Below are 132305 nucleotides of genomic sequence, written 5' to 3'. Positions count from 1 at the left end.
GAAGGATATCTTGGTTGCTTCCAAGTTTGGGCAATTATGGATGAAATGCTATAAACATCCCTGTGCAGGTTTTCATGTGGACATAAGTTTTCAACTCATTTGGGTAAATACCAAGGAGCATGATTGCTGGATCATATGAAAAGAGTATGTTTAGCTTTGTAGGAAACTGCCAAACTAGCTTCCAAAGCGGCTGTACCATTTTGCATTCCCACTAGCAGCGAAAGAGAGTCCTGTTGCTCCCTATCTGGCTGCTTTTATTTTATTGAATTTTTCATCTCTGGAAGTTTCGTTTGGTTCTTTTAAAAATCTTCTTTCCTCCTCTCATTATGTCTTTATATCCCTAAACATATGAGGCATATTTATAATAGCTGTTTTAATGTACTCATGGGATAATTCCATCTACTCTGTCATTTCTGGGTCTGTTTCTGTTTACTGATATTTTAGGCTCACATTTTCCGGCTGCTTCTTATGTCTAGTGACTTTTTATTGGATGCCAGACATTGTAAATTTTCGGGTATGGAATGCTTTATTTTCCTGAAGAGTCTTAAACTTTTTCTGACAGTGAGTGAAGTTACCTGAAGATTAGTTTCATCCTTTTGAGGCTTATTTTAAAACTCCTTTGGGACAAGTCCAAAATAACCATTATTCTAAGACTAATTCTGCATCACTTATAAGATATGTTCTTTCTGGGATCTCTGTTAAATACTCTGTATGGCCCACAAGATCTCTCCACTCTGGCTGGAGAGATCGCAAATGATTCCTGAGCTGGTCTGAACTCTGAGAATCTGTTTTATAGCTTCTTAGCATTTTTTCTTGTCTCCAAAGTTGTTCTTGCCAGTCTTGTTGAGGTTCACTCTCTGCATTCATAGATTAGTATTCAGCCAAAGAGTCCAGAGGACCCCGATGTGGATTTCTCAAGCTCTCTGGAGAACTCCTTCCTCTCCAGAACTCGGCCTGGCACATTCTAGCAGCTGCAGGCTCCCTGAGCACCAATCTCAACCTCCTCAAATCAGAGGAAGTGCTGAGTATCCGTGTTTGGTATTTATTTGCATATCATCTTCTGGGACATGTCCAAGCCTTTTGCTCCAGTCCCATATTAATGATTTATAGGAGTTAAATTATTATCTGGATATGAGTCCATTGCCAAATGTGTGTATGGTGAACGTTTTGGTTCTGTTATTTTATTAATGTTATTTTTTAAAGAGTAGTGGTTTTAATTGTTTTTCTTTACAATTAGTTCTAGTCGTGATTTGTCTTGAAAAAATTGCTTACTCTCAACCCCAGAGCTAGTCCTCTATGTGTTCTTCCAGTTGCCTTAAAGTTTTAGCTTTTACATTTAAATCTTTAAGCCACCTTGAATTAAGTCTTGGATTCAAGGCTTAATTTTTTCTGTACTGACATTCAGTTGCTCCACTATGATTTGCTGAAAAAACTTTTCTTTCCCTTTGAAACTACGTTGATACTTTTCCAAAAATTATTTGAGGGCATGTTTGCAGGCTTATTTCTGGTCTCATTGTTCATCTTAATGCCAGTATCACTGTCTTAATTACAGTACATATGGTAACTTTTAAGATCATGTAGAGTTTGCCTCCCAATTTTGTTCTTCTTCAAAATTGTTTTGCCTATTTTAATAAGTAAATTATAATGATAGTTTGTCAATATCTACCAAAAAAAACAGCCTGCTAGAATTTTTATTGGGAATTGCCTTGAATCTATAAATCAATTTGGGGAGAACTGACATCTTTATGGTATTGATTATTCTGATCTAAATGCATAGCATCTTTCCCCACCTATTCAGGTCTTTAATTTCTCTCAATAATATTTTATAGTTCTTATTGGTAGAAGTCATAACATTTGTTAAATTTATTTCTAGCTAAATTTTTATGTTACAGTAAATATAATTCATTTTAGATTTAATTTTTAATTATTGTTTCCATTAAGTTTCCTAAAATTTTTTAATTTTAATTCAAGTATAGTTAATATACAGTGTTATATTAGTTTCAGTTGTGCAATACAGTGATGCAACAATTCTCTACATCACTCAGTGCTCATCATGATAAATGTCCTCTTAATCTCCCTTTACCTATTTTACCCATCCCCCCACCACCCCTCCGGCGACTAGTTTGTTCTCTATGGTTAAGAGCCTATTTGTTGGTTTGTTTCTCTCTCTCTCTCTTTTTTCTTTGCTCATTAGTTTTGTTTATTAAATTCCAAATGGGAGTAAAACCATATGGTACTTGTCTTTCTTTGACTGACTTATTTCACTTAACATTATAGTCTTTATTTATCTTTTTTTAAGATTTTATTTATTTATTTGACAGACAGAGATCACAAGTAGGCAGAGAGGCAGGCAGAGAGAGAGGGGAAGTGGACTCCCCGCTGAGCAGAGAGCCTGATGCAGGGCTCTATCCCAGGACCCTGAGATCATGACTTGAGCTGGAGGCAGAGGCCTTAACCCACTGAGCCACCCAGGTGCCCCAGCATTATACTCTTTAAGCTCCATCTATGTTGTTACAAATGGCAAGATTTCATTCTTTTTTTATGACTGAGTAATAGTCCATTACACACACACACACACACACACACACACACTTTCACGTCTTCTTTATCCATTCATTTATAAATGGACATTTGGGTTGCTTGCATAATTTGGCTATTGTAAATAATGCTGCAATTAATATGGGGGCACATGTATCTCTTTGAAGTAAGGTTTTTATATTTTGGAGCTAAATACCCAGGAGTACAGTTACTAGGTCATAGGGGAATTCTATTTTTAGATTTTTGAGGAACCTCTACACTATTTTTCATAGTGACTGCATCAATTTACATTCCCACCAACAGTGCATGAGGGTTCCCTTTTCACCACATCCTCGACAACACCTGTTGTTTTCTTGTATTGTTGCTTTTAGCCATTCTGACAGGTGTGAGGTGATATCTCATTGTGGTTTTGATTTGCACTTCCGTGATGATAAGTGATGTTGAGCATTTTCTCACGTCTGTTGACCATCTGGTTGTTTTGTTTGTTTGTTTGTTTGTTTTTTGTTTTTGTTTTTTTAAAGATTTTATTTATTTATTTGACAGAGAGAGATCACAAGTAGACAGAGAGGTAGGCAGAGAGAGAGAGAGGGAAGCAGGCTCCCTGCTGAGCAGAGAGCCCGATGCGGGACTCAATCCCAGGACCCTGAGATCATGACCTGAGCCGAAGGCAGCAGCTTAACCCACTGAGCCACCCAGGCGCCCCATCTGGTTGTTTTGTTTGGAGAAATGTCTGTTCATGTCGTCTGCCCATTTTTAGTTGGATTATTTACTGGGGTGTTGAGTTGAATATGTTCTCAAATATTTCGGATACTAACCCTTTACCTGATATGTGATTTGCAAATATCTTCTCCTGTTCTGTAAGTTGTTTTCTAGTTTAGTTGATTGTTTCTTTTGCTGTGTAGAAGCTCTTTATTTTGATGTAGTCCCAGTAGTTTATTTTTGCTTTTGTTTTTCCTATCTCAGGACATATATCTGGAAAAATGTTGCTACAGCCAATGTTAGAGAAATTATTGCCTGTGCTCTCTTCTGGATTTTTATGGTTTCAGGTTAGGTCCTTCATCCATTTCGAGTTTATTTTGTATATGATGTGAGAAAGTGGTCCAGTTTTCATTCTTTTGCATATGACTGTCTAGTTTTCCCAACACATTTGATGAACAGACTGTCTTTTCCCCATTGGATATTCTTGACTTCTTTGTGGAAGATTAATTGTCCATATAATCATGGGTTTATTTCTAAGCTCTCCATTCTGTTCTATTCAGTACCATATTGTTTTGATTATTATAGCTTTGTAGTAAATTTTGATACTTGGGATTATGATACCTCCAGTTTTGTTCTTTTTATTATTTTATTTTTGAAACAGTTTTGTTCTTTTTAAAGATTGCTTTGGCTATTCAGGGTCTTTTGTAGTTCCATACAAAATTTGAAATTATTTGTTCTAGTTCTGTATAAAATGCTATAGGTATTTTAATAGGGAGTGCATTAAATGTGTAGATTGCTATGGATAGTGTGGACATTTTAACAGTATTTGTTCTTCCAGTCCATGAGCATGGATTGTCTTTCCATTTATTTGTGTTGTCTTCAGTCTCTTTCACTGATGTTTTATAGTTTTCAGAGTACAGGTATTTCACCTCCTCGGTTAAGTATATTCCTGGGTATCTTATTATTTTTGGTGCAATTATAAATGGGATTGTTTTCTTAATTTCTCTTTTTGCTACTTCATTATTAGTGTATAGAAATGCAATAGATTTCTGTATATTGATTTTGTATCCTATCACCTCACTGAATTTATTTATCAGTTCTAATAGCTTTTTTTTGGTGGAGCCTTTAGGGTTTTCTATGTATAATATCATGTCATGTGCAGTAGCAAAAGTTTTACTTCTTCCTTGCCAAATTGAATAACTTTTACTTATTTTTCTTGTCTGATTGCTGTGGCTAGGGTTTCCAATACTATGTTGAATAAAAGTGATGGGAGTAGACATCTTGTCCTATTCCTGACCTTAAAGGAAAACCTCTCAATTTTTCACCACTGAGTATTATGTTACTGCATGTTCTTCATATATGGCTTTTATTATGTTGAAGTATGTTTCCTCTAAATCTACTTTGCTGAGGGGTTTTATCATGAATGGATGTCATCACTTCTCAGCCTTTTGGCTAAGATCAACTGTAGTATCATGAATGGATGTTGTACTTTGTCAAGTCCTTTTTATGCATCTATTAAAAACAATCATTTGATTTTTATCCTTTCTCTTTTTAATGTGGTGTATCAGGTTGATTGATTTGTGAATATTGAACCACCTTGCATGCTGGAAGTAGATCCCACTTAATTGTGAGGAATGGTTTTTTAATATATTGCTAGATTTATTCTGCTAATATTTTATTCATGATTTTTGTATCTATGTTCATCAGAGATATTGGCCTGCAGTAATTTTGTATGTGTGTGTATGTGTGTGTGTCTTTATCTGGCTTTTGTATCAAGGTAATGCTTGTCTCATAGAATGAATTTCAAAGCTTTCTTTCTTCTTCTATTTTTTGGAATAATTTGAGAAGAATAGGAATTAGCTTTTCTTTAAATGTTTGGTAGAACTCACTTGTGAAACTCTCTAGTCCTGGGCTTCAGTTTATTGGGAGTTTTTTGCTTACTGATAAATTTCATTGCTAACAGTTGGTCTGTTCAAATGTTCTATTTATTCCTGATTCAGTTTTGGAAGGTTATATGTTTCTAGGAATTTATTCATTTTTTCCAGGTTGTCTAATTTTTTGGTATATAATTCTTCCTAATATTCTCTTATAATTGCATTTTATAAGGATTATACAATTGTATACTATAATTATTATTTTTTCTCTTTCATTTTTTATTTTATTTATTTGTGTCCTCTCTCTCTCTCTCAGTGAATCTGATTAAAGGTTGACCAACTTTATTGATCTTTTCAAAGGGTCAACTCCTGGTTTCATTGATCTGTTTTATTAAACTTCTATTTCATTTATTTCTGCTCTAATCTTTATTAATTCCTTCCTTCTACTGGTTTTGAGTTTTGTTTGTTCTGCTTTTTCTAGATTCTTTAGGTGAAGGTTAGGTTTTTTATTTGAGATTTTTCTTGCTTCTTGAGGTAGGCCTGGATTGCTATAATCTTCCTTCTTAAAATAGCTTTTGCTGCATCCCAAAGATTTTGGACCATTGTTTTTTGTTTTCATCTGTCTCCATGTATTTTTTTTTTAATTTCTTCTTTGATTTCTTGGTTGATCCACTCACTGTTCAATAGCATGCCAGTTAACCTCCATGTATTCGTTTTCATTCAGTTTTAATTTTAATTTTTTTTCATTTGTAGAAGTTGTATTTGGAACTTTTCCAAATCTGTTTGGTCTTCCTTTATTGTTCCTTGTTTCCAATATGTGTTTTTCAGTTTGGCCTTTTTTTTTTTTTTTTTTAAGCATTTAAAGCATTGGTATGTTAAAAAAAATTGCAATCATAGTTATTTCATATTTGTATTTGTATAGATAATTCCAGCATTTGAACTCTTGCAGATCTATTTCTGTGTCTGTTGTTTCTTATTTACAGTGCATCTATATTCTTATTGTTCCTTTTTATTGAAAGTGGTGCATCTTCGGGGCACCTGGATGGCTCAGTGGGTTAAAGCCTCTGCCTTCGGCTCAGGTCATGATCCCAGGGTTCTGGGATCGAGCCCCACATCGGGCTCTCTGCTCATCGGGGAGCCTGCTTCCCCCTCTCTCTGCCTGCTTCTCTGCCTACTTGTGATCTCCATCTCTCAAATAAATAAATAAAATCTTTAAAAAAGAAAAAAAAAAGGAAGTGGTGCATCTTCTTTGGGATTTTAGTTGCGAAAATTCTTTAAGGTCTGAGGTAAAAGTCGGGTCCTCTGAGGAATATTTACATTTGTTCTTGCAATCTACTGCTAGCAGTCTCAGGTTACTTTAAGAAATTATTGGCTTGAATTGGGGTGGGGGAGGTTAATGTGTTTATTGTTTAGAACTCACAAGTAATATGATGTGGGGCTTCAGACTGCATGAGGGACAGCTATGCTTCCAGATTCTCAGTGATGATTTTTTCTTTTTTTTTTTTTGTGCTCAGCACCCATGTTCCTGCAACTCACTGGTGGTTAGTAGCTATTTCTGGTTCACCTTTTCACTGGGATTATAGAACTTCGGGGTCTCGTATTTATGGAGGAGGTGTCCGGAGTCCTTGAAAGGTCCCTGATCTTTGTGCTCTGTGATTCCCTGTACTCTGTGAGACCAGACATCAGAAAGTCAAGTTCATCTGGTTCAGTAAGTGCCCTCAGAGCATCAGCCGGCTACAGTGCTCCCATTACCATGATGTGAGTCCCTTCTTTCTCAGTATTTTGGCCCAAGAATCTTCTTACTTTCCTGCCAGCTGATAAAGGCATTTAGGAAGCCATATTTCCCAGGCATTTTTAGGTTTATCCCATGGGAGGATCAGTCCACCAATTTTCAGGAATGCAACACCTACTGCCTAACCTCCTATTGCGCAGACATCTTAAAAATCACCGAGGGGTGCCTGGGTGGCTCAGTGGGTTAAAGCCTCTGCCTTTAGCTCAGGTCATGATCCCAGGATCCTGGAATCGAGCCCTGCGTCAAGCTCTCTGCTCAGCAGAGAGCCTGCTTCCTCCTCTCTCTCTGCCTACTTGTGATCTCTGTCAAATAAATAAATAAAATCTTAAAAAAAAAATCACCATCAAATTTTCTGCTGCAGCATAAGAAGGTTTAACTGTTATAAGTATCAGAGGGGATTCAAGCAAAAGCTATGTTGCCAATACAGTGCAAAAGAGATTCAGCTTCTGCCATTGTCTCTGCTGCTTTTCAAACATTAAAAATATGCTCACAGGCTGTCTATCCCACTCGCCTCTGTCAAGCTGGTCTCCCCAAATGCTTGGGTTGCTTTAAGAAAATGTTTTGTTTTGTGTTTTGTATTGTTTTGTTTTCATTTAGACTTTTGTTATGGATGTCTCCTTTTTAAACACACTATGGAGAAAGAATTTGTCCTCTGGATACTTTCTTCGCTTTGGGGGCTTTATTTATTTGTTAATTTTTTATTAATTTTGTAAACACCCCCATGAATACTGGAAAACAGAAGCAGACTCTTGGGCATATGTGAATTTTTGTGTGTGTAGGTTTAATCCTGGTAGTTAATCTTTGCTTAATTTTGACTGCCTGATCTGCAAAGACACAGCCGTGCATTAAGCTCTCCCCATTGCTTTCCCTGTATCCCCAGATATACATTCTCTGGCCTTTACCACCCTCCTTACCTTGTCATAAACGCATAAAGTAATGCCAGCTTCCTGGCTCTTGTGATTTCGGGCTGAGGGTTAGCAGGCATGAGCCATCTTCTCTCTGACCCCGGAAAGCAGTCCCAAGACCGCACACCATGGCTCTGTACCAGTCTTGCTCTCAGAGGCCTGGATGGTAAGCAGTCCCAGCCTCTCTCTTTGGGACCCGGCCTCCACTGGGAAGACACCTAGGCTTCTGCCTCGTTTCCGTGTCTAGGCTGAGCCGGGCAGATCCAGCACGCAGGCGTGGAAGCCAGGCTCTGAGAAGCATCTCCCCCAAGTCAAGAGCAATGGGCAGGACACACTTTTAGGAGAGACCTCAAAGAGCCTGAGCGTTGGATGAGCTCCACTCAGGTAGGCCCAGACCATGCTAGCATCACCAACTCTGACCCCCAGAGTACAGGTTTTGACTCCTCCTTCAGGCCCCAGAAGGTAACTCAAACTCTTTCCTCATTTCTGGTAAGACAGTGGAGACAATAGGTACTTTCCAAAGAATTCGACCATGAGACTTAAGGAAATGAAAGAAGAAAATGCTGTACACCACCAAGCTTATAGAATCTCTGTGTTTCAGTTTCTGGAAGGTTCTGCTCCTCGCCCTACTTGAGAGGTCCGTTTACAGATGATTTCATGTTATTTGAGATGGGCTCCTTCCTTCCAATCCCAACAAAAAGCCAGCGTGAGGGGAAAGGGGTCAGGCTTTTTGGATGCACAGCTTTCTGTCTCCCAGCCCTCAGGAGCCGGGTTGTAAAGGGAAGGGCAGGGGCCCTGGAAGGACAGGACTAAAGCAAGAGGTCTTTCCATGCAACTGTTCCTCTTCCTCTCTCAAACACAGATAGGTCACCTCCTTCCAGCTCAGTCCTTGTTTTCCTTCTAGGAGCTCACACGTAAGTGAGGGAGATGGCTGCATACAACTAACTTATTGTTAATTATATTAATTAACTGAATACAATTAACTAACTTCAATATCTCCAGACCACCTCCCAGATCCTGCACTGTGTTTGAGCAAAGACACAACAGTCTGACTTTCCAAAGCACACACACACAAAGTCATTTGCATTTTTATTGAAAATGAAATTTGTCATGGTGCCAGAAAGATTACAGTTAAGCGACCAAATGTTGCCAATGCCACCCTATCCTCTTCCTCCCTCCGGACAGGCCCTGTGCCCATGCTGACATTGACCCAGTTAGCCTTCTCCCTCTGCTTCTTCCACTACCCAGATCTCTATCGCGAAAGTCCTGGGCTTCTGGTGGGCAAATGGACACCGGGTCTTGGCAGGCTGCCAGAGCAGGCAGGCGGGACAACTGCCGCTGTTTGTGCCCCCGCGGTACAGCGGAACAGGTGCAGCGGTGGTGCCCCCGCGGTACAGTGGAACAGGTGCAGCGGTGGTGGCAGTCTTACCACTTTCTTCTGTCTGTCCCCAAGCATTACTGCTCCCTACGGTCTGTCCCGGGTCTACTCATCTTGACTCAATTCATACCTCTTCCGGGACAACCTCACTTGCTCCCCAGCCTTCTTCTGGCACGGACATGCGGATGACTTCCCAAATCCCTGTTTCCCCAGGAATTCAGCTGCTGAGTGCCCAGGTTCTTTTAACAGGTAAACACCTCCCAGGGGGAACCTGGAGCTTAAGAGGGACCCTTGGTCAACTACCACACTCTCTTTAGGACAGCAAAACCAGGACTTTAGGACTTTAAGAAGTAGGTTATCAGTGGTGTAGTTTGGAACTCACCCCACGTCTTGTTTGCTTTTTTTGGTCTCTCCTCCCTCCCTGGCAAGTTCTGGCCTGCATGGGGGAGGGGTGGACAATGAATAGCCTTTTTGTGTTTCAGACCAGAACTGGGCATCTCCAAAGTATTTATATGTCGTTTCCAGGCCCATCAAAGGATTTGGTTGGATTTCCTAAGAGACAGAATCCCTGGATTAATTGGGTCATGTGTCCCCTCACTGGCCATAGACTAAGACATATCTTGGTCTAGGCCTAGGACTACAGCCCACCCATGAACCAATCATGGTGGAAACTGATTGCAATTACAGTTGTTGGTTTGTATCAGTCAATGGATACTCTTAGAGCTCACCCAGACCACAAGGCTATCCCACCGAGAAAGAGAAAGAGAGGCTCAGTGGCACATGAGGAAGCAACCAGTGTCCTCTGCAAACTTCCTCCTGAGCAACAGCTAGCAAACGCTTTTTGTACATGATCCATGGTAAGAAATACACTTAACGCTGTGACCCAGTACCTATCCCCCACCAGACCCCACAGCGCTGTATCAGAACTTGCACAAACCAGTATTTACCCTTTGCTTGCTGCTGGGAATGCCTGCTGATACTGTGTAGTCCTGGCTTCTTGACCAGGTACCACTCAATACTATCTCCTTAGTTTTTATAAACCCTGGTCCACATGGACTAGATGGGTTTCACAACTCCTTAGGGGGTCACAGCCCACAGTTTGAAAAATGCTGCCCTTACGATTTGCATGGACCACTTGCATTGTTTAAATGGTTGTTAAAATGGGTCATAAATTTTCCAGGAATGTAACAGGGAAGTGTGTAAGGAAGTGGAAGCTGAATTAATGGAGAGTACAAGGTCATGAAGCATAGAGGGTTGGCGCTTGCCACTTGTGACTCAGAAAACTGGCCTTGAGAGCAGAGAGTTTTGAGCTCCAAAGTGGGACTCCTGATTCAAGCAGTAAGCAGTCTGCAGGATGGTCCCCTGGAACAGACCAGATCTGTGGCCACAGCGGGCTTCTCTGGAGGCAGTATGGGTATGCAATACAGCTGGGGGCACCAAGATGTTTTGTTCCATGATTTTTGTCACCCGGCACCCAACTCCAACCTCTGACCAGCCTTCTTCAACCCCTTGGTGACTGGATTATAGCAAGTAGACAGGTGTTTTCTGATCCAGGCTAGGCCAAGCCGCTATGGTACATGGGAGGTGTCTGTATACAATGCGGAGGCTGTGTGGGTGCAGTGAGGATAAATGGGCCACGTACCCATTTACATAACATTAAATGACATACACAAGTAAAGAAGACATTCTTAAGGTTTCATTAATATGATAAAATAATTCAAAATAGTAGTTTAGTAGATTGAGAGACAGACAGAGAGAGAGAGAGATAGGGAAAGGACTAGAAGGGCCTTCAGCAGGGATGGTAAGACATTTATTTCCTAATCTGAGTGGTAGATACATGGCTGGTTGTTTTATTATTCATTAAATGTTAAAGATACAGTGTACGCACATGTACATACACAAACACACACCTATTGGCCTATATTACAAAAATATAATAAGCCACAGGCCCTATGCTTGGTGAGCTCACAGACTCAAGCAGAAGACAAACATAATCACAACTAATATATTACACAACGACATCACAAGAAATATAAAGAAGGAATTCATTTGGGCTGTTTATAAGACCTTGGGTAAGTCATTTCATTTCTTGAAGCCTGGGGTTCTTCTGATGCATTTGATACATACATGGATGGGTAGATACATAGACAGAAAGCTAGATAGATAGATGGATACACACATATACAATAGGCTTATTGTGAGACTCAATTGGTATGTACTGCATGAGAAAATGTCTGACAAACTGTAAAACATGTGAGATAATATTATCACTCTGGGCATCTTTGCAACTGCTTATTTCTTCTGTGAATCTGCTATCCCACACAGTTTTGTGCTCAAGTGGCAGTCTGAAGGAAGCAGGTTGTAAGTGACTGTAAATTATTCTTGATCGCACATATTTTGTGTCTAGCACAATGAGGGACAGAAATAAAGGCGGCACGGGCTACTACTGAATAGCTCGTGATTGCCAAAACGGAGACTTGGAGCTTCAGGGACGCCAGGAGGGACTAGTATAGGGGGACCAGGACTTTGAACTTGTGGGCTACAGAGGGTTAGTACAGAGAGGAGAGTACTGTGCCTCCCCTTCCCCAGGGGCTCTTTCAGTCCAGCTAGAAGACCCCCCACTGCCATTGTCACACCAAGGCCTGGCAGGTGCTGCTCATCCTTCATGCTCAGGCCGAAACATGGACACAAATCCCTTCTCCTAGCTCCTCAAAGCCCGAGAAAGTGCAGGAGCACTCTGGTGCTTGCAGGGTAAGCTGTCTTTCTGGATTCCTGGGCCTGTCCTTGCCCCTCTGCCATAGGAGACATGGAACACTGGCCAGACAGCAGCACAACTCAATGGGCTCCTTGCTCAAGGTCCTGATTTCTGGCTCTTTGCTATCTCCATGTGAGGAGAACAAACCTCCTAGGTCTCGAGGTTTGTTCTCAGGAATAAAGTGAGAATTCATGATCAAGACTTAGGAGTCTAGGTTCAAGTCTACTCCAGGCAAACAGACTCCTGAACTAAGACTTCAAACACTGTCTCTCTTGGGATAGAGTATGTCCCAGAGATGAGGGGAGACCGAAGTCCCAGGTTGGCTTTAGGTAGTTTTTCAGTCCAAGCCCCAGCCAAACAGGTGACACATGTAAACGGGGTAATTTAAGGAGCATTTAATAAAAGGACTGTTTTCAAAGGGATGGTAGCTATGGGGAAAGTGCATTGGTGAACGCAGAAGCCCACAGTGCTCCTTGAGGCACCGGTAACAGCAGCTGTTGTCACTAGCCCAGCTTGAACAATGGGTGCAGGGAGGAGGAGCTCTGGGCATGTGGAGAGACGCCTGCCCAGGATGCCACTTGACAATGGTGTTCTTTTCTATGGAGGGGTGCAGCCAGAGCTTGGATAGCCCCAAAGCAGGAAACTTGGCAGAGAAATCCCCCGAACTCACACTCCTCCCTCCCTCCCCTCTCTAGCCAGTTGGCCTAACCTACCTGGGAGCCAAAGCACAAGAAAACCCAGTGCTGTGTTCCAGATGGATCAGGGTGCAGGGCACAGAGCCAGGTGGGTCTGGAAAAGCAACGGATCCACATGGCCTCATTGTGAAAGGGGGGGTCAGGTCAAGGGGGGCCAGTCTGAGCATCATGGCACAACAGTCAGGATGGGGGAACACAGAAGGTACCAGAGATGACAAAAACACTGTCAAGGAGTCGATTCAGGGACACCGCCTTCAGACCACAGGAATTCAGAGATCTAGAAGGCCCCTGGGAGGCCAAGGCATGTCCTTGATGACTGAATTCAAGTGTCCCGTGTTTAAACAAGTACAGAGGCACATCTTTGCAGAGATATTTTTGGCATGCAAGAATCAAATTCATTTAGCAATTTCCCTTGCAGCAGCAGGTTGAAATTTCCCATCAACTGTCTTCAAGGACATTTAGAAGCAATGCTGTAGGAGACGCTCCATGATTTACTTTATGAAGCAAATAAGTGACTTAGCGGCAAATGAGTGACTTAGCGGCAAGATTCAGGAGCAACAGTGCAGAAGACCTGGTGTGAGACTTCACTTTGCCTCAAACTCACAAGGGACCTTTAAATCACTCTCTTCCCCTCTCTGGGCCCCAATTTCCTCTTCTGCTGTGTGACAGGTTGGCTGTGATCTGTAAGATATTTCCTGACTCTAGCATGTGACTTTCACAGAAGCTATATGATCAAGAGCAAGTCCTGACACACTGGTTGTAGCAATGATTTTTTGAGATAGGAAACCAGAAGCTCAGGCAACAAAAGCAAAAACAAACAAGTGGACCTACATTAAACCAAAAAGCTTCTGCAGCAAAGGAAACCATCAACACAAGGAAGGGGCACCCTACAGAAGAGAAGATATTTGCAAACCATATATCTGATAAGGGGTTGCTATCCCAAATATATAAAGAATTCATACAGCTCAACAACAATAAACACACAAAAGAGAACGCTGATTTTGAAAATGAGCTAAGGACTGGAATGGACATTTTCCCCAAAGAAGACAACCACCATGGCCAAAGGTACATGAAAAAGATGCTTGATATCACTCATCATGGGGGAAATGTATCTCAAAACCACAGTGAGATATTACCTCACACCTGTTAGGATGCCTATTACCAAAATGACAAGAGATTACTAATATTGGAGAGGATGTGGAGAAGAGGGAACTCCTATATGCTATTGGTTGGAATGTAAATTAGTATAGTCATTATGTAAAATAGTATGGAGTCTCCTTGGAAAATTAAAACTAGAACTACCATATGATCCAGCAACCCCTCTGCTGGGTACGTATCCAAAGGGAATGAAATCAGTACCTTGAAGATCTATTTGTGCTCCCATGTTCCCATGTTCATTGCTGCATTATTCATAATAGCCAGAACATGGAAAAAACCTAAACACACACACACACACACTGGAATATTATTCAGGCTTAAAAAGGAGATATGCCATTTCTGACAACATGGATGAACCCAGAGGATGTTATGTTATGTGGAATAAGCCAGACACAGAAAGAAAAATCCTACACAATCTCACTCATGTAGAATCTAAAAAAAGTTTAGAAGCAGAGCATAGAAAGGTGATTACCGGAGGTGGGGAGGGCAAGGAAATGGGGAGATGTTGGGCAGGGGGTACAAAGTTGCACTTATGTGGTATGAATAAGTTCTAGAGATCTAAAGTACAGGGCGGTAACTATAGTTAATAATATTGTATTTAGGGACACCTGGGTGGGGCTTAGTCGGTTAAGCATCTGCCTTCTGCATGGGTCATGATCCCAGGCTCCTGGGATCGGGTCTCACATCCTGCTCTTTGCTCAGTGGGAAGCCTGCTTCTCCCTCTGCCTGCTACTCCCCCTGTTTGTGCTCTCCCTCTCTCTGACATATAAATAAATGAATAAAATCTTTTAAAAAAAGATTTTATTTTTATTTGACAGACAGAGATCACAAGTAGGCAGAGGCAGGCAGATATGGGGGCGGGGGAAGCAGGCTTCCTGCTGAGCAGAGAGCCAGATGCAGGGCTCCATCCCAGGACCCTGAGATCATGACTTGAGCCGAAGGCAGAGGCTTAACCCACTGAGCCACCATGAATATGCCCCATGAATAAAATCTCAATATATATATATATATATATATATATATATATATATATATATAGTATTGCATACTGGTAATTTGCTGAGTAGATCTCAGGTGCTCTCATCACACACTCGCACATAAATACACACAAATGGTAACAAATGGAGCAATGGATATGTTAATTTGCTTAACTGTAGTAATCCTTTCACTATGTATATGTATGTCAAAATGTTGTACACTTTAAATATACACAGTTTTTTTTTTTAAAGAACCAGTCCTGACATACCAGCACAGCCAACTTGGCAGTCCCTCTGTGATTCCATTTTGTAAGCTACAAAATTGTTTCTTTGAAATCTCTTTAAAATTGCTCCATTTCTCTGATGCAGCAAGAAGGCAAAGAGAAAATAATTGCTTTCCAGTGGACTCATGCCCACGAAAACAAACCCAAGTGTACTGCTGCTAAAAAGAATCCAGTCTGCCACACTTCCTATTTTTTTGGCTTTGGAGAATTGGACAGAGCAGAACCGAGGAAGGCACGGTATACACCGCACTGAGTCATCCCCTGAAGCGGATCCCACCCCCCTCCCCCGGCCTCCCGCGGGCTGCTGCGCGAGGGCAGGACCTCCTCTCACCGCTAACCCCTCGCTCGTACGCGTCTCCGCGAAGGAAACCGCAGAGCTCACTTCCTCACTACCATTCCCGCCCGCAACCTGCACATTTCTGGTGGAAGTGAGCAACGAACACCACACCAGCCTGAGCGCGCACTCTCTCTCCGGTCCCCGGACTGCATTCAGTCCGATCTCCTGCTGTGTCTGCCTGCCCGGCTCCTTTCCCCGACTTTCTTTGCGGAAAGTGCAGTCTCACCTCCCCTCCCTCAAAAATCTGCTGGGTTCTGGCCCGGCTGCCGGACGCAGGTTCCGGACACCTCCCCCCTTCCCCCCACCCCCACTCCCGTGTGATGACGCAACCGAAGCCTGACCAATCACAGAACCTCGTCCTGCAGCCTGGAGACTGGGGGCGGAGACTGGGGGACGCTGGCCCGAGCGGCCTCTGGGGCTCACATCAGGTTAAGCGCCCAGAGGAAAGAGCAGCGTCCTCACGGCCTCGGCCTCGCTGAGCTAAGGAACCGGTCAGGAGCTTCGGGTGGCCATGCTTCCTGTGCCCTATCCTCGCCAGGATGAAGCCATCCCACGTAAGAGAAAATGGGGCCCGAGCTCTTCAGCACACAGAAAAGTAAAGATGAGTGGTGCAGAGAAAGGCGTGGAGAGTCCAGAGTGGAAAAACTTGATAGTACAATTTGTTTACTTGGACGCAGTGATCCCAGTCCCAGGGCTCCTCGCCCCCCGCCCCCGCCCTGGTACAAGCACCAGGAACTCTCCTTCGCTAGGTAAGTGAGGGTTAGCTGGATTTCTGTCCCACGACCAAAGAAGGGTGACGAATACAGCAACTGATGCGTATGCGTGCACGAGAGATTTGTAGGTAATGAGGAAAGAGACCCTAAAAGGGGGGACTGGCTCGGGCAAGGTGGTGCAGAGCCTCGGGGATTCCTCTTTGCTGGGGGAGAAGTAGGCCTTCCAGGCCTGGAGCTGTCAGCAGCAGTTCCAAGAAGTCTCCATCAAAAGATGTCAGGATGCTAGAATGGGCCGTCTATGCACTACCGAAAAGGATGCTTTCGTCAAATTTGGGCTGTTTCAAAGTGGAAGGGATCAGCAGACAGATACAAGAGAAGGTCTTTCTCCTCACGGTGAGATGCCAAGGGTACAGAGTCGTGTGATCCTTTTCCTTGAAGAATTGCAAAAGCAGAGGTCTGGGGCTGGGAAGGAGAGTATGGGAATAAAGACGAAGCATCTTGTCTTGGAGCAGTATTGAATGCGGCACAGCCCAGGGCCTGAATGGACCTTCCTCCTCTCTTGGCTCTTCAAGCCAGCTCAGGCCAGGAAGCTGAGCCCCCAGGAAATGGACACTCCTCCAGGCCTGTGGCCAAGAGAAGACAGCCCTCTGCTAGGAGGTCTGGATTGCTCAGTGGAATTCTTCCAAGTCCCGCAAGAGGCAGGACCAAGAGGAGGGTAGGGGAATTTGCTCCTCTGCCAGAGAAGTGAGTTTTTCCCACCTCTCTGCGGAAGGATAGGGTGTAGGTAGTTGGCTAATGACAACCGGAACTGCTTCCCCATTCCGTTTTTTAAAAATACAATTTTGCAAACGTACAGGGAGAGGGTTCACGCATCATTTAGTCATAGATGGCAAGAGGATGAGTAGGTCTCTTCGGCTTCTTAATTATAACCTGGCCCAGTTGTTGCTTTTTCAGTTACTCAACAACATTTATTGAGCACCTACTAACTGCTGGATCTCTTAGATCCTGGGGATACAACAAGGAAGAAAACAACCAACCAACCATGATTTACGACTTGAAGGAGTCATTCCCGTACCAGGAAGTGGGGATACCATCCAGCCAACTGGCCATGGCCAAATCCCAGGAATCCTTCTCTGACTATGGAGCCCTTTCAGGAGGCTCCTCCTAAACCCAGCCCAAATCTGCCCACTTCTCACTATGTCCTCGGCTTAGCCGGGGCCCAGAACGACATGGTGTCTTGGCTAAATCACTGTGACAGTTTTCCGAGCGGGCCATTTGCCTCCAACGTTGCCTCCGCCACCACCAAGTCCATTCAGCACCCAGAAGTCACAGTGGTCTTTGCAAAACAAAAAATCAGTTCATACACTGTCAAACCTAACAGATCTGCTGAGAGCAAACATCTAGATAGTTGTATCTATGTCAGTAATAAAATGAATGCTACCAGCAGGAGGCGAGTACGAGTTTGTGAGACTCACTTGGTGTCTGTGAAGAGTCAATGCTGGTTTTGTGTTCTTTGACAGTGGAAAATATCATAATGATGCATTCAGTTGTATAATTTGCTTCTGCCAAAACATAAATAAAGCTAGTCTGTGTCCCTCTCCTGCTTAAAACCCTGCAGTCGCTTCTCAGAGCAACTACACATAAAATCCAAACACCTTACCTTAGTGGGCAGGAGCCTCTGTGGCTTTCTCCCATCCTCCCTCTGCTGGCGCTGTCTTCCCCCTCACTGCCTCCTGCTTCAGCTCTCCCAGTTTTTTTCTCCCCCTAATACATACCAACCGAGTTTGAATCTCAAGGCCTTACCTTTACTGTTCCTCTTTCTTGGGACACCCTTCCCCCAGATCTTTGCAAGCCTGTCCCCTTTCCAATGGTCAAAGGTAACAGGATACTCAGTGGGGTTTTTATTGTCCAGGAATTCCAGCTAAAGCCCAGAGGTGAAGACAAAAAGGTTCTAAGCATCCACCATCTCAAGAGAGCTGCCCCTTCCCCTCCACACCCCAGAGTACCAGGTTCCCTTGCTGGGGTTTACTGAAAGGTGTCAGAATGTGCCCATCAGCTGTCATCCAGGCCTCCTTTCTAATCTTCATGAGATGACTGGGACTGAAAAAAAAAAAAAGGTAGGCTAGAGCCAGAATCCTCTGCTTTGTGGGGAGAGCAATGTTTGTAATAAGCAACAACCCTCGCCCTAAGCCAAATACCGGGGAGGCGCCAAGAAGTCAGCCATGGAGAGGGGGTCCCTGAGAGACCTGCTGTTCCCAAGCTGATTATCATTTTCTAAACTGCCCTAAGTCTAAGTCCCTTAGACTTTTGTGAAAGGTAGGATGGCTGGCATTGTTTCCAGCTGGGAATGGGGCAGAAGGGAGGTATTTACACTCCTACTGCTGTCTGGCAAGAAAGGAAGAATTTGTGGTGGGGTGAAGTGAACACTAAGAAAGGTGGTTTGGGCTTGGGTCCCCCAGAGGAGGTTGCAGTTGGGTGTAGACAGTTTAAAAAAAAAAAAATGGGCGCCTGGGTGGCTCAGTCATGAAGCGCCTTCGGCTCAGGTCCTGATCTCAGGGTCCTGTGATCAAGAGGCTGCCTCCTCAGTGGAAAGCCTGCTTCTCCCTCTCCCAGTCCTCCTACTTGTTCTCCTCTCTTGCTGTATCTCCCTCTGTCAAATAAGTAAAAATCCTAAAAAAAAAAAAAAAAAAAAAAAATATCCATTCTTTCTGATTCTAACACTGCTATTACATAAATATGGAATATTATATCTATCTTCCTCTCTATGTTTCATGTGATAAGTTTATCTTTTTGTCTGTGTTCTGAGGGGATTGTATTAATTCTTATGAATTTATCTAACAACTCACTAAGTCAGTTTTCAATAGTGTATATGCCGTAGTTCTATTTGATGTGGGGGCGCATACAATTATTTTATTTCCCAGGATTGTTTCTCGGTGTCCCAGTATTCTACTCCGTGCTTCTTCTGCGCTCTGTCTTTTCACTGAAATAAACACTTGAATTGTTTTAGAAATTACCTCCTGCTTTCTGTATAATTCTTCTTCTTTGGCTCTGATCGATCTTCTGGTTCCACGTTGAGGCCACTTAATCTCCTCGGATGACTAACAGATGCTTGTCATTCTCCGGTATTTGTAAATAAGAAAGTCTGTATTGAAAAGGAGGGATGGGTCTTCCAAGTGCTGCGAGCAGTCACACGGGTCAGTGGGAGCTTTCCTAGCTGCCCCCAGAGCACATTTGCCTCCAGCCCCTGCTGGCATGGTCCTGCGGAAATCAGTGGCCAGACAGAGTCCCAGGCAGATGTTACCTTTGTCATGTTTGTCACATACCCGCTCATGCCAGGTTTCTGTCTCCCAAAAAGTTCTTGAGGTTTCTGCCTGGTGGGCGCTGTTCTTGGAATAAAACCCGTGCAGCTTCCCATTAGGTGGAGCCCTGATTTTGCAGGTTTTGCGGTGCCCGGCCCAGAGACCTCCAACCTGTCCTTGCAGAGTCTGCCCTAAGGGCTTGCTCTGGCAGCCTGAGCCCACTCTGCCTGGGCACAGCTGCTCAGAAGTACTGGAATTTAAGGCACCCCTGCCTTCCAGTGATGGCTGGTGTATCATAAGCACAGTTCCCTTGTCCCTTAGATGGGAAATTCTGTGGGGGTCTATTCATTGAATACAGGCTCCCAGAGTTCCTGAGAGGAGACATGATCTCGTTATCCACCGTGGTGACGGGATGCCCCCTTTAGAGCCTGCCTTGCCTTCTCTGTCTCACTTCCCCACTTCCCTGTCGGGTGTGTCCCGGGACCACCTCCCACATAAACTGCTTGCAAATGAACGCTCATCCAAGGGGGAACGCAAATGACAGAGTGTGGCAGGCTCTTTAGAAAGCTCTCTCTCCTGGTGTGGAGGAGAAGCTGGAGGGGGAAGCCGGAGGCCAGGAGATCAGCCTGAAGGCGCGAGCAGCCGTCCCACAGAAGGTAAGAGAGGGGTCAAGACCTCACTGTGTCTCAAAGACCAACACCTACAGCAGAGCAGAGCTGCCCTGAGATACTGGTTAAATATGGTGGCATTCAGAGGACTAGAAGTAGCCATTGTGGACATATCTAGACTTTGTCGACCTTCCTAGCATTTACCTTTACGTTTTTTTTTTTCTTAAATTGTTGCTGTTGCTGCTGTCATTACTGCTACTTTTAAGGAAGCATTCCGTCCATATTTGTTGAATGAATGAGAGGAGGACGAGATAAATGACTCCTTGGCTGCTGGCTGGGTCCGCAGTGCCATTCACTGAGAGAAGGCCCAGGGGGAAAAGAGCAAGTCTGGGGGAAGGGGGAGGCAGACAATCTCCTCTACAGACATATCAGATAACAGGGCACTCTGGGTACTTTCTGGAACTCAGGGTGCCGGGCAGGCGCAGGCCGGGGACTCATCAGACTATTTCATAGTCGCTGTAGCACGTGCTCCTGTCAATCAGGTGGAATCCAGTCCCAGGGCGGAGCGGAATCTGGGAGCCCCTGCATAGCCAGATGATAGCACGAGTTGTTGGATTATGAGGAGGAGCAGAGGGTGACGGTAGCCAGAAGCTTGGGCCTCTCACCCACTTAGGGGCTTGGGGCAGTGGATCTTCACCGCAGGTATAGTTGTACTAGGGTTTACAGGTGGAGCCTGAGCCCTGGGCCTGATGTCAGGCCGAGAAACCAGGCAGATCAGAAGACATCACCGAGCGAGGCCAGACCCCCAGCTTTTCCTTCCCAAGAAACATCAGGCCAAAGACAGCGAGCACTTATGGATGCTTACTCAGTGTGAGAAAACCCTTTCTAGAGCTTCCAGCAACTTAACAGAGAGTGGTTTTCCATTGCTATCTTTGTGTTCTGGGTGAAGAAGCAGCTTCAGGGAAAGGTTAAGCGTAGGGGACGATTTTTCATAACTTGCCGATGATTTCAAGGCTCTTTGAGGGCAGAGCTCAAATTCAAACCCAAACTAAGGCCTGCCTATACTCGACTGCCCTGCAAGGCCAAGTATAAAGTGGGAGACAAAGGGGAAAGTCAGCCAGTGGGGACTAAAGAGCTGTGAGGGGCTCAGTGGGGTCTCAGTGACCCAGGAGCGCAAGGCATAAACAGAAAAGTACTTCTCCAGCTGCTAGGTTAGGCAGAGGTTATACCCATGTCCATGCCCCCACTGGGGAGGTCTCTGTGGACTTGAGGGAGAAGGAGATATACAGGAGGTGTGCAATAGTTGGTGGTATGAGAAGGCGTTTGGTGGGTTTAAAAAGTGGGGAGCATCATCTGTCTTTGTACTTCCAAATCCAAACCTAGTCCTGGGTGCAAACTCATCATTCAAAGTATTTCCGAATGTTTGGAAGAATAAACAAAAGATCTACTAGATTTTTCTCGAACAAAGACCTTCCTGATCCCATATCTCATCTTTTTAAAATCTTCCCAACATGCGCTCCCAATTGCAGGATCAAATTCAAATGCCTCATCCTCGAATTCAAGCCAGTGTGCTCTCACCCACCTCAGCCCCCGCCACATCCCCCACACTCGGCCCTTTCCCTGTGTGTGCTGGAATTTTTATTTGCTGGTTTGTTGTTTTCTCAACTTCCCGAGTCCCCTTTTTCTGGTCATCGTAACCCTCACATTTTGGGTGAAGGAACTGTTCCTTCTGCACGGTTCATCCTGGGTGGAGCTGCTGATCCATTTCAGACACACAACACACGTGGACGGATCAAGTCCTTTCTGGGAATTCACAGAATCCCAGGAGGGAGAAGTCTCTATCCTCTGAGGCCAGCCTCTGGGGTGGGATGGGGGGCAATGTAAGGTTGGGGATGTCTGTGAACTACACCTACCACATGAAGAACTCTTGTTCCTCCCTGGAGGGAAGGAAGACCAAATACAGAGAAAAGCAGAAGCAAGACACCAGACAGACAGCCTCTCTCTCTCTTTCTGTCTTTCTCTCTCTCTCTCTCTCTCTCACACACACACACACAGATGCACACACAGAAAAGAGTAAGTGATCACATTATTTGAGTCTATTGTACTTCCCTTCCTTCCTCCTGGTTTCCAGAACCAATACATTCCTTCATGTGTGTTTGCTGTTCTGTGTTTTTGGCTTATGAATTTGGCTTGTGTCTCCCTTACTGACTAGCGTTCATCTGTGCTGGATTGCTGACAGTTCCCTAAAGTCCATGCGGTCTCCTTCTGGCACTCTCCACAGGTTCAGACACTGTAGTACCCGCCATACAAAGTCCAGAGGTGCAGGACACGTGAGAGTGGCTCTTGGGATCCGGCCTCCTGTTTCCTCAGTTTCCCTTCCAAACCAGCACGTGGTCATGCTCATGTTGGCAGAAAGTATCACCCTGGACCTTCTCCTTCATGCTTTGTCTCCACTACCCCCCATACCTTCGTCTCTCGGCTCCTCTGGGCCCTCCAATGTCTGCCTCTTCATGGGGCCCAGCCCCTCGCATAGGTCGACAGCTGCTTCTGTCATTCTGGTTCTGCTTCTAGACGGGGGACCTTGGACGCGGTGGGCTTCAGACCTTGTGACTCTATAACACAGACTCAGATTCAGTACCCAAAGGCCTCCAGCACTGTAAAGACGAGCTGTCCATGGCATACTTCCTTCCCTTAGTGTACCTCAGAGCATCAGTCTGCTTCTTGGCCTGAGGTCATCCAGGACTAGAGTGAAGGCTTAGAGACCTTTCAGCTTCTGTGTTTCAGCGGTGCGACGAGAACCCCAGGTGCTCAGAGGAGGAGGAATGGCAAGAGGTAGACAGGTTTAGGGGACCGGGGGATGTTGTGGAAGAAGCAGTCTACACTGGCTATCCGCAAATGGTGGTGACAGCTGTCCTGACATGGGGTAGGACACGAACAACAGCCTGGCAGAGGAGCCTGTGTGACTCACTGAAGTGACCCATGAGGACACCAGGCTGGTGGCCTTTGGCAAGTGACGTGAAAGCTGCTGTTCAGGGAAGGGTCTTGGATGCCCAGGATTTTGACCTTCATTCTCAGAGACTGAAAGGGCTTGGGTTGCTTCGGGGCCTCTTCCAGGAGGACCAGCTGGTTATACTGAGTCCAGCGCCCAAGCAGGACTGAGAAGCTAGGGCAGGAAACTCACCTCCCTTCCTGGGGTTAGCGGAAGGAGTCTCTCCTCCTCTGGCTCTCCCTGAACGCCCATCTTGCCCTGCCCACTTTGTGACCCACGGCCGTGGTGGGCTCTGACTAAAATGGATGGCGTCTTCACGTCGTGACCTCCGGTGCCTCCTGCCCTGCTCCTCTCTCCGTTCCCGTCCATGCCAGGCAGTTCCCAGCCCCCCGTCACTCAGTAGGTGGGACAGTCCTCAACAACCCGCTTCTGGGACTTTCCGACCTGTAACTGCCTTTTATTCTGTGACTCATTAGACATTCTTCATCACTCTTTCATTTAGGAAGCCCCTAAGTGGAGGTTCTGAGCTGTGTGCTTTTTTTTGTCCTCAATTTCCTTCCTACCTCAAGGACTATTTGGGTGGATTTGGTGATTCTGTTTCTCTTGCAGGGTCAAGCCAAGAGCCAGAACATCACAGACTCAGAGCTGGAGAGAGCAGACAGGCAGCCTCCTGCAGGGATTCCTTGCAAAGAGCTGACACAGACCAAGTCTGAAAGCAGCCCCACCATTCACCAGCTAGGCCACCTGGAACAAGGAACAAGGGACTTCCTGAGCCTCAAACTTTTTTTTCCATTTGTAAAGTGGAGCTAAAAATATCCACCTTGCAGGGTTATTAAGAAAGGCAAATGGGCCATATAATAAGGTTGATGTTTAATAACTGGCAGCTGATATTAGGGCTCTTTTATGCCAACCTCCTTGAAAGAACCCAGCAGACGTGCCCAAGACCACGTGTTGCTGCAGTCACAGTTCACCGTGTTTCCTGGGCTGGGGTTCTTCTGCCCACCCCATGCTGCCCCCACCAAGGGGGAGACAACAGGCAGGCCTGGAGGAGCATGACAGGAAATCCTCCTGCTCTCTGATCATCTCCCGAGGGCTGTGTGGCAGCGGCAGGGTCACCCAACTCGGCCCAGGGCCACTTCCACATCAGCGGTGGAGAATAAAGGAACGGGGGGCAAAGAGTCAAACAGAAGAAAGTGCCTGGAAAAGATGTTTTTATGTTCACTTACATGGAAAAAAAAATCGAAGTATACAGCACGAAGATATATGCATCTCAGAAAATTCATCTTCATGAACCTGTCGGTTCAATGGTAGTTGAAATTCTTGAGTGTTGCCTCAAGGAAGTCATACAATCAGGGGCTGGGGGTGGGGAGGAGGGCCTCCAAGGGAAAGATAGCCATTAGGCGCAATTTCTTTTGTAGTTTCAGATCATTTGGTGCTTAAACTTTTCCAGCAAGTCAGAGTTATATAAACAGATGCCGTACTAAAATACGATTGTGTAAAAATATAAAACTCCTAAAGCATGATGGCAATAGTAGTTTAGGAAATAAACATTAAAGTCTGGTAATATCAGAAAATACAAATGGGATCCTTTGAGCAGTTCTGTCTCTGTACGAACAGCAAAGGACGGATACGTATTACAGATGCGTGAAGAATAAGGCCTTCGGTCGGCACATAACTTAGAAAGGGTAACATGTCTAAACACTGACTTTGTGAGAAAACATGAAAGACATCTTACACTCAGCAACAATGGTTAAAGGAAGAAATTCCTTTCTGAAGAATGCAGGGGGCCTTTGTTTTCAACTCGCTCTTAACCGTGGTGGAAACGTGTCTACACCGCACGGGACCTCCTGCAAAATCTAGCACCAATAGATGGATCAGATTTTATTTTTGATCTGAGTCCTTTATGTCTTCAGTTTTGAGTGTATTGAGGTATGTTTTCTTTGGTTGCTGTTGTGATGGATGTGTAATAAAAAATAAACTAATATTTACAACATTTAAACCTTTTAGATTTCAGTGTCAACTCTTCACATAAGAAAAACTGGGAAACCCTTATGAATCATTGGAAGGTCATTACTTCCTGGCATCTGTCATGAAACTGTTTTCAATACACAGAACTATGAGCCTATTAGCACAGCTGTATGTTTTCTGGTCCAGAATCTTCCCCGTGCTCAGTGGGGAGGCCAGTCCTGTGACGGCCATGTCAGCCGTTCGCCATGCTTCACAGTAGTTATCCACAAGACGCACTCCATGGGGGCTGGAGCCATGCCAGATGACCTTCTGGGGCCTGCAAAGGAATTGTGACATGTTACTTTCGAGATGTTGCTTCTTTGTGGCGTACCTATTGAAGAACAAATAGGCCTAAGTCACAAATCAAGTCCAACTCTTGAACTCTTCATGGTCTGACCCCACATCATAGTCTCTCCCCACCACGGGGAACGTCACTCCTTCCAACTAGCTAAACACCCTGTATTCTATCCCCACCCAGCTTGGACCTGTCCTCAGACCATACTCTCTTCTTTTGTGACTCTGAACCTTTGCTCACAAGGTCTCATAGTCTGGAGTGGCTTCTCTTTCATTTTCAGACCATGGATTCCTTCTGGTCTTTCAAAGTCCCCTAAATGCCTTCTCTTACAGGCAGCATTCTTGACTGTCAGCCCCCTATAAGGAAAAAGCTTTCCTCTGTGCTCCCATCATCATACCTGTTACTCCATTTTACAATTACAGTGTTCCATCTAGAACTGTAGCTATGTGGTGACTGTCCTCCCCTATAGACTGTGAGCCTTGTAAAGGTTTATTACTATGCCTCCTGGGTGGGCATTGGGCCTGGCATAGGGTAGACACTGAGGAAAGCTTTGCCAAACTTGTTCTAATCTCTCTCTTTCTTTTTTTTAAGTAGGCTCCATGCCTTGTGTGGAGCCCAATGAGGGGCTTAAACTCATGACCCTGAGATCAAGACCTGAACCAAAATCAGGAGTCAGATACTCAATCAACTGAGCCACCCTGGCACCCCAACCAAGTTGTCTTGATCTTAATAGCACACACCATTTCCAAAGAATTAGAGCACAGCTCACAGCACAGGGTTAAAGGATCATGAAGAACAGCATTCCTTACCATTTGCTGAGTGTCTACAGCATGCTAGACATTCTCATACTTAGCATTTTATGCTCACAGCAATCCTGTGGCATAGATATGATAATCTTATCCATTTCACAGTGAGACCACTGAGGCTCATAATGTGGAGGAAACTTGAAAAGTCCCTTATTAAGGGACTGGTCTCAGGTTTCCCGGTTGCAAGACCAGGGCTCTCTCTATGGCCTTCAGCTGCATGGCTGAGGCTCTGTGTTAGTAACAGCCCAGAGGGGTGGCTGGTAAAAGCATCTCATTGTTAGAAAGTCTCCTAAAACTGTCTATCACTCCATATACTTTGAGGGCTTACCCCCAACTTACCAGGAAGGATCCGTCATCACATCTCGGCCATCAAAGGAGTATATTGGAATATGTGTATTGAACTGACCTCCGTGGCCAGAAAAAATTGTGTCCCAATTGTTGAAAAGTACTTGGCCCTGTAGAGATAGAAATACTTCATTGGAGTTACTGTGCTATGGGCCTGCTATTGGACTAGCTATTTATTCATTCATTTTTAAAAAAAGATTTTATTTATTCATTTGACAGAGAGAGAGACAGCAAGAGAGGGAACACAGCAGGGAGGGTGGGAGAGGGAGAAGCACACTTCCCACAGAGCAGGGAGTCTGATGCAGGGCCCGATCCCAGGACTCTAGGATCATGACCTGAGCCGAAGGCAGATGCTTAACAAGTGTGCCACCCAGGTGCCCTATTTATTCATTCTTTGAAGCTGAGAGGCCACCCCATGCCAAAGCCACCAGCCCCAGGCCCAGAACCTGGACTGACTGGGAACTCAGGAAATGTTTGTGGTTTGATTTTACAATCCATCCTTGAACGCTTTTGCTTTTATTGTTTATTTCTTGAGGTAATCTCTCTTATTATAGGCATATAAAGGCTCCCCCCCATCAAAACTGTGTTTTAGGTCTTTACTAATTTTTTTTCAAAGATTTTATTTTATTTTATTTGACACAGAGAGAGAGATCACAAGTAGGCAGAGAGGCAGGCAGAGAGAGAGGAAGGGAAGCAGGCTCCCCGCCAAGCAGAGAGCCCGATGCGGGGCTCAATCCCAGGACACTGAGACCACAATCCGAGCCAAAGGCAGAGGCCCAATCCACCGAGCCACCCAGGTGCCTCACTAATTTTTATTTTTTAAAAATTTTCTACATATATATTGAACTTCAGAGTTGTGCCAGGGCTTGTGCCAAACTGCACTGTATGGAGATGACCCTCTCACTCCTTTTCCTGAAGGAGCCTAGTGCCCTTCAGTTATCTGTATTCCAAGAATACTGGTCATCTGAGTGGGTGAATGTGGCAGAACAGAACCTCAGGGAAAGAGAAGGAAAGGACCAGGTGTGGCGTCTGGAGGTACCAAATTGGAGCAAGACGGGTCACAGGGCCTTGGAGGTCTCAGAGTAAGTGAAATACAGTGAGAGGTCAGGGTCCAGGCTGCGTGTGAGCGGTAACAGAGCTGTCCCTTCATGGAATTAAAGGAACCAGCCATTTCTGTGGTGGAACAGGGGTCCTACAAGGCCGCGCCTTGCCAGCAAAAACGGGCAGAGAAATACCTGCCAGGTTCGGGCAGTTTGGATGTGCCAAGAGGACCAAAGTAGGGGCCAGGACAATTGGGCTCTGCTCTGGGACCAGTGCTCACCAGCTCCTCTCTGGAACTGGGAATCCCAAACGGGACATCAAGGACCTGACTTCTGGTTTCTAGTGATTTTCAGAAAATTCCTCTCTCCCTTTGTGCCTCAGTTTCCACATATGATGATTTGAGGAAAGAATAACTCCTTTTTATTGGAAGTGTCTATTAAGATGATAGGTAGAAAGCACTTTGTACTTGTCTGCTCCGAGAGTTATATGATCTAAGCAGGAAGGACCATGGTATATGTCAGGAAGCCGAGGCGCAGAGAGGTTCAACTGACCCACCCAGGCACACAGCCAGTCAGGGACAGGCAGGGTCTGGAACCAGCATGCCTCTGACGATCTTGGTCTCTGTGAGACCAGTGCCTCCAGCAGCCACTGGGAAGAATACTTATGCTTACCCTGAGGTTCACTATTGGAAGGCTGTATCTCTCTGCTTTCCTCACAACCGTGGAGAGGTCTTGCAGATGGGAGGACAGGAAGGCCCGGTAGGTGGACAACAGCCCCGCAGCCCTGGCCTGCTGGAAGCACTGAAAATCAGCTCGGAAGTCCCCAGAAAACGGCGTGTTCAGGGCAACCAAGTGCAGCTGTGAAAAGTAAGTGAGAGCTAAAAGTTAGAAGCCAACTCCAACCCGCATACCCATCTCAGGTTGCTGGTAAGACCCTGGACTCCCTAGGATGGAAAGTGCTACAGGTGGTGTCCCTCAGCCTCTGCCTGAGGGAGGCTTTCCAGCCCTGGCCTGACCATCTTTGGGGCAGGGAGCTCGGAGCCCAAGCAGCGGGCTATAGCTCTCTGACCCACTCTAGATGGTGACCATGTCCTCCGTATAGCAGAAAACAAAACAAAAGCAAGCACTTCAGAGATCTGAACCCAGGGTGCAGGCCATCTGCTGGAGACTCCTGGGTCTGCCCTAGTTCAGCTTCCAAGAGGGATTTAAGCCAGCTTTGGTACTGGATCCCAGAACTCCACCACGCTGGCTGGCCTTGCCCATTCCTTTACTCCACGAGTAGGTTGGGGCTGATCATGAGGGTCCAGAGGGAAAGGCACTGAAAGGAGAAAGTCAGGACATTTCTGGCTAAGACTGCTGGGTAGACCCTTTTAGAAACTAGGGGTCACACAGTAACTCAAGCCTCACATTCCTGCCACCTTGGGCAGCGGCCAAAATAAAAGTCGTTCCATAGTCTGTTTTCTCCCACACTTCTTCTCCCCAAACCCATGCCTCTCTCCCAGCCTTTGTGCTGTGCCCCCTGGAATACATTCTGTGGCATGTGTCCAGGAGTCACCCTCTCCCTCTTTGATGTCACCTCGGAGAGGGCTGGCCCAAGTCCCCAGAAAAGAAAAATATTTCAAAAGGTCTTAAACCAAAAGACACGAAATGAGCCCTGTGAGATGAGGCAGGAGGTAGTCAGTGCTTCTCTCCCCATTCCTGAGCTGCCTCTCCGGGCTGAACGTCCCCAGCACCAAGCTTCTACATGGCCCAACACCAAGGGTCGCCATGTTGGCATTCTCCCACTCAGCAAGGGTCTGGCCGCCATGAACCACAACATTCAGACCATCCCATACAGTCCCCCCTGTGCTTCTTGGGACATTCTTCTCTGTTTCGCCACCCCTTTCCTTCCCCATTTTGAAGAGAAGAGACCACGCATGCCACACCTCCCAGTTTCTTCCTGTTTTTCCATCCCTGGTTCTGCCTGCATCGTCAAGCTGGATAGAGGTCCAGGTCAAGCACACCCTTTGCCCCCTACCTGAGACAAGCCTTCCCCCGCAGCCCTCCCAGCACCAGCCTGAGGATGAGGAGGCAGCTGCAGCCCGCTGCTCGCTCACCAAGACCACTTTCAGGCCACCGAACTTCCAGACTCACACACAGGCTCTGTCTTCCTCCTTCCCACTGACCTGAGGACCAGCACCCGAGGGACAAGGCCCTAGGGTTCCACAACCTTCCAACCAGCATGCTTCTTGTGGCTACACCCAAGTGCAGTCACCAGAGGATGGCATCCCGACACCAGGGGATACCTGAAGAAGGGGCACAGGTGCAAGCATCCCTCGAATCCCATCCATCTCCACCTTTTTTTTTTTTTTTTAAACAAAGATGCATAAGGAACTATCTGGAATGATGGCTGTTTCCAAATGGCAAGACGGGGGGCTTTTGTGCTCTCATGTCTGTATTTCTCTAAGAGCCAGGACATTTTTAATAATGAACATGTTATCATTTTTATGAAGACAATATAAGTCCAATAGTCAAATGTTAAAAGGGTGATCTGGGGAGTGGTTGTAGTTTTGGTAAAGTTATTGGGGATTTACTGTTCCCTTCTCCATTATTTTCATTTATTGCCCAGATTTTCTATAAAATACACAGGACTTTAGAATGGATAAAATACTACTTTAAAACATCCTTCAGCTGCTGCCCTAACTTCTCCCTTCATGGCCGAACTTTTGGAAGGGTGACCTCCCCACGCGTCTCTCTTTCCTCATCTCACCTCCTATGTCCTCTCAAACACTCGGAATCTCATTGGCATCCCCTCTATGACCCAGATATGCTCATCTCTGGCTTCTAAATTTGGAGGACACCATTTTGTTCTTCGGATGGACCTCTTGGCATCTTCTGACACTGCTGGCTTCTACCTTGCTTGGCATTCTTTCCTCCTCTCGGGGTATGGCTTCTATTTGTTCTCATGATTCTTCGATCGGCTCCTTTCTGCTTTTGCTCTATGCTCTCCAGCCCTGCTCAGTGCACACACTCTCTTTTGGGAATCCTACCACCCTCCTCACCCAGGTCACAGCTCGGCAGAAGTCTCCCAGGTCCGTAGTACCTCCAGATCAGGCCCCCAATCCGACTCCTTCTGGGCAGCCTCCATTCACATATCCTATGGGTAGCTCAGACTCACTGTGCCCCCGAGGGGGTCCTGACTGGTGAGTGGCAATACCCCCAAGAAACATGTTTCTGCTGCGAATCCAGGCCTTGTTCTTTGAAAACATCCCAGAACCCTCGTTAAAAGGCATGGCCTTAGGCCATTCAATCTCATTGTCCTGGCTACACTCGATTCGGCTGGGAGTGGGCAATGAGCCCAAGATGACCCCTGCAGATGATCTCTCCACACAGACCCTGGACCGAGTCAGGTGTACTGGGCTCTCCAGCTGCAAGACCCCCCGGAGCTGGGACCAAGGTCAGTGCCACGACAACCCAAAGTGGCATGCGAGCTTGTGGATGTGACCTATGTCTGCGTGTTGGGATGGGAGTGGAAAGGCGGCAGGAAGAGAGAACCTTGCAGAAGCCGCCCTGTCCCAGCGCGGACAAACAGCAAGGACAGGAGTCCCACAGGAGTCCCAGGAAGTTGTACTTCCTGCCGTTGAGTTTCAGGAGGTTCCTGCAGTGATCTAAACACCTTCACTTAAGCTCATGAAGGAAAAGGGGTCAGCGCTGTCATTCTGGCAACACAATGACCCTCCGGAAGAAAAGCAGCACCCTTGACGATCCAAGCAGAAACCCGGGCATCGTTCCCGATCGCCCTCATCCCCGCTGCTCCATATCTGTACCAGGGACCAAATCTGTCACTCCTGCCTTCTTATTTTCTCCCCAATCGTATGTTTCTACGTGTTCACCGCTGTGATCCTGGTTCAAGGAATACAATAGCCACCTGACTGTCTTCGGGCTCCTGGGCCTGTCCCTTCCGAACCATGTGTACACCGTAACCAAGGTAATCTCTGAAATGCCAATCTTAGAGACTCTTTTCTTGTTTGCGACCCTTCAGTAGCTCTTCATTGCCCGCTGGAATAGGTCAAAGCCCTTAGCTTCGCTTACAGGCCCTTGCCCTCTGCAAACTAAACTTCTCCCTTCTCTGCCTTAAAATCTGCCTCTTCAGCCAGATGAAAATACCTGCTGTTCCACGAATGCCCAGTACCTCCCCCTGCCTCCCGCTGTTCCAAATCCCCTCTGCCTCGAGTATGTCCACTCTCTCCCACCCCCCTGCCTCTCTCCTGCTCTCAACTCTCCTTTAGGTCTTAGTTTAGGGGCTCCCTTTAATAAAGAAGGCAGGAATTTTTGAGGTTCCTTGTTCCCCCAGCACCCAGTGTGTGCCTCGCCTCAATGACTTACCAACTATCGTAACTCCCTGGTTTTTGGGTTGCCCCCCCTGCTAGTCTCTATGCATCTTGAGGGGAAGGGGAGGGCTCCAGGCACAGGGCGGGGGAGTACACATTGGTGGACACACACCCAGCACCTGCAGGAGGGAAAAAGCATGAACCGTACTTACAACAGGTCTGTCGTAACTGACACTTGAGAGCGGCATCAGCGGAGGCAGATGTGGCTGTCACATAAAAGAGGAAACAAATGGTCCTGAATAAGCATCCAGTCTGATCCTCAGCACACACCAAGGGGCGACTGTGATGCTTTGCATTGTCTGTTATTGTCTCCAGGACACTCTTAGGAGTTTAATGCCTCCCCCTCCTTGGGTCCCCCCTCCCCAACCAGGAAGACAGGATCCTCAGGAAGGGAGGGAATATTCTCCAATCTTTTACAGAGAACACAGAACTGAGGAAGCAGAAGACCGTGTCTTAGAACCAATTTATTCACTTCAACTCAGAGCCTCTGTTTCCCCGCAAGGCAAGGTGGGGATGGCAAGACGTGCCTCAGGGGGTTGCTGCAGGGCCAAAAAAATGGACAATGGAAGTTCCTGATGGTATTATCAGGCAAAGAAGTCAGAGTGCAAAAAGTAAAGGGCTCTTCTAGACCACGTATGCCAACCACGATTTCACAGGGGAATAAACTGAGACCAAGAGGGGTTGGAAACCCCTCATTGCCCAAGAGGATTTAGCTATGACATGGAAATAGCAGGCCTCCACCCTCTGGGTACGGTTCCTGCTCTGCTCTCCCATGAGAGCATTCTGTTGGCATTTGGGAATTTCTGGGCTTCCGCCAGGGACTAAACCATGCAGAGCTGGCTGGGCAGAGGTTGGAAAGCTTGGTTCTGGACACCGAGGGGGACTTCGTGGATGCTGATGAGCGAAGGCGTGAGAAGGAAGGCAGGGCAACTACTCACATTGCTGGAGAGCGCGGGGGGTGGCGGGCTGTCGGCAGGAATGGGGATCAATTCTCCCAGCTGAAAGAAAACAATACGTTGAAAATGAAACATCAACCGGAGAGTGTCAGCCTAGTTTCAAAACAGAAAAATGGCATTTCCAGGGGGTAGATCATTATTTTTAGAGGGTATCTGCAGGCTTCTTATTAAAAGGAAGCTTAAGAATTTACCTGTAATTTCTTCCAACCATCTCGGACCCGAATGAAGAACTCTGTGCTGTCCCTCAGGTAGATGAAGGTCCCTTCAATGACCAGATGTGCGCTCTGCAGCATGTCATCCATGGTGCTAAATGCTGTCACCTGTCAGAAAGTTTTCCATTCCCAACAGTGCCGTTATCGCTAGAGTAGTGGCAGGATTCCCCTCACAGGCAGTGAAAGGCTCTTTGTGCCTTTGAGACATATGTAACTTCATTAATAGCCAAAGGACATTTCTTTATGAGGAAACAAAAACACCAATTAGCTCAGAGCACAAATTGGAACTGTAATGAATAAAGGAAAATAGGAAGATGATATTCTAGGGGCACAAAGACAGTTAAACTATACAGAAGGTTATCTTTCTTGGGTCTTGGCATCGGCAAAACCATGGGTACATTTTGCCGCTTGGATCTGTATGATGGCTTGGTGGCCGTGACGTTGTTAAATGAGTTTAACTCCTGCTAGTCCTTTTTTTTTTTTTTTAGGATTTTATTTATTTATTTGACAGAGAGAGATCACAAGTAGGTAGAGAGGCAGGCAGAGAGAGAGAGGGGGAAGCAGGCTCCCTGAAGAGCAGAGAGCCCGATGCAGGGCTCAATCCCAGGACCCTGGGATCATGACCTGAGCTGAAGGCAGAGGCTTTAACCCACTGAGCCACCCAGGTGCCCCAACTCCTGCTAGTCCTTAAAGAGTTTCAAGTTTGCTTTCATTTGGAATAAGAAACGCAAGCCAGTGGGCCATTCCACTTAGGTCTGGAAAATTTTTGCCCAGTTGGGCAAAAAAGATTGTACAATTAAATAGATTTCAATTACAATAAATTGTAAAATTGTAAAAATTAAATAAATTAGATTTTATTTTTATGAAAATAAAAAATTAAACAAAAAAGTTGTAATATTAAATACATGAGAGGCAATGGGGGTCTGTAATTTCTCCGTCTAGAAATCGTCTAGGAAAAGATCAGCTGTCCATCTTGGCCACTCCAGGAGCAGCCACAAAAGTTACCAAAACCTGCTGAGAGGCATCATACCTCTGAGAAATATCGGCCAAGAGAGCCTATATTTTTTCATCTTGACTGAGAAAGAGCATAAAAAGTTAGTTTTCACCTAGTCTTGAAAATCATGACTTTGGGCATCAAAATGGCTTAGACATGCCCCAAAGTCACCCCATGTCAACATTCTGTCAGCTGCTGGGTGGTTTTTTTCCTTTGACAGCTACATTTTTCAGCTAAAATCCAGCCAAGATCTCAGAGCATTCCCAGGACTCTGGACATCCTTGCGAGGTGTTTGTCCCTCTTCCTGGGCATGGTAATCATCTCTGAGCACTCGCTACGCTTTGGGCCCACGGTGTGCAGGGGAACAAATGTACGAGAGATGTCCGGGGGAAGGAGCAAGAAGGTGCAAGGACCCAGGGGAAATCTGACCAGCAGGGGCCCTGCCTTGAGCCTGCTGATACTCTGATGCTTCTGGTGTTGGATGTAATCGAATTGGTTCTTGTGACCGTTTATAGTCAATTAAGAATTAGAAGGGTGGAACCAGAGTCATAAATGATTTTGTATTCTCTCCTCTTTTTACCTGGTAAGTCACCTAAAGACACCGTAAAGAACCTCTTTACGTGGAACTGTACCAATTCTATGGTCATGGAGACCTAATTCTTATCTAAAAAGTGTGCCAGCCCCTACACCCCATAGCTGAAATTCTAAGGAAACCCAGCCAGAGCAGAAGGAGAAATGCGCAGTGGTAATAATACTGACCAGGTTTCTGGATCCAGGAAGCCCTGGCTGTCCTGGAGGGCCGGGCGGGCCGGGAAGGGCCACAGCTAAGACAAAGCAGAAAAGAGAAGTTACAAAAAGGCACCCTTTCCACAAAACACCTCAGGTGTCGGTGGGGGCGGTCGGTCACCGAGGGGAGCCCTCACAGCCCCATTCAGAGCACTGTGGAGCCCTGAGCCTAGCAAGCGCAGCTGGGGGGCTGTGGGCCCAGCCTGGGACTCCGCCATGCTGACAGGTTTGGGAGAGAGCCGGGCTTCTTGACAGTAACTCCACATGAAGCCACACTAGGACTTTCTCAGGTTCGCAAGTGACTGCATCCCTATTGTTTCTGTTGTTCATATAGGACAGTCTGAGTGGAGTTTCCAAAAATGTCTTGAGGAAACAACAAGCTCCCTGAACCCCTGCTTCCTCACCTGTGAAACGTAAACCAGCCTTTCCTCTTCCCTGGGCTGTAGTGAGAACGGAGAAAAGATCGAAACCAGGGATGTGCTTTACACAAACGACACAGGATCCCGCCAGAGGTTCGCAGTGTCTGAAGAGTCAGAGCCCTCTTCCCTAGAAAATGCTCGAGCCCGTGCTCTCCTTCTACCTCTCCAAACCCCGCCCCCCACTCCCACCCCCAAATCTGCAAAGCTCTTGGCAGTTCAGGATGTTTTGGCAAGTTCCCAGTAAAATTATCCTATGAGATTGCTCCTGGGCAAGGAAGTCCGCAGTTCTGACATAGGACTGGAAAATCATTACATAGATGCTGAATATCCAGCAAAGAGAGGGTTGGAGGACCTGGGTTTGGATCTCAGCCAAGTCCTTAGGATGATTTGTGACCTTGTACAAGTCTCCTAGCCTCTCTGAGCCTCAGTGTCTTCATCCATGAAATGAGTTTTATAATAATATCCATTCCCTCTCCCTCCGGGGTCACTGCGAAGATTAAGTGGGCTAATTGATAGGACATTTTGTACCCGGGGATGGCGTGCCCTAGGTGCGACACAGTCCTTCGTCAGTGGAGCGAGGAGACCTGAGTGGCTGTGAACAACAGATTCCCTGCGTCCTGTAGTGTCCCTCCTCCCGCCACTGCTGCGCATCCCCCAAGGTTATGTTGGCTCCTCTGGTTTCATCTGCCCAGCAACTTCTTTCTTTGTTGGACGAGGATCCTCACTTCCTCTTTCTCTTGAGATCTTCCTTCCCTACGACCCCCCCACCATTTGGATTCAGAAGGCACCGTCCTGTTCTCACGTGATCCTGCCTTCTGGCGACAGGTGACTGGCCCAAAGCTGGGCATCGGGGCCAGGCCAGGTTGGTCAGAATTCTTCTCTAGGCCTTCTCCACCCCAGGACCTTTCAGACTAAAACCGAGAAAGAAGGCCAAGATTTCTAGCTGAGCGGTGGAAAGTCTGAGCTGTCAGTAACCATATTTCCCACCGTGCAGGGGATGTGGTCTGTGGTGAAGAAACGTGAAGCTAGCACACAGAGAGAAGCCGAGACCGGAGATGGCCAGAGAATCCCTGCAGGGGTCGAGTCCCCGGTTCTAGGCTGTGCCCGAGGTGAAGCTGTAGGCCGGGCCCTCCCACAAAGAAAGATTCACCTCCTTCTTCACATCCAATAAATTTCCCTTCTGCTTAAGCCAGGTTGAGTTACATTTCCATCACTTGCCGCCAAAAGCCCAATCCCAAAGCCACCTCCTATGTAAGGTTCTCCCTGATGTCCCTGACACTTTCCTTCCCAGGGGTCCTTTCATCACACATGGCTCGTGCCGGTACAAACAACAAAGGTGACACACTCATGCTCTGACTGCTGCTTTTCCACCATGGGCCGGGGAGGCGGAACACGGGCTTTGGAGCTACGCTGATCTATGTCTGCTTCCCATCAGTGCCCCTAATTAGCCATGTGACCTTGGAAACATTTGCAGGTCTCACTTTTCTCATCTATGAAATGGAGATGCTAGTACTTTCCTTGAAGGGCTCTGTGAGAATTCCATGAATGACGTAGGAGAGTGACGAATGGAGTGCTGGCGCTTAGTGAACGTTCAGGAAAGGGAGATTTTCCTCTACTTCACCTGTTTGTTGTTTGAGGGAGTGAGAGACCTCTGGGTAGGGAGAGTTTTATAGAGGGTTCGAATCGACACTTGTCCTCGAGTCCCCTGAGGGCCGGGCATTGACAAAGCAGCCAAGAAGTTCCCACCCACACATGATAAGGTGTTCCACATCTCTAGGCTGTAGGGAAAGGCGAACAAAAACCAGCGCAAGCTCTCTGTTCATGGCGCCGTCTGGAATAAAACGGGTAGAAGACTAACAAAAGTGGGTGGCAGCGAGCAGACACCGGGGCCGGCCTGCGCTGCTGCTGGAGGGGCTGCAGAAACAGGGTGGCCACTTTGGAAAGCAGGTCAGCAGGTCCTCAAAAGGCGAAACAGAGTGAACACGTGTCTCTGGCACCTGGCAAGGCCAGGCCGAGCAGCACACCCCCGGGAGACTTGAACACATATGTCCACCCAAGAATGCGTATGCGAATGTTCCCAGCAGCATTATTCCCAATAGCCGAGAAGCAGAAACAACGCGGTGTCCAGCAGCCGAGGAGCGCAGCAGCAGGAGGTAGCGGGTGCACGCGGCGGACTGGCATTCAGCCCGAGTGAGGAGCTAGGGCACACTACAGCATGGTTGAGCCCAGAGGGCATCACACGGAGGGGAGACAGCCAGACACAGAAGGCCATGTGGGGTGTGAGCCCTCAGACAGGACAGGCCCAGAGAGGCCAAGCCAGAGCAATAGCAAGTATACTTTCGCGTGCCCGGGTCTGGGGCGGGGAGTGGGGGAAGGAGGGCAAGAATGACTGCTCATTGGTGCAGGGTGTCTTTTGGGGATGATAAAACGTTCTGGAATGAGAGGATATGGCAACACGACCTTGTGAATGTATTAAAGTCCACTGAACTGTACGCTTTGAATGGGTAATTGTTATGGTGTATAAATTATACACCATATAAATTATACACCAGTTTAAAAAAAGAGAGAAGAAAGAAAAGCCTGTCCAGGAAATAGCTCTCTGTCACTCAGTGTGGCCCGGACATGCCACTCAGCTAGGGCAGCTGACCCTGAGCACAACAGCAGGGAAGCATGAAAGACCACGACGCACGGTACTAACCTGCTCCAAGGATCGCTGGGGGTCCTGGTGGCCCTGGGGGTCCTGGTGGCCCAGGGGGTCCAGGTCTTCCAAAGCCAGGAGGCCCGGGCAGGCCAGGAGCCCCTGGGGGTCCCTGGGGCCCGATGACAGACTCCCCTTTCTGGCCCTGTCAAGGCAAGAGCACAGTAACAGAAAAGAAAACGCAGCATCACTCTCTAGAGGCCCCAGCTGTCTCTGTAGGTTGGTTAAAAGTCAGTAATTAGCCTCCATGCCAGGCACAGCTCTGGCAGAAGAAGAGCCAGAGGACAGCAGCCCAGTCATCATGTTCCATGTCCATGTCCATGTCCATGTCTATGCACCGTGTCCAACTCCACAGAGCCCTGGAGTCAGAAGGGCCCCAACTTTGCATTTCACAGATTGGGAAACTCAGGCACAGAGAGAGGATGGGGCTTGTTCAGTGTTCAAGCAAATTCTCAGCAGAGGAGGAAGTGGACCCATGGTCTCCTGGCTCTGCGGGGTCCACCCTCATGGTGAGCTCTGGAACCAGAGTTTGCTTAGGGCTCCTGAGGGTCATGATCCGGTCATTATCTCACTGGAGGTATAACCTGTATTTCTCTCCTGTGAGCTGGAGAAACTTGGCATCCTAAGAAGACCGAACCTATCTAGGGTTTCCTTCTTTGATGACATTTCAGAAGAATCAAAGAGCCCCCTCCTAAAGTATCTCCCTCCCCTTCCCTTCCGCCTTCATTATCTGATATGTTCACAATGAGTAACTCCTTGGGTTGAGTGAATTTTCCACCATTGACGTGAACAAGGCAATGTGGTGAATGACCTGGAAGTTGCTGGAATGCATATGGCCATAGCCTGGCTCCCTTTCCTCCATGGATCTTGACCAACCTCCCCATCAGTAAAGAAATACAAGGGAGGGAGGCCAATCCCCAAGTCCTGTCTCCAGCTTGTGGTGCTGTGACAGACCCTTGACTCTCCAACTGCCTGGTCCTTCTGGGGGGCTTCAGGGAAGGCTGGGCTCACTGAGGCAGATGGCGAGCAGAAGTCACTACTCACAACCAAGCCGGGACTTCCTGGCAGGCCTGGAGGCCCCGAAACAGAGAAGTCACTGTGAGAGTCTCCTTTTTCTCCTTTGATCCCCTGGTCTCCATTCTCCCCCTGCAAGCCGAGAACATTCAGTAAGAGTAAGAAGAAGTGGTCTATGACCTAAGCCCAAGCACTCGGAAACACCCGCCAAATGTCTGGTAGAGAAAAACTCACCTTCAAGCTGTTTAGAAAGTGTCTCAGGTAAGCCGGATCTACGGGAGGGCCTGAAAAGGAAATGCTGTGTAAAATTCACAAGTATAACCTCAGCAATTCAAAACCAAAAGTCTCCAAGGGGCACCTGGATGGCTCAGTCAGTTGGGCGTCTGGTTCTTGATTTCGGCTCAGGTTATGATCTCAGGGCTGTGAGATAGAGCTTCACACTGGGCTCTGTGCTTTCCTTCTCTCTCTATTCCTTTCCCTGCTAGCATGCCCCTCTGAAATAAATAATCTTTAAAATAAATAAATAAATAAGTCTCCAAGTTGGCAACCATCATTATTCCCTAGTGGAGGTGACCTCGCATTGGTTTAGCTCACAGAGTAGGCGCTGGACTTGGGCCCTTAGGCTGGGCCCCACAACCCGGACACTGTGGGATCCCGGGCATGTCCCTGGCCCTCTGTGGGCCTTGTTTTGCACAGGAAGCATGAATGATTGGAACTGGTCTCTCCTGCCAATGTTCCATCGCATGTATGTGTGGCCCATGACTGGGTCTCTCTAGAACTCCTTGGAGCTTGCAGTCAGTGTGGTAGTAAAATGTGTCTTACTTTCTGGCTCAGTCGGTTGGATTTCTCATGAACAAAGATCCAAGGCAAGATCCAGAACAAGAGTTGGAATACCTGGTGGTCCCTGGGCCCCCTGGTCGCCTTTTTCTCCTTTTGAGCCGGGAAGACCCCAGGATCCTTTTTCTCCTTTAACACCTGTCATCAAACACATATATGTTCTGTTTTGTTTAAAAAAAAAAAAATGGAAAATCACCTTCATTCTATATAAAATATTTCTGAGACAAGTTTTCACACTGAGCCCCTTTAGCAAAGTCCACTCAATAAACAAAGGCCTATTGAAGGTATGAAATCCTTTGCTAAATGATGGGGAGGGCAGAAGTAGATACATGAGACACAATTCCTCACCTTGCAAAGCTCTGTCTGCCTGGGGAGACGGATATATGAAGGATAACGCAAGGCAGGACAGAGTGAGTGCTAAACTTAGGGGCTGTAGTGCATGGTGGGGGCCCAGCGGAGGCTGCCAGTAACCCTCTCCTGGACAGCTGCATGCACAAAGCCTCACAGGCTCAACACCCCGTCAAGCTTCCAGTGCCATCTCCTCTCTGCCTGTGCAATACAGTGGTGCAGGGGAGGAAAGGAATCTCTCAGGGGTGCCCTCAGAGGACACCAAGGGAGCTAAGTATTCCATGTACAAAGCTGGAAGGATCCCAGCTGTGTCCCCCACCACCATCTCTTAGGACTTATGAGAAGCGACCTGTCTCTCCAACTCTTTCTATGGAGAAGAGACAGGGAGGGAGCCTTCTGGAACTTCAGCATGGGGGAAGGGAAGCAATCCCCTGTGCCCACTTTGACGGGTGGGGGAGACACCAGATCTCTGCATTCCTAGTTCCCAAGAGGTGTGAGAGATAAACAGAGCAGTACCCTTGAGCCTAGAGATGGGGCTGGGGGCTCAGGCTTCTCAGCATGGGGGAAGGGGTGTGAGTACCAGAGGCATGATGCCGCCACCCTGGCCGGGGGTCAGCAGGGAGATGCAATCTCAGGGCGAGGGTGGGAACACCTCCACCCACCCATGGTGAGATCATATGCAGTGGTGAAGCCCCAGGAAGGGGCTACTGAGCTCCCCACCACGGATGAGGGTGCTCACCGCAGGGAGCAGAAGTGACAGCTACAGTAAGTAGCAGGACCCAGGCTTACCAGGTCCTGTCCAGAAATGTCTGTTTCCTCCCCCTTGCCTCCCAGAGTGGCTCTATGAGGACAGGGAACCCCCAGGGATCTGAGACAGCAAATCCAGGCCCACGCCGCCTCCCCAATGTCCACCTTGCACCAGGGGCAGGGGCAGAGCCTTGAACTGGACCTGAGCATGGAGGGTCAAAGCCGTCTGGTTTTGCAAAAGCAACAGAAAAACCACGGGGCCAGATATCATCAGTGGGACTGCTGCCTGACAGGCCATGGACAAGAGAGGTCAGTCTTGGGGGGAGAAATGACCTTTACCCATTTAAACAGCAAGTGTTCAGAGATTCCAATCAAAACGGGGACAAGCAGGGAAGTGGTGTGGGGACAGGGAAGCAGAGTGACTGCTCCCCTGCAGGCTCCTGTCTCCTGACCTATGCCCTCTGTGGGTATCTACTAATGAAACACCCAGAGCCAGCGCCTCTCACGCTCTCCTGCGCACAGACCTCCAGGAGGAGCTTAAAGGGAGCCTCGGACGAGCAGGTCCGCGGTGGAGCTAGAGATGCTGCATTTCTAACGTGCTTTCCGGAAGTGCTGCTGCTGCTGGTCTGAGAGCACACAGAAGCAAAGGGCTTCTGAGCTCCCATGGCCCTTCCCTGTATTTGTTCCTCACACACTGCATTATCATGGTTTTTAAAATAGTTCCATCGCATGGGGTCTAAGGGCCTGGGTGGCAGGAACGGCGTAGGATTCCCCTGCCGCAGCCCATCCCACAGCATGGGGTTCTGTCATGAGTTATGGTCTCTGTGGATGCTTTACAAACAAACTAACAAATGCACAGAGTACTTCCCGCTAGCTAGAAGTCCCACCAAGATGTACAGAACATGCAGATGTGTGACAAAACCACAAGAGGTGCCCAGCCCCACAGCACTGTCCCCGCGACCCCTGTTCCCAACCACACGCAGCTAGATCTTCCCAGTCATGAGTCATAGGTCCAGCGCTGGGAGTGGAGACTACCTTCTACAGAGCTACAAGAGTCTGGAAAAGTCCCACAGAACCATAAGGTGAAGAAGGGACACTGTACCATGAAAGGTGATGAGTTCTGAATTCCCAGGATGTGAGATGTCAACCTGGAGAGGAAGAGAGTCAAGGTCATAAGGCACCCTGTCATGGAGTCAGGCCCTTCTTGGGTTCTCCCAAACGCTCAGCTCCCCAGCAGCCCTCACTGCATAGGCCAAACCAGGCCTTCAATGTGGAGGGGGTGGGGGCGGTGGGCACCAGAGGCCTGGGGGACACTCACTGGCTGGACAACTCTGCAAAGGGAAGGCACAAAGCTTCAAGATAACAAATTGTGGCCAACTATGAGTGTCCTTAGCCTCCTTTCTTATGATTTCGTACTGATTCATGCCAGAGGTCAAGCATCTGAGTGAGCAATGTTCACGGTCACAAGGCTGGGCCAGCCATGAGCTCTGCTGCGGCATAGGATCAAGGAAGGACATAACGAACAGGAGCTGATGATGGGAGCGGTAATTAATAAGGGGGATTAGCCTTTGGTTCAAGGGCTCTTCTAGACTCCATATTTGGAGTCAGGGGCCGGCCCCCAAGTTATCCTAGATAATCACTCCTTCGCAGTTCATTCCCAGACTCTTGCATTTTTCTCATCTACAAAATAGAGCTACCTGCAGCCCTGCTTTTAATACCCAGCTTCACCCTTTGCCAGCTGATACGTAGAATCAAAGTGACCACTCTGGTACCGGGATCCTCCTGCTTTTGGATGGAGGGTCACGAGCTGCTCAGAGGTCACCAAGAGAAGAACAGGGGGCATGGATGGGAACCCCTACAAACAACACTTTGGAGCTAGGGAAGAAGGCTGCAGTACGAAGCTGATACCATGAGGCTACACCGATAGGGTCCTCCACTCCCAACGTGGGCGGACACTGTGGTGTCAGAAAGGGGCTGAAAGGGGCGCCTGGGTGGCTCAGTGGGTTAAGCCGCTGCCTTTGGCTCAGGTCATGATCTCGGGGTCCCGGGATTGAGTCCCGCATCGGGCTCTCTGCTCAGCAGGGAGCCTGCTTCCTCCTCTCTCTCTCTCTGCCTGCCTCTCTGCCTACTTGTGATTTCTCTCTGTCAAATAAATAAATAAAATCTTAAAAAAAAAAAAAAAAAGAAAGGGGCTGAAAGCAGAAGGGGCTTATAGCATGATGGTTGTGGACAGAGAGCAGTTCTCTTCCAAGTGTCCATTTTGAGAGCTGATCCAGAAAGGTCCATGGTGTCCAGCCAGACAATGTGAAATCAAAAACTCATCAAAAATGCTCTGAGCTCATCACTGGTTTCTTTTCAGGGACCTCATGACCCCAGGGGCCATGGCTACGGCAAAAGGTTCTAGTACAGGCTGTGGTGACAGCAGTAGCATATTTACAAAGATCTCCAAGTTTGCCGAGTGCTGACCCATGGTTGTTCCATTGACCCCTGCAACCGTGTTAGTGGAGAGGGGCTTTGGGCACAAACTCACGGGGTCCCTAGAGCAAACAGGCTCTCCTTCTGTATGATAAGGAGGCAGGATGCAGCCATCTCTTGGAGGTGTCCCTTCAGGCCATCACCATAACATGACCTGGCTTCCTGTGGTCCTCATGGAGATCTGGGAGGCGGCAGGCCCCTTGGTCATCTTAGTGGGTCCTGTCATCGGCCTTCTAAGCCAGAGTTCCCAGGCCCTGGGCTGCAGACTTGTGGGCCTCAAAGTTTTGACACAGACAGATGTCCAGGCAAACACGCAGCCAGACTGCGTCATTTTAAAGCTTCTGACCCAAGCCTCACCACCACACCCAATAAGCATCAATTATGAACCCACTGCAAGGAATCTTTGTAAACTGACATCTGCAAGCTCCTGAGAAGGGAGGCCACGCCTGTCTAGTTCACCCCTGTGTCTCCAGGGCCCAGCAGAGTACTCGGCTCTGGGCAAGTCCTCAATAAATACTTGTTGAATGAATGAGAAAGTGATCAAACATGGTTCTGTGACTAATGCCTGTGCGTGGGGACAGGCCCTCTCTCCCTGACCCTCCCCATGGAAACAGGACCCTCCCAAAACAGGGAAGTCCTCAGCGACAATGCCACTGCCTAGCTGGGTGACCAGGCACATGCCTGAATCCTGGGAGTCACAGTGTCTATACCTGGTGCCTGATGGCCAGGGGACCAGAGGGACGACCCCAGCTTGTTAGGACCACGGACCTGGACAAGTCAGGGAGCTTGTCTGAGTCACAGTTTGCTCACTCACTACAAAGTGGATGGGAGTGCTCACCTCTCTGGGTTGTGTGCTATGCAGCACCCCAGTTAGGAAGGGACATCCCAACTCAGTTGTAGGTCTTAGCCCACAGCTCCTAATGCAAAGAACACTGATTGGAATTGCTATATTTTCCCATCGATACTTTTAAAGGGTTTTTCTTCCTTCTTACTGAGCGGTTCCATGCAGGAAGCTGATGTGGTTACAGTAATGAGACACTGCTTTCCTGATCCCAATACAAGGAACACTCTGACAGCACATGCACCTTTAGAAGACCCAGTATGTTTCATTGCCACCGTCTGTTTTCTAGAAGCTTCCAGCTAGTTACTTCGGGGTGATGGGAGATATCGAAGAGGATGTCCTTGGACTGCAAGGGCTCAAGACAAAGACTGGTCACCTCCTCTAGGTTGCTTTCTATGCCCCAGTCTGGCATGTAAGGCAGTGACTCCCCACTACTTACTGGCGTTTTGCAGTGTGGCCGGACTGGTATGGGGAAGACAGCCTGTGCAAAATGAGAACAACAGAAGTGAGGCCATCAGGACCCCCGACTCCAGCTTAGGCCAGTCCGGGGTCATTCCCGCGGAAGGTCTCCCTCCACCACCCCGCTCAACTTACTCCTTTGATGTTAACCACAGCTCCAGGGGGCCCCGGGGGGCCTGGAGGACCAGGTAAGCCAGGCGGGCCCTGAAGGGAGAAGAAAGGTCTTTTCTGAGTTCTGGTTATTGTGTGCACAAGTGATGTGGGTTATTTCCTCCAGGATTTGGGGACACGACTCGAAAAGAAGAGTCCTCTTAAAGTTCACCTCTCCCACAGGTAGGCCTGACACTTCTAAAGAGCACGACTGCCTCCAGGACTCCCAGGGCATCTTTATAGCAGCCCATGGTGGGGGGAGGTGGGGGTGGGCAGCAGAACAGACAGTGTCCCTGGTTTACAAATGGAGATAGAGGCCCAGAGAGGGGAAGTGACCTGCTCAAGGCCACACAGTTGGAACTCAGATTCTAACTCCCAGAGCGGGGCTCAACCAACAACAAAACCCACCACCTCTCCACCAGCACATCCCTGGTATGGGGTGGGGGGGCAGGAGGGGTGGGGAGGGTCCTTCACCAGACTCGGTACCGGGGAGAATGTATGTAAAACTCTTCCTCAATAGCAGAGCTATTTTCAAAGTCAGGTCAGCCCGGCCTTAACACCATACAAAGATTTCTTGAGCGTGGATTGGAAGCAGGACTGCTCAGCAGGAGGGGCGAGGTTCTGACCACAGGCATGAGGAGTCTGGCCTGCTCGGAAGCCACACTCATTATCCTAAGTGAAGGCAGGAGTGCCTGCTTTCCCTAGCATCGGCACAGGCTTGATGAGCTTGAGCCAGTCCCCACAAGCTTTAGTAAAACTACATTCCTGATTTCCACACATTCAAAGGAGAGACAGTGTGGCGCCAACAAAAGGAGACTTAGCAGAGAGTGTGGGACACAATAGGTGCTCAATAAACATTGACTTCCTTATTGTAGACCCTGGAGCCTACTGCTGTCCCCCATGTCTGCCCTCTTGGGAGCTTCCGCCTAAGAAGCTGACTTGATACCAGCTCACGAACACGTCCTGAGCCCCTAGAGATGTGCGAAATCCCAGGACTGGGTATGGAGGGAAGACAGATTATTACCCCAGGGTCAGAAAACTGGGGTTGGAGACCAGATTTCCTGGCCACATCTGGATTGCTTTCTCTGTCTTGGATCTGAACAAGGAAGCTTCTGTTCCACTAAGGTGTTCTCAGGGACACAGATCCTCCTGAGGGTGAGCTGGAGGATGGGGAGGGGTTGAAGGATCTTTGAAAGGCAATGGAGGAAGGAGAAAAACACTCCTAAAGATTCTGTCTGCAAGCCCCACTTGCTGGACCTGGCACACTCTCGGTCCTCCTTTGGGTACTGAACTCAGGGCTCTATCCCACAGGGGGTGAGGGGAAAGGCTGGGACAGTGGTCACGTCACTCACCGGCATCATGATCCCTCTGTCTCCTTTGGCGCCCTTGAGGCCATTCAGTCCCGGGCGACCCTGAAACCCACAGGTCATGCCTTAGTTAACCCACTCCCCAGCAGCTAGCCCAGCCCACGCGTCTGCCCCTCATGTGCAGTCGGAGGAACACCGACACCTACAGGTCGTCCGGGAAGGCCAAACTCTCCTTTGTGTCCAGGCGGTCCTTTGGGCCCCTAGAGGCAAAACAATTACCAGATTAGAAAGAACAGAAAGTCAAGAGCCAAGGCGATGGGGGCCACTGGCCTGCCTTCATGAGCAGGGGTGAGGATGAATCACGGAAGGGAGGAAGGGGGATAAGAGCCTTATGAAGTAGCCACCTGCCTGTCCCCTTTCTCCCAGCCTCTCTGCTCTATTCTGGGACCACCTGTTCCACCCCTTACCTCCCCTGGAGCTCCTGTAGGCTCTGCCCCGCCCCAGGCTCCCAACCCCACCCTTTCCGTTAGAGCTTAGGAAAGAACAAGAGATCAGGAGCTCAGGGCCTTGAGCCCTAGGTAGCAGGGTGCAGGGGTAGCTTAGAAGCTGGATCTATGCTCTAGGTCTTAGGTCCCAGGACGTGTCTCCAACTGGAGTAATGTAATCCTGCCTCATTCCTCATGTCCGCCCAGCCTGAGAACCTGCCCCAGGATTGGGCTTCTGCCTTGCTCCTACTCTCAGGACCAGAGTCTTGGGCTAGCGCCCCGATTCTCCAGAAGAGTCCTTGACCTGTGGACCCTTATTCATTCCAGCGCTGGCTTTCTATGTCTTCATCCTTCTAGAGACACAGCCCTGTTCCAATCTCCTGCAGGAACCCTCATGCCTTCTGGCATCTGGGAGATCCACGATGCATACGACCTCTTCCCAGAAGAGGCTCTACCTCCAGTCTGCCCCTTCCTACTTCTGTAGGTGGGTCTGCCCTGTCTCCCAAGGGAATGCCTAGTTTAAGCTAAGCCCCTTCTTCCTGCTGCCATTAACATATATGTTCACGCCCTGGAAACTGGCAAATAAAGCTGAGTGGAAACACGCTCTGAACATAACGGACCCAGCCCACATTACTCCTCATGAAAGAAAAGCAAGAACAGAAGGAATCACAGGGCGCAGGCCACTTGGTGGTATGTTCTAGTGCAGAGCTTCTCAAATGTCAGTGTGCCTGGCATCACCTCAGGTCTTGTCAAAATGCAGACCCAGGAGGTCTGGGGTGAGGCCCAAGGCTTCACATCTCTAACAAGCTCCCAGGGGGTGCTGATATGCTGATCCATGAGCCACAAGCAACATGGCTCGAGGGAAATTGTACAGGAAGTGTAAGCTGTACAGGTCATGAGGGGCACGGCTGCCCTATAAGGCACCTTTATGCAAATTAGGAGGTGCTTCCTTCCAATCTGTACTTGGCAAGCTGTGCTCACACCAGACTTCAGTAGGAACCATCAAAGCAGCCATCCCCAGCAGCCTGCTGGCCACCATTGCTAACACCACTATTTCCCATGGGACCAGATGATAGTAAGTGGTTAACCAGTGGTGAACACAATACTCCCCCAGTCTGCCTTAACCCACAGTTTCTCCTCTGCAGGGCAATCCATTCTGCCTGACTTAAAGGACCAAAGGGCTCAGAAGGGCCTTTGAAGGATGCACCTTGGAGGTTATGGCCCATTCATTCACCGAAGACATGTGTCTTTGAGTCCTTTATCCCCAAGCCTGAGGTCCAGCTTCAACTGAAGAAACTCTGGGGGCAAATCTCCAGGCCAAAAGGCTTCTGAAGAAACGCTTCCTGGAGGCAGTGGGAAAACCCTGAACATGGAGTTTGACAGGCTTGGTCGAGATCCCCAATGTACCATTTACAAACTGTGTGACAGATGGCAGGCTCCTGACTCTCTTTGACTTCAGTGTCCTGATCTCTAAAATGAGGATTCTGATAGTCACCCTTCCGAGTGCTGAGGATGAAATGAGATGGCGTGAAGTGTCGGTGTGTCTGAGCCACAGTGGGGGGCCCTACACCTCAATTTTCTTGTTCTTTAGTGGAGGGGGTGGAGACTATGACAAGAGAGGCTTGTAGTTCCTTCTGGAGAGAACTGGCAGTTTCCAAAACCATTCAGCAGCCCAACTGGGTTACTGATTCCCAGAGCAAGTAAGGCAGGAAGGGTCCTATCATATCACCTCGTACTAATCCACTACCTTTCCCTTACCGATGGGAAAACAGAAACCCAGAGAGAAGTGGACTTGCTCCAGACCTCATGACAAAGGAGCCATAGATCCACAACTAGAATCCGAAAAGCAGAGAGGCTCTCTGGGATTCCTTGGAGGGGCTCCCGGGGCAATGCTGGTGAGCACGGGGTACCTGCACAGCACCATCCCGGCCTTCCCACCTTCCTGGACACGCGGCTCGACCACACTTCTGAGCGCGCCCTCCCCCCATCCCACCCTAAGCATCTGAGCTCTTTCTGGACAGTAGAATGTGCTAGAGGTGATGTTCATCACTTTTCATGGCCTCTTTCCTCTCTCTAGTCCCAGCCTGCCCGTTGGAAGATGCCAGTGTGGTCTCGAAGCACCAGATGGTGGAGTCACAGGATGGAAGCTTCCTGGGTCCCCTAGTCACAGCTTGGAGGGAAGGGGAGAGGCCCGCCGAGGAACCACCACCATGGGCTTAGCGGGAGTGAGGAACACGCCTCTGCCGTGTTAAACCGGGGAGACTTCTACTGCTTTACAATTAGCTTACCCTAATCCACACGCATCGGGCCACCTCCTTTCTATTTTCACAATGGGGACAACTCAGTCTAATGGGACCCATGTATGATAAACCCTTCAGCCCCCAGACCAGACCCGGCCGAGGGCCGCACCGGCTTACCATTGGTCCCGGGGCTCCGTGCTCTCCAGGTTCACCCTAAAGCAGGAAGACATGAACTTGTCATTCAGAGGGCCACAGTCCATGGCGGGAACAAACCTGGGATGCTGACACAGATGGTTGCCTTCAGGGTCGGGTGACACAATTACCTTTTTCCCCTGCAGCCGTTCCAGCGGAATGTCCCCTGTCAGGATGGCACCTGGCTCTCCCTTCTCGCCCTGCAATTCAGAGAACCTTTGATGACATGGGGCTCCTCCTCACTGCCTGAGCCCCACATTCCTGTCACCCTGCCCCACCCCTCCAGCCCCACCGCTTCAACATAACCTGTGTCTGGAGAAAGAACCACTAGCAGCCTCCTCAGGGTTATTGCCTCCAAACACCACAGGACCAGGCAGGGGTCCTGCAAGCTCCCCCCGCCCAGGACTCCCTAGTGTTGACAGATCTGCATTGTCATCCCCTACCTTCCTGGGACCAGCCTGACGAGGTCCCCCCAACCTCTTGCTACACAGCACCCCTCTGAGCACTTCTGACTCCCAATTATTTTGTGGCTTTCTTTCCTAACAATCTTTATTCTTGTTAAAACATCTGTAACTGGAAAAGAGACAGGTGAGAACACCAGGAGCCTCTCTCAACACAGAGGACTTGTGTCTCCATGTGGAACTTTGTCCCCAGTGCCAGGCTCCTGGGCAAACCTGATCGGGCAAAGTTACCTCAGCTGCCGGGAGCTCGGGGGATAGGGAGACTGGTGGCAAATCCCACCCCCAAATCCTGTCCTCAGCAGAGCCATCTCCTTATCCCAGGAGGCTGGTGGATAGAAGATACTGGTGCACAGAGAAGGCTGGTGGAGGAACCCTCGATACCACCCTGAGGCTTTGGCTCCAAGCTTCAGCGCTGGCCCCTGGGGGGGGGGGCTGGGCTGGACCCCACTAAAGTCTCCCTCCCACGGGGCCACAAGCAGCCAGGACAGTGATGCCGAAGCAAGCAGAGCAGCCTCTTCCCTCCGTCCCCCTAAGCGCCCACCTCATGTTCAGCTCTTACCCCTCCGCCGGTGAGGGAAGGCAGTCCTGAGCACGGCAGCAGCGAGAAGGACAAGCACAAGAGCGTTAGAGGCGGAGCGAGAGAAAGCCTGTTTGCTGTGAGGCCTGGCAGCTGGCTGGGCGCCCTCCCAGTTTTCAAGATGGCAGGAGATTAGGGGCGGCCATGGTGTGTAGATCCCTCTAGAAACTGTGTAAGGCAAGAGCCACTCTTGCTTGACCAGGCTTCCTCCCAAGCCAGAGCAGCTGCTTGCCAAAGGCCCAAGGCAGTGAAAAGCATCCCAGACATTGCCCCATGTGGCGCCAAACTTAGACCCCCTTCGTCCAGCACACTGCTCCCCCTCCCCCCAAGACTGTGGTTCAACAGACATCAGAGCCTCTGTTGGGGGACCAGGGTCGGGTGTTGGCGGGGGAAAGAAAGAGAGAAGCTTAATGCTCTCTCCTTTTGGAGAAATAACCACCCTCTGTGACTCTCAAGGCAGGCTCCAGGGCTGCTCCTACTGGCTTTGCACAGACCTTCGATGCAGCAGTGGACATACTTTCTGTCGGCTAGTTGCACGTCCGTTCCTCCTATCTTACTTCTGTGTCCCTAGTGCCTACTATGGGAAACTGGCTGGCACACCCCAGGGAACAGAAATGCGGCGGATGAGCACACAAATGGATAGATGAATTAATGACCCAGTCCCGAGTCATTTGCAATCTGTGTAAGGATGTCATTCTCCACCTTATCTATAAAAACCAACTGGGGAGTTAATTCTAAGAGGCAAAGGTGGAAGGGTATAAAGGTCCACTCTTTGTCCTGGGAGCTCCAAGGACATGCTTTTTATTCCAAAGCTTTTGGACCAAGACTGCCATCCAAATGCAGAATGCCCAGCTTATAATTTCTAAATGTCAGCATTCATTGTACTCATTAATTATATATTTTTTATTCAATAAATGTCTTGACTGCCATCTGTGTATCAGGACCCACGCAAAGCACAGAAACCATAGAGAAGAAACTGGCATGTGGCCTGCCCTTGGGGAGTACACACTCTAATGCGGGGGTGCCCAACAGGGAGTTAGACAAAGCACAGCACCTGTGACAACACTCAAGGGCGTGTTGAGATCTTTTCCCAAACCGAGATGAGAATCCATTTCTCCTCCCATGGCCCACCTATACCTTGGAGGACCATGGAGATTAGAAAAGTTAAGAGCTGGGGACTGATGGCTAATAAACACAGAGTTTCTTCCTGGCATGAAAATGTCCAAGAATTGGGTGCACCTGGATGGCTCAGTCTGTTAAGTGTCTGCCTTTGGCTCAGGTCATGATCCCAGGGTCCTGGGTTTGAGCCCCGAATCAGGCTCCCTGCTCAGCAGAGAGCCTGCTTCTCCCTCTCCCTCTATGTGCTGCTCTGTCTACTTATGCTCTCTATCTCTATCAAATAAATAAATAATATCTTAAAAAGAAATAAAGAAAGAAAAGAAAGAATATGTCCAAGAATTGGATAGTGGTGACAATCCTTTAAGGGATAGCTTCTGTGGTACGTGAAGGATATCTCAGAAATTTTATGGAAGTTAACAGTGACTTTCAGCCATTGGGAAATACTTGGCCAATTCTGGAGCGTGATGTCACTCAACACCCAGCTCCCTCTTACCTGTTCTCCTTTCAGTCCTGGAAATCCAGGCACACCGGTGTCCCCTTTTGGTCCTCGAGGGCCCTGGAAGGAATCATCAGAGGCTATTTTATGGTTTATTAAGATTAAAATGCTTTAGCCAAGTGGAATTATTTTTTTTCAAAAAGTAGAATATGAAGGGTCATTCTGCTGGTGGGAAGAAATCCCCATGAGCCAGGAAGCCGTGATCTGGCAGGGTCTGGCAGAAAGAAGACAACACTGAGCAAAGGCTTCCTCTGACAGCCGCCACTGGAACAGCCTCGTCCTGCTGCCTCGGGTGGCCCTGTGGGTCCTTCCAGGCCATCCCATAGCCGGCCTCCACCCACCATTCACCTTCCGTGACTCCTACTTCTTCTCTGGCTCCCTACCACTTATGGGGCAAGATCCAGGCAGCCCAGCCTGACACCCAAACCCAGCCCAGACAGCCTTAGACCTCACCCCCTTCTCCCTGTCACCCCACCAGGGTGAGCCTTTCCCCTTCTCCTCTGGGCCTCCGCCCACGCCTGTCCCCTTGCAGGAAGGCCCGTTCACCCCCTTGAGGAGCCAAGTTCTGCACACCCAGCCAGAGCTAACCTCTTCTCAACTCCAACAGACGCTCAATACCTGTGACGATGACTCACAGCCAGATGTCTGCCCCAAAAAGGCTCACATGCTTTACTGCCATGAAACTTTCCACTAGTCCCTGTCCTCTCCGCTGGGGTAATGGGTGAGTTATGCATGAGAGCAGTGGCTTTCAAAAATTTGTGATTACTATTTTTTAGCGATGAAGCTCTCTGCCATCCTTTTTCAAACAAGACTTAAATGAAAACCCAATATATAAAATATGTCAAACAGAGCTGCTTTATTGGAAGCTGCCTTTGTGGCCTCCTCTTTACTCCCTAGAGTGGCCCTGTAGGCTCCCTCAGGAACGCAGAACTACTCATCTAGAGGAAAACGTATTCTGGAACATGCCACCAGTTTGAAGCCACCACGCCGGGGCTCAGAGGTGTGGCCTCTTTTCCTAACAAAGAGGTGTCCTCCTCGGCTGCCGCTCTCTCCTGTGTCTAAGGGTTACTTCATACGTATTTTCAGTGTCATTTTCGGAGATGCTCCTTTTACAAAATGTAAAAAGTTCAGAAAAGTAAAAAAGAAACAGAAAAAAAAATTGTGTATCATCCCACCACCAAGAATCAATTTATGTCACAGTTTTGATAAATTCCCTTCATTTTCCCCGAGACTGTGTATAGGCCTGCTGGCAATGGGACGTTCCAGAGCTGTAGTGTCTTGGAGAAATCATGTAGATTTCACTCTGGAGCCTTGAGCTTCAGCACAGGTTCCAAGTTCTAGACAGAACTGATCAGTTTCTACACAGAAACGCATATTCACCTTCCACAATGGAAACTCCAGTGGGGTTTCCTATGAACTATTGGACTTCCGGTCTATGATTCCACTTCCCCCATCCCCCATCTCACTTTAGGAAACTGATCTGCTGGAACTGTATCGACCGTATCTATCTATCTACCAACTGAAATGTTTGACTCATCCACTTGCATTCATAGAAAGCCAACCACGGGGTCTGGTTTCCGCTGGTACTGTGGAAGAGAGAGATAAGACCCAACCTCCACACGCTGTTCATGGTAAAATTGAGGGAAAAAAAGACAAGGACACAAATAACTGTTATTCAGGGCAGAAAAGAATCATGGCAGAGCTGAAAATAAAGCCTATGGGTCTCAGAGGAGGAAAGGATCCCTCCATGTGGGAGCCAACGAGGACAGGTTACATGAACAAGGTGGCACCAGAGCTTGGTCATGCAGAACGAGAGTGGCATTCCACGGGGAAGGAACAGAATGAACACAGCCCCAGAGCACAGAGGGAGGAGGGCCACTGTGGTACTTACTGGAAATCCTGGCAGCCCGGGTATGCCCTCCGGACCCTGTGACATAAGAAAAACCAAGCAGATGGGTGAGGAGTAGCATTTCCAGCAGGAGGGAGGCCAGCAGGAATGCGGGGCCTCAGGGCCCACCCCTCCCAGCACCTCCCAAAGGCCCAAGCATGTTCCGTGTGGAGGACCCCATGATCCTCTCCTAGACGAGGATGCCGAGGCCCGGGAGGAGAAGGAACCATGCAGAGTCACATGGCTAGTTAGTGACAGAGCCAGAGGGAGCCATACTCCCTCTCTACCGCCAGGGAGGACCTTATATTTGAAGTCGCTGACTCCTGCTCTGGGAGATCACTCAGCATCAACCTCAACTTGTGTTCTTGAGAATAAGCCCCTCATTTCTGAGGAGTGGGCCCGGAGAGCGTACTGAGATATTTATGGGTGGAAATGGGGGCGTTTGGGTGGCGTTCTTCTCCCTCAGAGAAGAATAAACAGGGTCTGGTTCACTACACATTGGTCAGGGCTCTGTCTCTTGACCCGGGCACCCACATATCCATTAAAGTCTGTGAGTGTGATACAATACATAAAGAGAGAGACAACTGGAAAGCAACACATTTCTCAATGCCCTGTGCGTACAGGGGGGTGGGGAAGCACGAGTGTGCTGGCTGGGACTTGAGTCCTGTCAGGGAGGGAAGGTCCTCTGAGGAGGACACTCTTGGCCCTTTGTTGGGACTGAAAAGGACCCCTGAGGACCTGGATTTGCTAAGGTGGGGGCGGGGGGGACACAGGGATTGGCAGGGAAGGTAGATTCTAGAGGTGGGCAGAGGGAGAAGGGGCGGGGACAGACAAGGCCCAGGGACTCTCAGAATGGAGAGGCCAAATATTTCATTTGAGCCTGTATATTGCTTTAGTAATAACCCACCTAATACCCTAAACCTCTAATAGTTTGGGAAATACCAAGAGCCTCTGTGAGACAACTTTGGCTTGACAGTGGGTTTGCTTTAGGGGTTGATCACTGGGGTGTTTTGAGTGATTTTCTAGAAATCAAGGGAAGGGATGTAGTGCAGAAGAGACAGGAGAAGACCCCACCAACAGAGGTGACCCTGCAGGAGACTGGCTCTAGAGGAACCTCCCAGGTATTTGCAGAAGCCTTGGGGAGGGCACCAAGGGCCCCTGGACATGGATGGTGGGGCCAGGCCAACCTCAGTGGGGACTGCTGGGGGATGACCCCCAAAGCCAACTGTGGAGGTATGAGCCTCAGTCTCCATGTGGGCCTCCACAGAGGGCAAAGCAGGTCCATGCCCTAGCCTCTCACGAGCTGCCCCAGAGGCTGGTGAGGTCTTATCAGAGAATAGGCTCAGGGGCTCAGCTGACCTCTCTCCCCAGCTATCACCAGCACATGCTGGGAGGGGTGATGGGAATGTATGGCACAGCCTGCAGGAAGGAGTTTCCTTCCTCTTAGGTCCTGCTGTGCCTTAGACCAACTCTGTGGACTAGCTTCCCTGAGTGTTCCTGGTCTCTAACAGGGGCTAGAAGAACTGAAGCAAGTCACATTCTCTCCTTGTGTACCACTTTTCCCATGAGCACAAGGTTAGGTCTCTCTAGGCTCTTCCCATTCTGTGAAATGAGATCGTGTTAAGAAAAGCAGGCCAAAGCCATCACACGGACATCACTGGGTTTGTTACTTCTGATTCTCTGATTTCCATGACACATACTTCTGGTACATGAGACTGGAAGCTTCCACTGCATTGGACAAAACTCCCAGGACAATCAAATTAATGTGATGGCAACTACTCAGAAATGCAAAGTTCCTTTTCCCTTCTATCCTGACACACTCTAGCTCCACGCTTCAGGAGCTAAAAGGGTTCCAAACGAACCCAACTTCATTTCCGCAGGGGCCTCTGGGTAGGACCCGCACTCTGGCGGCAGCTGTGGATACGCACCGGAGGCCCAGCCAGCTCAGGGACGTCTGAGAGATTCATGAATCCGTGGGTGATGTTGGTTAAGGACTGAAAAGAAAGAAAGCAGACAATGAGACAGAGGGTAGCACACATCCCACTGGTGGCAGGCTTTAACGGAGGTCACCCCAGGGTGACAGAACACAGGTAGACACTATAACATCCAAAACTGACTGCCAACACACCCGTCCCCTCCCCCACTTCTTATACAACAGCACTGAGCTGCCAGCACTTTCTTCTTTCAGTTAACCTTAAACTTGCATAATACGTACATGCCTGCTCTCTTTTAAAATTTTAAACATGTGTCTATATTTTTAAGCTAGCTAGCTATATATATATATATATATATATATATATATATATATATATACACATATATATATATATATCTCCACAGTAAGCTTGCAGTGTTGGCTGTGTGTGTGTGTGTGTGTGTGTGTGTGTCCATGGGCCTGTTTTACATAAATGGCATCAGGCTACCTGTATGATTTTTCAACTTGCTTTCTCTAACTACACAGCATGGCCATCTTTCCATGTGGAACTGGCCATATGGGGCATTTCTAGTTTTAAGGTATTGCTAAAAGCTGTCTTAAAGGGCCATACAATTCACACTGTTGCTAGAGCATATGAGATTATTTCACCACGCCCTTACCCATGCTGGATATTTTTAATACCCCTCTCTCCCCCTTTTTAAACTCTAGTCATCCTTTTTTCCAGTTATTTGGGATTTTTGTCTTTCTGTCATCTACTGGTATGACGTCATTGTGTCTCCAAAGGGCCACAGTTTCTCTCCAGTGTGAGGCCCTAACATGAAGGGGACCTTGCTCTGGTCCCAACCACATCCCAGCCTTCTCTTCAAATTTCCATCTCTCTCCACCCCGTCCACAGCCATCAGCTCCCTGGGCCTTGGATACACATTTATACTCTGAACTGTGGGCCTGCCACCGGAATTCTGGAGGTCCTGTCCTTCACACGTACCTGAAGATCCTCTCAGCTCTTAAGTCTCTGCTCAAAGACACTTCCTCCAGAAAGTCTTCCTGAATTTCTCATAACCCAAAACATCTTCCTACTTGCTCCCTCACTTAGGTTCCTCTGCCTCTCTGTTACAGCTCTATTACAGCCGTTCTCTTGGCTGCAAATGCTGCCAACCAGAGGAGTGTTCTGGAAGCCCCATGTCAGAGAACGGTGGTACTGGGGGGTAAGAACAGACACACGGGGTATGCTGGTGGCTGGGAACTCTAATTCCAGAAGCCAGCTATGTGCCCTCTGTGTAACCACCAGCACTGAAGGCCCCAAAAGCTATGGACTACCTTATCTCCCCTTCAGCAAAGGCACAAAATAGTCATTCTCCAACCTGGATGATACTTACACTGGACAAGACTTCGATGCGACCTGGTGGCCCCCTGGGTCCAGGGGGTCCCACAATGCTGGCTCCATCCATGCCTCTCTCACCCTGGATACAGCAGTGATAGTGGGAAAAAAAAAGTCATTGTACAGAGATAACGCTCCTAGAACCTGGCTGGGAACCCCCACCCCCATCTCAGATCTGTGACCTCACCTTGGGTCCCTGGTCTCCTTTTTCTCCTTTGGGACCCTGGCGAAACAAACAGACACTCTTTGGTTTTCTTCTCTTCACTTTGCTTCCTCTCCATCTCTCCTCCTGCCTTGCCGTCTCTCCCTAAGCACCCACATGAATTTTGCCCCCAGATAATGGGGGTAAAAGATGATGGGCAAATTCCCCTTCCAGAGTCAGAAAGAATGAACACCCATAGAAGGTCTCCGCCAGCACGGAGCAAGTGTCCTCTTAACCCTGAATCCCAGAGCCTTCTGCATCTGCAGGAGAGGGAAGGGTCTTATTTAATCGCGGAGGGGGCTATGCCGCCTGCCCCTGTGAGGCTTCTCTCCTGGACTGGTATGCTCAGCTCTGGGTCCCATCCGACAAGGATAATGAGGTCTTTAACTCATTATCTTTGTCAGATGGGACAAAGATGGGGAGGGGTGGTTCTCTTGAGAGCAGGCATCATTGCAGAGGATGGATAATACCTCCCTGGGGCTAGGGGCAGCCGGAAGGAGCCCCTGTCAGGAGCGCAGGGTTCTGAGATGAGGAAAGTGTTAGTACTGAAGGGAGCAGCAGGTAGGAGGCAAGGAAGCTGAGATGCTTGATTGTAAGGGACAAAGAGAAGACTTTCAAGTTTTCCCCTATGATATTTTATACAAAATGTCTGTGCTGCTCCTCAAAGAAACAAGCTATAAAGAGCACTTAGTGTCCCATTGCATGGCTGGCAGACAAAGGCACAGAGAGGGTGAATTACTGAAAACAGCAGGGCCCGGATGGTAGCCCCCCCAGACGAAGGCTTCCGAACTCAACCTACACTGGGAGCCACTGGTCCGGAGAGTCCAGGTTCATGTAACAGCCTGATGCTTCCAGACCCTTCAGGATCCTGGGAAAGAAAGAGAATGAGTATTTCTTACCCAGTTCCCGAGCACCTACTGGTGCCAGGTGGGGAGCTGGGCCCCGGGGCTGGGCTCAGTGGAGGGTCACCACCGTCTCTGTTATTGGACCAACATCTGTTAGCTGGTTTGCTCCACAGTCCCTAGTGCATGTTGTACTTTAGCCACAAAAAGGGGGGCAAAGTACCTCAAGTCCAAGTCCCGCTGTACACCCAGGGCCTGGGGGCCCTGGCGGTCCAGGAGGCCCTGGGGGTCCCATGACCCCGGGAGAGCCAACTTGTCCATTTTTCCCTGGAGGTCCCGGTAAGCCTCTGTTGCCAGGGTCACCCTGTAAGAAAGACGACAGGTTTATTGTGCAGCCCTGGGTTCACCGGTGGAAGGAGCAAAAGACACGCCTGAGTCCGAAAATCATTCTTTGTACTTAATGAGGCTGATGGGTTCTCTGACAGCCACTGCTTCGAGGTACGGAAACCTCCGTCTTGCTAACTGACAATTTCCGTGGAGACACGCTGATGCGCTCTGTGCATCCGGCCCTTGGGGTGGAGGGCGGGGGAGGGGAGCAGACATGGTATCCATTCTGCTTTCCCCAAGCACTTCCTGGGATCCGTGCTCTCTGCTCCCAGACGCGCAGACCCTCAGCACTCCAGCCCAATGGAGCAAACCCAGAGAAAGGCCACGAATGAGAAGAAAGTATTTTCCTTTTCTTTTTCTTTTACCTTTTCACCGACTGAGCCGTTAGGCCCTCTTGCGCCCTGGGGGGGAAAAAACAAAACAAAAGACATACACACACACACACACAAAACAAAAAACAAGAAAAAGGACCAATTAATATACATCTCATTTGGTATAATCAGAAGAAAAAATGCAGAATTAATGACTCTTCAGTAACAGGATATTAAAAGGGGCTGATGTCTCCGAGCCGAGCGTCCGTTTGCGAGGCAAGTTACACTGAAAGCTGGAGAAATCTCGTTTTTCAACTGTTAGCTCATTGCCTACCTCAAGAGTGAAAAGGAGAAGTTAAAGATGAACCAGGGAGAGACTGGGGAGGAATAATTCCCTTGGAGAATTATCTGTACACTGGCTGGTCCCTTTTCCCACCTTCCCACAATGCAAGTAGAGGGATATGTCTCCTACCTGAAGCCAAGAAAGGGCCTTCAAGAACTTGATATGTATTTCCTAGACTTTTGGAGATTTGTGGAATGATGATGGACTTTCTTCTGGATAGATCTAAAGACCAAAAGCTGGCTGGGGTGGCCCCGGAATGGGATTGGGGGGAAGGGTATAACTCTAACGTGGGTTGCATGTCCATTCCCAATGGGAACCACAGTACAGGTTGAGAGAGGGGGCTTAGATGTAGATTCCATAGATGAGAACCAGCGATGAGCTCTGAGTAGAGGGGAGGACCAGTGGGGGGCTGGTGGCCAGGAGCGGTCAACCATAAGAGACATGGCCCTACGTCAGGGGACTGTGGACAGGGCCCCCCAGTGGGAGAACCTCTCAGGATTCACAAAGGAAGGAGCCAGGAAAAGGTCCTGACACTTGATTGTGATGTACCCGCCTTCTGCGGCTCTGCCATTCTCCCCAATCCCTCTCTCCCTGGGCTGGATGGCCCTTCATATCAAATCCATAGAAAGGACAGAACAGAGAGTTCCAAAATAATATGCTCAAAAGTCAGATGGCAAATGACACCGAAACTGAAAATAGCAAGGAACGCTAGGGCAAAAACACAGGAAGCTGCAGCCAGAGACTTCAATGGTGGAGAGAAAACACAGGGGAGAAAGGATCCTGCAGAGCGGAGGCAGCGGAAGCCAGGAGCTGGATGTGGCTCTGATGGGCAGATAAGTTCAAATTCTGGAGCAGGAATGCTGGCAAGCGGTGCCCGTTCCCCCTCACCTCCTGGTCTCACACCTACATGAACAATGAACGTTGTTTACTAGAGTCAGGACATAGGGCCGAGCCTCGAGTGGCTAAGGGAACCCAGGGAGGTCCAGGAGTACCCCAAAACTCATAAGACCAGCTGCAGAGGGGCCCTGCCTGATGGTACACCCCACTGCCCCCATCCTCTCCCCGAAACCTGCAAGTCTCTGAAATAGATGCTGCCCAGTTCTCCAACAGAGGCAGAAAACAGACCGAAGAGCGGTTCCAATTTCCAAAAGCAAACAGACAAGCAAGAAACACCACACATCCGGAGGGAAGAAAACACAACACTGTGTAAGGGAGGCAGCAGTGCCGACGGAATGCACGCCCAGGGAAGGAGCAGGAAGAACACAAGCCAATTGGGACGCTAAGTGTATACAATCCGTATTCTCAGGGAGAAAAGGGAGGGCTTTCTAGCCACGAGACGTGGGCAAGCTATCATGGCATAAGCACAGATCACTTCGAGATCTTAAAAATAAAAATACATAACCGTCGAAAGAAGTGCTCTACAGCGGCTGAATCACAAGAGAGGCAACGGAGGAGAGACTTACAGAATCTGGCTGTAGAGTTCCCCTGCCTTCCAGCGGGGACATTAGTGGGTGGCGGGACGGGAAGGGCTGCCGGGAGAAGGAAGCGGTGGTGGCCGGGCTCAGAGGCTTCTCTGCCTACCTGACCACTGAGAAACTACATGGGACTTTTCACCATGGGCAGAAACAGAAAAGAATTGTATTCCAGTTCCTCCTCCTAATCTGGAGGCTGCAGTTTCTGGGCCGGCTTTTCTCGGGTGTGACCAGCCAAGCCGTCCTCTGCGGCCTGTCGCCATCTGTCCTTGAAGGAGGTGCCGACCTTGTCACAAGTCACATCGCAGTCAATCAGGGATATTGTGAAAGAGAAATTAAACGAGGCTCCTCTCTCGACTCCTGGACTCCATCCTCCGAAAACCTTATTGTGTTCCCAGCTGAGCTTGTTAAAGAAAATGATGTTTGGAGAGTGAAAAACGGTCTTTTTCACGTTACCTTTCCAGCTCTTCAAACTGAGAGTCCATCTTGTAGCAGTTTCAAAGGAAGTTCTGGAAGTTTTGGATCTTGATTAACTGGTCTCAGAAACAGATGATTTTATCCAGCTTGTACATGCAAAAAGGTACTACTTGGACCCATTCCACTGGCTCACAGATTCGGTGGCCACCGTTTTGGAACCTGAGTGGATCAGCTTGGGGCACAGAAGAGCTCATCTTGGAATTTATGTGAACACATACAGTGGAAACTGGCAACCCCAATGACAAGAGTCAGCAAAGACTCTGCTCCCCAAATGACAGGGTAGAGCCGTCCTTCACTGTTCAGTGGGTTCTAGAGGATCCTGGAATACCAACCAGCCCAGCTGCGGGGTTGGCTGTGGCAGTGAGATATGGAGAGGCCAGTTCCACAACGGAAATACTGCCAAAGACCGAGGTGCAGGAGTGCTACAAAATCACGCTGCAGAATTCACTAGAAACTTCCGCTCATTACGGGAACTAAATTTGCTAAGGACTTTATTTGACTTCAACAGTATAAGAACATCAAAGAACCTAATAAATACATTGATTTTTTTTTTCCTGTTGTGGTATCTGAGATGTTACAACTTACTGCCTCATACATGTCTGTCAGCTGAGCTCTTGGTGTTCATTACACTGATAACTTCAACTTGTTACAATTAGAACTGACCATGGTCCATTTGCTTTGATGGGGGTCTATGATACTGATTTTGTACCAAACACGTCTGACGGTCAAAGAAGATATGAAACGGGAAATCAGGCCAGTACTGAAATGTTCAAGTGACCTAAGCTGTTTACCAGCCCCAAACCCATAACTGGACCTTTATTAAGCGTGGTTCACCGTGTAGGTTCTCAAGAGCACCCTGCTCTGCCGTGTGTAAAATTTAGAGAACTGCTCAAATCCCGGTGGGGTTCAGTAGAGAAAGGGCAGCTGATAATGATTGACTTGCATTTCCCCTCATCTCATGGGCAAGACAGAATCTCCTATATATACGAGGCCCAGCGACGACATTTTGGCAGGTCAGTGGGATCACTCGAAGCCCATTACTGGGAGCTCAATGCCCCTCCGCAGTTCTGGGCACTGAAGAAATCTTCAAAACACAAATTCCTTCCTGCCTGGCTGTCCCAGCACCTTTTGACATTGAAGAACACAGCGAATGACTCAGATTGTAAAAGGAGGACAAGAGTGGGGATTGCGAACGCTACGCGTGTGCTGAAGATCCGGGTGGTACAGTGTGCCACCCACAAAGCAGGAAGGAATGTTCCAGAGATCCATCTCTAGCACGTTGCAGAAGCGTCCTTTCCAGAAGCATTCTGTAGCTGGGAAAGCAGGCTACTCTTGTCCTGTTCCTTCATGAGCTAAAGATCTCAGGGTAGCAGCTCCTCTTAATTCGGGGAAAAAAAGCTGAGAACGCCTGTCATCGAACTCAACATAAAGTAATCTATTGCATAAATTCTAAATGACCATCCACATTTTGATGACAATCCCAATTTGAAAATAATGAATATATAGGATAATATTCTTTTGCCAGCCAAATAATTCCTTGGGGGAAAATTCTTTATTCTTTGGGGGAAACCTGCCCTTTGGACAACTGCCCAGACTGGTCTCCACACATGGCGAGAGAGAAGAGAGGCTGTTTTCTGGGCAGCATGAGGAATGATCCCCTTCTATGTGGCCATGTACCGCCTGGCAGGAAATGAGGCCCTTGTCACGGGAGGTATGCAAGCTGAGGAACAGATACCGTGCAGGGGAGTCAAGGATCAAGTGATGTGTCACTGGATCCTGCATTGTGTGACAACCCGGAGACTGCTCATGTTCTCAGGCACCCTTCTGTTATTGGACATCCCTACTATGGACCTCGGGTTACTTTTGTCCTTTAAGAGATTTTTTTTAGGTAAATGTCATCTGCAAAGTCTCTTCCGAGCTTTCTAGATCTAAATTTCCAAGTCCTTCTCGAGTCTGCTTTCACTTGACCAGAAAGTGTCTTCTACACGTGGTGCGACAAATTTGGACTCATGCAAATTTGGGGGAGAAAACTGTAATTTATCTCCAACAGTGATCCTGGGCGAGCCGGCTGCCTTGGGCTGTTGCAGACGGTACCCGCCCCATGTCCGTGTGTGCGGATGTGGCTATGGGTATTTTTAAATACCAGACGAGCATGGGAGGGGTGTGCGCGGGTGGGTAGGGGAGAGCTGGAAAGGACAGGGAGGAACAGTGTAGGTCTGTGATGTTTCCTGCAAAATCTAATTTCTTATGAAATCGTTGGTACATGTAAAAACGAGTCCTATAAAGCTTGACAACTAGCTTCTTTCTTCTTTTTCTGAGAAATGAGCTTTCCATGGAAATCGAGTTACTGTTTCAATTAAAATAAACACCCTTGAGAGCTGATGGAAACTGGAAACTCATTTCAGCCAAGATGGCGGTGTCTGGGGAGTTAGCATTTTCCACAGCTTCATACAGTGGGGTCCACAGAAGGCCTTGCTCCCCATCCCAGTTGGGAGGGATCCTCCCTCCTCTGATCCCCAGGGAAACTCACAACTGCATCACTGCATGGAGGTTTACTTTTTTTTTTAGTGTTCCATCATTCATTAGTTGCATGTATGCCTCATTTTGATTGTTCTCCTTTGCAGGATATGGCTTATCCCCTCAAAGAGGCTGGAGACCGATGGAAGGGCAGGACCTCCACCCCTGCGGCATCATGTGGGGTTTGCAGACTGAGGACAATACAAGCTTACAGAGAATGAAGAGACTGAAGGGAATGGCCCGTTCGCTGGTCAGACGCTCACAGAGGCCTGAGCCAGATTCCAAGGACACATAGACAGCGCTAGAGCTGTTTGTTGCAGATAAGCTAACACGGGCTCAGAGGGGTCCTGGGCAGAATCAATGCTGTGCTAATGGGAAGCGCAAGAGGGACAGCTGCTTTCTGCTCATCGGGAGTTTGAAAGGGCTTCTCAGAGGATGTATCTGAACCGGCCCTTGGAGAACGAGGAAAGGGAAAGTCACCTGAGATGGAGAGAAAGCATGTGCAAAGGGCAGGGGGCCATCCAGGAAGGGCAGGCCCAGAGCACCACAGCAGGGCTGCAGGGTGACCCAGAATCCATGTGCGGGAGCGGCAGGGGACGGAGCTGGGAAGGCTGGTCTGGGCACTGTCAGCGTTTGGTCCTTCAGGCAGCAGCAAGGCTTGACACCTTCTCAGCAGAGACCAGAGGGAGCCTGCCGCTGCAGGAGGATGGACAGGTAGGGCAGGTGGGGGGAAGCTGGATTGCGCGTGGGAAGAATGGGACACTGGTGAGAAGCCTGAAGCTGCTATGCGGACGAGGGGAGATGAACCTCAGATCAGGGTGGAGAGAGGCAAGGCAGGTGGATGACAGATGGGCCAGTCCCCGAAATGGGTGGGGCAGGGCAGGAAAGGGAGATAAAGGAGGACTTAGAGAAGATTCTGCGTTTGCGTCCTCAGGACTGGGTAGAAGGCAGCATCATTCACTGAAGCTGGAAGATGCTGAGCTCAGGTTTGGGTATCAAGAGCCCTGGGACGGAGATATCCAGCAGAGAGAGGATTCAGAGGGGATTAGAAAGGGTCCTTCACCTAAGAGGCAAGGACAGGCCTAGGGGTAAGTGAGAGGCAGTGTGGCCTGGTGGCCCCCATACGTTGGGCCCCTCCCACCCTGTCCTTACCTTCTCTCCCTTCATCCCAGGAAGGCCGGAGGCTCCATCAGCTCCAGGCTGTCCCTCGGGGCCCTGGGAACAACAATGACAATCAGGCCACAGCATCTCTTATAAGAATCAAGAATGAACCTTTCCTAGAGAAGGAGGCCATAGCTCGGAGGACTGAGCTGGTAAGGTCAGTGGGTCCAGGAGCCTTGTGTCAGTTTAGGGCAGAATACAGGCCTCTGGCCCCAGCATGGTCACTGCTGACCTTGCCCCGAGGACGAGTGTCCTTCACTCTCTGGATGGCATTTTCCTCTCTGGAGGGGAGCGGGGGGCAGGGTCAGACCAGATGGCCTCTAGTGGCCTTGTGCTCCAGGCCTAGCACTCTGATGTCCTAGGATTCCAAGATTCCACCTGAGTTTGCCTCTCCTATAATGACTAAGATAAAGCAGCAAAGGAGGGGGTAGGATGGTGTATTTCTTGGCTTCTGCCTCTTAAGAGTCTTAGCAATGACTCAGCTGAGGCCTTTTTTGCTTACAAACATTAGCAAGCTGCTCACTCTCTGTTATGAGCCTTCATGCTGGGGTCTGGGGGCTCTACGTGCCTCCCTGGCTAGAGAAAGCCTCATGGCCACTGAGAGGGGGAGAAAACCCAGCAGCTCACCGGGGGTCCAGGTTCCCCAGCAGCTCCATCCTCTCCAGGTGATCCAGGGGGTCCCATGAAAACATCCGTTCCTGGTTTTCCTGGAATCCCAGGTGAGCCAGGTGGGCCTGGGGGGCCTGGGGGACCCTAAAAAACCAGAAAGTCTGTTAAGAAACAGCAGGGGAGGGGATAAACATATACCAAGCATTTATGTTCCATCCATTCTTTCCGTTCCTTGCACTAAAACTACAAGAAGACAGCGGTGTTTGCACTTAGCTGATGGGGGAAACTGAGGCTCAGTGAGATAATGTGACTTGGTCTGGGCTCACACACTCACAGCTAATTATTAGAAGAGTTGGGATTTGAACCAGGGTCTTTCTGAGCCCCTCATATCATGTGTTCTCCCCAGTTATATGTGTACAATAAAAGTCCAATCAGTTAGACTTTTCAGAGGTGTTCTAATTTAGTTTTCTGATTACCTGACAGAGCAGTCAAAAACTTCCTGTTGCTAACCCTTATTAAAACTCTTTAGCCTCTTGCTGGGTTGGCTGATCCCACCAGCCTGGAAGAGCCATGTGGCTCCCACTCCATTTACCCAGTGAGTCCAGAACCTTCCTGCTCTACCCTGAGGTGTGGGCAGGGGGTGGGGGAGGCAACTGAGTGGTGGGGAATCAGCACAGGGGGTTCTGAATGAGGTTGGGAGCCTCAAGACAAAACCACCAGCTGCAGCTGGAGCAGGGAGGTGCTGCCCAGGAACCAGGAACCAGTGGGGACCCTGCCTTGGGCGGGAGGCTGAGCGGGTAAGACCAAAGAGGAAGGAGTGGCTGAAGAGGTAGGAGGGGCTGCCTCAGTGTAGGAAGGATTTCCAGAAGAGTCTGGAAGCCCAAGTGTGAAATACTACCTAGAGAAGAGGCCAGTGGTTCTCTACAGTGGGTACAGAGAATAGGGGTAAAGCCAAGTAAGAGGCGAAGGTCACAGGCATATGCTGTGGGACAGCCCTGGATGCCCGGGAAAGGGGGCAGGGGTGAAGTAGGGGTCCTGAAGAGAAACTAAGGCTCATATTCACTTGAAACAAAACTGATCAAAGTGGAAAATGCCAAACATAGACACACGTGGGGGAGAAATATAATCCTCCCGATGACTGGGAAGGCAACCCCAGACACCAGGTGGTTCCGTCTTCACACTCACCCTCAGCAGCTCCTCACTGCGCACCAGATCGCCAGAGCCGGAGCCGACGTCCGAGCCCCAGCCCAGGCCAGAGCCCTCGGTCTCAGCTCCTACCTGGAGAGAGAGGAAATTCCCACCACTTGGTTTCACCTACCACTCCCCAAGGACAGCCTTGTCACCAGAAGTCTTTCCTTACTCTGTAGCCCTGTAACTGCAGCTGCCAACCTTCCTTCTGGCCTTTTCTCCCGCTCCCTTCTACCCCTCCCCTCCTCCCCCACCACATCCTGCTGCACAGCCAACGGGCAGCCCGTCCTTGAACATACTGTGCTCGTTCACATCTTCTCAGCCTCACTTCCTGCCTTCCAAACCCCTACTCATCCTTCAAGGCCTAGTTCTACTGTCACCACTTCCAGGAAGCCCTCCCACCCCATTTCCAGGTGGAGGCGGAATTCATCTCTCCCTACTCTGTGTTCCTCACCAACCTCTGCTGAGGTCTCGATTTGGTGGTAGGACCACCCGCCTTGAAGCTCAGCTGTGTGAATGTCTGTCAGCCCCTCCAGACTAGGACCCCTACAGGGTTGGCCCATCCTGAGATACCGCTGGATGTCCAGTATCTTGGCACAAGATCTGGTACCAGGAAGGTACTCGGTGCTTACTTGTTGAATGCCATCAAATTCCTCCAAAGAACAAAAGGGAATTTCTAAAAATCCCTTTCTGGAACTTAATTCCCGAGCCCAAGAACCAGGGGAGGCTGAACTCAATCACAGAACGTGCACGGAGCACACGCTCCAAGGCCCCGAGGAGAAGCTGGGCTGGAGGTCCCGGCTGGGTTGAGAAGGGAGCAGTGGTGTGGGAGAAGGAAGGTGGGGACTGCGGGGCTTGCTGACACCACCCGAGGGACCGGCTAGACTGGGGGCTTGCAGACTGACTGGATGGGGGGTGGGAGGCAGAGGGCCCCTGGAGGAGGCTTCCTGATTTCTGTCTTGGTATCCAGGAAGGTGGAGCACCACTTCCCAGAAAGGAGGCATCCTGAGGGAGGAACAGGTCTGGGGCATTGCGACAAGTTGTTCAGGATGTGGTTGAGAGACGTACGGGCCATTCAGAGCACCGGATATAAACGGGATGTAAAGAGACTCCGCTCCTGGGCTCACAGAGGTTCTGACAGAGGTCAAGGTGTCACTGGAAGACACCCTGAACCTTAGGCTGGGCCTATTTCTTGGCTTCCCAGCCCCTGCACGCTGTGTGTGTGCTGAGCCTGGGTGGGGGTCTCACCGTGGGTCCGGTCGGCCTGGCAGGTTCGGGATGGCCAGGAAGCCCCTCCCCAGCTTCAGCCTAAAGAGAACAAGATGGTCAGTGGAGTGATGGCCGCCCCCCACCCCCTCCACACACACACTGTCCCCTCAGCTCCCTGTAGAAACCGCTCATCTTTAAGAGGAGGCTTACACAGGGAGGGAGAAGGCTTTGTTCTTCATAAGCCAGCCCAAGGGACACTCAACCACCCTGGGCCAGGAGCCCTTCCTCTCTGCATCACACGCATAGTGTGCATGGGAATGATGGAAGGAAGGAGGCAGTAGGGACCCTCCCCATCCCATCACCTAGGGTCCCCCCGCCCCACACCCCGGTCTAGGTGCTGCCAGAACAAGGTAGCCAGGCCCCTGTGCCTCCCTCTGAAGTCCTGGCCACCCTGCTCCCCCCACCAGCCCTGCACCCTGTCCACAGGGTTGTAGGCCTGTCTCCCTGGGACCGGGGGCTTCTGGAGGGCAGGTGTGGCACCCGAATCTCCTCCAGGCCCCAGTGTCTGGCACATGGCCCTTGGTGGGTACTCAGGAAAAGCTTTCAGAGTGATAGGAATACCCACTTGGAAAGGAAAAGGAAACAGAACATAAGAAAATGCAGTATCCCAGGGGGCATTCAGCTGTCACAAAGGGTGCAGAGAAATGGCTGCTCTGACAAAAAAGGTGACACAATGGCCTGAGCCACCAGAAGGAATGGAAACACGAACAGAGCCTGTGTGGTGGGACCTGCTCCTGGGAACTCTGCTAGCATCCGAAGTCCACCGAGGAGGCCAGCCTAAAAGGAGGACACCACCCTCCCCAGACCCCAAGCCCTCCCGCCCCTCCATCCCCACCGGCAGCCCCTCCGACCCCAACAGGACCGGAACACCCTCCGTCCAGGGGAGGGTGGAAGGGAGGCAAGAGGACCGGGACCAGCAGGCAGACCAAAAAGATCCCCAGAGGCAGCCCGGCTGCTGCCTCTGGCTAAAGCAGGCTCCGTGGGTGGGACCTCAGCAGGCTGGGGGGGCTCCCGGGGGGCCCTCACTCTGGTTACCATGGGCACAGCCCCTCGGTGACAGTTCAACTTCACTGCTGCTTCTGGAATAGTCTGTTATCTGTCTGTGGGGACAGACACCAGACAAGGCACTCCCACCAACACCACCTGATTTCAGACTGACAACATCCTCGAGGGGTAGTCTTCGCCACCCCCATTTTATAGATGGAGAAACTGGAGCACAGAAGTGGCAAAGACCTCTCTGGAAATCCCACAACTCCCAAGAAACAAACTCAAGTGTCTGAAGCCCCCATGCTCCTGGGCTTTCCCAGGAAGACACTCAGGGGCAGAGACGGGAGCCGAGCTGGAGAAAACCATAATTGGAAGGACCCTCCCTTTACAGATGGGGAAACTGAGGCCTGCAGAGGTTAAGGACACCGATCAATGAGGAGAGGTGGCCAGACCTGAGCCCAACACCTATTTTTTTTGGTTCTCCCAGACTCCCAATTCAGTCTCTTTGGGACTCAGTCCTCTTACTGCTTCTGCTGTTTCCTTGATCAGAACTGACTCTATTTACCCCAAATAACACGCTCCAAGCACCTGACCAGAGCCAATGTATTCCCCAGAATGGTCACCGTGCCAGCCTTTTCTGCTTGGGGCCCAACCTACCCTGTCCTTCCCACGTGTCCTCTCTGAGCCAAGATAAGAAGATGTTATTGAGCCCTGGTCCGTGTCCCAAAGACATGACAGAGCAGCTCAGCTCCAATATGGGAGCCCCTTCATGAGCTCAGTGTGGCCTGGGGGCTTGCAGCAAGCCTCTGCACAGAGGTTTGGTCACCTAGCCTCTGCCATGCCCCTCACACCCAGCAGACACTAGGGTCTTGATAAGTATTCCCCAAATGACTAGTGGAGTGACCTCATTTGGGCCACCTGGACCCTGATGACAGGCTTCCGGCTCATGTCTGAAGATGGACGGCTGGGGACAGTGCAAAATACAAAGAGACAAAGTCCAGACAGTAAGGCTTTCACCCCTACTCATCTCCTGGGAGCTGTGTGACCCTGAGCAAACTGCCAGCCCTCACTAGGCCTGTATACGTAATTGACTGGGTGCAGCCATGCATTAGGTAAGCTCTACCATGTACTGACTCATGCGATTCTCACCACCACCCATGAAATAGGTGCTGAGACCCCGTGTTACATAAACAGAGAGAGAGAGAGATGAGAAATGCGTCACAGAGCTGTGGCAGAGCCAGCCTTGGATGTCCCTTTCCCCCACTGCCTTGGGTGACTTTGAGACTCACAAGGATCCTAAAGACGGCGTGGGTGCACTCTTCGCTGCCCCTACTGTGCCTTTAAAGCATTTGCTCATGAACCGAGGTTTCCACTTCCCTTCCCTGCCGATTCCTGGCATGGTGACCTGTCTTAGGGGTGACCTCTCTTCATCAGTCACGTGACTACAATCGGTGTGGCTCCCCCTTTCCCCATTGTCCCCCCTGCCTGGACTCTCCTTAGACCTTTCGCAAATTCCCACTGTAAAAGTCATAAACACCCCTGGTGAAAACACCAGAATGTATTGGGAACCTGCCAGGCCTCCCCAGTCCTGCCACTTTGAGGACACAACTGCTAACACTCAAGGAGGGTGTGTCCTTCCCGAGTTCGTGCGTGAGTTTATTTTTAAATAGTGAAGACCACAGAATGTACTCGAGCTTATAATCAGATTTCATTGTTCATTGTTATGTTGTATTTCTCCCACCATTAAATACTCCTAATAAGTGTAATTTTAATAGCTGCATAATGTTTTGTTATTTGAATATACTTTATTCGATCAACCTCCCTATGGCTGTCTCGTTAAACTGTGTCTGACTTTTTTCTATTATGGGTAATATGGAGATTAGCAAATGTGTCTACAACCAAGCCTTTTTACACAGCAGACTATCTCCTTTAGCATTGATTCCCAGGACAGGAGCCTCTGGGTCAACACTGCGTAGTTTCATGTGTTCGCCAAGAGGTTCTCATGAGTAAGTGAGCCCAGGGGCATTGCCAGCAACGGGGCTGGTTTAACTAGACCACCGCAGGGGGGTTAGTCCTGGAGGGTTGTGATGGGTCCCACAGGTCACATGCCGGTAACATGGGTCAAGGCTTTGAAAGCGCAGGTGACCAGGTGTGACTCTGGTCACCAGACTGTCCCTTAAAAATATTCACACCTGAAGAGCAGCTTCCTTCAGATTCACAGCTGCCCAGGCTGGGAATCAGCTCTGGGGCTCTAGTTCCAAAGCACGAAGTTACAGCCCTTAAGTGAGGGCAATGCTGGGCATGCGTAGAGAGCTTTCCAAACATTCCCAGACCTGCATCCTCTGACTCGGCCTCACAGCCGCCCTCCCGTGAAGAGGAGGGAATGAGGCCTAGGAAAAGAACAGGTTTGCTTGAGGTCATGCAGGTAAGGCCCAGAATTACAGAAGCTTGTAGGAGAAGGGACATGGAGGTCACCCCCACACACCTCTGGGTCCCTGCTGAGTCCGAGAAGCTTCCCCGAATCTGGGATAGGACTCACCTGACCTCAGGGTCTTGGTGTCTTCAGCCCGCTCTGCCTGTTACAAAGTTCTCATCTGAACTTGGGGACAACTGGGGACATGAACCCAGGTACCCTACCTTTTTACCTCTTGCTTTTTCCTCTGTGTTCTGTGGCTTCCTTGTGTGTTCCCAGGTTGCAGGCCCCTCAAATGCCCAAATGTGGAACTTCATGAACCAAAATGAGGCAACCAGAGGCAGGTCCCTCCCAGGATGCCGGCCTTTCTTTTTCTCCTAAGACAGGCCACACCAAATCTTTGTGCCTCTACGCCACTCACCAGAGTGACTCCTCTCTCTGAAGCCACCGTGGGTATGGACAGTGGGGGCCCCTCAGGGGGGCTGCCATCCAGCTCTTCTGCCACAGTCCCAGGCAGGGGCTCCCCTGTTGCGGCTGCTGCTAGGTCCTCCTCTTCACCAGAACCCTGAAAAGCAAAACCAACAAGAGGCATCACCTCACCTGGCCTGTGACGCAGCGCGCGGCAGGCTGCCCGTGAGTCTGGGTGACTGTCATTCCGACAGTGCCTGCCCAACCTCACAACACTTGCTTACCTTCAACCGTCAGTACAGGTGACATTCACAGAAGCCTAGACTCAAAATTCCCCTCCCACACGTGCATCTCCTCTTCCCACACCTCCTCTGCCCACCCCACTCCCACCCCTAGCGACCCCTTCCGACTGAGAAAATTCTTGGACAAATCTAGGAAGTCGCAGGGTTGGGAACCTGATTCCCTGACCTGCTCTCTCACGCTCCTTCCAAGCACCCTGCCTCCCTCCAGGGGCGCCGACCCTGATCTGGGCTCTCCCAAAGCTGGGAAGGCCAGTGACTGCTCCTGTCCCAGGACGCTGACCCCTCTCCCTGCTGCGAGCCAGACGGAAAATGCCAGGAGACACTTACAGAAGCGACTGCTTGCTCAGGGGCCACTGTGGGTGTGGGAGGGGCCAGGCCACCGGTGGGGAACCCACGAGTCTCCTCTTCCTCAGAAGTGCTGGGGGTCACTTCCGCCGCAGCTGCTGGTGTTGTGAACATTGCCTCCCTGGTTGCACCCTGAAACAAAGATGGCATGAATAGGTCCCTTCTTCTACCCGCCCTGCTTCAGCAGGTGTATGGCTGCAGGACAGGAAGCCGCCAGGCCACCAGATAGATAACTCACGTGGCCGTAGCTTTGCTCGAGCAAGACCCACCTTGGCCCACAGAGCCCGGAACCCCAGGCTGGAGTGCACCTCTCAGGTCAGGGCGCTCGCCCCCCAGACACCCCCACAGCACCCCGCTGCCCAGTGCTTTGGTTGGTTAAAAGTCCGAAAGCCACCCGGGTGCTCCTGGGATGGTATTTCCTTGACAAAGTGGTATTTGAGCTGCACTTTGAAGGCTAAGCCAGGATTAAGGGCTGGGCAGAGGGAAGAAGAGGTTCAAGGCAGAGAGGAGAAGGTCTGGGCATGTTCAAGAAACTGAAGGAAGGTCAATCAGGTGGGAGCCCTGACAGCCGGGGAGACAGTGAACCAAGGTGTGGTCACCAAGGATGGCCAGGCCAGATACTGAAAAGCTTTGTGGTTAGGGGCTGGGGACCAGGGTCTGCAGCAATGGTGATGGGAAGCTCCAACCAGAGGGCTGCCCCCACAGGAGGAGCTGGGGGAGAGAACGGAGGACATGAGCCCGGGGCCTCAGCTGTCGTCTGGACTGGGGACATGCTGTCTTAGTCCACAGGCTGGCACCAGGGAAGGGGAGAAGGAGGCAGGTGCCCAGGAGATTTAGATAGAAAACCAACAAGACCTGATGCTTGACAGGATGTGGGGAGTAAAGAAGACAGAAGAGAATTCTGGATCGGCCATCTAGGAGGCAATGGTCCCCATCATTTGAGGTGGGGACACAACAGTGGACATAGGGAGTCCAGGTTTGAGTCTGAGTCTGAAGAACTTGCAGGACTGCCACTGTAATGACATTTTAGGGACAGACCTGCCACATGTCCTGAGATATTTGCATCCCACCTTCACGAGCTAGGAACACTATCTCCATGCTGCCTAAGAAGAAGGTTGAGGAGACTTGGCCCTGCCCTTGACCCTGATCTCCTCTGCCCTCTGCCAGCCTGTGCTTGTGTCCAGAAATCGGCCATGGCTGTGCCCACCATTACCTGTCCCGCCCACAACTAGGCTCCCCCACCCTGGCTCCTGCGCCACCACTGGTGGAGACTGCCCCACTCGCTGGCTCTCCACATCCCCCCAACCGGGCTCCCCACCGGCCTGCTGGGGCTGTCAGCACATGAAGTCCCCAAGCCAGCTGGACTCTAGCACACGCATACCCCGGCCTTGGCCAGCTCCCCTTCAGAGAAGTGCCCCATTCAGGCTCCTTTAGGTGAGCTGAGCAGAATGAAGATGGGTCCTCAGAGAAGGTCAGGACCCGCCCAGCTGCGAACTCAGCGCTGGGGCCCTTCGCACCCCTTACCCATGTAATCCCTTCCCCGGCGTCCTGGATGGGCATGGGCGAGGTCACTCCGCCTGCAGGTACACTGCTGGCCTCCACTTCCCCGGTGGTGCTGCCGGCCTCCCCAGCTGCAGGGGCTGCCGAGCCTTCTTCAGCGTCAGCGTCTACACCCTGAGCAGGAAGACATCATGAGGGAGCCGGAGGCAGCAAACCACCCGGGCCCCGTGAGTGCCTGCCTGCGGGCACTTCCTGGCCCTCAAGGCACCTGCAGCTCCCAGACCTCACCTCATGCTAATGCCCTGAACATGGCACCCACACAGAAACCCACGCCTTGCACACCACTCGAGGCATGAGCCCTGGGTCAGCAGGCCACCTGCGTGGTTCACTCCGTCTCTCGCCGTTACCCTTGGTGCCGCGCCTTCTCTCTTCTGCTCCTCCCAGAAGGAGGGCTCTCACCAATGCCCCAGGCGTGGTGCTGGGACAAAACCCAGGGACTCGCAACGCCCAGCCTTCTTTCTTGTTAGACGACTTGGCTGCCCTCACTGACAGCTTGCTCGTCTCTCTCTCCTTCGACACCTCCTGCGTGCCTAACCCTGCCTTCCCCACAGTCACCAGCCATCACGGGTGCCTTACAAGCCTTTACTCACCGAGACTCGTGGCGGGATATAACATCACTGACCAAACCAAGAGCAACCCAATACCACCTGTTGCCCGGACCGTGACAGCCTCCGATCCCAGGCCCCAGCCTCCAGGCTTGCTTCTCCTACCCTTTCTCCACTTTCTAAGCCCTACTCTGATGAGGCCACTAGCCCTTCAGTGACTTGCCACTTCTGAACACACTCCAGCTCCAACTCGTGGCTCCCCGGGTCTCATGGGCCTCTCTGGCCACATTCCCTGCCCCTCTTGCTCACACATGCCCCTTGCATGTTTCTGTTGATGCCTCCAGGCCTCTGTTCCTACTGGCCTGCCAGCTGCTGGGCTCCTTCAAGGCATCCTCGTGATCTTGCCTTTGGCATCCTTTCCCCAAGAAGGCTTCTAGGACCCCCAAGTCTGGGTTCTAGGCCCCTTTCAGTGCTTCTCTTATTGTACCTCTTAGAGCTCTGTCCCCAGGAACTGGTCTATCCTATTTGCCTGTGCCCAGCATAACACATCTGTCCACAAACAGCTGCTGACTGACTCAGCAGAGCCCTCAGCCTCCAAATCGGTGTCCACTCAGACTGGATCCCACAAGACCCCCACTCTGCATTCTGCAGACTGAGAAGGAAGACCAGTGACCGCCCCTACCCGAGATGGCCACCCTCCCCCAGAAATGGCATAAGCTCTGAGCTACTTACCAGAGTGACCCCTTCCCCTGTGTCTTCAGTGGACAAGGACAGGGCTGGCCCCCCGGTGGGCACACTGCTGGCCTCTGCTTCCCCAGTGGGGCTGGGGGGCAGCTCGGCCTCCCCGACTGCTGCTGTGGCTGCCAAACCTTCCTCAGCACGCACACTCTGAAACAAAAGCATCGTGAGGGACCATGTCACTGAGCCCGTGGTTCTGACCAGTGTGCCTGTGGCTGGACGGATCAGATGGCTCACACCCCTCTCCATCAGCTTGTATTTCTGTAGCTTCCTTTTCTCACAGCGCTTTCTTATCTGTGACGTCACCCCCACACCACGACAGTCCCAGAATCCCAGAATCCCAGGGACAGGAGAGACTGCAAGGCAAACGTTTCTCCTGTTTGATTCCAAGCATCAGTTTGCACATGCCCAGTGACCGGGTGATCCCTGTCTCCTGGGTCAGCCTGTTCCAACTCCAGACACTTCTGTCTAAACACATCTGTGTCCCTGTGACCTCCCCCAGGTGCCCATCCAGGAGCCATAAAAACAAGTTGAAAGCCTTAGCCCCTGATGGAGATTCAGAGAGATGCAGGCAACAACTCTGACCTCCCCAGGCTTCTCCAGACTGAGCCCCCATGATTCGTCTTTTTCCCTGTGACTCAGTTTCCTTGGGAAATGCTACAAAGCTGATGCATGAAAGGGATACAGCAGTTTAGCTGCGAGTGGCATCAAACTATGTTATATCTCAGTTTCCAAAGGTTTTTTTTTTTTTCCTTTTAAATTTGGAGGGTGTGGGGGTCATTTTATTTTGTTTTGTTTCACAAAAAGTAGCTCTTTTGGATACTAAAACCACGAAGCTGATCCAAGGTAGATTTCCTCGCTGCAGGATTTATAAGGATCATAAGGAGGATATAAAGTGCAGTATTTCCCAAATGTATTTGACCACAGAACCTTTTTCCCTACAACATGAATCGTTGCATTAATCCCCACCGCCCCACAAAAAAAGAGAGGGTGGTGTCACAGTTTTTAAAATGAGACTCTGCTTCAAATTGAGCTGAAGTCCCAAAGGCCTTATGCTAAAGTATAATTAAGAACAATTAATTCATTGTACAATTAAGTACACTTCCCGTGCCAGAAGGAGGGACCAGACCACTTGTGTGGGATGTACTAAGACACAAGAAAGGAAATCAGTTCTATCAAGGTTAGCGGCTACCTGCCTTCAGGCTATAAGGAAAAGGTAAAGAATTTCTTTGGAGACAATCATCTGTGTGCGGGGACCTTCTCCTCCCTTCTCCCCACTGCAAACCATTTGTGAGCTGGATATGTGCTCCTTGGAAACTGAGAGACAAAGGGGCTGAATTTTGATATTATGCTAGACTAGACTTTGGAAAAAGCTGTGAAAATAGGTTATTATCAGGTGACATCCAGGAGAGCATGAGAAGTGTCTGAGTTCCATACCATGAGAACAGAAAGAATGAGCTGAATCTGTGGGATTTTAGCAGAGGTTGTTGTGAAAAGAAGACATTTGCTTTCATTTTGTACTTTACTGTGTCTAACATTTAAAAAAAAAATGGCTTTGCGGGTATAAAAGCCAATTACCCAACAATGGAGTGGACACGCACATGTGCAATCAATCTGGTTCTGTCTAAAAGGGGCTCCAAAGGAAAAGGCTGTGTGTCTTCATAGATGAGAGGGAGGTGGTTACCGTGGGGAAGACCCGGCACCCATCCCCCGGGGAAGGTGTGAGGACCATCTTGTGCTGCATCTCCTCTCCCTGACCTGGTGTGTGGTCTACTCTCCTCCGTACAAGGATGTTCAGCAAAAACCCCCTTGATTCTTTACCATGCCCTGTACAAGTTCCCATCAAGTCTGCAACGAGCAAACAAATTGACTACCGACTTGGCAAATGAAATTTACCACTCACTCACCTCTTCAGTGACATGAATGAAGGCTCCACCCCCCGAACCAACGTCTGTAACAGGGACACCATCCGTAATGGGGACGCCGTCCGTAACGGGGGCACCGTCCATAGTATGAACTCCCTCCAGTGTGTCATTCAGGACCTCACCAGACCCTACGGAAACAGGCATTCTATAATTGATGACTGTATTTTGTAACCTTGGAAAAGAATGAAGCATCGCTTTACCTATTAACTTGAAAAGATGTCTATAATACAGAATTAAGAGGGGAAAAAAACCAACTTGCAGAAAAACCGATGTTGAAGGGCAGTGTCACACGGTGCTTCCATCAGCTCCAGCACCACCTGCAGGTGGGAACCCGGGGGCCTCAGGTTCCTCATCCATACATTGGGAAGGATAATTCCTATTTTACAAGGGTGTTTAGAAGGTTATGTGCTACAAGGATTCAATAAGTGAACACACACACAAAAAAGGACTAAGGACCGTCCCTCAATAGAGTTAGCAATTTCGTTAGCTATTCACTGTCAGCGTGGTTCTGTGTGTAAAGGGAAAAAAACTATGTGAGTGTACGTGTTTTTTTTTTTAAGAATTTATTTTTTATTATTTATGAGAGAGAGAGACAGCAAGGGAGAGCATGAGCAGGGGGTTGGGAGAGGGGAAAGTGGGCTCCCCGCTGCGAAGGGAGCCCGACAGGAGGTCTGGATCCCAGGACCCTGGGATCATGACCTGAGCTGAAGGCAGACGCTTAACTAACTAAGCCACCCAGGCGTCCTGTGAGTATCCAGGTTTTATCATCATCATCTATATATAATTATCATTATATAATTAATATGATTATTAAATAATACATGTAATATATGGAAACATATGGTTGTGCAGATAATCCACACAACGTTGGCTAACCCAAAAGGCTAAACACTGGTTTCCTCCAGAGGACAGGTAACACAACTACTATTTTGGAGAGTTCATACAACTCTGCATTGCTTGAACTGTTACCAGTAGCACGTATTTCTTTGCAATTTAAAAAACAAGTGGAGGGGCTCCTGGGTGGCTCAGTTGGTTAAGTGTCTGCCTTCGGCTCAGGTTATGATCCCAGGGTGCTGGGATCGAGCCTTGCATTGGACTCCCTGCTCAGCAGGGGGCCTGCTTCTCCCTCTCCCACTCCCCCTGATTGTGTTCCCTCTCTCTTTGAGTCTCTGTCGCATACATAAAATCTTTTAAAATTTTTATTGAAAAATTAAAAAAATTTTAAAACAAGTGGGATCCTAAAGCAAAGAAAAAGAAATTATACTAATATGAATGTATACCTATCATGGGTTGGGTCCCCTGCTAAGCATATCCCATGCAGTACCCCATTTAATCCTCCCGCTTGCCCACCTGTCCTACCGACAAGGACCTTCCCACCACCTGACATCTGGAGGAGCAGAGCCAGGACAGGGATCCCACGTTTCCAGGCTCCTCCCTATAACCCCAGGGCATGTGTGTGCTGCCCTGATGCACACATGAACACCTTATTACGATTAACCCCATTTTGCTAAGGAGGAACAGGGCCCCACAGAAAGTAAGTGACCAGAAGGGGCCCTGAAGCCAGGTCAGCCTTTCCTCGTGTCAGGCCAGGTCCATGCATGCTGTGCGCACACAGGTCCCACGGTGAGAACAGTGTGGGCAGAGGAAGGTGCTGAAGGATCCCCCACGCCGCCAATCCCGGCAGGCATCACCGCTCTCCCTTGTCCTCCCAGATCTGGCCACCAGGGGGTGCTGTGCAAACAGCCGGCCAGACCCCAAACCTCTGGAGTCTCCACTCCTTGGAGGATGTTAATTGGAGCGTGGGGGGAAGGGTGCCCTGGGCCAAGATGGTGTCTGGAAAGCTTGGACTGAAACTACTAGGTAGCTTTCCCCAGACGGAGACAGGGCTCAGGGTTCAGGCCCCTTCCTCCTCACCATCTGGGCTGTCAATCCGACAGGAAGAACAGGAACACTTCATTCAGCAAGCTCGTCTGACAGTAACAGAGTCTGGCTGATCCCAGGGAATGGAAGAGCCAGTGCCTGGATCCCTGTCTCTGTCTGCATTGGCTCCCACCTCCTCGGCACTCACCCCCGAGTCCAGGAGAGCCTCCAGCCTGGCCCTGTAGCCTCTGCCGGCTCCGTGCCCCTCCTCAGAGCTCCTAATTCCACCCAGGAAAACAGCATCCACAATCCATAAACCACCTGCACATCCCTGGCTGCGCTCAACCCTCTAAACTACCTGGGAGGCAGGGATCGTGAACACTCCCAGGGGGCAGGTAAAGACTCTGAAGCTTGGGGTGCCTGGGTGGCTTAGTCCACTAAGCGTCTGCCTTCAGCTGTCATGATCCCAGGGTCCTGGGATCCAGCCCACACTGGGCTCTCTGCTCAGCGGGGAGCCTGCCTCTCCCTCTCCCCTGCCCCTGAGCTCTCTCACGCTCACTCTCCAAATAAATAAATAAAATCTAAAAAAAAAAAAAAAGGAAAGAAAATATCTGAATTTTGGAAATATTAAGCAATGTGCCCTAGGCCCGAGAGCAAATAGGTGGCTGAGCAGGGCTTCTGTCCAAGCTGTCTGCTGTTCCCAGTCTTCCCTGGCAACACCCTGACTCTGTGACGGTATTACACGATGATACAAATTTTTTCCTCTTCAGTCCTGGATACCTTCTCTTTCCCAGAGACTTCCCAATTTAGTTATTAAAATAATGTGCATTTACTGATGGCAGAAGTGGGAAGAAGAATGATACACAGGATTACAGAAGGCTTGTTAAACCAGAGGTAAGGACAAAAAAGCCTGCCAAAATCCTACCACCCAGATAACGACTTGGAACATTTTGTTGTCTATTACTCTCTCTCTCTCTCTCTCTCTCTCTCTCTCTCTCTCTCACACACACACACACACACACACACACACACGGCTATATATAAATAGATATAAATAATATACTCAAAGTTAGGGTTGCAGCACACAGAGTTCTGAAATCTGCTTTCCTTGTGGCGTATTGCACGAGTCCGTCCCCGGGTCCATACATCTCCTGCATTGTCAATATCAAGGCCGTACACATGCATGAAAGGCAGCTTGCCTAGCCAATCTTTCCCACAGGCAGAGTGGGTTTCTGTCTGTGTTTTCTGCCCTGCACGTTGGTGCTCTGGTGCGGGCGGTAATCTCAGTCCGAAACCAATATGCCCTGATAAAGGGCAGGAAGTGCAGACCCCTCTCAGCCTTGGACACATGTCACGCTGTTGCCTGGGGGTCCCAGCAGATGTTGGGTTTTGACCAGTGTCCTCTGCACACACTGGGGGACAAGAGTTAGGGGTGAGAGCCCTGGATGGGGACACAGGAGGCCAGAGCACCCCCAGGGCCTGCCGCTGACCTGTGAGTGCCTGCCTGTCCCTCTCCAGCCACCAGTTTTTTTCCACTGTGTACCCCACAGGAGTTCAGAGGACCTGATCCTATCCTCTGAGAGTCAGGAGTTTGTGGCCAAAGCTGGGAAGGGTGGGGATTCTGGAGTCGGGCCTGGGCATAAGGTCTGTCCCACCACTCAGTAGCTGTATGACTGTGGGTTTATCACTTACATTTTCAAGCATCCATTTTTCCACCCATAAAATACTGGCCAATAATCCCAACCAGGACATGGACCGCCAGGATTGGAGATGAAGTATGTGAGCACTTGGTACAAAGCAGGTATTTAATTAACAGCAAATTACTGCAAGCTTTTCTGTTGGAACTCAAGCCCTTCCAGAGTCTGGGGTTTAAAAGCTCAAGTGTCAGGGGCGCTTGGGTGGCTCAGTCAGTTAAGCGTCTGCCTTCAGCTCAGGTCATGATCTCAGGGTCCTGGGATTGAGCCCCGCATGGGGCTCTCTGCTCAGCAGGGAGTCTGCTTCTCCCTCCGCCTCTGTCCCTCCCCTACATTAGCACACAGACACATACACAGTCTCTCTCTCAAATAAATAAGTAAACTCTTAAAAGAAAAAAATGTTCAAGTATCCAAGTTCAAATGCAGGTCTGTCCTTTATAAGCCAAAGAGCCCCAGCTAGGTCACCTAACTTTTCTGAGTTGATTTCCTCATCTTGTCTATAAAATGAGAATGGTTCTAATTCCCTCCTCGAAGGACGGAGGGAAAGTTTCCATGAGAGGCTCTATGGGGCATACATTGTGCAGGCTGGGCACACAGGCGTCACCTCATGGAAGACCGCCGTGAGTGAAGGCGCAGTGGGGACTTGCCTTGCTCCAGGCTGCTGTGCTCGGTGATGCTCAAGTTGGCGGTTTCTGGAGTCCCCTCAGGTACAGGCTCACCAGAAAGTTCAGCATCGTCAGAAGGAGGCGATGGAGTTGGAGGTGTGTTTATGGGTTCAACTTCTGCTTCTTTAGACTGAAGAGAGGAAAAACGAGACCCAAAAGGATTCACTTGGGAGGAAAGCAGGATAAATAGTAGGGATTTTCACTGGAGGAAATAAAACGTCCATAACACGCTGAACAAACCCAGAAAAAATGCCTGGACCTGTCTGTTACATACGTAGGCTATCGCTGAACCTCCCGGGACCTGAGCAAGGTGCATGCTAGGGGTCATGAAATTCTGTTCTGTTTACAGTAAGACTCGGTTCATCTTGGCTGACGTTCAAGCACAAGGCCAGTGCAGAGGACATGATCAATAGAGATCTCTTAGATGAGGGAATGAACGAGTAAACAGAGGAACCCAGGTGTCCTCAGTAAAAACCATATAAATCCAATGCCAGATGTGTACTGCGCACCTGCGAAATAGAAGAGGGGGGTGAGTTCCTTCCAAGGAAACTTCAGGATCTGGGCAGCTTTTCCAAAAGCAGTCAATGTCTTAATGAATTTTACCAAGTAGATTTACCCCACCCCCCAACAGTTGGAAACACAGCACGGCTTCAAGATCTCGGCAGAAATCCTGATAGGGGGTGGGGCACAAAGATCCTCGACCCAGGATCAGGAAGCAGCTCCTAAGCCCAGGGCTTGGGGATGTTCACAGTCTCATCTCTTCCTGAGCTCAAGGAGCTGCGGGTGGTGAATGGAAGGGACCAGCATTGGCCCTGTGGTCTGAACAGGAAACCACCCAGCCACTGAGATTTTTAGAGCTGATTTGTTACGGCAGCATGACTTGACTATCCAGACTAATAACAAGATTAGTTCCTTTATGTCAGAATTTAGTATACAAAGAGTAAGTCTCTGGTCCATTAGAACAAAGGGGATTCTTACGGGCACCATAACCTGGGATTCAATGGTTCAGTTCTTACGATCAAATTTAGGTCCAATCTCTGCACTCTGCTTACTGGCTACGCTTTGTTGGGCAAATCGTGTAACCTTCCTCTTTGTAAAATGAGACAATGGTGCCTGCTCACAGGGTAGAAAGTATGTGGAGGTGCTCAGGACAGAGCCAGGCCCATAGTATGAACCCACATATGGTAGCTATTATTCACGTCACTGGAGTTTCAAATTTTTGAGAAAGAATAACCCCTCACTAATGCTTTTCTTTGGGTGTCGGTATATCCAGCCTGTCTGCCAAAACCTTCTTTCGTCAAACTTGTAAGGCATTTGTTACAAAACCCTGTTCAAGGCAGAGCGTGAATCTGGCCCCTGGTTCAGACCAGGGGTCCTGTGTGCAACAGGTGTCCACTGGTTTTCAGGGGTTCGTGTGGACGTGGAACCGGTGTGGCCGATTACCAAATGGGACTGTCGAGTCTCAAGACTTTGTGTTAAAAGCACAGAGGTTGGCTGAGCCTCTCTCACATTCGCAAACATAGTTCTTCATTCCATGTGTATTTCCAGAGGCCCTACTGTGCGCCAGGTCCTCCGCTGACCCCCAAGGATACAGAAATGGAGAAAAAAGACAGAATGTGTACCCTCTCATTGTTGGACTGTGGGGAGACCCAGACTCAGACATGGTGTGGCTGAATGTGGCCTGTGAGGGCAGAGGGGAGAGTTGAGGACAGGAGGGAGGCTCCGACAAGGGGCTGGGGACTGGATCCTGAAGGGGAAGTTAGGAATTGGCCAGATAGGGTAGGGGGTGTGGGCAGGGCCCTCCAAGCAGAAGGATGGCCGGGACCAAGGCCTGGATGAAGGGGTTACAAAAATTACAGAGCCTGGGAAAACTGGGCATTTAGGTGTGGCTAGAGCAGAGGTCCTGGCTGTGGATCAGAATCACTGGCAGAGCTTTCATAAGTATAGTCCCTTGAACCTTACTCCAGACCCCTTGAATCTGAATGTCCAGGTATGCAGCCGGGAAGCAAGTGTCCCCCTACCACTGCCCCACCACCACCCGCCCAGACACACACGCAATTCTGATGCACAGCCAGGACTCAGAACCATAAGGGCATTAATTCTAACTCAGCACGATAGAACTTTCCAGAAATGGAAAGTGGTGTCAAGAGAAACTGACTTAGGGGGAAGCATGGGGTAGCAGGGACTCCTGCCCTAAATGGGGAAAGAGGTGAGGAAGGCTGGCTTTTTAAGTCCCTCACTGCTCAGACAGCCCATGATTCAGTTTGCTGCTCATGGCTTGTGTCTTGCAGGGTGGCAGGCTGGAAGGGGTGAGGACAGGGAAGTGAGATTCATTCCAAGAGAGAAGCCAGACAGAGATGGGAGGGGAAGGTCTGAGAGAAGAGGGAAATTCCCTGTCCTGGAGGGGTGGCCACAGAGTGGAGCCATGGAGCCCTTCCAGGAGATGGTGACGCCACTGACAGAGCCCTAGTCCCGAGCTAGAGACCTAGCTCTCCACCTCTGGGCTGGGCAGCCCTGGGGACAAAGGTTTTCCCTCCTCTGTGCCTCAGAGCCTTCTCTAAGGAATGAATGGAAAAGCACTCCCCAGCAAACAGCAAAGGGAGCGAACGGACACTCTGCAGGACCCTTGCCAGGGGGAACGGGACTCTAATCCCAGGAATACACCAGTTGGCTCCGGGACCCACCATCCAGAGAGAATTCTGTTAAGGACTAAGGGCAACCACAGCGGTTTGGCACGCCCAGCACCCCCCCAGTCACCAGCCAACCTAGAAGCAGGGGGCAGGAGAGGGCCCCAAGAGGATAGGGCACTTATCAGTCAAGGGTGACACCCACCCCCGCACACCGAGGGCTGTGTGTGCTGCCATGTGCTGGGTGCTGGGGGCAGCAGCTGCAGGGGAGGTCTGCTACATCTCAGCGGAGGTGGGGGAAGTGATAGACTCCTGGTCAAGGACCAGAAAGGGGAGGGGCTGAACCACACCCACAGGGACTCTCATCCGCGCCCCCGGTATCTCAGCACCACTGAGGACCGTGCGTGGGGCCGAGGAAGTCTAGGAAGGAAAGTGTTGCCTGGGGAGAGGCGGGCAGGGGCCACGGAGTCCCTCTGCGGACTTTTCTCTTCTTCGGATCCTGGAGGGATGTTTCTTACCTCCCCTCAGTTGCAGCATGCTTGTGCACCTGCCCTGCCCTGGCAGCCTGAAGTCCTGACATCAATGCTACCTGACTCTGCTCCCTCTCCACCTCCCCCTCCACCAACCTCCCCCTGCCCCTCCGCTCCCGTGCAAGGTGGTTGTTAGAATTAAATCAAATCGCATATACACAAGGCCCACAGCAGGCAGAGAAATGCTGGTCCTCTTCCATCCCCTCCCTTCTCCCACCCCTGTCCAGAGTGCCCAGCGTCAATGCCTCCTCCACCAGAAAGTCCTCCCTGACCCATTCCTGCCACCATGATCATCTTATGCTCTCAAACCTCACTCCCCTTTCCTACCCCTCTCGGAAGGCCACCATGTGTTACTAGCATCCTTGCCCGAGCTGAACTCAAGCCTTGCAGTGACCTGGTGCACTGGGGGACAGCATCAACCTTCTAACCCTTGGTTAGAAGGACCAAGGGACCACCGCTCTGTGCCCTGCTGCAGGTGCCCTGGACACACCAGTGGTGGGGTGGAGGGCAGAACTGGGGCACACAGGGTTACAACCTTGCCCAGAGCAGCCACCATCACCATCACTGCGCAGGCCGCCTCGGACCCTTGCCTCCTCTGCCCTTGCAGCCCTAGGGCCGGCTGTAGTCCTAGGGATGAAACTTGACAACACCGCCCGGGCCAGAAGCACGGGGCTGTGGCCTGAGAACTGGATGGGGCATCAGGGAGCCCATGCTCTAGCCTCAGCTCTGCCCAGACACCCAAGGGGTAGTCTCATCCCCTGTCTGGGCCTCAGTCTACCCATCTGTACAAAGGGCAGTCTCCCATATACCTCTGGACAGAAAGAGGAGAACTTTATGCACCACCCCCTGCACTAAGGGACTACAGTTCCATTCTGTCCCACCCAAACCTCTGTCACCCAAAGTCTATAATCTATAGCCTCTGCCTTCTTCCCTTGCTTTCTTTTATCAGAGATGAGTCTATAGAATGTGCCAGCCTGGTCAAGGAGATTTCTGGGCTTCTGTGTTCAATGACTCAGACCCTGCTGGCTGTTTTCATTAAAATGGGCTCCTGCTGCCCCCACTGTCTGACTCAGTACTTTCAAAACCACTTCCTCGTCTGGGCCACAGAGTACATTCCCAGGAGGGAGGAGGCCCCAGTCACTGCAAGGACGGTGCCTTTCCCATGGGAGCAGAAGGGAGCTCCTGGGAAGGCTCTGCATGTCCCAGGAGAGGGGGCCCTGCCTTCTTTCTCAGAGCCCAGAGCCCGGAACAAATGTGATGCCAGCCACCATTTAGGGCCACTTCCCTCGTGCCTGACGCCAGGCCCTGACCCTGCACTGCTTCCTCTGACCCTCCTAACACGTCCTCGAGATGGGACTCTGAATAGCCTTTTATGGAAGAGGCGTAGACGCCCAGAGAAGCTGAGTATGCTACCTCAGCTCACAGAGCCGGGAGGCCCAAGAGAACAACGTTTACCTTTGGACAGTACTCTTGTGGCCATGGCACATGGTGGCCAGGAGATACGGACATTCCAGGGCACTGGGGCTGTGGCCAAATACCCTGGGCCAGGACTTTCCTGGCCTCCCCAGGTAAGCCCGCAATTGAAGCCACAGATCTGAGAACAGAGATGTCAGGCCTGGGCACGCTCCATTGACTCTGGGCCCCTAAGAGCTGGTGGAGAAGGTACGGCGCGGCTTGAGTACTCACCGGGGCTTGAGTGTAGGTGACTGCTTCCAAGATCTCAGCGACTCCCTCTGTCTCCTGAAGCCCACTGGCCTCTCCTGACGCCTGTGTGGAGACAAACGATACCAGCAGAGGGCAAGTCACAGACGGTCACTCCTTTGGAGAAACTGTGTGCATGCATGCTTGTGTGATTGTGTATGTGCGTGTGAGAAAGAGAGAAAGAGAGGGACAGAGAGAGGAATTGAGAGCGAGCACATATATAGTCGCTATTCTTTTCGCTGTTCCTTCCATATTTTATGGCTCACACGGACAAAAACCTAGTCAATATACAGTCTAATATACCTCCTTTCATTGTGTCCAGGTCCCTTCAACCTCTGCCAAAGGGACTCCCATTTGCATGGCTGTCACACAAATGTTACACTGGAGAACCATGACATTTGGAGAATGTCTTCCCATTGCTACCTTGTCTTCATAATGAGCTGCCTGATGTCAGCCGATGAGCCTGAGGCCATCATTTTGTAACGAATACCCTATTCTTGGACTCTCGGGCAGCTTCTACTCTTCCAGTACCAACAGCAACGCAGAGAGAAGGGAATGCATATACGTAAGGGCTCCCTTCTCCCAGCTTCACAGGAATGTCAGGCCAGGATCATGGCCTCGGGGAGAGCCAACATTCTTACAGAGCCAAATTCCACCTCTGAAGGGTTTCCCCACTAAATGGGCAGCATTTTTTTCTAAATGAATGAAATCAACTTCTGCTTTGCTTTGGGGTTGGCACCCCCCAAAGAGAAACAGAGGTTCTAGAAATATGGCACGCTGTGCTCGCTTCTGACTTTTTGCATCAATCTGAGGCTTCTGCCTGAAACGCCTTTTCTTTCTCATCCAGAGGATACTTGCTTGTCATTGGTCAGGTATCAGCTCCTCCCTTGCCTACTCTGGTCCCTCTTCTTTCACCTTCGTGCCCCCCACCCAACCTAGAGAGCTTGGGTTTGAGGACCACGTAGGTCACCCCACGGTTCTGTCACTGCGTCTGGGCACGGAAGTGTGCGTGAGCAGCTTTAGGACGGAGACAGCTGCCAGCGTATCTAGGTCTTTCCAGCATCCCCCAGGACTGTCACCTAGCAGGGACTCAGTAGATCCTGGGGGAAGGGAGGGAGGCAGAAGGGAAGGGGGGCACGGAAGGACCCGTCTCTTTCCCTGCCTACCACTTCATCCCCAGCTTAGGAACGGATTCATTTGCCAAGCATAAAGGCTAAATTTAGGCTCATTTTTATAGGAATTTACACTCATGTCTTAGAGTTTTAACTTCGATTTTAGACTCCTGACACCCTTTCTTGGCAGGAAGTCTGGAAACCAGGCCACAGACTGCCACAGCCACCGGAGAACCTAATACCTTAGAAGAAAGGCAACCCACCCCCAACCCCCCACCCCCCACAAAAGAGATGGCTGAAGCTTTTTAAAAAAATAAAGCCAAAAAGCCCCAAATGGGACTTGAGGCAGCACTTGACAAGTTGAGGGATTTTAGAGACTCGGTGATGTTGGGAAAGAGGAATTGCCTGGGCGTCCAGCCCTCCCTGGGTAGGGAGGGTGGGGGCTCACCGAGGATTCTTCAGACTCACACAGCTCCTCAGGGATCCTGGGGTCAGGGTGGATGGTGAGCTGCTGTATGGAGCCCTAGGGGAAGAGCACAGGGTCAGAAGCCACCATCTGTTTGTCCACGGCATGACCACGAGTGGCAAGCATGACTGTTCTTGCAACGGAGCCCAGGCCACCAAGTGAGAGACAGGTGTGAGAATGCACTGCCTGGGGCCATGACAACGGAACAAGCCACCTCTTGGCCCACTCTCCTTTGGGGGCGGGGGTCCTGGTTGAGCCAATGTAAGATGAGCTCTGCTAGCTGGAGAAGCCCCTGAAGGCTACTGTGTTCAAGGTACAGACTCCCAGCAGCCTCCTACCTGGTCCCAGGTCCCCAGCCCTGGGATGCCCATCTCCCCTCTTCCAGAAAGTGTCGAAGCTCCTTGGCGGGCAGGCCTCATGGGAAGAAGAGTGGCCAGTCAGCCTCCCGGCCTCCACCCCCACCTCCTCTCTCCACCCCTGACAGTCCGTTGTCCATGATAATCCCAAAGTGAGTGTGGAAAAACTGTAACTGGATTTTCACTTCTTCAGACTCCCTGACGGTCTCCTGCTGTCCTACTGTCCCGCTGTCCCACTGTCCTACAAGTAAACCCAAACTCTGACCCCTGGTACCACCCTGTATCACTCAGCCAAGGAATCCGTAAGCAGGTGTGCTGACTAGATGCGTAACTACTTAGAGATTTTTTTAGAATGGCTTATTCTTAAAAGCCTGTTTTGACAGGAAAGTTAATTTCTGCTTATTTTTTTCAGAACACATTGTCCAAATGGAGAGAGAAAAGCTACCTCTCCTGCTGGCATTCTAGCTTTCTCCACCTTCACAGAAATTACTTAAATGTACATGACACTCCTCTCCAAAGGTAACAAAAAAAAAAAAAATTGCTGAATAAATAAACCTTCCTCTTTTTATCGTGTCTTAAAATGCACAAAAAGCTTTTACTCAGACCATCCCACTTGAGTCTACCACTCCATGGCGTAAGTTTGCTTATGATCGTGCCCAGATAAGAAGACCCAGAGAGAATTGGAGGATCCACGCTCTAACATCACCAGGCTAAAATGAAAACAGAACCGGAACCTAGGTTTGGGGTCCCAGGACTAGCGCTCCTGCCACCACACACACATGCCTCTCTGAGGCTTTAAGAACAAAACAGTAAGAACGTTTGCTTGGGTTCCCTGTTGGCGTCTGGGGCCTCCCCGGTCTGTGCAGGGCTTGGACTCACGGTGAATCTCTCCAGCCCTGTGGCTCCTGCGTTGCCCACAAAGATTCCCGCACTGGGCTCAAAAGCCAACGGCCGGGAAGACCGCTGGAAGAGGATGTGGCCTTGTTCCTCGCAGTCCATAAGGAGGGCCACTTCCTCGCCCTGGATGATCACGGAAAAGCGGTTCCACCTGTGGGTCATCACGGGCACCGGGAAGGCAGCAGCCTCGTGGGACACGTGGGAGCCTGGCTCCGTGTAGTAGAGGATGACCCGCTGGCGGCCATCCTCTATGCCTGAGAGCCGCAGGCCCAGGTAGATGATCTTCTGGAAGGCATCAGTGATGGCAAAGAGCACGCCGCCATTGTCGCTGCTGGGCTTCACCGTGACACTGATGGCAAAGTCCCTGATGAAGGTGGGTGGGATGAGGGTCCTGGCCGGGCGGCCGACGTTGGCACCAGGCCCGAAGCTGTAGGCTGGGAAGCCACCGTAGCCAGTGACGAAGGACACAGATGAGGGCAGCGGGACACCGATGAGCTCCGTGAGGTCCAGGTGGCCCTGGGAAGCCAACTCTGCAGGGGGGCGAAACAGAGGGCATGGCTCACACATATATTCTACTAAACTTGGAAATGGGGAAGAAAGAGAAAGTCCCAAGTGAAAGGGGATCCCTCAGAAACCTCACTATAGTTCCGTAATTGCTGGTTTTCAAGCTTTTTCAAAAATGACCCACCATAAGAAATGCATTTATATTGCAACCCAACACGCAAGTTACGATAAACATGCACCTGTAACACCGAAACAATGTTTCCTAAAACGTTATTACTTTCAATACTCATCAGGCACTCTGATATTTTCCTTTTGGGAATTCTTCGCCTCTTTTATTTTATTAAAAACATGCTGGAGGGGTCCCTGGTTGGCTCAGTCAGTCAAGTGTCAGACTCTTGGTTTGGGCTCAGGTCATGATCTCAACATCATGAGATCGAGTCCCAAGTTGGAGTCCATGCTCCGTGGGGAGTCTGCTTGAGATTTCTTCCCTCTCCCTCTGTCCACTCCCCTCAAATAAATGAATAGAATCTTTAAAAGCATGCTGGCAACAATCCACTAAATTGATTTCATCACCCACTAAGAAGTCTTGACCTGCAGTTTGGGAAACATTTTTAAATATGTCCTGGAATATTCGCAGACTATGGAACATTCTCCCGTCAATGTCCTGGAATATTCGCAGACTATGTAACGTTCTCCCATCAATTTACAGATTGTTCCTCATTTCTTTCTGTAAAACTGGGTAGGTTTGTTTTGTTTGTTTTAAATGAGGTCTACTATTGAAGTGCCCCAGGGTATGGGGAAAAACTGGGACAAGGTGAAGTGTTTCTAGATCTAAGGCAGTTGAAATTCACATCATCATCATGATGGACATTCCCTGAGTTCTTCTGTGCAGATCCCAGCTCTAAACTCTTCACATACTTTAGCTCATCTAATCCTCACAACAACTCTGTACCCTTAGCCTCATTCTACTTCAGGGATAAGTTAAGAAATTTGCCCTGGTTCTTATCTGGCTGAAATCCTAGGGCTCCACTGTGGTGGTCTGGAAAGGCCCTCAGGCTCGGAAGCCTTAATCTGTCCAACACTGATGCCCTGGGAGCAGGCTTTGAACTGACTTGCAGTGATGGGCACCCATTCCGAAGGAGATGCCAGGGTCCCAGCAGTGAGAGAGGAAGGCAGGTCTCAGGGACGGGTGGCCAGGACCCTGGCAGACAGGACCCCCCCCCCCCCAGAAAGGACAATGAACACACAGGACACCTTGCCCTCAGAAGTGAAGCCAGATCCTGAGGACACAGCCCAAGGAGGAGGCCTAGAGTGAGTGAGGGTTGGAATCAAGCAGGGTACTTCTTCAGAGACCAAGGAGCAGAGCAGACATCTGGTGACTGCCTGGGCTACCGCCAAAGGCTAGAGGACCCTGAGAGCCTGAGTGACCGCAGGGTTTGTGTCCAGAGAAGACCCACGCCATTCAAGGACTGTGAGTAAAGCCCCATCTGACAAACTGAGCCTGCCTTTCAGTCTACCAACTTGCCCGTCTGTGTAGACAACTAATTAGCTGGTGACTCAATTCACTACCCCACGGCTGTGTGTCCTTCTGTGATATGGGCCCCACGAAATTGATTAAAGGAGGCCATCCGTGTGGTCCTGGTAAATACGGCAGTGACACAATAACCATCCACTACTCTTTCCTTCAATGACATCTACTCAACAAGCCCAAGAGGTTGCCGGACAGGGGTCATCAACTGCACTGTGCTGACAAGGAGAGGGAGGCCAAGATGGGGGGCCTGGACACCCTACCTCAGTGTTCCCTGAGCTCCCTATACAGAATAAAGTTAACCAGGTTTTTCATACGTGATTTTCCTTCGTCCTCACTGCAGGCTCGGGGTCATCTGCCATTTTCCCATCCTACAGATGAAGAACCAGGGCTTGGGAAGATGGAGTCACTCCCTGAGGTGACACGGTAAATGGCACAAGTTTTCAAGCCATGACTGGTCTGACCTCAGGTTGGTTCCCTGCCTCAGTCTCTTCAGACAAGGGTTCCCTCCCAGAGGCTTGGGGGGGAGCTGCACCTTGTCGGCTTGCCATGCCAATGACCCTTGAGCAGCACGAGGATGCAACTGAATTCTGGGTGACCCAGGAACTCAAACTTCCCTGGAGGATGGGGGAGAGAGAGATGGTGACTCCAGTGGGTCGTCCCAACTGACCTGGGTTGCAAGAGTAACATGTGAACCGGATTTCGAAGACTTCGTTTGGACAAAAGAATGTAAGATATCTCATCAATCATGTGTATATGGATTATAAAAGGAAATGATAATTTGGGGAAATACTGAATTAAATAGACTATATTATTTAAATAATTTCAAAAGAATCTGATGAAGAACAGATCTGGGTCCACCCCTCTGCTGGAGACAGTACTGACCCGGGAGAAGCCCTCAGACACTCTCCAGTCCTCTTCCCTGGCCATGCCCCCGAAGGCAGCCTCTCTGAAGCCCATGGCATGCCTATTCCCATGCATGTCCTTTGTCTGTTTGCTACCTGAGCACAGACGTGCTGGGGACAGACTGTGCCACCACTGCGCAGGTCTCTAACCCAGTGTCTAATGTCTCTAACCCAAGCAGCACTGTTTGGTATGCCATGTGGACTCCTCTGACCCTTTTATAGCCCCCACCCAACACTGTATTTTGAAGGTTGATCTTTGTTGATGCATTTGGCTCTGGATCTTACACTGTCCCAACAGTCCCCTACAGCATCCATAAGCCGTACAGACTGGCTCACTTTCCTGTTGATGGGAAGGGAGGTATTCACCACTATTCAAAACACGACTGTGGACTTCTTACCCACATCTCCTGGTGCTTACCTGGTGGGGGGTGGGGGTGGGGGGATGATTAGATGCTGTGGGACTAGACATCTGCAAATTCACTGAATGCTGCTACAGTGGCCTCCGAAGCACCTGTGCTGATTTTTTTTTTTTTTTTTTTGCATTGGGACATAAGTGATATATAGCATTGTATAAGTTTAAGATATACAACCTGTTGATCTGATATACTGCTGTATTGCAATATGATTACCCCCAGCTTTAGCTAACACCTCCATCAACATCACAGTAACTATCACCTCTATTTTGGTGGTAAGAACATTTCAGATGCTGCTGTGCCCACCAGCAGCACACTCTTACCAGCACTCAGGGGGAGGTAGGGAGATGACCCAAGGGAGCAGTCTGTGGGGCTTTTCAACTCTAGCAATAATGTTTATTTCTGAGACTAAGCAATATGTAAAAATATTCATTGTAGTATTGTTTATAAACCATGTCATGGAAAATATTTCACAACATTTTAGCAAAAACAATTACCCATCTTCAACAAAAGAGCAAATCTGATCATGTCGGTACTCTGCTGTAGCCCAGGGATCTGGGTCTGCAGTCAGCATGGGGGTTGGGGGATGCCTGCCACCTCCTGGCTTGAGAAGACTTGGTGGTCCAGACCCAGCTGTGCTCCCTGCTCCCCAGCAAGCCCTGACGCAGGCCTGGGAGAGCCCCACGCTGTGGCAGGTCCTCCCCACCAAACAGCAAGTGTGCTTCCCTCTGTCGCCCACCCCATCTCATTCCAACCAGTTACTTTGCCAGAAGATCTCCTTTAAGACCCAACCCTGGCCTCGATTCCCCTGAAATCATTTGCTTCACCTCCTGCACCCCCACCCTCCTCTCCTCTGGAGGCTGCATTAGACGCCCTCTCAGCCCACACCGGGATCATCGGTCATTGCCCTCGGCTCATTGCATGTCACTGCTGGGCCACTTGTCTCTCTCTCCATTAAACTAGGACAGGGACTACACCACTCATCTCTGGGTTCCCAGTATTCAGCCTAGTCCTGACGAATGAATGAACGAACGAACAAATAAATGAACTCAGGACTCAAGTCAACCCCCTCATTTTACAAAGGGGTGAAAGTGAGATTAAAAGAGGGAGGAGACTGCTGGCTAGGAACTCAGAGCTGATTCTCCATCCAATGCTTTTTCTCTCCAGTTTGCAACTTGCATTAAAACAGGAATTAATTTTAAGTATGAGAAACCCCAGAAGGCATACATGAAAAGATTGATAAATCTGGTTAAATTTAACTGCACCGAAATTCTTCAAGTTCTGCCTAGCAACAAAAATTCCCAAACTAGTGTCAAATAGAATCCCAAACTGGACAAAAATATTTGCTACATTTAGTACAGACAAACTAGTCACCTTATGTACAAAAACAGGAAAGCAACAGCCCCATGGAAAAATGGAAGAAAAACAGGGAAATTCTTTCCACTATAAAAAAAAAATTAAAATGGCTCTTAAATATATGAAAAGATACTCCACTTCCCTCAGGAGAGACATACAAGTTAAGGCAATGAAAAGACACCCATTTCCCTCTCAGACTGGCACACATCAGAACATCAAATAGTACGCTGTGTCATGGGTTGCTGGTGGGGCCACACGCACTAGTCTGTGGGAGGCTCTTTGACAATATAAATCAAAATTTCAAGTGTACATGGGCTCTTTGATCCAGGAATTACACTTCCACGGATTCTCTAACAGATAAAGTCACATATGTGAAATCTAAAGCATGTATGAGAATATTCACTGCAGCATTGTTGAAAATGCTTCTAACTGTCCATCTTTGGGAATGGTTAAATAAATAAATGGCTTTAAATAAATAATAATTTTAAAAAGAGTTAATTCCTTAGGTACTGATACGTAACAATCAACAAGATGTATTAAGTAAAAACAGTCCAAAAAAGAAGTGTAGAACAGAATCACTATGAGCTAGAAATACATATATTAATATGTATTTCATATATAAATGATATAAATATATATGATATATCTTTAAATATATATTAGAATATCTCTAGAAGGAGACGTAAGAAACCAGAAACCGGGACTAGAGATGGTCTCCAGGGAAGGGAGCTGGTGGCGGTGGGGGGGTGGGGGAAGGGGTTGAGACAAGAGACTTTCTTTTCTCTAGATACTCTTTTGTACTTTTAGAACTTTTATACCATATACATGGTGTGAAAGAGACATTTACATATTTTAAAGACATTAACTCCTTCCATCCCCTTTTAGAAATTATAAAACCCTCTCTCTTTGCTCATCCTCACTCCGATATGGCCTGTCTCTGTATGGAAAGAAAGGGGAGAGAAAGAGTGAAAAGAAAAGAAACGGACACCCCACTGGGATTTCTTTTCTCCCCTCCAGGTTTAAAGATAAAGCAAAACAGAACCACCAGCACCCTGCTGACAGCCCTGCTTTCTTCTTCCCGGATCCAGTGTGAAGCTCTCCTCCTGTTCCAGTCTCCCCCCTCCTGAGAAGAAGAGGGAAGCCCCTTTCCGGTGGGCCAGCCCCAGCTTGGGAAAAAAACGTGCCCTTCCACGGGAGTAAATGGGCCAAGCTCTCATTCAGACCGCGGCTTGTTTCCAAGTGGTGTCCCCACGGTTTCAGGGACAAGTGGGGGTTCAGAGGACCTGGGGCTAGAGGCAGAGAGGCCAGGAATCCTGCTTAAACCAGCCCAGCGCTGCCATGGCCAGTGCAGCCCAGGCTTCCACGTGGCAATTCTGGGAATCCTGTAGTCCCCAAAGAATCCTGCTTTAAAAAAAAGAAAATCACAAATCTCTCCAACCTCCTGGTTTTATAGATAGGAAAATGAATGGCCAGGGATAAAGCTCTGTGACTATAAAGCCACAGCCAGGAAATAGCAGCTGAGCAGCAGGCAAAGAGGGACAGAGGGGAGGTGTGACTCTGCCCCGCTGTCCCAGCCCCTCTGGGCACTGGTGATGGGTTGGCCATCTGGAGAGTGGGCAGAGGAAGCCACCTGCGGAGGAGAATTCTTGGCATTGGGCAGAGCTGGGTTGGGATCCAGACTTCACCATTTACCAAGTGGGCAGCCTTTGGGTGGATGACTTAGCGGGGACGTGGGGACATTCGGTTCATCTCATGTGTGGGGAGCCAATGAAATGAAGGGTGGGAAGTGCCCAGGCTCAGCAAATGGTAGTGACTTGTGTTCTACTTGACTGAAAGGTATAAACTTAGCAAAAAGCAAAGTCTGCAAAGAGGACCCTCCCTAGCCGCCCCCTGCCCTCCTGCCGCCGAGGCCCCAGCTGTGCGAGGGAAGACAAGTGCGCAGGAGCCTGGCCACAAGCCTTGTTTCCACTGGGCTGGCCACAGAGCGAGCCAAGCTGCAATCTGCAGGAAGCCCAGGTCAGCCCAGCTCTGCTCTCAGCAACCCCAACCTCCCTCCAAATGCGGTATCCGGCGGCGGCACAGCGTGATGGAGAGTGACCCCTGGCCTGGAGTGACCCGTGCTCAGGGCTGCGCCTGGGCCTGCTGGCTCATTTCCCCTTGGCTTCTGCAGGAGGGCCACCTGCTCAGGCGGCCACCAGGGAGGGGAGAGAAGCCAGGGAGCCAAAACAAATAGGCCCGGCAACTTGGTCCATAGGCTTGTCCTGGGATGGCTCTGCACTGGGGGGAAAGTGGGAGGGTGGGGATCACAGCTGGTGGGAAGACATCCCACCATCCTGAGGTGGGGGGCGGGCTAGATCGGAGGGGGCAGTCTGACGGGGGCTGATCCTGGAACTCTGGAACTCTCTGGCCTCAAGAACCTTGGGGGCCTTCATCAGAAGGGGCCACACTTCTCCACAGATAATAACATCTATTCTCAGAGGAAGCTGTCTAACTTGAGTGAAATTATTTATCTAAAATGCTTAGCACACAGGAAGTGCCAGGCTCCGAATCTGAGGCCCCAGGGAAGGTATGTGAGATCAGGCTCAGGCTCCACATCTAACAAGGACCTCACAGCATGCTCGTCCATCACCTGGAGATCCAAGCTCCCTCCCACTCCCACAATGCTAGGTCCACAGGCCCAGGGAGCCTTCCAGGCATGGACATAGCCACGGGGCCATGAAAGAGGCCAGGGATCAGGGGGGTGTGGTGAGGGAGGGAATGCAGGACTCCTCAGTTGATTGAGCCCAGCTCTGCCACTGACTCCATCTGTGCCCTTGGGCAAGCTTTCTCCATCCCTGACCTCAGTTTCTCCACATGTACATCAAGGAGTTAGACAAGATGGACTCGTGGAGCCATAGCCATATAAACATAGTCTAGATATCTTCATTGCCTTCCAAATACCTCCTGGGGCTGACTCTGACTTCAGTCTTCATCTCTCGCTTCCTTAATGCATAACAATAGTTTCATCTCCAATGGAGATTTCTCAACCCACTTTTTCATTCCAAGAATTGATAACATCTATAAAGTCCCCACATTCTGCCTGTGTGCCACTAGGGATATGATGTTGAATCTAGAATGCAGGCACTCAAGAAACTCATGATCTAGGTGTCTTGGATAGCAGTTATCCGTTCATGCTACTTACACGCTCTAAAGCATTCCATGGCTCCATAGTGCCTGTAGGATCAAGTCAAAATTCTAGGGAAGACACCCTCTGCTTCATCTCTTCATCTGCCCCCTCAGCCCCATCTCTGTCTCTGCTCAAGCTGTTCCTTCTATTCCATCTTCTCGGAGCCAAACCATCTAAGAAGAGCCCCACCCTCCCACTTCCTGCCCTTGCTCAGAGGCACTCCAAGACACCCGAGCTCTCCTCCCACTCCATACACAGAGCCACGGCTTCAATCCCCCCTCTAAACACTCAGATCAGGTCTGAGCACAGAGCAGGCACTTAGTGCCATGGCCTGATGAAAGGGGACAAGTCTTTGGCTCAGGCTCCTGAGCACAGCTCTGGGCGGCCCCTCCCGAGGGCACAGGGAGGAGGCATCAGATGGTTCTAGAGATGGACCAGGCAGAGGAAAATCTGAACAGTCACAGCAGGGTGCAACTTTTCCTCCCAGGGGTCCAAAGCCAGTTTCCATGGAAACCAGGGCAGATTCCTAGTGATGAAGAAACAAACAGGGCAGGGTTCAGGTTTTCATTCCACAGAGGCGACAGCAACCTGGCCAGAGGAAGTGAAGCATAGGAACCTTTCCCTCTCCTCTCCGCAGCCACAGACTCCAGGACATCTGGCATCTCTGTTCCCCAGTCAAACCTTGGTTTCTCCTTCTATGTAATGGGCTGGTTCAGCCCTTCCATCTGTGGGGTGAGGAGGCAGTGCCTAGGGCTAGTCTGGGCTTTGGAGCTTTGCCTCCCTAGGGAACTGTATTTGGCTTCGCTAAGCTCCATCTCACAGATGATCATCTGGGACCTGCGCCCAGTGCTCGCGCTTGTTAGCATTTAAGGCCGGAAGGAGCTAAGGAGCGTTCCTCTGGCTCTAGGTCAACTAGGGCTGCAGAGAAGCCAGACAAGGAGGGAGGCTGAGGACACCCCAGGACGGTGCAGGGCAGCGGCCCCTGGTGGCCGCAGGCAGAACTGCGCCTCCATGAAACCCAAGGAAGGCTTCCCCAGGCTACATACAATTGGGAGGGACATATCCTGTGCCTGGAGAAACTGGGAGGACAGAGGTCGCAAAAACACAACCAACGGTCTGGAGGGTCAAAGGCCTGGGAGGGTCCCCAGAGGGCAGACTTGAGGTCATGCTGGTTTCTGCAGCCAAGTCAGGCTCAAAACTTAGATGCCTACCTCCTATTCTTTTCACTTTTCTTGTTCTGGCTGCCTGGGAAAGCAAAAGGTGGCACTCACATCTCTCATTCCCACCTGTGGCTGTGAAGACCCATAGGACACTTTCATCAGCTTAAATGAAACCCAGGATTCCTTCAGGCTGGTTGGTGTATTCCACTGGAGACAGGGCTCAAGGGGGTCCAGAAGACCCTATGTTCCTGGAGCTAGAGCCAACAGGCTGAGGGAGTACAGGTAGAGTGGGGGTATCTACCCTGGGAGCCCCAGCAGGGCCCCTGTGCACTCGGGCTCTGGGGAGAGAGGAGTTCCCCAATACCTCTTTTGCTCCAGCAGCATAAATTGCGGAGCCTCAGAGAACCAAGTATCCCCCTCTTGCTCCTTCTCAGGCCACCCTGCCTAGAAAGGAGACATTCTTCATCTTCTCATGACTGCTCTTTCCCTTCCCTTTGGATACCCCTATAGGGACATGGCCCCTGAGGACTCTGGGTTATTAGATCAGACCTCCTGGCCCATGGCTTCCCTTCCTCTCACTTCCCCCCAGAGACAGGAAAGCAGGGAGGGCAGCAAGACACAGACTCTAAGCGGGAAGAGCACAGCTCACCATCTGGAGAAGGAATTTCCTCTACCACATAATGACCAAAAGGCCATGTGCAAGGCTTGTGTGTGCCTATGTCCACTGTTGGGGAGTTAGGTCCCTCTCCTGAGAACCCTGACCACTGCTGGACAGTTTTCAGTCTTCAGGCCTCTTTCTCCTGATAGACTGAGGCGATCTCCCTTAGCTTGTGCCCCGCCGGGCTGAGCCCTTCTCCGCAATCTGGGACCACACACAAGTCAGCCTTGACTTTTTACATCATGGCCTCTCAGAAGCAGCGGGTGGGGGAAAAGGGCCAGCCTGGGAGGCTCACTCTCACTAGCTCAATGTATGATCTTGAGCAATCCCTTGTCTTCTCTGAGCCTCAGGATGATGGTTTCCAGAGGCCCCTGCCAGGTCTGCAAGTCTCCAATCCTGCGTCCCTTCTCATCTGCCATCTATTTTTCCAGTTTCTCTAACCACTCTTCACCTTCCGTTCCTCCAGCCCACAGCATTCAGGCCTGGAAGGAATGACTCCAACAGGGAGCAGGACAAACCCAGCCCTCCCCAACAGACTTCCTCATCTTTGGGCAGCACAGCCTGGCCAGAGGCATGGAGCGCTGTGCCCAGGAAAATGTCACAATTCGGCCTATAAGGAAGCATTGCCCCACCCAGTCTGGAGCCCGCAGAGGCTCCCAGCTCCACCTGAGTCCCTTCCCAAGGAAAAGGAACACAACAGAATTCATACGGGATCCATCTGCACCCAGCAAAAAGATGCAAAAGGTTCTTAGAAAAACCTGTCATCCGATGCATTTCTTAGAAAAAGAACCATTTTCTTGCCAGGAGGAAAAAAATCCTGGACCAACTTAGAAAGGAGACCTGGGCTTGGCAACAATCAAAGACCTCATTTTTCTGAATTACAGAAGAGCATTTTTCTACATGTAAACTTAGAACGCCTCCTTCCCTTTTCCAGTTTTCATATATAGCATAGGAATTTTCATGCTCAATGAAGTTACTGTGTGAGCCCTCCTCCCTCTTTCTCTCTCTCGCTCTCTCAGGCCTTTGGCGTAAACCAAGAGAAGGATGGCTTTGAAGGTGCCTGGCCGTGGATGGAGACGGACCAGGTGTGGGCACTGTGGCCTGTCTGCCGCGCCCACCCAGCAGGAAGGTGAGGTTGTCCCCCACCCAGCACCCTCTCTGGCTACCAGAGCATCCCCTCACCTGAGCAACCCCAGGAGGGGAGGCAAGGCATGATCATTCTCTCCTTTCAAAGAGAATGAAATTGAGCCCCAGCCTACTGGAAGCCCCAGTGCAGGAATCAGCACTGAAGACTTGACGCTGGGCCTCTGCCCATGACAAGCCACGCCCTCCCAGGCTGCCTGTGGGACTCCTCCGGGTTCAGCTGCACACCTCTACTCTATGTCCCCATGGTCCCCACCCATCCCTCCACCCAAACACCCTCATCTCTCTGCCTTCTGCTGGTGCATCCCCTTCCCCCTCTGATACGACGACACCTAAGCTTCTGGGCATAGACTGTGGGGATCCCTCTCAGTCCCCAGTGCCAGCAGAGCCTGGCAACAATGACCTATGAATGAAGACAAGCAAGAAGAATGTCAGCAGCTAAGATTCACCATGGGCTTGCTGCGTGACAGGCACAGGCTCAATGAGCTCCCCATGAATCATTTCATCTTCTACAGACTCTCTGTGAGGCAGATAAAGTTATCATCCCCATTTGATAGGTTAGAAAACTAAGGCTTGGAGAAGTTCATCACCACTCTAAGGCCATGAGGACAATCAATAAACGATCAAAGTCAGGATTCGAATCAGAATGGGTGGTACAGCCTGTTATGACGTTTCCAGTTCTAGCCACACATCACGGTCACCCAGGGAGCTTTATAAAAGACAGAGGTCTGCCCCTCCTGCCTCGCCCTGGGGACCCCAGTGTCTTTCAGGGTCTAGCCTGAGTAAGTGTGATGCCCTCCCCCATGGGGCGGGCCCAGGTAAGAGTTACCCCCCGCCCCCAACCCCAGGCTTGTCTATCAGGCAGACCTGGGCTTGAGTCCTGAGTCAGCCACTAGCCCATGTATGGCCTTGGGAAAGCCACTTCCCTCCTCTGAGCTGTATGGAGGGACAGCAACAGAGCTGGCTCACAGGGTCATGGTGAGAATGGATGACACGATGAGGGGCTGTGCCTAGCGGAGGCTGTGCCTAGCTGGCACGTCTGAAAACTCAGGACCAACTGTGGGTCCTAGCTAACCGGACTGGGCCAACTCTGGGCCCAGCCCTCCCACATCCTCACCAGCCAGCCTCCAACTCTTAGCCATTGAAGAATTAATATCATTAGATAAGTAGGCCCAACAAGTAAGGAAAGTGAAGAGTTTAGCCTGGACTCCCTCCTTTTGTGACCCGGGTCTGCTCACTACCGCCTCCTGTAGACTCTCTCTCTCTCTCTCTCTCTCTCTCTCACACACACACACACACACACACACACACACGCACACACACACACACACACACACATACTCTAACCCGTTGGCCCAGGCAGAAGTCAGCTCCTGAGCAAGAGCCCTACGCAGGCCTCAGAAAGCAGTGGTGGGTCCTGATGTCTTGTTGCAGCGAGGCTATTCCCTGGATTTGTTCTAGAAACCTGGGTACCCAGCCAGCGCAGTGGCCACGTGCACCAGGTGGCGCGTGAGAGCCGGCAGGTGTGGGCCAGCGGGAGCCTCTGGGCAGAGTTTTCTAGTCAACTCTTCTTGATGCATGGCCCTTCCTTTTCCATTTGGGGAACAAAGACTCATTGAGTGTGAGGAGGGCCTTGGGTCCCAAGGATGACATCAGCTGCAGTGAGTCATCGGTCCCAGCAGGCAGATCTGGAGGGCTCGGCTCAGGGCACCGTGAGGGAAACTCACAGAAAACAAGCATGGAGGGGACCAGGCCTGTTGGGGGCACCTGAGGGGCACAGAGGGGAGCACGCAGCAGCCTGCTAGGAGCAAGCACCTGGCAACACACAGATCCTGAACACTGCCAGGCTCGGCGCCAGATGGAGACAAGAAACCAAGAGCCGGAGGCCAGGCGGGGTCAGTGTAGACATCTGGACCAGAGGGCTTCAAATGGCATTCCCAAGGGCCGGGGTGGAGCTCCGGGGAGGGGGTGCACAGAGGAGGCTGCCAATGGTGGGGTGGGGGTGCAGGGGAGGGGATGAAGGGGGGGAAGGCCTGCCTTCCTAGGGAAGGCCCTACAAGGGCCCTAACACACACACACACAACCACACGGATGCTCACGTGCACACACAAGCACCCTCACACACACAGACGCCTCTAGTCCTACACACACACACTCTGGCACCTTTGCCCCCACTCGTCCCCTGTACACACTCATGAAGCCACATGCACACTTGTCTGCTCACACACTCATACATTCACACACACTCACCTACCATCATATGCACGCTCACCCCAAAGCAACTCTGACTCCACTCCTGCTTCATGGATTCGGTTCCAGTCACAGCTTCATTGGAAGACGGAGTTCAGTAGCTAAAAACCCACGCACCAACAAAAAAGCCCACCATCAAAAATCTTTGACGTCACTGATGTTCACAAGGGAGCACGGCAAGGGAAGCTGCTGGCCAAGGGGCCCACGGAGAGTCGGCAGCCCACTCTTTCTTCTCCAGCTACCTCTTGAAGGGTTTGGAGATCTTTGCCTACATCCTACACAGAGGGTTTCAGTTTCTCTCATGTGGGTATATTTTCTGTCTTTTTCCCCTTGTCAGCAAAACCTTCTCAGAATGTCAGGTTTGGGGCATGTCTTCACAAAGCATCGAACCCAACTGACTCATTTTCCTAGAAGCGGTGCTAGAAACGGTTGATCGATGAATATGAACAGCCGACCCATCCAGGTGATTCTCGGCACAGAGCCTGGCACAGGTAGGTGCCCCGCAAAGGCCAGTTTCCGGAACTTATGAGTGCATTTGTGTGTAACGATGGCTCACGTGTATTGAGCCCTCACTGTGTCCTGGGTGCAGGGGCTCTACCTACGCGGCGGTGGCTCTCAGCTCTCGCTATAGAGCAGAGTCACAGGGGAGATTTCCAAAAACACTATGGCCCGTGCCTCACTCCCACAGATTCTGATTCAGATGGCCCAAGCGTGGCCTGAGCTACTGAAGTCGCATGAGGTGATACTCACAGCCCCTGAGTTCCTTCTGTTTTTTGTTGTTGTTGTCGTTTTAAAGATTTTTATTTCTTTATTTGAGAGAGAGAGGGAGAGTGAGTGTGCGCAAGGGGAGCAAAGAGAGAGGGAGAGAGGGAATCTCAAGTAGACCCCACACTGGGCCTGGAGGCCGACATAGGGCTCGAATCCCAAGACCCTGAAATCATGATCTGAGCCAAAATCAAGACTCAGACACTTCACCGAGTCACCCCAGTACCCCAACACAGCCCCTGAGTTCTTCCCAAACCCCCCACTCTTATGGTTCCCAATACACAGATGTGGGAACAGAGGCACAGAGCAGTTAAATCACTTGCCCAAGGGCACACAGCTATCAGGTCCCAGAACTGGCGACTTTAATCCTTCATCTGTCAGATGTGAAGAGCTGAGTCTCTTCTACCCCCTCCTTTCCAGGAATGTCACTTTAATCCAAGGCTGCCCCTCTCCAGGGAGCACCCCCTGTTTAGCCCTCAGGGATCTTGGGCCCATCTGCCTCTTATCCGAATTGCCCTGACAGCCCCTCCTCATTGCTCTTAGGATCAGCACAGCCTCTCCCTACCAGCTACGAGGAAGAGGGCTTTGCTGCCAGCCAGCGACGGTCTCTCCTGGGCTTCATTTTCTGAGCAGATCCGGGAGGGTGGAGACTCCGGTCCTGCTGGCCACTGGGTAGCCCATCTCTTATCTTGGCTGACCAGGCATATTTTCAGAGCTGCGAGAAGGAGCTCCAAGCAGAGCGGTGTTGGGGAGAAAGATAGCTCTGGCTTCAAATCTCAGCTTTGCATTTAAGAGCTGTGCCACTTTGGACAAAACACTTCCCCTGTCCGAGTCTTGGGCTCTGAATCCATAATATAGGAATAATGTCACCTACTGCAGGAAAGAATTTTGAGAACGACCTGAGGTAGATAATAGATATAGAATGCTGAGCTGAGGGCCTAGCAAATGCAGACATTTAGCCGAGCACGTTGGCTGGGGCGATTGCTATTATCATCAATGACATAAGCTTTCCTTCCTCTGGGTCTCAGTCTTCTCACCTGCAGGTAGGACGATACTGCTTCCTTCCTTAGGCTGCAGAGAGGGCCACGGTGGCTCTGAATGGGAAAATGTTTTGTCAAGCACAGCCTACTCTGGTGCAGGGAACAATTTATTAAGGACAGATGGCTCCAAACAGGTACTGGTTGCTGAGAGTGCTCAGCTCTGAATCCATCCGATGGACACGGCCAGCGTCAGTTCAGAAGCAGACTCCCTGCCCCGGGCTGGGAATGACTTGAGTACCACGGGCCAGCACAGAGGAGCTGGAACCTGGAAACTGGCTTAGCACCCCACTCAATACCCACGCCACACACCCCAGGGCAAGAAGCTGGGGTCAGGCCTAACTGCAGGTGTTGGAAGAAACAACAACTAAATAATAATAATAATAATAATGACCACGTTCACTGCAGTGGGTGGTATGATGGCTCTCCAAAGACATATCTGCACACGCTCGTCCACATCCTAGTTCCCAAAACCTGTGAATGGGACCTTATTTGGAAGAAAGGTCTTTTGCAGATATATTTAAATTTATTGGCAGATGTATTTAAGGATCTTGAGATGAAGAGATCATTCTAGATTATCCAGGTGTGCCTTAAATCCAATGACAAGTGTCCTTAAAAGAGACACACGGGGGAAGGTCGGACAGACGAAAGGGAGACACTGTGACCGTGGAGGCAGAGCCTGGAGGGAGGCTGCCGCAAGTCAAGGAATGCTAGCAGCCAGCAGAAGCTGGAGGAGGCCAGGAAGGACCCTCCCCTTGGGCCTCCAGACGGGGAGTGGCCCTACCAACACTTTGATTTTGGACTTCTTGCCTCCAGAACTTTACAAGAATAAATTTCTGTTGTTTGAAGCAACCCAACTGTAGTATATGGGCCAGGGAAACGAACACATTCACTGAATGCTTACTGTGGGCCAGGTAGCACCTGGACTGGGTCATTCGGTGCTCACGGTAGCCTGGACTATAGATGAGGAGACTGAAGTGTAGAGGCATGGGTTCGCACAGATGGTAAGTGACAGAGACAAGATCTGAACCCAGAGAGCCTGGGTTCAAGCTCCACAGACCATCTGCTCCCCCATGGCCCTAAAGGTTCTCAAAGTGTGGTTCCTGGGCCAGCAGCAGCAGCATCACCTGGGAACCCAGAGCTACAAATCCTCAGGCTCTCCTCCAGACCTAATGAATCAGAAACTCTGCAGCAAAGGCCAGCAGGTATGTTTGGACTAGTCTTCCCAGGGACCATCCCCCTCAGGTTGGTGATACCTGTCATACACAGTGCTGGTGGAGGCTGAGGTTGTGGCGCAAGGCCAGAACAGAGGCCAGGGGTGGAGAACCAGGCAGAAGGAGATGTGAGCAGATACCCAGCAATGGAGAAGTCTGTTGCAGGGCTGGGACCCAGGCATAGGATTGGGCAGGAATCCAGCCGGCAGTGATGAGCTACAAATTAGTGACTTCCTAGACAGGACAATGGAATGTTGAGTCCCCTGAGTGACTAGATCCCAATGATTGACAACAGGAGGGCCTCAGGGCCTGTAGTGAGGTGGCCAAGGGGGCCCAGGCTGGAGATAAGCAGATATAGGGAAGCTTGGGAGCCCCAGCCCAAGGGCCTGAGCTTGTCGGCTGAGGGTTCTGCAGCCAGGAGTAAGCTGATGGCCTCCGAAGGAGCTATTCCCCAAGGAAAGCCTGTCTTGAGCAGAAGGAGCCCAAGCCTTCCAGAGGGGATGGCCATAGCTACTTCCCTTGCCTCCTCCAGCTTGCCCTTGCCCTACACTTGGCTTAGGGGTCCTGAAGACATCCAGGGAAGTCCACTTCAGCCACACTGGGAAGCTGGGCCTCAGGGCCCACTTGCTCTAGATGACTGCAAATGAGTCACTCCATCTTGCCAAGAAATCCTCCCTGGGTGAGTTTCCCAGGAAGCTCCAATTTCTCACTACTCTGTTATTATCTGTTTACTTGCCCGTGTCTCCCACTGGTTTATGAGCCTTTCAGGGTCCAGACATCATGTTCTGGCTTCATTTCTGTATCTTCCAACTTCACCCACCCCTCTAGCGTGGGACCTCGCCTGGGGTAAGTGAAAACTGAGCATGGGTGGATGGACAGATGGATGGACGGACAAATAACGCACATGTGAGTGAATGAACGAGCTCGGTAGATTCTGGACAAGAGTGACTGCAGACCTGCCCTAATAGTTCCTATTTATTGTCATCAGTCACAAGAATTCTAATGAATGTCAACTGTTGTCACTGTAATCCCACCAGCACCATTAGCTCAATTTGCACCTAATAGCCCAGCTCTCATCGGATCCCCGCTATCGAGATGTAATAGAATATTATTATTACAATATTACAAAGGCTTGATGTTAACTTTTGTGAGGGCTGCAGTCTTCCATCCTTTTTGGCTGACCCTTCAGCAAGACGGCTTTGAATGACCAATCTTCTGCAAAATTCCAGCCCTTGGCTCTCCCCCACTGACTGAGTTGGGAGTGCCTCCCTTAAACACACTGGCCTCTCAGACTTCAGACTAGATTCCAGCCGCCCCCATGTCCCCCCTCCCTGAAACAAGGAAGATGTGAGCAACTGCCCTTCTCCCTGACATAGGGTTAGAGTCCTGAAGTTTGGCTGAAGTCCCTGGGGAAGTTGTTCATAGCCTGTCTGGGTATCAGACATGAGCTGGGGCCCCTGGACAAGTGGGAGAGGATGGGACAGGCCAGCCCTCCAGGTCCTAGGGAGAGAAGGGAAAGATTCCTGCTCCTGGCTGCATCCCCCACCCTCACCCAAGAAACAACGGGGGGAGAGGCATCAAGTGGTGGGAGGAGCTTGGAAGCCTTCACAATTCTGGAGCTGTCTAAGTCTCTCTCTAAGTGATATCCTCGGGTGTTTCTTGAATTTTTTGGCATGGGTGACACTACCTGGTCAGTCAAATCTCTCAAAGAGTTGCTATCACCTGCCTCGATTCAGCCATCACTTACATTACCCCAGCTCCAATGCAGCCACAAGGGGAGAACAGATCCTGGAGGGATCTTTCCTTTACTCTAACCTGGTCCCCGTCAAGGGTTCCCGCCTTGCCTACAACCAACGTCCCATGGCTGACCTGGTCCAAACCTGGCTCTGGGGTAGACTCTGGGAGATGGAGAGGATGCAGTGTCTGGTCCCCAAGTAGCTCTCATCTTAGTAGAGGGGACAAGACATCAATGCAGGGCCCCGCTCCTGGTGGCCTGAACTGGAAGCCTTTGCACAGGTGAACGTGGTAGAGTGAGCAGAGCACAGGTGACCCCACCGTAAGGAAAATGAGGGCTATGTGCATGGTTCTGGGGGAATGGCACCCAGGCCCCTTAGATAACCTCCTGTATTAGAGCAGCAAGGAGAGAATTACAAATCCGGGGAAATACAGACGTATAAGTGTTGAAGTGAGTATGCAGTAGCTCATTAATCCCAGGACAATTTGGCCAGGTGGGGACTGCCGCTATCTCATTTTGCAGATGAAAGCCCCAGGGATGGTGAGCAGGTTGCTGGGACTCGCAGAGGGTCACCTGAGGCCCTCCCCAGCTCTTTCTAGTCACACCACTTTTGCACATAGAGACAGGAACCAGATCGCAGAAAGTCTTGAGAGTCAAGGAGACCGAAGTGTATCCAACAGGCCACGGGGAGCCTCAGCAGGCTTCTGAGGAAGGCCACTGCTGACCATTTTAGGAGGCATCCCCACCTCACCCCGAGTGGCTGCCCCTGGCAGCCGGGTCCCCTTCCTTCCCCTGCCAAGGAGAGGGTGGAACTGGGGAACTGGAATGCGGAGCGAAAGGCGGCAGGCTGGCAACAGCCGGAGACATACTTTCCTGCAGCCTCTCAGGGAGGGCACTTGGCATGTAGCTCTGCCTCGGGCAAACCAAGCTGCCGTGGGAGCAGCCCAGGGGCGTTCCAGCAGAGGAACTGGTGTGAACTGAGCCAGGGCGGAGAAGCCGCTGGGCAGAGTGAGCTCACGGCTTCGGCAGGCCCGTGAAATCTCACCCACGCAGAGCAAGCCCAATGGAGGCCTTCAGAGCTGGGGAGGACCTTGGGGAAACACCAGTCCCATGTCCCCAGGACGGGAAAACCAGGGCCCAGACTGATGATGTGAGTCACCCAAGATGGCATGTTCCCATGGCCATCTAGTCTCCAGATCCCCCGAAACCCTAGAGAAGGCGCGGTGTGGGAAAGCGCCTCAGCCGGGGCTCGGCACACAGTAGGGGCCCAATGTGGGCATGAATGCCCTCGTACCTGTGGTGGGGGCCTGTGGTCCACACATGCAAAGACTTGGGTGCTGATGGGCAGGTGGGGAAAAAACCCCTAAGTCACCTGCTGACAGCGGTCACCAAACTGCTTCTTCCTACAGACTGGCCTGCTCAATGGCACAGAGACTGGCTCCCTGATGGACTCTGGAGCCTGTTGGGCTCTGCAGTGGGATTTGAGTCTCAGTAAACAGCTGGAACAGATGGTGACCCTAAAGTCATATTTTGCAACAGGCTGACTCTTGTTTAATCTAGATGAAAGTACAGCTCAACAGTCCCCACATGTTCGCCGGAGGGAGAGCGGAGTGGTGACCGGGGAAGGGGTGGGGCGGGTAGGGTGGGCGGGCAGAATTTCCACGATGACTACCCTGGAAATGCCCCTACCTGGAACCCTGAAACTGAGGGTGACGTCGAGGGAATCCCAGGAGGGCCAGCGTCACCCCGCGGGTGCAGGAGAAAGGATGGGGGATTCAGCGCCAGACAGACCCGTGTGCAAGTCTTTGCTCCACCACTTACCAACCGGCGACCTTGGGCCAGCCCTCTGACATTTCTGAGCATGAGTTTCCTTATGTGGGCACACACATGGCCAGAGCCAGCTCTCTGGGGGGTGGCGTAGGGCAACGTCAGGTGCCAACCACACCCTCCCTCTATTCGTTCACTCATTCATCCGCCCATCCATTCACTCACTCACAAATAGTATCAAGCACCAACCACCACGTGCCTGGCACTGCTAGTCTTGGAGAGGCGCCGGTCTTCATGGTCTGTGTGGTCTAGGACGGAGCATCCCTGGCAGTACCACCACTGCGGGCTTTTGAACACTGATGCCCGGCAGCCACCCTGGTCAGAATATGCAAGGATGAGGCCAACGATGCCGCTGGTGCAGCAGCGTGAGGTTTCTGGTGTAGGGAAACCTCCCATCCATCCACCGAAGGCCTGTTGCTTCTGGCTCTCTCCAAGCACTCCCCTAGCATCACTTGCTGAATGCCTCACAGAGCCGCAGAGGTGGGACCTCTGCCCACCCCAGTCCCACATCCAGGAAAGGAAACCATCCCTCCTTCTGAGTGATCTGCCTGAGACACATCGCTCCGAAAAGAAAGAACTGGGATTTGAAGTCCAAAGCTCAGTTCTAACCACAGGCTGCCATACACAAAAGGGACCTCAGCGTCTGTGAATGCCTGCCCTTGGCTCTCCTCCCACATCTCCAGGGGTGGGACAGACCAACCATGCATTTACAGTCACGCGGCGCTGGGGGAGTTCTGGGTGGGGCAATGCCCCCACCTGGACATCAGAAGACCCAGATCCAGGCTTCTTGTAGCTCAGCTATGTGGCTCCCATCTTTTTGTCTATAATTTAGAACTAGAACAGATGATCCTGAAAGCCCCACATGTTCGGGGTCCCCAAGGTTCCCAGGGGGTTTTGATGGAGGCAAAGTGTTTGGGGGACCTCCAGGCCCTTTGCAAAGGGTGCCCTAGGAACCCAGCTCTCCAAGGTGCACAAACAGTGGTTCTGTGCCTTCTCCCACAGGAGCCACCGTGGCACGGACCACATGGGGAGGAGGCTGCCTCCAAAGGTCAGTTCTTAGAAACCCTGAACTTGAGTGGGACTGGCCAGTGCTCTGCCTGCACACACATGGGCAGCATTTCTCACATTCCACTCAACCTCGCCATGCTAATGCAGCCCCACACGCTCATTCCTGGAAAGGTAAATGCAGATTGAGAGGGGAAAGCTTCTTGTAGCCATGAACACACACACACATCTACTCACTCAACCAGCCTTTGCAGAGCACCTGCTGTCTGCCTGTTAGAGGTGCTGGGGATCCAGCAGTGACAGACAAGTTCCTCCCCTTAGGGCATGGACGGTTCTAGTACAAGAGCTATAGAAAGCAATGATCTCCATCTTGTCAACAACAACAAAGACTGAATCCCTTCCACACACAAGCGCATTAGGTATCTGCAGCTGGAGAAAATGTTTATACAAGAGTGGGTTCTGGCATCCATTGCCATGATTCTGAACCTCTCCTATAAGTTGGGGACCTCAAATCTATATATAACATCATCTCCACTTATGCATCCTACCATCAGGGAGAGGGGACCCTGTGCCTGAGGATCTGGGTCTAGATGAAGAACCCCGAGAGCTCAGAGACTTAACGAAAGCCTCCTGCTTTAACTCTAAAAGCACTCAACTTTTGCATCCTGCTCTGTAATATATGTGTGCTGTTCCTTTTAGTATAAACTGTTCTTTTTTTTTTTTTAAAGGATTTTTTTTTAAAGATTTTATTTATTTATTTGACAGAGAGAGAGATCACAAATAGGCAGAGAGACAGACAGAGAGAGAGATGAGGAGAAGCAGGCTCCCCGCTGAGCAGAGAGCCCCATGCAGGACTCGATCCCAGGCCCCTGGGATCATGACCTGAGTCGAAGGCAGAGGCTTAACCCACTGAGCCACCCAGGCGCCCCTAGTATAAACTGTTCTTAATTGTTCCCCAGTCATCACTGGACTCCCCACCCCCAGCCAAGTTACCAGCTTCTGAGGAACATGGATGCGGGAAATAAACCACGTGACTCTGTGTGCCACGGTCACCCAGCCAGGAGCCGGGAGCACAGCCAAGGTGAGGTCTCCAAAGGGACGGCCCGGATGGGAGGAGGTAAAGCATCATCCCTACCCCACCATTTCTAAAGAAGTTGTTCTCCTGTGTAAACCCATCTAAAAACTTCCCGCCAGAGTTATGAGCCCCAGGATCCTGCTTCTGTTCCCTGGCAAGAGATTTCTGCCTTGTGTTTATGGACACACCTTCTGAATACTGAGATCCAGAGAGAGACAAAAGTCAAAATAAGAGTTTCAGATCTGGATGGGCCTGAGAGCTGGTCTAACCCCTTCGTTTCATAGACAAGAAGAAGCTTTTCAAAGCCAAGACCAATTACAGTCTCACTGCAGAGGGGGAGTCTTAGAATCTTTTCCCCCTGGGACATTCATGGCCTCTTGGTGATGCAGGGGTCACAGGGTGGCCTGTGGCCTGGGTGGCTCTCACTGAGCCCTGCTCCCCTACCATTTTTGGTACTACCAAATTTGTACCAAAATTTTGCTGCTACCTCTCCAATGCACTTCTCCTGAGCAACACAGAGGCGGAGACCCTGTTCTTTCTCCCTGAAGCAATTCACTCTTCACAAGTAGAGGCACAAGCAGGGCGGGAGGAAGGACCTGGAGGCCCCCAGCCCATGGATTCTGGGCTATGAGCACTGCAAGGGACCCATGGGACAGAAAGAAGCCAGGATGCTTATCCAGGGCCAGGCTTGGGAAAGCAGCTCCTGGATGGAGGTTCTGTTTTTGACCTGAGACTCCCCGCAGCCTCCCCTCCCACACCTACACGCTGTTGTTTCCACCCTCTCTTTATTCTACTCCCTTGATCTGGAAAATTCCATTTCTCTTCCAACCCCCTAGACCCATCCCCTTTCCTGGCCAAATCGATTCACTCCTCACATCTCACCTTCAATGTCATTCCTCTTGGAGACTTTTCTGACCCCCCCCCCCCCCCCAGTGCAGATCAAAATGGACAGGGCTGTGCTTTCAGAACTCCCTGTACCTCTTCCTAACATTTGCTCACCACATACAATTATTTAAGGTTCTTTTTTTAAAAACTATTTATTTATTTAGTGTCTATGTCCCCCATAGATTGTAGACTCCTTCAAGGGAGGGAACCATGTCTCTCTTGTTCATTATTTGCTGCCCAGACATACCACACTGCCTTGTACCAAGCAGGCAGTTAATGAATATTTATTTGGTAACCATGAGTGAACAAGTGAATGAACGAAAAGCCTGAGGCACCTGTGTGGCTCCATCGGTTGTGTTCAACTCTTGTTTTGGGGTGTGGCTCCATCGGTTAAGTGTTCAACTCTTGTTCTGGGCTCAGGTCATGATCTCAAGTTTGTGGGATGGAGCCCTGAGTTGGGCTCTGTGCTGGGCTTGGAACCTGCTTGGGATTCTCTCTCTCTCTCTCTTCCCCTCCCCCTCTCTTTCTTTCTCTAAAGACAGACAGACCTACCAGGTATGACGGGCAGGATGGCAAAGTCTACTGAGGTCAGAAACTTTGGGATTAATTCTATCCCCCCCCACCTACCTGCCTCTCAAAGTCCTCCTTTAGCTGTATTTCACTTTTTCCACAACAGAGTATGTTCCCCCCAACTAGAAGGTCAATGATTCCAAAGCTGAATGACCTTGTTCCAGTCCTCCTCATCCTTGGCGAGATGGACCTGCAGAGGAATTCTGAGCCTGATAGACTGAAGCAGGTACAATCATTGTGCTAAGAGCTATGGGGACGTGAGCCCATGGCCTTATCACAAGAACTCTGAGATGGGCACGATTATTATCTCCCATTCTACAAATGAGGAAACTGAGATAGGAAAGGATTAGTAAGCCACCCAAAATCACCAGCCAGTACGTGCAGAGCCTGGAACTGAACCAGTTCTGTGAGCCCCCACAGCTCAGATCCTTAACCACCCATGCTACAAAGGTCATGCACGAACATCTGCATCCCCAAGGGGCGTGGGTGATGCCGACCTGGGACTCTGCATTTCTAGCAAGCTCCCAGCTGATGCCCATGGGCTGGTACAGGGACCAGTTTGAATAGTAAGTCTATAGAGGAAGAAAGGCAAACGAAGATTTCAGTAGGGCAGGGAGAGTATCCCAGCCTGCAGGGAGGCACGCACGAGCGAAGGCCAGGTGAAGGGAACAGTGTCAGAGCCCAGCAAGCAGTTTGGCGTGGCTAGAGCCAGGGCCTGAAGGAGGGATGGGAGGCGACAAGCAGCCTTGAGCTCTGGCCCACAGAGAGTGGAATTTAAGGTGTAATGGAAAGCATAGAAGTGTTCTAAGAGAAGGCGTGATGTGATGGGACCTGTGTTTCCACGAGCTGCAGGGCATGTTTGGGAACAGAGACACGGAGGTCCCGCCATCAAGGGAACTGCTACTACAGTCCATTAGAAGGACACGACACAGCATTGACGCTGGGGTGGTGGGTGGGCAGAGGAACAGAAGCGGGACATTGGATGCAACAGACATTGCAAGGGTAAGACCCATTTCTTTCCAACAAAGCAGCAGTGCTCTTTCCACGTACTAACAATTTCTCAGCCCCTCCGAGCACTGGGGCCACAATGCAGAGCCAGAGCCAGCAGCGGACATAAAGTCAGGCGCACACCGTTCCGAAGGAGTCCCAAACAGAACGACTCTTAGAAACGGGGCCCACCAACCGCTCCTTCCAGTCCAGCCACGCAGTCTCCATGGGGAGCTGTCTCCAAAGGGCTGCCTTGTCTTGCCTTGCTCCAGCACCAGCATCTGAGTCCCATAGTGGCAGTGACTTGGTCAAGCTCCCACAGCCAGGCCCAGCATCGAGGAACTGGACGGCTAGGCTAGTGCTGGGCATTTCAGAGAATTTCCCCGGCGGAGAAAATGAAGACATTCAGCTATAATTTGGTATCAGCCCGCACTTGCAAATATGAAACAAGCAAAAACATTCCATTTCTTCAACTGTTAGTTTACATTCTAAAAGAAGCGGGGGGAGACCCTGAAACGGAGCCATCTACTCTAGACAGTTAAACCTGAAGTAAAATTAGAAAATGTGTCACATGGAAAAACTGCGCAATGAGAAAGAGTTTCTACCCACCCCCCCCTTTTTTTCTTCTTTCCGTGGGAGACTGAGTAATTTGGCATTTTAACTAGACGGGGGAGAGGGCAGCTGTGGTCTCTGTTTTGTGCCAAATGCACGGTTGTCGAGGACAGTTTTGTATCCTGCCTTATGGACAGGGGTGCAGTGAGGCATCTGCCTGGCAACTGGATGGACAGGGCTAAGAGCTACTGAGTTCAGTCACTGCCCCCCGAGTGCCACAGTGTCTGGGCAGACTGAACTCGGGCATGCTAGAATGTTCCTGCTAACAGTGCTTTTAGGGTTCACCTTGCCCAATCCCTTCACTTCTCAGATGGGAAACTGAGGCCCCCAAAGAAGCAGAGATCCATACAACCTTACTTCTCTTACACCATGCAACCAAACATATTCACTGGCTCTGGAGATTAAGACGTGGACAAAGGAAGAACAGGGGAACATCAAAGCTGAGCCTCTGGGCAGGTGTCTACCACACCTCCCCCCATCATTGCCATCTGTGCCTCCTGAAGATAGGGGAGCTCTTCCATGGCTGCTGGTCACCTGAATGTACCAGGTTTCTACCGGGTTGTTCATTTAAGAAGCATTGCCTGAGTACCTACCAGGGGCTGGGGTATGTAAAATGTCCCCAGTTTAGATGCTCGAGGTGGCTTTCCCCCAGTTTTCAATATGCAGTTGGAGCTCAGGCTGTGAGGAGGGATATTCTGGGACACAAGGCCAGAACAGCACTTTGGTGGGATGTCAGGGGTCTCAAATGCCATGCTAGGTAGTGTTGTCATTGTTGTCTAGAGCTACTGTAACCAGTCACCACAAATTTAGTGACTTATATCAGAAAAGAAAAATAAAATTTTATAATCTTACAGTTCTTTAGGTCAGAAGCCCAACCCAGGTCTTACCTGGATAAAAAGTAAGGTCTCAGGACAACTGGGTGGCTCAGTTGGTTAAGCATCTGCCTTCAGCTCAGGTCATGATCCCAGGATCCTGGGATCGAGTCCCACACCGGGCTCTCTGCTCAGCGGGGAGCCTGCTTCTCCCTCTCCCTCTCCCTCTGTCTCCCACTCCCTCTGCTTGTGTGCACACACTCTCTCTCTGACACATGAATAAAAAATCTTAAAAAAAAAAATAAGATATCAACAGACTGGGCTCTCTTCCAGAAGCTTGAGGGGAAAATCCATTTCTGCCTTTTCAGCTTCTAGAGGCCACCTGTGTTCCTTGGCTCATAGTCCCTTCCGGCGTCATCAGCATCAGCACAGAAGGCCGGTCAAGTTCTTCCCATGTTGCATCTTACTGACCTCCTCTACTGCCCCTGATTCTACACTTAAGGACTCTTGTGATTATGCTGGGCCCACGAGCATCTTCCAGGACCCTCTTTTTTCCAGGAACTTCTTTTAAGGTCAGCTGATCAACAACCCGAATTCCATCTACAACCTTACTTCTCCTACACCATGCAACCAAACATATTCACTGGCTCTGGAGATTAAGACATGGACATCTTTGGAGGGCCATGGGAGGTGGTCATGGGAAGATGACAGAGGGTTTGGTTTTTTTTTTTTTAATTTTTTTTTTTAAGATTTTATTTACTTATTTGACAGACAGAGATCACAAGTAGGCAGAGAGGCAGGCTGAAAGAGAGAGAGGAAGAAGCAGGCTCCCTGCCGAGCAGAGAGCCCGATGTGGAACTCGATTCCAGGATCCTGGGATCATGACCTGAGCTGAAGGCAGAGGCTTAACCCACTGAGCCACCCAGGCGCCCCATGACAAAGGGTTTGAAGCCGGGGTGACAGGATTAGAGTTGGTGTTACAGCATTGCTCAAGCTCTAACGTGCACACACATCGTCAGGGAGCCTGTTACAATGCACATTCTGATTTACTGGGTCTGTGGCTGGGACCGGAGATGCTGCTGCTGCTGCTGCGGCTGGTCCTGGGACCACATCTGAGCCGCGAGAAGCTAGAAGATTCCTGTGGACCACAGCTGGAGGATACACCGAAGGGTAGCGGAGACAGACCTATGTGCTGAAAATAAAGATGGAAGAAGCCTATTGCTAAGATGTAGTTCTGGGTGTGATGCTGTAGAAATGGCATGAATTGAAGTTCAGTTTGTCCGCCAGTGTTTAGGCTCTTTGGACTTCTAGTCTAGAATCGTTATAACTTCCCAGCACCCGAAAAGCCTACCTTCATTTTCTTCTGGTGACACGTACTCTATCCTGACCTATCTGTTCTATCCGGGTCCCTGCCACAGCTCCTACTCTGGTCCCCGCACCCTCTGTCACAGCAGATGGCTGCGGGTGGTCTCCCAACAGGGCAGCGGACACACACAGATTTTGCTAAGGTCAAGGGTTCATAATGCTGGGTTTTCACTCAGATCTCCACAGTCTCAGGCTTTGAATGATTCATTCATTAATGGACTCAAGTGCTCATTGTGTCCGTTTGGTGCCATGTCAGATGCTGAGGAAACATGGATAAATAAAATAGGTTTCCTGCCTTCGGGGAACCCGCTGTGATGTGGGAACAGGGAAGGAAGGAGGTACTGAACGGATCAACAATTACAGGCCCGATGCTTACCTCCTTACTCTTCTGAGTAGGAATTCTTAGCCCAATGTATAGCTAAGGAAGGTAAGGCAGAGAGAGGTCACTCAGTGCGAAGCGGCAGAGCTGAGATCTGAACCCAAGACCCAGGCTCCCAGAGCTCATCTGCCTGAACTATGCCCCCTGAGGCTTTCTCTGGGATCCAGTGCCCAGCCTCCTCTGTGTTGCAACCACGGGCTGGTACTTTCTTCTCTGGGACTCGGGATCGCCATGTCAGAAAGGAGGCCTTTGGGCTGCCCCAGTTGTTCTCAATCCTGGAATCCCAGAATCACACCAGGAGCTTTTAAAACCTGCCAGTGGCTCGAACTTACCCTGGATGGGTCTAACATCCTGGAATGGGGGAAGGCTGGGCATCGTGTTCGTTCTGAATCTCCACGTGATTCTAAGGTACAGCCAAGGTTGAGAACCACCAAGGTCCTTACGACCTGATTCCTGGAATTCCAATTTCCAGAAAGACCCTCTTCTCGTCCAGCCCTTACAGGACATGTGCAAAATGAATGAACAAAGCAGGAAGGGAGGAAGGAGTGCCGACTCCATTCAACTAAGGGAAATATGCGGCAGACATGCAGTCATGCAGCACTGTCCCTCCCCCTGCTGTCACTTTTCTCCTTTGTTTTGTTTTGTTTAAGATTTTATTTACTTATTTGAGACAGAGAGAGCAAGAGAGAGAGAGAGAGCACAGGGTGGGGGTAGGGGAAGACAGAGGAAGAGGGCAGAGAAGGAGAGGCAGACTCCCTGCTGAGCAGGGAGCCTAACACACAGGGCTCGATCCTAGGACCCTGAGATTGAGACCTAAGCTGAAGGCAGAGGCTTAATGGACTGAGCCACCCAGACGCCCCATCTCCCTTTGGATTAGAGAAGTAGCAGCAGCGGATAAAGACCAGCTGAGCTCCTCTTGTGTGCTGCTGTGGGGAGAAGGAGAAATCACTACTGCCTTTCCAAAGAATGCAACAGAAGCTTTAAAAATGGGCATGCACTAGAGCCAACAATTTGCTTCAGGAATTTGTGCTAGGGAATAACTGTGGAAAGGGTCAAATACAGAACTACAAGAATGGGGTCATCACAATAGTTTTTACAGTAGCGAACAACCAGAAACCGTCTAAAGGCATAAAAGGGGTCTAGTGTAATTATGGGACGTACATACAATGAAATACTATTTCAATTACAAAGGATGTTAGAGACAATATTTAATGCTCCAGAGGAAGGGTTTAGATGATTATTAAGGGGAAAAAATGCCAAGCAACGAAACACAATGTACAGATTGAGCTATTCTCTTTATAACATATACGCACATTAAGGCAAATAACTTTGAAAAATTGTCCACTAAATGTTGGCAGCATTTATCTCTGAGTCATGAGACAATATGTGGCCTTTGTAAACTCCTCCATCCTCCAGATCTTTACACTGACTATTACTTTGACTATCAATATTTTAGTGTAATTGAAAAAAATAAAGCTTTCAAAACCCGTTTCCCTCTCCCTGCCACCCCATCTGCTGGTGGAAATGGACATCCCTACTCTGGTAAGGCAGAGGCTCGCCTGCACCTGCATTAGGACACACAGGATAGGGTCCCTAGCAGTTAAGTCAGCTGCTGCCCACTGGTCTCTACTACTACTGAGCTCTGAGGCGCTCTAGGATATGATCACTCGGACCAGTGCATCTTCTTTGACACCAATCACACATCCCAGAGGGCCTCTGTGAGATCAGGCAGTTAGGAAATATGGGGAGAAGACAGAAATCTATATATCTATAAATATATATCTGTATATATATCTATAAATATAATTACATATAAATGTTATACATATAAATATTATATAGATATAGATACAAATATATCTATATAGTAGCATGAACACAGAACATGGCAGTTTTTCAAAGACATCAACAGATGTTCACTTTGTAGAAAGACTCGTTGAAAAAGCCCTCCTGGCGGTAGAGGGGATTTAAAGCTGGGCCTCGGGGCGCCTGGGTGGCTCAGTGGGTTAAGCCACTGCCTTCGGCTCAGGTCATGATCCCAGGGTCCTGGAATCGAGTCCCGCATCGGGCTCTCTGCTGAGCAGGGAGCCTGCTTCCCTCTCTCTCTCTGCCTGCTTCTCCGACTACTTGTGATTTCTCTCTGTCAAATAAATAAATAAAAATCTTTAAAAAAAAAATAAAAATTAAAAAAAAAAAAAAAAAAAAAAGCTGGGCCTCATGCAAGTCTTCAGTGATGGAAGGGTGACTCCTGGAGACGTTTAGGGCAAAGTTGCCCCCTGCAAATCAGACTCTAGCCAAGCTCCCTCAAGCCCAGGAAGAGGCTCTCCTAATATCTGAAGTCAGGTGTTCTGCTCATTTGAGGGAGATACCAAGATCCCTAGAAGAGTTTTCTTCCCTGTCTAATCCTTCAAGTCATCCATGTCATGCAACAAGTGCAAAGTGAATTGGATTGGATAAAATTGGTTTCGTTTGGGTTGGGTAGGGTTGGGTTGGGTTGGGTCAGGCTGGGTTGGGTCAGGCTGGGTTGGGTTGGGTTGGGTTGTATTAGATTAGGCTGGGCTGAGTTGAGTTCTGATGGGGATAACAGGTGGGATGCACTCATTAAATAACCCCATTCTCATATCTCCCTCATTAAATCTTTCCCAATAATTGGTCTGGATCTTCTTCCAGGTTCTGCTCTAACCCTAGACTTTCTCTCTCTTGAATTGGGGTGGGGCAGAAGAAGGTGGTCAGTCAGCAAACCCGCTCCTCCCAACACCTCTGATGCATCTCTGCTCCCCTGGGCTCTGTGCCAACAGTAGTATCTCAGGCCCCATGATCTACTGCTCTGGCTTTGAAACCTTATTTGCTCATCCATTCTCCTTATTGCACATTAGTGTCTTCGGCTGAATCTTATTGTAAGACTTCCTCCCTTTTCATAACCCTCACCCACCCATCACCACTTCGACATTCCCACTACTAAATCATATCATGAGAAAATTCTGTGATACACCAGTCTGCACTAAAAAAGTGTATGGCTTAATAAATGAGACAGGGGTGACTTCCCTTACCAGATTTTAAAACATATTATAATGCAGTAATTATCAAGACCAAGTGAGATTTTAAAAACATGCACACACATACGCACAAGAAGGGATCAACAGTAGAGATTTGAGAAAAAATTTCTATCATTTAAGAAAAAAAAATCACATGGCAACCAGAAGCAACACAATGATGGGTAAATCACTCACATTTTAATTAGTATTTTGGGGAATCCTGGGTACCACTTTGGAAAAAAACTGACTTCAGATTACACACTCCAAAATCTATGCGATTAACCTAATTTACAGTCCATTTTAAGCAGATCAAGCTGTAGACATTCAAAGAAACCTTGAAAATAAACTCAATATTTAGCAAGCAAAGAAAAGATAAATGTACAACTTCTGACAAAATGGAGGCCATCAGGAATACGATGAATGGGGATAAGCTAGACAGCAAATTGTTATGCAATTATATATAATGAAAAAAAGATAAAGAGCAAAATGAGGGGCGCCTGGGTGGCTCAGTGGGTTAAGCCGCTGCCTTCGGTTCAGGTCATGATCTCAGAGTCCTGGGATCGAGTCCCGCATCGGGCTCTCTGCTCAGCAGAGAGCCTGCTTCCCTCTCTCTCTCTCTGCCTGCCTCTCCATCTACTTGTGATTTCTCTCTGTCAAATAAATAAATAAAATCTTTAAAAAAAAAAAAAAAAAAAAGAGCAAAATGACATTAGCATAAATTTATAACTAGTTATTAAAGTTACCAAAGGAAAAAACACTAAAAGTCCCAATAATATACCCTCATTCCAGACCCTGGGCTAGGTTTTAGGATTCAGAGCTGGAAAGGCCTAGTCCCTGCCTCTTGGAGATTCCTGTGTAGTAGGGAAGGCAGACTTCATCAGTGATTTCATCAGTGGTCACCATCCATCTGAGAAGCCCTGTGACTGAGGAATGGGTTAATAGTGTTAATAGTGCCAGCCCAGAGGAACGACACCCAACCTGCTTGGTGGAGGAGGGCTTCCCAAAGAGAATGGGTAAGGATGAATGGTGGGCTGTCAGGAGCACGAGGTGAAAGGTAGTCTCAAAGAGCAACCAGCCTGGGCAGAGACACAAAGATGAATCATTGCATATCTTATTCCACCAGCTAGAAGTGGTTTGATGTGAGCCCAACTCAGTAGGGGCTCTGTGTGACTGGAGAGAACGGGAGGCCACAAAGCGCCCTCTGCAGCAAGGAACATGAACCCCTCTCAGGTACTGTAAGAACCCAGTGAGAGCAATTAAAGTTAAAAGGAGAATGACTGAATTTGTATCTAAGACCGATCCATCTAAATACAGAAGAACTATCCAACCACTTCTGTTCATTGATGGGCACTTCTGTTTAGGATAATCTAGTCAAAAAAAAAAAAAAATCCAAAAGGAAAACAAGGAAAACAAAGGCCATTCATGAGAAGATGGTCCCAGCAACACTGTTCATAATAATGACAAAACAGCTGAAGTCCAAGTGGCCAACTCTGGACAAACGAGGCATGACCCACACCATCAAAGGGCTCCCACGGAAAAGGGAGACAAACATACTGACACTGGCGGGGGCAGGGGGGAACAGTGGGGGGCGCCAGGAGAGACAGATGAAGGTCATGGGGAATTTCCACGATGAGAAAGCTTATCTGGCAAGATGCCTCTACCAGGGTACCATGTAAACTGGTAAGTAGCATTAGGCCTTCAAGAGAAACAGAGGGCAAGGCAGTCTCTAGATAGAGAGAGGAAGTCACATCTTGTGCTAAGTCAAAGAGATTATAAAACCCTAAGATGACATGGGAAGCTATGAGTGGCTCTGCGGCCAGTTCTCAATCTGAGGTCTGTCATAAAAATACACAGGCGGCACAGGAGGCCCCCGGGGGCATTCCCCACTTTCTATAAACCCGAAAAGTTTAGTCAGTAATTAAAACACTACCATCATTTATCTTCATTACAACTTCCAATGGTGTGTAAGCAACAGTAGCTCACTACAGGCCATGACCCCGGGGAGGCAGGAGGCCAAGGACAGGACATCTCAGGTGGGACCCTTCCCCACTCCTCTCTCCTTCAAGAAAGCACATCAGATGGCCATGAGTGAGAGTGAGGTGGTTAGAGGAAAATCCCAAACTGGCTCTGATTAGCATTCAGATTTGCCTCCAAGATCTGCAGATGGCCAACAAGCCTGTGAGAAGATGCTCGACATCACTAGTCATTACAGAAACGCAAATCAAAACAACAAGAAGGGGCCACTTCACACCCACTAAGATAACCGTAATTAAAAAATGGAAAAAAATAAGTGTTGGCAAAGATGTGGAAAAATCAGAGCTTCGTATGCTGCTGGGAGAACTATGGAATGGTGCAGCCACTGTGGAAAGATCTGGGAATCTTTACAAAACCCAAGCATGGAATGACCACATCACCCAGCAGTTCTACTAGGTATATACCCAAAATAATTAAAACAAGTACTCAAATTCTTGTACACAAATGTTTCTAACAGCACTATCCATGATAGCTAAAAGGAGGAGACAACACAAATGTCCCCATTGAAGGAAGAATGGATAAATGAAAGTGGTATATCCATTCAGTGGAATATTACGCAGCCATAAAAAGCAATGAAGTCCCGACACACGCTACACATGGATATCTCTCAATGATATCATGTTATGTGAAAGAAGCCAGACACAAAAGACCCAAGTTATTTGATGCCATTTATATGAAATAGAACAGGCATATCCATAGAGACACAAAGCAAATCAGTGGTTGCTTAGCACTGGTGGGGTGAGCCTAGGGAAAATGGCCAGGGACCACTTAATAGACATTAGACTTTTCACTCTTTGGAGTGATGAAAACATTTTGCAACTAGACAGGAAAAAGCTGTACCACAATATGAATGTACAGACTGCCACCAAACTGTACACACAAAAGTGGCTAGTTTCATGTTATGTGAATTTCACCTTAGTAAAAAAAAGTCAGAGAAGATAACCAGAGATCAAAAAAAAAAAAAATACATGGAAAGGCAATCAACTTGATAATCAGGAAAACATAAATTAAGACTACAGTAAGATTCTAGGGGTCCCTGGGCGGCTCAGTCATTAAGCACCTGCCTTTGGCTCAGGTCATGATCCCAGGGTCCTAGGAGTGAGCCCTGCATTGGCCTCCCTGCTCAGTAGGAAGCCTGTTTCTCCCTCTCCCACTCCCCCTGCTTGTGTTCCCTCTCTCACTGTCTCTCTCTCTCTCTGTCAAATAAATACATAAAATCTTGAGGAAGAAGAGAAGACTACAGTAAGATTCTAGTATATGTGCTGCCGAAGCGAGCACTACAGTAAGATTCTACAATGTACTTATTAGAAGGGCCAAAATTCAGCCCAGCAACAAGACCAAGTGCTGTTAGAGATTTGAAAAAGTGGGAGCTCTTACACAGGCTTCGGAGCTGGCATTGTCTGTTCGGCCTCAGCGGCACACCCCGTAACCCAGCACTTGGCCCCTAGACACAGAACCAACAGGTATATGTGCCCCTGTGCACCGAGACACATGTACGAGAATGTTCAGAAACACATCGCTCTATCTGCCAACATGGAAATGCCCCAAAGCCTGTTGGAGAAAAATGGACAGATAATGTACAGCATATTAATCCAGTGGGAAATGATACAGCGACAAAGATGAATTCACTACAGCCACATACAACAGCGTAAATGAATCTCAAAACTTAATATTAAAAAAAAAACTTAATATTCAGTGAAAGATACCATGTGTAAAGTTCAAACTCAAGTCAAATGGAACTGCAGACTTTGGGGATACATGCTTAGGTACTACAGTTATTTTTAAAAAGTAAGGAAGCAATCACCATAAAAGTCAAGGTGATGGTGACCTCGAGGGCAGGGAGGGAATAATCACATCCAAGGGGTGCAAGAGAACTTCTAGGGCTATCTTATTTCTTTCCCTTTTTTTTTTTTTAAGAATTTATTTATTTATTTGACAGAAATCATAAGTAGGCAGAGAGGTGGGCAAGGGTGGTGGGGAAGCAGGCTCCCTGCTGAGCAGAGAGCCCAATGTGGGGCTCAGGGCTCAATCCCAGGACCCTGGGATCTTGACCTGAGCTGAAGGGAGAGGCTTTAACCCACTGAGCCACACAGGCGCCCCCTATCCTATTTCCTGACCTGGGTTATATGGATGTGTGATCTATGATAAATCATTGGGCTATACTTTCTGTGAGCACTTTCCTGCATGGGTGTTAAATCTCATGGTAAAACAGTTTAAAGAAATCTAAGTAAGTTGCATCTATCAGGATTTTATTAGCAGGAACAAATTACCTATGGAACCACTGCCCCTGTCCCCCAAACCACTTCCCCATCTGCTAAAAGAGAGGTATCCCGATGGCACTGTAACTTTATTGGCTCGGCTATGATGTGTTTGGGGCACAAGGATTGGTGTGGGGGACAGGGTCCCATTGACAAGCGTCCCTTTAAACAGGGCAGGCCAGGAAACCCTCAGGAGCTAGGAAGCCTTGAGACTTTGGGCCTTGGTTTCCTTATTAAAGCACAAAGATAATAACAGTCCTGGTCCCTGCCTTCTGCAGTGATTCTGAGGACTGGATGAAGGTAACTCAGACCTGCTCACACCTCTGCCTGAAAGTATAAAGCGGTTTGTTTTAAGTGTTGGCCTGATTAAAGTGCATGCAAAATCTGGTTTGCAGGAGGATATTTCATGTGTCTGGGAAGAGTCTCTGCAGAGGCTCCGAGGGACGCCTAGTACCCATCAGTTGCAAATGGCCCTTTCGTTGACCTTTTTGGCTCCTGAGGGTTTCCTGGCACTTCCTTTTTACGTTATGGATGGGAACAGGACTTCCTCTGTGTTGTTTCTAACAACAGACTTGGCATCAAGGAGTCCAGCCTCCAAACACAGGAGAAGAAATAAAAACACCAAAGTCTCTTTTCCTAGAATCTCCTTCATTTTTGGAAGTGGGGGTTATAGCAAAATTCACAAAGACCACGCAACATAAAGCTGCCCTCTGCCGCTGAGCCAGCAGTATCCTCTAGCACGTGAAAACTGCAATGTTTCGACATGGGCCATGGTGCTGAGAAGCCAAAGCTGTGCTCCAGCTGCCCTTTGATCTGCAAGAAATGCCAGGCTGGAGGCTCGGGCAGGAAAAAGTGGTCTTTGAATTTAGGTCTTGCTCCCAAGGAGACAATGGTCTAGGCTGAGGCTTCCTCTGGCACACAAAGAGTTAACCCAGGCCACCCTCCATAGTTTCCTGCAAAGGGAAGGAGGTTGATTCCCCTTCTCACACATTTCTTCTCTTGAGGCTAAGTACTGATTTTCTAAATTCAAAAGGGGTGGGAGGCTACCGCTGGGCCAACATAGTTCCGCAACAACACAGCAAGGAGAAAGAGCTGAGGGAGCAAGGACCGGAGCCCAGGGCTTTTTGGGACAAATCCCGCCTTTGGGACAGGCCACTTCTAAGCCTCTCTCAGACTTCATTGCTTGCTCACACAACTGTTTCAAGGATCAAAAAAGTTCTATCACTTACTTTGTGCCTAGTATGGGTCACAGTATGGAAAGCATATTATTTCTAATACCTCTTTTAATCTTTGCAGCATCCCTAGGAGGACAGGTGGTCTAATTATTGCCCTTTACTGTAAACGGAGGCACAGAGATGTGAAATTCATTGTCCTGAGCTGGGTCACCTAACTCAGCCACAATTCAAGCCCAGACAGCCTGAAAACACACTTTAACCAAAATCAATTTTATTTATTTATTTATTTATTTATTTTAATCCTCAGTTTGTTGTATTACATTTTTTAAAAAAGATTTTATTTGTCTGACACACACACGCAGGCACACACATCACATCACAAGTAGGCAGAGAGGAGGGGGTGGGGGGGAGCAGGCTCCCTGCTGAGCAGAGAGCCCGATGTGGGGCTCGATCCCAGGACCCTGGGATCATGACCTGAGCTAAAGTCAGAGGCTTAACCCACTGAGCCACCCAGGCACCCCCCCCCCCAAAAAAAAATCTTTTAACTCAGACCCTACCAGTCATCCACCCGCCTCTGGGTTCTGGTGGGGAAACTGAGGTTCGGGGAACCAAACCTCCACCCCCAGCTCTTCTCATCACCCATGGCACCACTGCCTGAGACGGATGGGGGACTCCCTTAGGTAATTCAAGACTAAGTTAAACATCGAGGTAATTTGGTCCCGTTATTTGTTGCGCGGCAAAGGTGCCAGGTGTCCCTGCTGGTGGTCACGCTCCCGCACCTGTGTCCAGAGAGGGCACCAGACCTGCCCTTACAATGAACCAGCCAGCACGCACGACCTGCACGCGGGCGCTGGGTGAGCTGGAGCTAACTGTCCCCACGGAGCCGCTGGCGCTGTCACTGTGCTTCCAATGTCCCTCTGTGCTTACGATCCGGGGGGCCGCGATTAGCTCCACAGTGGCCCGACGGCTCGCCACCCGCCCTGCGGGTGAGGGACTCCCGCTCGCCCCTCGCATCCTCTGCACCGCCCGGGGAAGCTGCGGGGCCGCCAGTGCGCACCGCGCGGCGAGGACTCCCTTTTATGTCCAGGAATGAAGAGCGCACCGCAGGCACGCCCGCCGCCAAAACCAACTTCCCCGGAGGGCGCGGAGGCAGACGGTGCCACCCTCGGGCCGGGTCGCTTACCTGTCGCGGAGCGGGTCCGGGAGACAGCGGGGAGAAGCGCGGAGATCGAAAGCAGCAAGAGCAGGCGCCAGCAGCGCGCGTTCCTCCTGCAAGAGGTGGCGGGGGGCGAGAAGGTGAGGCGGGCGGGAGGGCCGAGGGGCCGAGCGACCGGGGCGCGGGGAAGCGAGTCTTACCTTGGCGCCATCTCGCAGGCCTGCCGAGCCCCCGAAGGCACCGTGCGCCCGGCTGCGCGCTGGCCGCCGCTCGCCCTTCCTGCGGCGAACAAAGGCGGCGCTGGGCAGCGGCGGCGGGCAGCCTCGTCGCTCCCCTGAGTCACCCGCGCTCTGAAACCCGACTCCGCCGCGCCCTGCGCTCCCCCGCGCGCCGTGCCGCGCCCACCTCGGCCAGCGGCGCCGCACTCACGCCCCGGGGGTCCCCGCCGCCGCCGCCGCCGTCCCCACGCCCCTCTCCCCACTTCGACGGACGCGCGCTCCCGGCCGTGGCCGCCACGGGGACGGCCTTATGTAACCTACGAGAAAAGCCCCACAGCCGCGCTCCTCTGGGTACGCGGGGCTCTGCCTCCCTTCCGCTCTAACGTCTGTCCCAGTGGGGGCTGCCCCGCAGACGACGCGCTCTCCTTTCATGGGCCAATGGAATTCTCTCCACCGCCCAGGGAGGCTGGAGTCATTGTGATTTTCTTCAATGACGGACGAAGAAACTGAGGCTGAGAGAGATGGAGCGAACGTCCAACCAAGATCACACAGCGGGACCGAGTTCTGACAGCTGTGCCGGCCCTGAACGCCTGACCCATGAACCCCACAGAAGTGGCCCCGTTTCTAGGGGTTCGGTGCTACATACAAACTCATGCAGCAAAGATGATCCTAATAAAAAATTTAAATGTTGACAATTTCCAAGGTTTTCCTCTCTACAGCTTGCCTGTCTCCTCCACCCCCTGCCAGGGAATGTAAGTTTCAGGACAGCGAGAATTTCTATTTGTTATCTGGTTAAAGCAGTACCTGGTGGTAGGAAATACCAATAAACATTGGGTGAATGAAGGAGCGCGGTCTCAGGTGAGACCACTCCAGGCACTGTGATGATGTGGGACAGGGGAACCAGGCTCAGCCTCCAAAATCTATCCCTGGTGTGTGCGACTGCCCCAGGTGAACAGAGCTTAGCACAGGGCCTGGCACTGGCTAAACCCTCAAATGGTGACTTTTTATTATGATTACCAGCGAGCACAGTAGAGCAAGATTTGGGGGTACAAGGAGGCATCATGGAGGTCCGTGGAGACCTGCATAGTTCTGAAGCCATGCAAGCCGGAGGGGCCTCTCTTCTTGAAGCACCAAATAGCCGCAGCAGGCTAAGGCACTGTGGTCAGTTCCCGGTTTTCACTTCCAGTAATTTGCGTTAGCTCCCAGAGATGGGATGGGGGATAGACATGGTAGCTAACATTTATGGAGTGCTGATTATTTCCCAGACCCTTACTAAATAAATTCTTTACAGGTCCCCCCCCCCCACCATCAGAACATAGAGTGAGCCTATGAAATCTTTGCTGAGCCAAAATGGTGTAAGGTGAAGAAGCAATTACCACTAATTTATCTAGAAAAATGTTTGAGAGTTCCCAGACCCCAGAAATAACCCCTCTTAGGCTTTTGTGACACCTTAGGACACATCGTGCTAACGATGCCCAAAATAAATTGAGATAAAGCACAGATGCTCACAGATATGGTCCAAAGTGGCAGCAGCTTGATGCTGAGATGCTTGTTGGGGTGGGGGTGGGGGGACATCCCACTGCTTGGGGTCCCTGCTGCATCTGTAATGCTTGCCTGCGAAACACAGAGCACTATTTTCATTTTGCCCTTTTTCTCCCCAAAAGTGAAAATCCGCTTCGGATTTCTTTTAGTTACAGAAAACAAGTACCCCTGTAGGTCTTTCATAAAAGCAAAGTGGCAAAGTGTGAACGTTTGTAAAGCAGGGGATGCCTATATCTGGGTTATCTCGCTTAATCCAGCCCTGGAAAGGCAGGATTGCAATGATCCTCACTTCATACATGAGGAAGCCGAGGCTTAAAACATGCCCAGTGTATGAAGGACAGGGACAGGCACCCATGCTCTTCACCACTCAAATCACACTATGGACCTATGACAATAGGGTTAGACACACTGGAGACATGCAGCACCCCAGCATGAAAGGGTTAATGCCTGCACAGCCAGTGAGGGCTCTGAAGGGAGGCCATCAGGAGCTGGGTTTCCAGTCCAGTTCTGGCCTGGGCTACAGAATAAAGTTGGGCAAATCCTGCCATTTTCTGGTTTTTAAATTTCTTTATCTGTATAGTGGACACGATGGTCCTGATGTGGGCAAGTGGCTGTGGGTCTGTTGATAAAAAAAAAACGCAGGAAGATGCTCTTTCCCCCATAAAGGGCTGCATATCTGGGACCTGTACACAGCTAGGATTCGTATGAATGGCCTTCAGAACGGGAAGAGAGCAACATGGCCTGGAGAAGGCAGGAGAGGTTTCAAGATGAAAGTGAAGTTCAACCAGCCTCTGGGTCCGAGGAGGGGGCAGGCAGCAAATGGCTAAACACATCCTGGATTGGAGAGCAGAATGGTAGGCAAGGCAATGCTACAGAGCCAAGACCTTCTATGACATGCCAACTGATATGTTTGAAGGTGGCCTTGAAATCATTGGCATTCCCTACACATTTGGAATCCTGGAACATTACATAGAGCCCTGAGAAATCTGATCCAGCCACCTCCCTCCTGTCCCTATTTTATTGATGGAAAAACCGAGGCTCAGAAAGGCCAAGTAATTTACAAGTTAACTCTCCAGTAAGTGACAGATTGACAAGTCCCAGAACTGAGGAGGAAGATTCGTAAAAGGAGAGCAGGGGTAAGGTCCTCAAGTGTTGCAGAAGATCCTTAAAGGTGGCGAATTCCCAGCCACAAGAGAGACACACCCCTTAACAAACAAGAGGTCCCAGAGAAGGCAGGAATTATGAACTGGGGTTCTGGGATCATGCCTCCCGGTGAATCCTGGCTCTGTTACTAAGGAGCTATATGAAATGTGGGCAAATTGGTAAAACAAAGATGATGAAGCATTCTTCCTATCAGTTGTTGGGAGGATGGAGAGGTTTCTGACACACACAGCATTTATCGGAGTGTCTGGCACAAGATAATGCTCATTTGGGTGGTAGCTTCTGTGATTGATGGTGGTGAGATTCTGGGAAGGGGTGTGGCTGGAAGAGAGACGACACCCCCCAACCCCAGCCCAGCCTTCAAGAGGCTAAGGCACCAGCCTCCAAAGCAGCTGTAGAGCTAGGATGGCCCCATACAGAACTAACACACAAGGCAGAGTACATTCTAACATAATCATCTGCTTCAGGCTTCTTTCTTCATCTGTTCGTACTCTCTGTGAATATGAATTCTCTCCCGCCTGCAGCCATTGTGTGTGGGAATACCTTACTTTAGTATGAATTACCAACCATAGGGAATTTGCTTTCTTAGTTCTCTATTTCTCTATTGCTTACAAAGTATCACATCAACTGGACATAGAATTGACCTCCTTAGAACTCAAACTTAGAATACATTTCTACATTGCTTAGAAATAGCCCTATCAGCCACAATTATCTGCTAGGTCAGTGGTTCTATTTGACTTAAAACCAGGTGTTGTGAACTGGTGGCCATTGGCTCAATTTGGCCTACAGGTATGTTTTGTTTGACTTATCTGGTGACAAGATCAAAATTGAATTAACAATATTGGGTAATTATGTGATTTTATATTAAAGTCTAGATTTCTGGCTTCTTTTTAAATTTTTGGAAAACCTGGCAACGTGGGGCCTGCATTCCCTGTGCCAACAGTTGACTATATTGAAAAGGGGCTGTTGCCTTCAGGTAAGGCTGTGCTCTCCACTTTGCCATAGTCCCCACTCTTCCCTATTGTTCCTCAACACCAAGGCTATGAATCATTTGCCATTACATCCACTTTGCCTTTCTCATAAAAAAGAGAGAAGTGGGGAGTGCCTGAGTGGCTCAGTTGGTTAAGCACTCAACTCTTGATTTCAACTCAGGTCATGACCTCAGCATTGTGAGATGGAGTCCCACATCAGGCTACATGCTGGGCGTGGAGTCTGCTTAAGATTCTTCCTCTCCTTCTCCCATTGCCCATCTGTAACCCTCCTCTTCTAAAAAAAAGAAAAGAAAAGAAAAAAGTAGAATGAACTGTGTGCTTATGTCTCTGTAAAAAATGGGTAAAATATAAAAAGATGTATAAATATACAGTCAGATTTCAAGAAAGATGTGGAAGAACATATTTCTGCATGTTTAATATCTACCTTGGGGAAAAAAAAAGAAAACTAAAATGCTGTTTTGAAACAAGCCTTGTCCCCCTGTTATGTTGCTACTGGAAGGATGAAGGCATGGCTGCATTTTGCCTGGTGGACTTTAACGGTGGTCCCATTTATAATTCAAGGTACATACAGATGGCCTCAGACATACAATGGTTTGACTTACGGTTTTTTGACTCTACAGTGGTATGAAAGCAATATGCAGTCAGTACAATAGAAACCACACTTCAAATTGTGCATTTTGATCTTTTCCGGGCTAGATGTATGGGGGTTGATACTCTCTCGTGATGCTGGGCAATGGCAGCAAACTGTGGCTCCTCATCAGCCACCCGATGCGGGGGTGAACAACCCATACACTTATAATCATTCAGACCCATGCAACCACCCTCTTTTTCACTTTCAGTAAGTATTTGGTAAGTTACATGCAATATTCAATGCCTTATTATAAAACGTGCTCTGTGTTAGAAGATTCCGCCCAACTATAGGCTAATGTAAGTCTTCTGAGCACATTTAAGGGAGACTAAGCTAAGCTACAGTGTTCTGTAGGTTAGATGCGTTAAATGCATTTTCAACTCAGGATATTTTCAACGGACCTTGGGCTTATCAGGACTTAACCACATTGGAAGTAGAGAAAGATCTGCAGGCGTAAGGTGGCAGATTCCTTTACTACTCTGGCAGGGGCGTCTTGTGTGCACATTTCACATTTTGCAACTTCTGCGTACATATTGGATAATATCCAGTTCACTGGAACCTAAAGATGAACATCTCCAAAGCGCATTTCTTCTGCACAAATGCCTGGAACTGAATGCATGTGAATATTGTTAATTTTGTACCTACTTCACCCAAGAAGCCAGGTCCTAGAGGGCTGTGGTAGGGCTCTCGTTTTGGAGTTAGGCCTAGAAGTGGGAACTGTGAGCTCAGGGGAAGGTGCAGGGCACCCAAATGGTCCCAGCTGCAGGTGTGGGAGGGATGGGGGTAGGACGCCAAGCCAGGCCATTCGCCTCCTGCCAGACTGTGTTTTGAGGGTTTCAGCCATTTCCTTCCATTCAGGATGAAGTGGTAGAAATAGCCAAGGGGGAAGCTTCATGTCAAACCCAAGCGGGTCTTCAATTGTTTACCACGGCTTCAGTACAACCTGAGAGATTAAGACATGTGGATACGTGGGGATCTTATGTCCCTGGCTCTTCCAGGACTCAGCAAAATTAATGTGCTGTTCCATTTTCCCATGATCTACCCAAGTGTCCCAAAAAACACAGTCTCCAAAAACATTCTCCAGACTGTCTCCAGAAGCTGGAAGGGGTACAAAAATCAGTGAGAAGCATCCCAAGTTTTGGTTTGGGAAGAAGTTACCAAGCTCATAGCACACGTCTTCCCGAGCCTGCTTCTTCAGGACGCAGGGATAATACGTCCCTTGTGGAGTGGTGGTGACAGAGTTCCTGCCGGCACCCGAAGCTTGCATCCTCATCTGATTCCATGGGCAGAGAAAGGGGAATAAACTTACCTAGCTGACTAGAAAAAAATTTGCTAGAATAACCAAAGAGGGCAGCCTTTTGGGTGATCAAGAGAAAGCAATGACTCTTATTTAAAGCTCCAGTTGCTTTCCAGCGAGGAGCCTGGCTCTGATGACCCCTCTGATGTGTTCTGTTGTGCAAAGGGGGAACAGAGGGCTCCATAAACAACAACAACCAAAAAAAACCAACAATGGTGAATTTGAAAATCTGACAATCCTGAAGGGAAGTGGACCAGGAGGGACAGTGTGTCGGATGTTCTTCAGAGCCACCGTCAGTGTCTGGTCCTTGAACCCTCTGCCTTTGACATTTGTGTGTATTATAGGCAAAGGCTCCCAACTACTGGGCCTGCTTCCCTTTCCCTGAGCGATCTCTCTGGCTGCTGGAGCCTGCTCTGGCCACCTAGACCTGAGGTGCTGGGAGCTGCCGGGGACCAAGCAGCTCTCAGCCAATGACTGGCAGCCAGCTCCCTTTCCCACTCGGTGGGAATGCATAGAGACCCCAAGAGTCCCCTGTGCCCCATACCCCTTGCTCCCATGGAACACCTCTGGCTCCTTGCCCCAGGGCTCCCTATGGATGCTGCCACACATGTGAGCTACTCAGCATGGGCCACCTGGAAATGATGTGCAAATAACTCCCTGGGAAGCGAAC

At 49.9% G+C, this 132305-nt stretch overlaps 1 protein-coding gene and 2 long non-coding RNA genes across 3 annotated transcripts; 2 read left to right on the top strand and 1 right to left on the bottom strand.

The window, feature by feature from the left end:
* Positions 1–15777: 15777 nt before the first annotated feature.
* Positions 15778–18239, top strand: LOC123392471. Its single transcript, XR_006607188.1, has 2 exons — positions 15778–16141; positions 17060–18239. It is a non-coding gene; the product is annotated as an uncharacterized LOC123392471 (long non-coding RNA).
* A 5956-nt stretch (positions 18240–24195) lies between these two features.
* Positions 24196–126355, bottom strand: COL15A1 (collagen type XV alpha 1 chain). Its single transcript, XM_045081622.1, has 42 exons — positions 126337–126355; positions 125998–126076; positions 125825–125910; positions 88771–89318; positions 87518–87592; positions 85943–86023; positions 81082–81229; positions 76863–77008; positions 74950–75105; positions 73637–73786; positions 72095–72244; positions 71479–71622; positions 67637–67696; positions 66386–66478; positions 65219–65344; positions 64583–64645; positions 58676–58711; positions 58147–58287; positions 57881–57949; positions 57067–57102; positions 56878–56961; positions 55494–55559; positions 53569–53604; positions 51675–51737; positions 49156–49224; positions 49010–49045; positions 46314–46367; positions 46153–46212; positions 44786–44854; positions 44631–44672; positions 41978–42023; positions 39838–39918; positions 39178–39227; positions 38974–39075; positions 37930–38074; positions 34786–34850; positions 33012–33140; positions 32803–32862; positions 32017–32070; positions 28167–28352; positions 26449–26564; positions 24196–25285 (listed from the first exon to the last, which is right to left on the bottom strand). Exons 2-42 carry the CDS (start codon positions 126006–126008, stop codon positions 25072–25074), a joined length of 4146 nt encoding a protein of 1381 aa, XP_044937557.1. The 5' UTR covers positions 126009–126076; positions 126337–126355; the 3' UTR covers positions 24196–25071.
* LOC123392470 lies at positions 125819–126705 on the top strand. Its single transcript, XR_006607187.1, has 2 exons — positions 125819–125937; positions 126477–126705. It is a non-coding gene; the product is annotated as an uncharacterized LOC123392470 (long non-coding RNA).
* Positions 126706–132305: the final 5600 nt, after the last annotated feature.

This window comes from Mustela putorius, unplaced genomic scaffold, assembly GCF_011764305.1.
Source record: "Mustela putorius furo isolate JIRA1106 unplaced genomic scaffold, ASM1176430v1.1 tig00000580_pilon_pilon_pilon, whole genome shotgun sequence".
Lineage (NCBI taxonomy): Eukaryota > Metazoa > Chordata > Mammalia > Carnivora > Mustelidae > Mustela > Mustela putorius.
The sequence above is the reverse complement of the archived record's forward strand: the minus strand, read 5'-3'. Positions and strand labels throughout refer to the sequence as shown.

Coding starts and splice junctions, on each gene's coding strand:
- COL15A1 (XM_045081622.1), bottom strand. Junction 58,288..58,675: donor ACGGCTCAGTCGGTGAAAAG/GTAAAAGAAAAA, acceptor TCTTTCTTACAG/GGTGACCCTGGCAACAGAGG. Junction 55,560..56,877: donor GCATCGAAGTCTTGTCCAGT/GTAAGTATCATC, acceptor CTTTCTTTTCAG/TCCTTAACCAACATCACCCA.